The sequence below is a fragment of the Salmo salar genome, chromosome 10 (assembly GCF_965601325.2).
Source record: "Salmo salar chromosome 10, fSalSal1, whole genome shotgun sequence".
NCBI classification, from domain to species: domain Eukaryota; kingdom Metazoa; phylum Chordata; class Actinopteri; order Salmoniformes; family Salmonidae; genus Salmo; species Salmo salar.
The window spans coordinates 85,450,159-85,557,024 of NC_138300.1; the positions used below are offsets into that span (position 1 = coordinate 85,450,159).

General features: G+C 41.3%; 7 protein-coding genes across 15 annotated transcripts in view; 3 read left to right on the forward strand and 4 right to left on the reverse strand.

Moving 5' to 3' along the window:
- Positions 1-9,149, reverse strand: part of LOC106560932 (carbonic anhydrase 5B, mitochondrial) — a 19,972-nt gene extending 10,823 nt beyond the window's left edge. The window contains exons 1-2 of one of the 3 annotated variants that reach the window (XM_045688140.2): positions 8,324-9,149; positions 1-60 (exon numbers count right to left, since the gene is read on the reverse strand). The exon at positions 1-60 is cut by the window's left edge and continues 138 nt beyond it. In XM_045688140.2, the coding sequence (XP_045544096.2) occupies positions 1-60; positions 8,324-8,465 (202 nt within the window). In that variant the 5' untranslated portion in view covers positions 8,466-9,149. Of the gene's footprint in view, positions 61-212; positions 454-8,323 lie in introns of those variants that run through there. The other 2 variants (XM_014124398.3, XM_014124399.3) reach the window with 2 other exon arrangements.
- A 13,410-nt stretch (positions 9,150-22,559) lies between these two features.
- Positions 22,560-36,532, reverse strand: LOC106560931 (SUMO-activating enzyme subunit 2). Of its 2 annotated transcripts, none has more exons than XM_014124397.3 (17): positions 36,322-36,531; positions 32,299-32,382; positions 31,728-31,798; positions 31,532-31,596; positions 30,693-30,793; positions 30,381-30,502; positions 30,131-30,198; positions 29,864-29,985; positions 29,611-29,710; positions 29,269-29,417; positions 28,998-29,091; positions 28,713-28,825; positions 26,420-26,575; positions 25,856-25,952; positions 23,387-23,492; positions 23,162-23,295; positions 22,560-22,951 (listed from the first exon to the last, which is right to left on the reverse strand). In XM_014124397.3, the coding sequence occupies exons 1-17, from the start codon at positions 36,466-36,468 to the stop codon at positions 22,752-22,754; spliced, it is 1,929 nt and encodes a 642-aa protein (XP_013979872.3). In that variant the 5' UTR covers positions 36,469-36,531; the 3' UTR covers positions 22,560-22,751. The 2 variants fall into 2 exon arrangements, 1 of the variants encoding a protein (XP_013979872.3); XR_014379071.1 differs by having other exon boundaries at positions 22,747-22,951; positions 23,162-23,290; positions 36,322-36,532.
- Positions 36,533-38,302: 1,770 nt separating this feature from the next.
- drc7 (dynein regulatory complex subunit 7) lies at positions 38,303-64,270 on the reverse strand. Of its 5 annotated transcripts, none has more exons than XM_014124392.3 (18): positions 64,010-64,270; positions 43,495-43,640; positions 43,085-43,259; positions 42,796-42,921; positions 42,482-42,676; positions 42,147-42,305; positions 41,815-42,033; positions 41,551-41,673; positions 41,296-41,368; positions 41,007-41,135; positions 40,644-40,772; positions 40,194-40,423; positions 39,805-40,020; positions 39,534-39,644; positions 39,289-39,399; positions 39,010-39,204; positions 38,664-38,803; positions 38,303-38,513 (listed from the first exon to the last, which is right to left on the reverse strand). In XM_014124392.3, the coding sequence occupies exons 2-18, from the start codon at positions 43,638-43,640 to the stop codon at positions 38,432-38,434; spliced, it is 2,559 nt and encodes an 852-aa protein (XP_013979867.3). In that variant the 5' UTR covers positions 64,010-64,270; the 3' UTR covers positions 38,303-38,431. The 5 variants fall into 5 exon arrangements, with proteins under 5 accessions (XP_013979867.3, XP_013979866.3, XP_013979865.3 ...); XM_014124391.3 differs by having other exon boundaries at positions 43,495-43,650; XM_014124390.3 differs by lacking the exon at positions 64,010-64,270 and adding an exon at positions 44,423-44,641.
- On the forward strand, positions 49,862-61,144 carry lcat (lecithin-cholesterol acyltransferase). Its single transcript, XM_014124396.3, has 6 exons — positions 49,862-50,273; positions 58,587-58,743; positions 59,011-59,126; positions 59,215-59,310; positions 59,552-59,776; positions 60,071-61,144. The coding sequence occupies exons 1-6, from the start codon at positions 50,123-50,125 to the stop codon at positions 60,694-60,696; spliced, it is 1,371 nt and encodes a 456-aa protein (XP_013979871.1). The 5' UTR covers positions 49,862-50,122; the 3' UTR covers positions 60,697-61,144.
- A 6,164-nt stretch (positions 64,271-70,434) lies between the features above and the next one.
- pla2g15 (phospholipase A2, group XV) lies at positions 70,435-77,274 on the forward strand. Its single transcript, NM_001139846.1, is given in 6 exon segments — positions 70,435-70,806; positions 72,020-72,176; positions 73,028-73,146; positions 73,271-73,369; positions 75,860-76,084; positions 76,237-77,274. Coding segments are annotated over 6 exon segments (1,263 nt in total). The 5' UTR covers positions 70,435-70,655; the 3' UTR covers positions 76,749-77,274.
- A 661-nt stretch (positions 77,275-77,935) lies between these two features.
- Positions 77,936-82,306, reverse strand: usb1 (U6 snRNA biogenesis 1). The gene is made up of 7 exons (XM_014124388.3): positions 81,715-82,306; positions 81,388-81,554; positions 81,090-81,273; positions 80,848-80,901; positions 80,618-80,723; positions 80,297-80,380; positions 77,936-78,119 (listed from the first exon to the last, which is right to left on the reverse strand). The coding sequence occupies exons 1-7, from the start codon at positions 81,861-81,863 to the stop codon at positions 78,015-78,017; spliced, it is 849 nt and encodes a 282-aa protein (XP_013979863.1). The 5' UTR covers positions 81,864-82,306; the 3' UTR covers positions 77,936-78,014.
- A 194-nt stretch (positions 82,307-82,500) lies between these two features.
- LOC106560927 (uncharacterized) lies at positions 82,501-91,594 on the forward strand. 2 transcript variants are annotated; one of them, XM_014124387.3, is made up of 3 exons: positions 82,501-82,777; positions 85,830-87,452; positions 87,618-91,594. In XM_014124387.3, exons 2-3 carry the CDS (start codon positions 86,117-86,119, stop codon positions 87,935-87,937), a joined length of 1,656 nt encoding a protein of 551 aa, XP_013979862.1. In that variant the 5' UTR covers positions 82,501-82,777; positions 85,830-86,116; the 3' UTR covers positions 87,938-91,594. The 2 variants fall into 2 exon arrangements, with proteins under 2 accessions (XP_013979862.1, XP_013979860.1); XM_014124385.3 differs by having other exon boundaries at positions 85,830-91,594.
- Positions 91,595-106,866: the final 15,272 nt, after the last annotated feature.

Genomic DNA, 106,866 nt, shown 5'->3' on the forward strand with positions numbered 1-106,866 from the left:
CGATAGGAGATTGTCTGTTACCCCCTGGAGCAACGAGTGGTCCCTGCCACATTGGATGCACTGGAGTCAAAGGATGAGAGAGGATTTTAATCTAGGCTGACAGTAAAATTTGTGATGAATAAAGCCCAACCAGGAATTACAGGGCACATGTGTAAATCACATTTGATCCCATTGCTTAGCCCACTAAAACAAAGACAAATGCTGACACTTACTTTTCATTGTGTACTCTCCAGCTTCCTGCATTATTATTTGGCTATTATAGTCAAAATGCCAAAAATAAAATATGATTAAAATGTCTCACAGTACACAAGCAATTGAACAGACTTCGAGTTAGACCAGTAAGCCTCCTCCCTACATTCCATTTAAAGAAATGAGTAAAGCAGAGGAGGAATGAGACACTTGGGTTATTCCTCATGAAACTAGGACAAAAAAAAAAAAAACATGATTTGGCAGATTTTCACAACATTCAATATACAGAACAGTCCTTTGGAGGAAGGTATGTTGACATATTTGACATTTGTAACAAAGCATAATTGAGAAATCATTTGTGAAAGTTTGCATATTTCTAAACATTTTGTCCTTACCCAGGCCTCCTTTAAGACTCCATAATTTATCTGTAGGTGCTACAAAGCAAACACTGGTATCATATGATTGTTTTCCCCGCTTGCTCAGTAATAGGAGTAGTATTTTGATTTCAATAAAAGTCTTACATTAAATTTACAAATATTGAAAAATCTAAACATGAATAAAGAAAATATACCAGTTAAGACTTGGCACATTTTTCAACATAGTGTTAAAAAAAAATATTCTCTACAGGAATATCAAAAATATTCATAAATTGATGTAAGAAAATTATTATTGAAATCAAAATACCACTCATTCCAGAGCAAGCCGCAAAGCTTCATATGACACCAATTTTTGCTTTGTAGCACCTACATATGAAACATTATGGAGTCTTAAGAGGCCTGGGTTAGGCAAAAATCTCATAAATATGCTAACTTTGATGAGTTATTTCTCAATTATGCTTTTAGATACCAATGTTAAATGTATGGCAAAAATGCTTCCTCCACAGGACCATTCTATGGATTACATAATCATGGGTGGGGGGGTCCTGGTTTCGTGAGGAATCACCCACTTCCTTCCTCTAACTCGTATTCAAAGGAAATTGCAGAATAAGCAAAATGTGGGTAGGTTACAGAAACTGACTCACTGAATGTATTGGCAGCCCAACAGGTCTTCTCCACAGAAGGAGAGACAGTAGTTCAGTTCTGACGGAAAGTTTATTAAATCTGCATTTTCTGGCATTACAATAAATCTACTAGGACCGTTGGAAAAGGTATTTTCAATGGGAACAATTATTTTTAAATTAACCTTTTTGCTACTGTACCCATGGCTCTAATGTGTGACTTTGCTGTGTATCCTGCAGTTTTAATTTGGGAACACCAATGCGACAACAAAACAATGTATTTTTATTATAATTGTTGTAACAAGGCTCCACTGTACCATTGTTTCCCGAGCGCAGATTCATTAGCTTCATGCTTGCACCCTTACTACAGCGAACACGGATGTTTCCTACTAGCACAAACAGTTTAAAAGATCGGACTCATTAACCAGGGCAACGATTCTTTTTCTTCCTGTCGAGGATTGGAAGCCGCATTTTACATTCCTAAAAACTATGTCACCGGCCGTTAACCATTCGTTTTAAACCTTGTTTAGTCATGTTTGTTACCTGACTACCGTAATTTCCGGACTATTAAGCGCACCTGAATATAAGCCGCACCCACTGAATTTAAAATAAATTATTATTTTGAACATAAATAAGCCGCACATGTCTATAAGCCGCAGGTGCCTACCGGTACATTGAAATAAATTAACTTTACACAGGCTTTAACGAAACACGGCTTGTAACAAAAATAAATAGGCTTTAACGAAACACGGCTTGTAACAAAAAGAAAAAATTTGCAGTAAGCTTTAGTTGCCTTTTTGCACTGAGTCAATTCCTCACGCTGCTGTTTCCAACGTCTTATCATCGACTCATTAAGACCAAGCTCCCGTGCAGCAGCTCTATTTCCTTTTCCAACAGCCAGATCAATCACCTTCAACTTGAAAGCCGCATCATATGCATTTCTCCGTGTCTTTGCCATGAGGGTGACAAAATGACTACCGTAATCAGAATGATGGGAAGTTTGAGAGCGCTCGATTTAATCTAAACAGTAAACAAAAAAGTTGTTTGACCGTAACCCGTTCGGCAATTTCATTGGTCTAATGAAAGCTTCATGCCGCCAAAAAACAGAGCACGTCACAGAATGTGTTTTTTTGGAAGAAAAAAAATGAAAGCGGGAAAAATCCATATATTAGCCGCGTCATTGTTTAAGCCGCGAGGTTCAAAGCCTGGGAAAAAAGTTGCGGCTTATAGTCCGGAATTTACGGTAACTAGCTAGCTAACAACCTGGTATCATTACCAGTATTTACTTTTTTCTAGGGCATAACGTGTTTCTGATCTAGCTAGAATTCATATAGGGCTGCTATATTTCAATAAATGCTATGTTGTGCTCCTAACTTTTTAAAAGTTGTGAGCACCCGTGCTAACAATGCATTTTAGAGCCCTGACTCTACCTGATTAAAATAAAGAGCTATTCTAACTACAATTTCTTTTTAATGCAGCCTAGTTTCCCATCATGAGTAATATAAATTGTGACAATGAAGATCATAAAATATGTTTGAATTTTTTACAAGTTTACTTCCTGTACTGAAATGAGCTATGGATTTTTGTATAATCCACTCTTCATAATCCTCTATAGCTCATGAATAGACAATGTGTTCTAATTCTGTGGCCCAGTGGATCGCAGGGAGATACATCTGCCACAGGATTCTCAGTGAGGTATGCAGGGTCATGGGTAGTAAAAATAGGTTTAACACCAGTAGGACTCTCATAGCAGACATTAACATTGTGGTTCTCACCATAAAAATCAACCATGTTCATTATCTTCAACAGGATTTGAGGCATTATGCAGATTACAGGACCTCCATGTGTTTCTCAAAAGAAACAGGACTGCTTTTTCTGTGCCCTAAACTGACTCATTTGCTCTAGAAAAACTGCTTTTGGTGATTCATCACAAAACCAGGACAAAAAAAAAATATATATATATATATATATATATTTTTTTACACCATTTAATCCATAGAATGGTCCTTTGGAGCAAGGTTTCCCAAACTCGGTGCTGGGTTGTCGTGAATCAGCTGTGCAGTGCTAGGGCAAAAACCAAAACATGCACCCAGAGGTAAACAATTAATCAAAGTTGGCATATTGAGGACATTTTGGCCTTATGGAGTCTTAAGGCCTGCGTAATGTTTGATCTGTAGGTGCTACAAAGCAAACTTTGATGTCAAATTAAGCTATACCACTTGCTCTGTAATAGGAGTAGTATTTTTCAGTAACAATTCTTACATTCATTTATGAAGATTGAAAAATATAAAACATGAATATTGAAAATACATTTTTGGATTAAGCAAATGTTTCAATACATTGTTGATAATATACTCTACGGCAGGGATCATCAACTAGATTCAGGCATGGGACAATTTTTTTCTTGAGCGGATGGTCAGGGGGACAAATAATTTGTAGAATGCAAAATTGACCGCAAGAAGCCCAAACAGATATAATATTTGACTAAAACAATTTAAAACCCATGCTTACATTTGTATATGATCACACCTCTCTATTATGCATGGGAATACTTTGGAACAGATTTTTAAAACATTTTTTTTAAGTACAATATGTTTTATCACTTGGAGCCAGTTTGCTGCCATTTTTACAGTTGTTTACGTTTACACAAGGGGTAGGGGCAAATAAAAATAAAATACAAAAAAAAAACATAAAAATAAAAATAAATAAATAATATTTTTTTTAAATTACAAATAAATAAATAAAATAAAAATCGCCCGGAGGACAAAATCCCAGGGACAAATTCCCAGTTGGGGAAACTTGCTCTATGGCCATATCAAAGTTCCAGAGAAGGATCTTTGCTACTTTTAGAGTTATGATCATATTTGTAAGCATGACCAACAGAGTGAATGTGAAAATTGATAAAATGGGATTTCCCTCTGCTGGTGATTTGCAGGATGTCCAATGACAAGTAAAAGAAGGGCTGTGAATGGTTACATTGCCTACTATACCAATTTCACTATGAAATGGGCCATCACTTCAGAACTACCAGAGACTCCACTCTGGAACTTTGTTATGCCCATAGTAGAGTATAATGGCTCAACAATATATAGAAAAATATGAATATACAAATTTTATATATTCATTTTAATAGTTTTCTATATTCAATGACTAAGAAAATTGTTATCAAAATACCACTCATATTTCAGAACAAGCGGTAAAGCTTCATATGACACTGATTTTTGCTTTGTAACACCTACATATGAAACATTGTGGAGTCAAAGGACTGAGTGAGGCTAAAATGTAAACTAGGCCAACTCTGATTCCTTATTTCACAATGAATAATGCTTTTAGATACAAATGTCAAATATGTCAACAATCCTTCCTCCAAAAAGGACCATTGTATGGGTTAAATGTTGTCAAAATGCCCTAAATCATGGTGTTTTTTTGTCCTGGTTCGTAAGGAATCACTCGAGCGCCCAAGTGTAGCTTCCCTGGAAGGCAAACGTTTTTACTTGCATGTTATTTTCCACTCTCAATGGATGCACCCCCAAAAAATGGATGGGTTTGCCTGGGACTGAAGAAATTAAAACATAAAATGCAACTCGGTGGGGCAGTAGTTCTTGACAAACATGATTTTACAGTTGAAGTCGGAAGTTTACATACAAGTTTTAATGACTCCAACCTAAGTGTTTTTCAACCACTTCACAAATTTCTTGTTAACAAATAATAGTTTTGGCAAGTCGGTTAGGACATCTACTTTGTGCATGACACAAGTAATTTTTCCAGCAATTGTTTACAGACAGATTATATCATTTATAACTCACTATCACTATTCCAGTGGGTCATAAGTTTACATACACTAAGTTGACTGTGCCTTTAAACAGCTTGGAAAATTCCAGAAAATGATGTAATGGCTTTAGAAGTGTCTGATAGGCTAATTGACATCATTTGAGTCAATTGGAGGTGTACCTGTTGATGTTTTTCAAGGCCTACCTTCAAACTCAGTGCCTCTTTGCTTGACGACATGAGAAAATCAAAAGAAAATCAGCCAAGACCTCAGAAAAACAATTGTAGACCTCCAAGTCTGGTTCATCCTTGGGAGCAATTTCCAAATGCCTGAAGGTACCACGTTCATCTGTACAAACAATAGTATGCAAGTATAAACACCATGGGACCACGCAGCCGTCATACCGCTCAGGAAGGAGACACGTTCTGTCTCCTAGAGATGAACGTACTTTGGTGCGAAAAGTGCAAATCAATCCCAGAACAACAGCAAAAGGATCTTGTGAAGATGCTGGAGGAAATGGGTACAAAAGTATCTATATCCACAGTAAATGCGTGGATATAGATATAGCGTGATGCTTCATGTAAAAAGCTGGTTTTTGATATAAATATGAACTTGATTGAACAAAACATGCATGTATTGTATAACATAATGTCCTAGGAGTGTGATCTGATGAAGATCATCAAAGGTTAGTGCTGCATTTAGCTGTGGATTTGGTTTTTGTGGCTGGGTACTCTCCTGACAATCTAATGTTTTGCTTTCGTTGTAAAGCCTTTTTGAAATTGGACAATGTGGTTAGATAAAGGAGCGTCTTGTCTTTAAAATGGTGTAAAATAGTCATATGTTTGAGAAATTGAAGTAATAGCATTTTTAAGGTACTTGAATATCGCGCCACTCGATTCCACTGGCTGTTGACTAGGTGGGACGATTTCGTCCCACATACCCTAGAGAGGTTAAAATCAATTTTTATGTGATTTTTCTTGTAAAATAGCGATAATATTCCAACCGGGCGACGACGTATTCATTCAAAGAGAGAAAGAAAAACATGGAGTCGTCACATGCACGCGCACACCAGTGTCATTGTTCTCAGAAGGACCACTCTCCAAAATCGCTGCTGTTTTTCGCCCAGAGACTGCAGAGCTATCATTCCATGTTCTGGCGCCTTCCTAGAGCCAATGAAAGCCTTACAAAATGTCACGTTACAGCACAGAGGCTGTATTTTCGATAAAGAGGCTAAAGAAGGACAAGAAATAGTCAGACAGGGCACTTCCCGTATAAAATCTTCTCAGGTTTTGGCCTGCCATATGAGTTCTGTTATACTCACAGACACCATTCAAACAGTTTTAGAAACTTTAGAATGTTTTCTATCCAAATCTACTAATTATATGCATATTCTAGTTACTGGGCAGGAGTAATAACCAGATTAAATCGGGTATGTTTTTTATCTGGCCGTGAAAATACTGCCCCCTATCCCAAACAGGTTAAACTTCCTTATTTGACACAGACATAAAAATGGTATCCACGAGTTCTTCCACAGAGTCAGAGTTACATAATGGGCCTCATTGCCAAAATCCCGGAGTATACATTTAAGATTATTATTCTGTTTGTTTATCAGTTTCCATCCACAGTTTGAGTGTAAAGTCATACCATATAAAAAAAAAAAAAAAACAGCTGTGATGGAAACAGGTAATTTCGATACAATTTTATAAATGGCGACATTATTTGTTTGTTCTGCATGGTGGTATCTTTTTGTGTCTGTATTATGTGAAAAAATGGTGGTGGAAACAGCTTTATGCGCAAATATTTATACAATAACCATTATATTGAAGTAAACTTGGAGCCACACCATGATATGGTGTGTGGTCCTCCCACTATGATTTGGGAAACAATGCAGTTTATTAGGATACAGATTGAATAAATGATGATTAACTTTACAGGGGGGTGAAAGTGCACAGTCTTTAGCGTGATGCTTCATGACAATAAATATTGAGGGTCTTATTCTGGTGACATGATGGTCGATACTTAGCTGCCGTTTAACAAATTATCTCGGTCTTTTGTCCATAATAATCTCATCACGTAGGCTATACCCGCAAGCTGTTGCTGTTGGCTAAAGCGCACGTGCCAATACCAGAGTGGGCACATTACCTATATAACGCTGCATTTGTGACAAAACCATTAGTCAGGTTGAAAATGCAATGGAATCAAAATTTTTATTTAACCTTTAATCTAGGCAAGTCAGTTAAGAACAAATTCTTATTTACAATGACGAACCTACTTGTAAGGCACTCTCTAACACGGATGACTACACTTGTATTTCTTAATTCGGTACATGGAGTTTAACCGTAGAAGTTATTTTTATGTGCACTACGTCATCACTCACAGCCTTTCATCTGCAACAAGTCCCTTTGTTGGAATTACATCACTGGTGAGAATTTTCATTTTTTTTATGCAGATTTGATTATATTAGCATAACAATCGGTGGCCAATTGGTGAGAGATTTTCATGCAAATATTCCCCAATCTGCATTAAAAATGAGCATTTTCTCACCAGAGAACAGCTTGCGGGTATAGCCTACATGATGAGATTATTATGGACAAAATAGCTAGATTATTTTTTATTTGTCAAACAGCAGCCAAGCATCGATCATCATGTCACTAGAATAAGACCCTCGATATTCATTGGAATGGAGCATAAAGCTAAAGGCTGAGCACTTTCACCACCCTGTGAAGTTCATTTCTTTAATCTGTAGCATAATCAACTGCATGTTTTGCCGAGTCATAGTGGGAGTACAACACATTACATTAGTTTAAAGACCCATTCGAAAGACAGGGCAATGACCCCAATCACTGCCTTGGGGAATTGGGATAATTTTTTTTGACATTAGGGAAGAGTGCCTAATACTGGCCCTCCAACACCACTTCCAGCTGCATATGGTCCAGGGACTAACCAGGACCAACCCTGCTTAACTTCAGAGGCATGCCAGCAGTGGAATGCAGGGTGGTATGCTGCTGGCATAATGAACCACATTCACTCATGCAGAAATCCACTCCCTGGTTTCCATGTATTCTTTGTGCACGCATTGCGATGAAAACAATGTCATTATCCCTTTAGTAACGTAGCCACCAAGGATGTATATACATAATTGGTAGCCATAGTGATGTTGATTAAAACGTTACAACTGCTTGATAAGATTTAAACAGTTATTTATCATGTCTTGTGTGGAATTTGTCAGCTTCGCTGCCAGCTGGACTGAGTGACTAGTAGTGATAATAGCACTGACTGTTCTAGTCTTAAATATATATAGCCTACATCTAGCAAATTCAACTGTACTTAATATAATGATACAAGCTACTTGAAAAGTTGACACTTACAGGCAGAAAGCACATATTTGCTTGAACATGCGGTGAGGTTGCATCTTCGCACAGGTATCAAACGTTGACATTTAGTTTGCTTGATGAGATGTCTGTGTATATGCCGAGCAAGTGGCGTTAAAACCGATCTGAGAGCCACCATGATCTCGGATTCTTCGAATACGCTTCTCGAGGGTTGCGAGAGTCAAAGTGAACTGTTATTTATAGTTTCAGGTAAGGCAAAACGTCAAGTCAACTGCTCATCTTGTCCCCAGGTGTTACGGGTTGGTTTCATAGCCGTTTCCACTTAACGGGATTTGCTTTTTAGGGCCCCTCGTCTTTCACATTGTCGGCTAGATGGCTGGTCTCTCTCGCTACCTCTCGTTTGACTGGTAGCAACGAAATGGGCAGGCTTTCACACGATTAAAACACTCACGAACTGACAGTAAATTCCATCCGGTTTTACAGCTTTTCACTAGTCCTGTTGATGCGTGCTCTTACTTGAACATCGCACCCATCGAATTTAGCTTCCTATAGCTATTTCACGCGCCGCATCAACGAAAATAACATATTTAAATGTGTTTACAAAGCAATGTCATTTACGAACAGTTTGCTGAGTGGGGGGGTCCCAAAATTGCCATCCCGACCTATCAGCTTTATCGTCTGAGGGGCGTTTCAATCCACATGCGCGAGACAATGCTGCGTTCATAGCATCTTGTAAATACGAGCATATGACTGAAAAATCCACTTGAACGCCTCTCCAACTCGTAATTACTTGAGGGAAACTCGTCTATCATCCTTGAGCTCCGACTTCTACCATCTGTACTCTGACGTCACCTAATCAAATTGTATTTGTCACATGCTTAGCAAACAACATGGCTGCGTTCGGGTATGTTTTTACGTTCTGGAACGTTCAATTCAACGGAAATGGTGCTGTACTGAACGACCAGTTGGAACGCTGTCGCACACAGTTTCTAAACCGTGGCGCAACATCGCGAGACTTCCGGGAACGCTTGCAAAACAGACTAAACAGACCAGGCCAGGGTTTGGGGTTTGAGAAGTCAATGAGAGAAGTGAAAGTTCTTCCTTAGTTGTTCATTTTCTCTAAATCTAAAGGCACAACCTCGATTCGAGACAATGTTTTTGGTAGTTCAACATGTTATTACTACAACCTCGTGAAAGTGACAAACTGACACATTTTCATTTTCGTCAAAAACAACTTAATCGAAGGAGTGGCTTTGATTTGAGTGGCATTGGCGTGCACATCGGCAGTTTGGCGCGAGACGACCGTTAGAAACACGTCATCGGATCTACACATGAGTTTAGCTAGCCAATGTCGCCATGCCATTGCCTACAAGTGTTTTAGCATATTTTCATACTATATTATAAACCGGGTGGTTTGAGACCTGAATGCTGATTGGCTGAAAACCGTGGTATATCAGACATCATAAACTGGGTGTTTGAGCCAAGAATGCTGATTGGCAGACAACTGTGTTATATCAGACCATATACCATGGGTATGACAAAACACGTATTTTTACTGCTCTAATTAAGTTGGTTAACAGTTTATAATAGCAATAAGGCACCTCGGAGGTTTGTGGTATATAGCCAATATACCACAGCTAAGGGGCTGTGTCCAGGCACTCTGTTGTCATGCTTAAGAACAGCCTTCAGGTGTGGTATATTGGCCATATACCACACCTCCTCGGGCCTTATTGCTTAAATATACAACAGGTGGGTCTAATCCTGGATGCTGATTGGTTAAAACCGCATTCCAACTGGTGTCTATTCCACAAGTTACCACCGGTTAAAGATATGATGTTGAAATGCCTATTTACTCTGTTCCATCTCACTGCGCAATCCACTGTCTCATCAGCCCAGCCAGGCAATTTATAAACTTGATCTCCACTATAAAAAGCATCCAGATATTATCTCCGATTTCTTTTAGACTAGCATTTGATTTAACAGCGGAGATTAATTTAAACCTTGCGGTCTGTCTCTGACATTTGAATTTCAATATTGAAACAATGTTGCAATCTCCAGCTGTCCCACAGTAATGAACGTGTTGGGACGAGACAAACAGGCGGGCAGGAAGCTTTTCTCAGCCAGTCGAAATCTTGAATCAGCTGGCATAATTTTTATGGATATATAGATATATATATACAAAGAAATGTCAATAGAAAACCGTTAAAAAGAAACAAAATGCAGCTAGTTGGCAGTCTTTCCAGCTTCAGTTTAAGGTGATTTGCCAGGTGTGCTCCATCTCCGGCCTCTAGGTCACCAGGCTGCTCGTTATGGCGCACACCTCTCACAATCGTTACGCGGACCTGCGCGTCGTCAGACTCACCTGGGCTCCATCACTTCCCTGATTACCGCCCCAGTTTCATGTCTGTGTGCTGTTAGTGTTTCTTGTTTTGTATTATGTTCCGTTTATTAAAACACTCACTCCCTGAACTTGCTTTCCGACTCTCAGCGCACATTGTTATATGATTGTATTAGCTGTGTTTTGGCTAGCTCCTCTGAACAAGTGTCCTGACGAGAGAGCAAACTTTCTATGCCAGGCAAAATCGTGCATCATTAGCTCAATGTAATTGTCGTATCCAAATAAATGTCACTAGAAAACAGCTTAAACAAACACAAATACAGCTACTTTGCTGTTATACTGTCTGTACTGTTTGACATGACTAAGTTAACTGTAGTTGGCCAGCTAGCAAGCAAGGGATAAGAACATTGCCAGCCAGGATGGCAATGGAACATTTAAAACGAACGACAGGGTCGCGTCTCTGGCATCCGAAACGATAGAACGACCAGCCAGCTTGGGTAGCAACCTTATAGTCCCGACACAAATCTATCTCTTGGAAGGATGAAATAGTATGAATATATTCATCAAAATAACATTTAAATGAAAATATGTCAATCATTATATGAATGTTAACCCATTGTATAAAAGTGATAATGCCCTTGAAGCCGGTGTTTGGGGGATATATTGGCACGGTTTGTCGGCCCAAGACGAACAACACCTGTGCCAATATATCCTCCAAATACCAGCTTCGAGGGCATTATCACTTAACTGTACTGGCTTTGCTGTCAGCATGGTCACTGCCCTTTAAATACATCACTCATTGTTTCAGGTCACACCCACCAAACAGAAAAGGTACCTCAGTCTGTTCAAGAGCATACACTTAATGTTTTGGAGAAATAGTGTCATTCAGTAGAAACCGTTCTGCAAAGTAGCAAACTTTAAAGCGAACTCAACACACCTCTGGTGTGGACTAACAGTGAAATGCTTACTTACTGGCCCTTCCCCACAATTCAGAGAGAAAGAAAATAGAGCAATAATAGAAAAATAAAACACAATAAAAGTAATAATAGATACACAATCAGAAAACAATAACTTGGTTATCTATATGGGTACCAGTACTGAAACGATGTGCAGGGGTACGAAGTTATTGAGGTAGATACTGTATGTACATATAACTAGGAAGAAATCGACAGATAGTAAACAGTAGTGGCAGCGTATGTGATGAGTCAAAGTTAGTGCAAAAAGGATCAATGCAAATTGTCCAGGTAGTTATTTGGTTAACTATTTAACTAACTATTTAGCAGTCTTATGGCTTGGGGGTAGAAGCTGTTCAGGGTCCTGTTTGGTTCATCAGTAACGCTTGCGGCAGCAGAGAGAACAGTCTATGACTTGGGTGGCTGGAGACTGACAATTCTTAAAGCCTTCCAACCTAAGCATAATGAAACTTATATTCAATCAAATAATTCTCACCTATCAAAATAGCAATTAACTTTTAATTTGACCAAAATCGACATTCATTATTGCCCCCCATACAAAAAACTTCTCACTTGGTCTGCTTAACGCTATAAGCGTTAAAGAACAACTGCCCCTAAAAAAACAACAACCCATTTAAAAAACAGCCTATGCGGCATCAATATGAGTCAAACCCCAAAGATAGGCTATCCAAATTAAAACCATCTTTGCCACTGTCGCACACCAGCCTTCTAAAGCCAATTGGCGAAATAATTTAGAAACTATTCCCACCTGCGAATATATACGAGACACCCACTTCAAACCAGACCCTGAAACCAACTCAAGTTAGAATTCAGTCATGGTCGCTAGCATTTCTTAATGAACCAAATCTAAAATGAGGCCAAACAGGAAGTGGAGTCGCCCTTTAAGCAGACCAAGTCTGCTTAATCTGTGTGGACAATTCGGCAAAGTCGACCCTCTCACTTTACCTCTTCCTCTCTGTCTTTGTTGTACTTTTCTGAAAGGTGTGTTTTTTTTTTATTACACGATGTCATAATACACTATGAAAATCCAGCCTACTTCCTGGATCATGTCCCGTACTGTTTTTGAATGGAATTCAAGATTATATCATAAAATTCATAAAAATGTGCTAATTTAAGATATGTAAAATTATATTTGTGGATAAATTTACTTCTACCTGATGCCTTTCATTGACGTTTTCGATTGCATTTTCTTTTTCTAATCGAAAACCTTTATAAAAGTAAATTCAAAGTATAAGTAAATTAATCCACAAATACAAATATAATTTTACATACAGTGCCTATTCAGATTCCTTGACTTTTTCCACATTTTGTTATGCTAGCCTTATTTTAAAATGGATTAAATACAAAAGATTCCTCAGCAATCTGCACACAATACCCCATAATGACAAAGCGATGTTTCTGCAACTTGATTGGAAATGATTTAGAAAGGCACACACCTGTCTATATAAGGTCCCATAGTTGACAGTGCATGGCAGAGCAAAAACCAAGCCATGAGGTCAAAGGAATTGTCCATAGAGCTCCGAGACAGGATTCTCTAACCTTCATTTAACAAGGCCAGTCAGTTAAGAACAAATTCTTATTTACACTGATGGCCTACCCCGGCCAAACCCGGACGACGCTGGGCCAATTGTGCGCCACCCTATCGGACTCCCAATCACTACAGTTTTTAGTGTCGATTATGTCGAGGCACAGATCTGGGGAAGGGTACCAAAACATTTCTGCAGCATTGAAGGTCCCCAAGAACACAGTGGCCTCCATCATTCTTAAATGGAAAATGTTTTGAACCACCAAGACTCTTCCTAGAGCTAGCCGCCCAGCCAAACTGAGCAATTGGGGGAGAAGGGCCTTGGTCAGGGAGGTGACCAAGAACCCAATGGTCACTCTGACTGACCTCCAGAGTTCCTCTGTGGAGATGGGAGAAACTTCCAGAAGGACAACAATCTCTACAGCACTCCACCAATCAGGCCTTTATGGTAGAGTGACCAGATGGAAGCCCCTCCTCAGTAAAAGACACATGACAGCCCACTTGGAGTTTGCCAAAAAGCACCAAAAGACACTCAGACAGGGGCGAAAATCTGATATCAACTTTGGAGGGGACAATTACATGAAATTTTCTCAAGAGCAATTCCTGAGGGGGACACCAAAAGTAGTGCTGTAACACATAGCCTACATTGTAATATGGTAAATGTATATTGAGGAACCAAAGAAATAAGGTGTTTGCCGTACTCCTAACTACCGGCACCCAAAACTACACAACTAATCACAACAGCAATACCATTGCCTTTAACAAATCTTAGTTCAGTCACCAGTTTAAGTTGAGAGTGGGGGTATCCATGGCATTTTCCAATTATGTTCCTATTTTACAAGTCAAAAAAATTGAGAACCTTTCATAATGTTGCCAAACAAAGACTCAACAAACTTACCTGAGACTCCCTGTCTCTGCCAGTTTGTCCCTGCATATCTGTCCCAAACTCTGCTGTCTGTGTGCCATCTGTTGCCTGCTCTGCCTAATAACATCATTGTGAAACATTTCCATTAGAATTTCATTTCTTTCTTATGAACATTTTATCAACTAGTCTTTCAGATATTAGGCTACTAGGGTTCTTACTATGCGTTTTGGTGTATTGAAAAATACTCTGATGTCCGTCTTTTATTTTTCTGACATTTTTCTACCTGGCTGGCTGGCTACACACACAGTGTGTAGGTTATTTACAGTAGGAGATGGGCTTCTATCATCTTCAATCATTCTATTTGGGCTTCGATCTAAAAGGTAGCTAGCAAATGTGAAACGGATTAAAATGACAAGAGTTGACAGCTGTATGAGTTCACCATTTACACAACATATGCTGCAACCTTTTGTAATTTTAATAGTTTGTTTCATATTGGCTGGCTTCCAACAATAGCTGAATTTGCAAAGCTAGCGAGCACCAATTCCATTTCAGTGGTGTTTGCTATAATCTTTGCTACCCGGGTTAAATAAAGGTGAAATAAAATAAATAAATAAAAGTTCCCTTGCGACAATTTAGCTTTTGCAACGAGACCATTAAATATATTTAAGACAATGGTAGAAGAGAGTGTAGTTCTGTTCAGTTTGGATTTCAGTTTATCGCTAACCTTATCACAGGGACTTTGAAGCACTAACTTACAGTAGATACGACCTCTCTGTTACCTAGCAAGCTAAGGAACTGGCAGTGGATCAAACCATTGTGAGGCAAAGGGTGGGGGGGGTCGCAATCTTTTGAAACTTAAAAACGCGCTATTAAGTGCCTATAATCAGCACAATTGCTTTCATTGCGTATTATTAATATTATTTAAATTACATAGTTATGTTTCAGTGATATATTGGGGGGGACAAATCATATTTTTCCCAGGATTGGGGGGGTCGTGTGTCCCCCGTCCCCCCCGGGATTTCCGCCCCTGCACTCAGACCACGAGAAACAAGATTTTCTGATCTGATGAAACCAAGATTGAACTCTTTAGCTTCAATGCAAAGCGTCATGTCTGGAGGAAACCTGGCACCATCCCTACGGTGAAGCATGGTGGTGGCAGCATCATGCTGTGGGGATGTTTTTAAGCGGCATGGACTGGGAGACTAGTTAGGATCAAGGAAAAGATGAACAGAGCAAAGTACTGAGAGATCCTTGATGAAAACCTGCTCCAGAGCGCTCAGGACCTCAGACTGGGGAGCAGGTTCACCTTACAACAGGACAACGACCCTAAGCACATAGCCAAGACAACGCAGGAGTGGCTTCGGGACAAGTCTCTGAATGTTCTTGAGTGGCCAGCCAGAGTGCCAAGCTTGTAGCGTCATACCCAAGAAGACTCGATGCCAAAGGTGCTGCAGCAAATTACTGAGTAAAGGGTCTGAATAATTACGTAAATAAGATTTTTTTTATTTTTTATTTTTAAATTAGCAAACATTTCTAAAAACCCGTTTTTGCTTTGTCATTATGGGGTATTGTATGTAGATTGATGAGGGGATTTTTTTAGAATAAGGCGGTAACAGAACAAATGTGGAAAAGGTCAAGGGGTCTGAATACCTTCTGAAAGCACTGTATATCTTAAATTGGCCATCTTCAGTTGCCATATATATTTTTTGGACTTATAAATATGTGCCCGTTGATTATTGAAGAATATAACTTATAAATGCCTCATGGTGAAATTAGTTCAACTCTCATACCTCATCAGAGCCCAAAATATAGCTAATGTTTGTAAACAAAGTAAATGTAAACAAACACTATATAGCCTCAAAACGTACATTTTAATATCATGGATGATCAGTCTTTGCATCCATAGCTCTCTCTATGAATTTGAGTGGTTACATTTCTCCAGCCCCATCCCCTTAGCTTTTTTACCAAAACAAGCGCAGGGGGGACGCTTTGTTATGGTTTTAACTACTGATTTCGCTTTTCCATGAATTTGGTTATATAATCTTGAATCCCAAATAAAACAGTATTGGACATGATCCAGAAATTAGGTTGGGACTTGCAAAGCGCATAACAGCACAATACATCTGGCAGATGCATGCGCTACAATACATGCAGCACATACAGTTGAAGTCGGAGGTTTACATACTTAGGTTGAAGTCATTAAAACTCGTTTTTCAACCACTCCACAAATTTCTTGTTAACAAACTATAGTTTTGGCAAGTCGGTTAGGACACCTACTTTGTGCATGACACAAGTCATTTTTCCAAAAATTGTTTATAGACAGATTTCACTTATAATTCGCTGTATCACAATTCCAGTGGGTCAGAAGTTTACATACACTAAGTTGACTGTGCCTTTAAACAGCTTGGAAAATTCCAGAAAATGATGTCATGGCTTTAGAAGCTTCTGATAGGCTAATTGACATAATTTGAGTCAATTGGAGGTGTACCTGTGGATGTATTTCAAGGCCTACCTTCAAACTCAGTGCCTCTTTGCTTGACATCATGGGAAAATCAACAGAAATCAGCCAAGACCTCAGAAAAAAAATTGTAGACCTCCACAAGTCTGGTTCATCCTTGGGAGCAATTTCCAAACGCCTGAAGGTACCACGTTCATCTGTACAAACAATAGTACGGAAGTATAAACACCATGGGACCACGCAGCCGTCATACCGCTCAAGGAGACGCATTCTGTCTCCTAGAGATGAACGTACTTTGGTGCGAAAAGTGCAAATCAATCCTAGAACAACAGCAAAGGACCTTGTGAAGATGCTGGAGGAAACAGGTACAAAAGTATCTATATCCACAGTAAAACGAGTCCTATATTGACACAACCTATAGATAATTTGTGGGCAGAACTGAAAAAATCATGAGCAAGCAAGGAGGCCTACAAACCTGACTCAGTTACACCAGCTCTGTCAGGAGGAATGGGTCAAAATTCACCCAACTTATTGTGGGAAGCTTGTGAGAGGCTGCCCGAAACGTTTGACCCAAGTTAAACAATTTAAAGGCAATGCTACCAAATACTAATTGAGTGTATGTAAACGTCTGACCCACTGGGAATGTGATGAAAGAAATAAAAGCTGAAATAAATCACTCTTCTATTATTCTGACATTTCACATTCTTAAAATAAAGTGGTGATCCTAACTGACCTTAGACAGGTCATTTTTACTAGGACTAAATGTCAGGAATTGTGAACCTGAGTTTAAATGTATTTGGCTATGGTGTATGTAAACTTCCGACTTCAACTATATGGTAAAATGTACAGTGCTTTGTGTCTATAATAAAAATAGTAGTTTCCAATTGTGGTTGAGCACACATGCATCTTTACAAACAGCCCAAGTGTTATTTTCTGATTTAATGTAAATAATTGGATGAGGTTATTTTGCCTAACAGAGGTCTTGCAAATGTTATGCAAACGTTGTATTAGTACTTGACTGAGAATATGTTTAGCTAAAGCTCCTTAGGAATGGCATTATTGTAAACTTGCTTATGGCTTTGCAATTTTGTACTCCATTTAGGAGTGTCACTGACTGGGCTGAGATTACTCTTTTGGACTCTAATCCCTACACAAACACACTCACACACCTTGAATTATAAAATATTCGCTCAGAAAAAAAAAGGTTTTTCCTTGAGTCCTGGGACACCACATTGGAAGTGGAACACACAAAATACTATCTCAAGGTGAGAAGGACATTATGAAACATACTTGCTGTTCTGGAAAACATGGCTGTAAAAGTATCCAGTTGTAAATGCTATATAATGAGGTATTTTCTCCATCTGAACTCTTTATAAAGAACTGTGGCAAAAACAAGACATCACTTATTGTCAAACCAAAACCAAGCAATGAAAGGGCTTCACAGTTAAAAATGTGGTGTATCCAGTACAAAAACTGCAAAGTACTGAAGTTCCAAACACATTCAGTGCCTTCTGAAAGTATTCACACCCCTTGACTTTTTCCACATTTTGTCCCACTGAATTTAAAATGGATTAAACTGAGATTTGTTTGTCACTGGCCTGCACAAAGTGGAATTATGTATTTTCATTGTAAAAAAAATATATATATAAAAAAATGAAAAGCTGAAATATTTTGAGTCAATAAGTATTCAACCCCTTTGTTATGGCAAGCCTAAATAAGTTAAGGACTAAAATGTTGCTTAGTCACAGAATAAGTTGTATGGACATTGTGTGCAATAATAGTGTTTAACATGATTTCTGATCAACTACCTCATCTCTGTACCCCACACATACAATTATCTGTATGGTCCCTCAGTCGAGCAGTGAATTTAAAACACAGATTCAACCACAAAGACCAGGGAGGATTTCCAATGCACAACAATTAAAAAATAAATTAAAAAATCACCCATTGATGGGTAAAAAATAAATAAAAGCAGACAAGAGAAAATATCCCTTTGAGCATGGTGAACTTATTATTTACACTTTGGATGGTGTATCAATACACCCAGTCACTACAAAGATACAGGTGTCCTTCCTAACTCAGTTGCCGGAGCGGAAGGAAACCGCTCAGGGATTTCACCAAGAGGCCAATGGTGACTTTAAAACAGCTGTAATAGTGGAAAACTGACGATGGATCAACATTGTAGTTACTCCACAAGTTGAGCTAAACACAGGCAAAATCCTGGAGGAAAATCTGGATCAGTCTGCTTTCCACCGGACACTGGGAGATAACGTCACCTTTCAGCAGGACAATAATATAAAACACAAAGCCAAATCTACACTGGATTTGTTTACCATTTTAGTTAGGCAGGACACCCATATCTTTGTGGTGACCGCAGCATACCACTGCTGGCTTCCTCTGAAGCCAAGCAGGGTTGGTTGTGGTTGATCCCTGGAAGGAGGCCAGATGAGGCTGGAAGTGGTGTTGGAGGGCCAGTAAGAGGCACTTTTTCCTCTGGTCTAAAAAAAATATATATATATCCCAATGCGGCAGTGATTGGGCGCTTTTTCCTAGGTAGGGTACGGTCTTTCGAATGGTTAAATAGGTGTCTTGACTCTGTTGTCACTAAAGTGGTGTCCTAACTAAATTCCCAATCTGGCCCTCAAACCATCATGGCCACCTAATCATCCGCAGCTTACAATTGGCTCATTCACCCCCCTCTCGCCTGTAACAATTCCCCGGGTCGTTACTGTAAATGTGTTCTCAGTCAACTTACCTGGTAAAATATGGGATCAAATAAACCAAGACAGTGAATGTGGACAAATTACAGTTTTGATATAAATATTTCATTTTCAATAAATCTGCACAAATTTCTAAAAACATGTTTTCACTTTGTCATTATGGGGCATTGTGTGTAAATGGGTGAGAAAAAAAGTATATTTAATCAATTTTGAATTCAGGCTGTAATACAACAAAATGTGGAACAAGTCAAGGGTATGAATACTTTAAGGCACTGAATATACAGTACACTGTACTGGCCATCAGTGGTTGCGTTGACACAGGCAGCGCAATTCTGATTTTTTGTATACTAGTAATATGCTAAAGCTTAAGAAAATACGTTTTGGGTCATTAGATCTGTTCGCGTTTATTCTGTCGTTGCCTACTTGGTCCAAAGGGAGGTGTAGGCCTAGTTATGATGGATCAAACTATAAACCACATGAAAGACGAATGTATAAATAAAGTAACAAACATCAGTACAATACATTTTTGCAAGTGGTCAATGGTCAACAATTACAAAGAAAATTCAGTCAATGCTAGACCCAAAGAAATAATTGGGTTTGATTATATATATTTTTTACAATGATCTGGAGGAAATACCATGAAAACATTTGGTATTAAAGGTGCTACACAGGATTTAGGGTGGGGAAATGTTAGCATTGTAATTTCAGAAAATGTCCATCATATACAGTTGAAGTCGGAAGTTTACATACACCTTAGCCAAATACATTTAAACTCAGTTTTTCACAATTCCTGACATTTAATCATAGTAAAAATCCCTTAGGTCAGTTAGGATGAACACTTTATTTTAAGAATGTGAAATGTCAGAATAATAGAAGAGAGCATGATTTATTTCAGCTTATATTTCTTTCATCACATTCCCAGTGGGTCAGAAGTTTACACACTCAATTAGTATTTGGTAGTATTCCCTTTAAATTGTTTAACTTGGGTCAAATGTTTCACGTAGCCTTCCACAAGCTTTCCACAATAAGTTTGGTGAATTTTGGCCCATTCCTTCTGACAGATCAGGTGTAACTGAGTCAGGGTTGGAGGCCTCCTTGCTCGCACACAATTTTTCAGTTCTGCCTACAAATTCTCTATGGGATTGAGGTCAGAGCTTTGTGATGGCAATTCCAATACCTTGACTTTGTTGTCCTTAAGCCATTTTGCCACAACTTTGGGAGTATGCTTGGGGTCATTGTCCATTTGGAAAACCCATTTGCGACCAAGCTTAAACTTCCTGACTGATGTCTTGAGATGTTGCTTCAATATGTCAACATTATTTTCCTACTTCATGATGCTATCTATTTTGTGAAGTGCACCAGTCCCTCCTGCAGCAAAGCACCCCTACAACATGATGCTGCCACTCCCGTGCTTCACGGTTGGGATGGTGTTCTTCAGCTTGCAAGCGTCCCCCTTTTTCCTCCAAACATAATGATGGTCATTATGGCCAAACAGTTCAATTTTTGTTTCATCAGACCAGAGGACATTTCTCAAAAAAGTACAATCTTTGTCCCCATGTGCAGTTGCAAACCATAGTCTGGCTTTTTTATGACGGTTTTGGAGCAGTGGCATTCTTCCTTGCTGAGCGGCCTTTCAGGTTATGTCAATATAGGACTCATTTTACTGTGGATAGATACTTTTGTACCTGTTTCCTCCAGCATCTTCACAAGGTCCTTTGCTGTTGTTCGGGGATTGATTAGCATTTTTCGCACCAAAGTACATTCATCTCTAGGAGACAGAACGCATCTCCTTCCTGATCGGTATGACGGCTATGTGGTCCCATGGTGTTTATACTTGCGTACTATTATTTGTACAGATGAACGTGGTACCTTCAGACATTTTGGAAATTGCTCCCAAGGATGAACCAGACTTGTGGTCTACAATTCTTTTTCTGAGATATTGGCTGATTTCCCCATGATGTCAAGCAAAGAGGCACTGAGTTTGAAGGTAGGCCTTGAAATACATCCACAGGTACACCTCCTAATTGACTCAAATTATGTCAATTAGCCTATCAGAAGCTTCTAAAGCCATGACACCATTTTCTGGAATTTTACAAGCGGTTTAAAGGCACAGTCAACTTAATGTATGTAAACTTCTGACCCACTAGAATTGTGATACAGTGAATTATAAGTTAAATAATCTGTCTGTAAACAATTGTTGGAAAATTACTTGTGTCATGCACAAAGTAGAGGTCCTAACCGACATGCCAAAACTATAGTTTGTTAAGAAATGTGTGGAGTGGTTGAAAAACTAGTTTTAATGACTCCAACCTAAGTGCATGTAAACTTCCGACTAACTGTATCTGCAGTAATAGTGGAATGATAGAGTTTCACAGTATTACTTACTTGCCAGTGTTGTGATATTCACCTATTGATTACTCCCACCAGAGCAGTATCTGTTGTCAGAATGGGAAAGCTAATTTGACTTTGTGGCTGTGTTATCTAGGATGGGTCAATTGGCCAATGTAGAAATCGCTTTTCCAAGTTGCAAAAATTCTACACGGTTCGCTCAATTTCAGTTGATGTGAAAAAACAAGCACGGAATAGTGTAGGGAAGCATTGTACCAACAAAAAAAATATAACTTTTTATAGCTACTTGAAGCTGGTGTACTAAAACCGAAAGTAAAAGCCTCTCAGCTCACAATAGCAGCACCCAGCCATAGCACGTGCTCCAGCAGGTATATGTCACTGGTCACCCCCAAAGCCAATTCTTCCTTTGGCTGCCTTTCCTTCCAGTTCACTGCTGCCAACGACTGGAACGAACTGCAAAAATCATTTAAGCTGGAGACTCATATCCCCCTCACCAGCTGTCATAGCAGCTCACAGATCACTGCACATAGCCCATCTTTAAATAGCCCATCCAACTACCTCATCCCCATACTGTATTTATCTTGCTCCATTGCACCCCAGTATCTCTACTTGCACATTCATCTTCTGCACATCTATCACTCCAGTGTTTAATTGCTATATTGTAATTACTTCGTCACCATGGCCTATTTATTGCTTTACCTCCCTTACCCTACCTCATTTGCACACACTGTATATATACACTTTTTCTACTGTTTGTTTATTCCATGTGTCGAACTGCTTTGCTTTATCTTAGCCAGGTCGCAGTTGTAAATGAGAACTTGTTCTCAACTAGCCTACCTGGTTAAATAAAAGGTGAAATAAAAAGCACGTTACTAATGCTATGGGGAAATGGGATGCATGGGAGGGGAGATTTGTTTTGAATGCCTATTGCAGTTGCAATTCACCTGCTTCCACATAGGGGACAAATTCTAGCTGTAGCACCTTTTAAAATTTTTCTTTCAGTCCCCCCCCCAAAAAACACACCCGACCTGTGACAAAACAAATACATTTTAAAAAATCGAAAATATTTTATCACAAATAGATTAAATATATCAAACTTTCTACTGTAAACAGTACTCTGACCCCAAATAATAACCAGAAAACTTAAGGTTTGTACATTATTATTTACAAATGTTTGGTAAGAGGAACAGCGTGAAAACAGTTCCCTTCTTCTAATGGGGGGGAGGGGGGGCATGCTAGTCCAGCGCAATGATGTCAATATCATCATCAGCTGAGGGTTGGCTCAGGTGTTGGCGCTTAGCTGAGGCCTCGCCTGTCTCTGCATCATGGAGCTTCCTCTTGTGGCCTCCTGACTCCATTCTGACAGCCATGGTGCTGGAGGACGGCTCCTCCTCGTCTGAATCAACTAGCAGAACGTCATTCTGTTCAGCAGGGGCTAAGAGGTGAAAGGAAAGCAAGAGGAAAACAAAGTCAGATTTACCTGTACCCCTTTAGAGTTTACATTCAGCTACAGAAGAAACATCGCCTCATTCTCAGCACTAAACAAATGGTTTAAGGACCGGACTGATTACTTACGACCAGGATTTGAATGATCAGATGTAGTCTAAAACTGTCCATTTCTGTAGACAATGTCAGTTTTGCTCACCTTTGGAAGAGGTGGACGGTTCTGCAGATTCTTTGTTGCCATTGGTAACGTTCTTTCCCTCTTGTGACCTGGTTGGGGCTTTGTCAGGGGCGTCACCCACCAACTCAAATTCCACATCCTTCTCCAAGTCTTCACTTTTTCAGCAGAAATATATTTACATTAGGGAAATACAAAGGCAAATACAAAGGCCTATACAGCACAGAGAGAAATACATCCTTCTCTTACCTGTGAATCACATTAACCAGGAGTGTGTAATCCTGCAGAAAGTCATCCACTTGCAGACGGCTGCCATTTCGAATCCCAAAGTCAGACAGGAACTTGCAGTTGTTTGCTATGAGAAGAGAATGGTGCATGAAAAGATTTGTATACTGATGATAAGAGAGTATACCGTTTAGGGGTGGGCACAGTTAATCGAATATCCCAACAGACGTTAGTATTGGATTATTTGCAAGAGTATTCATGTTGGTGATCGTGTGCCCACTGGAGCCGCTTGTTTTTAGCTGATAGAAGAAGTGCAACCCGGTGTGATCTGCTGCAATAGCCCTCTACAAGGTGTGCAAAACTTTCCACAGGGATGCTGGCCCATGTTGACTCCCAATGCTTCCCACAGTTGTGTCAAGTTGGCTGGATGTCCTTTGGGTGGTTGACCATTCTTGATACACACGGGAAACTATTGAGCGTGAAAAACCCAGCAGCGTTGCAAGTTCTTGACACAAACCAGTGCGCCTAGGCTGGCACCTGCTACCATACCCCTTTCAAAAGGCACTTAAATATTTTGTCTTGCCCATTCACCCTCTGAATGGCATACATACACAAGCCATGTCTCAATTGTTTCAAGGCTTAAAAAACATTATTTAACCTGTCTTCTCCTTGTTGTTCAGTCTGTTTAGGCTCTAAAGATCATATCACTCACCTATTTTAAGACACATAGGCTGTGAAAACTGGTAAGAACCAGTTTTTGTTTATGTTAATGCTTTAAATGAGTAGAGCTAAGAATCTCATCTCTCATGTAAGCCTCCCTCTTGGAGGGGTAAGCAGTTCAGGGAGTGCCTCAATTAGCCTTGCTAGCTAGCTACTTTGTCGATTTGACATACAGTGGCAAGAAAAAGTATGTGAACGCTTTGGAATTATCTGGATTTCTGCATAAATTGGTAACAAAATTAGATCTGATCTTCATCAAAGTCACAACAGACAAACAGTGTGCTTAAACTAATAACACACAAATTGTATTTCTCTTGTCTATACTGAATACATAATTTAAACATTCACAGTGTAGGTTGGAAAAAGTATGTGAACCCCTAGGCTAATGACTTCTCCAAAAGCTAATTGGAGTCAGGAGTCAGCTAACCTGGAGTCCAATAAATGAGACCAGATTGGAGATATTGGTTAGAGCTGCCCTGCCATATATATATAAAAAAAGCTTTCAAAATGTGAGTTTGCTATTCACAAGAAGCATTGCCTGATGTTAACCATGCCTCGAACAAAAGATATCTCAGAAGACCCAAGATTAAGAAATCGCTGACTTGCATAAAGCTGGAAAGGGTTACAAAAGTATCTCTAAAAGCCTTGATGTTCATCAGTCCACAGTAACACAAGTTGTCTAAAGTTGTTGTTTGGAAGGAACACACAATGTGTGGAGAAAAAAAGGCACAGCACACCAACATCAAAACCTCATCCCAACTGTAAAGTATGGTGGAGGGAGCATCATGGTTTGGGTCTGCTTTGCTGCCTCAGGGCCTGGACACCTTGCTATCATTGACGGAAAGATGAATACCCAAGTTTATCAAGACATTTTGCAGGAGAATGGAAGGCTCTGTCCACCAATTGAAGAAGCTAAACACCCAACTTCGGGTGATGTAACAGGACAACGACCCAAAACACAGAAGTAAATCAACAACAGAATGGCTTCAACAGAAGAAAATACACCTTCTTGAGTGGTCCAGTCAGAGTCCTGACCTCAACCCAATTGAGATGCTGTATCATGACCTCAAGAGAGCAGTTCACACCAGACATCCCAAGAATATTGCCGAACTGAAACTGTTTTGTAAAGAGGAATGGTCCAAAAATCCTCTTGACCGTTGTGCAGGTCTGATCCGCAACTACAGAAAACATTTGCTTGAGGTTATTGCTGCCAAAGTAGGGTCAACCAGTTATTAAAACCAAGGGTTTACATACTTTTCCCACCCTGATCTGTGAATGTTTACATGGTGTGTTCAATAAAGACATGAAAACATATAGTGTGTTATTAGTTTAAGCAGACTGTTTGTCTATTGTTATGACTTAGATCAGATCAAATTTTATGACCAATTTATGCAGAAGTCCAAGTAATTCCAAAGGGTTCACATACTTTTTCTTGCCACTGTAGTTAAAACAGGCACTACCAGATGGTATGATAGATAACCTATAGCAGCAAGTTTGTCAAAACTATGGCTACTTTCACTCTCTGTCTATCCATCTCATCTCACATATACCGGCCCCTGCCCTTCCCCCGCCCTGCTGCAGCTCTCCTGAGTCGCGCAGCAAACGAGCTGTTTTACAAAAAAACATACATTTCGACTATCCGAAAGAATGTCATGATATTATTCAAACAGTACAAATATTTTAAATGCAAACCCTTAACTATTGAGTGCAATATGCAGTCCTCTACTGATCTCCTTTGGGACAGTATGATAATATTCTGTGATTGTCTCATACCTTCTGTTTCACCCTCCTCAGAGGAGATAAGGATTGTCCCTTTCCCATCCTCGATCTGCACATCTGGCGCCACCATCCCAAACTTCTCCTTTAATATCTAACACAAAGAAACAAGAATCTTTAGCTGAACACATGGTTATGGGGCGGCAGGTAGCCTAGTGGTTAGAGCGTTGGACTAGTAACCGAAAGGTTGCAAGATCGAATCCCCGAGTCGACAAGGTAAAAATCTGTTGTTCCGCCCCTGAACAAGAGTTTTGTGCACACCCACTGTTCCTAGGCAGTCATTGAAAATAAGAATTTGTTCTTAACTCAGTTGCCTAGTAAAATAACGGTATTTAAAAAATATATATATGCTGATCACATTTCACTCTGTCATGATGTTTGCAACAACGAAACAAGATTGGTTTTGTTTAGATTTTACATGCAACCCTCTAGTCAATATCTACATTGCTTTATCTCTGCCTCCCTGGTCAAAAATGTCTATCAGTCTGTGCACTTGTCTGGCTTTATCAGTCTGATTGGAAGCATGGTTATATGCAAAAAGGAGACAGAGCCATGCATTACCTTGTCTTGAAGGGCCAGCACAAGAGTTTTGTGCACATTCAGTTTGACTGTGACTTCTGGCTTGCTGGCGCACACATAACAGTTGGCACTGGGTGGGTCCAAAGCACACGGAACCAGCAGCTTTTTCCTGGGGTTGGGCTGCTTGTTCAGGAAGATCTAGAAGACAATACAGGAATGGACAATAGGTTTCAGATCACTTTAGATATACACTAAACAGCCATAAGTTGCAATTAAAATTATTCACAACCACAGGGTATCTGCAGGTTCAATGACGTTACATTTTTAAATGGCACTTGGAATGCAATTTAATACCAACTTGGTGTCTGCAAGCACCACACACGCCAATATTCCTCTCCAGAAATGAGCACATATTAGCAAAAAGTTGTATTTTTGGGGGCTGACTCTTTCACCAAAAGGCTATAGCCTACATGGCTTATATTATCAGGCAGGTGTGCCATTTTAGGCTTACTGATGTAGCAGTGGCTAGGCTATAGATGGGTAAAACATGGAGATGCCCATCTGCATTTGTTTAGGTTACCCCGATGGGCTAATCATTTTTATAACCTTTATTTAACTAGGCAAGTCAGTTAAGAACAAATTCTTATTTACAACGACGGCCTACCCCGGACGACGCTGGGCCAATTGTGTGCCGCCCTATGGGACTCCCAATCACAGCCGATTGCGATACAGCCTAAAATCGAACCAGGGTCTGTAGTGACGCCTCTAGCACTGAGATGCAGTGTCTTAGACCGCTGTGCCACTCAGGAGCCCTTTCATTAGCTAGATCACAAACTAAGTGTTCAGAATTTTGGGTTCGATACCAAAACCAGCCTAGTATAATGATACTCAATATCATAATGATACCACTGTGAAAAAAATGCCTTAAAGTCAAATATCCTGCACTATTACTCTCCATCTGGAGAGCTAGGCCACACAGGAGTCAGATTAACAAGGTCCTGTTGAGCAGTGTGTTAGAGTAGAGCTGGAACAAGTCTACACTCAATAGCTCTCTCTGAGGTATTATGCTATAACAGCCTACAACCAAAAAGTTGAATAAATAATTCCTTCATTCCGTGAATCAGGTATAAATTGGCTATACTTCGAAGCAAGGTAGCTAAGAGAGAGCTCTAGACTGACCTTTTCCAGTGCCAAGTAAGACCTGACAGAAGTTAGATATTTCAACTAACATGTTCAGGGAACACATGACGGATATTTTTATGTGCAGCGTGTCAAAACAGGATCCAGAATAATCACACTTATTTTTGGCTCAGAGAGATTCATTTGCCTGCATTGTTTGTGCATATTGGCCTAGGCCATGCCTATATGCTACATAATTCAAATCAAATGTTATGGTCACATGTGCCAAATACAACAGGTGTAGAATTTACAGTGAAATGCTTGCTTATAATCCCTTTTCAACAATGCAGAGTTAAATTATAAAAATAGTAACAAGAGGAATGATCAATGCCAAGCATCGGCTGGATTGGTGTAAAGTTCACCGCCATTGGACTCTGGAAATGCATTCTCTGGGAGTGATGAATCACGCTCCACCATCCGGCAGTCTGACAGACGAATCTGCGATTGGTGGATGTCAGGAGAACACTACCTGCCGAATGCATCGTGCCAACTGTAAAGTTTGGTGGAGGAGGAATAATGGTCTGGGGCCATTTTCCATGGTTTGGGCTAGGCCCCTTAGTTTCAGTGAATGGAAATCTTAACGCTACTGCATTCAATTACATTCTAGACAATTATGTGCTTCCAACTTTGTGGCAACAGTTTGGGGAAGGCCCTATCCTGTTTCATGAAATTGCCCATGTACAAAGCGAGGTTCACACAGAAATGGTTTGGCGAGATCGGTGTGGAAGAAGTTGACTGGCCTGCCACGCCCTTGACTTTGTAATGACCCACAGTTACACTGCAACCATCACGGCTACTATTACAGGGAATGATACAAAATGACAGGCAGGTAAGAGGGCTACAACAAAACCGTTCCTCCCCAAATGTATTTTGAAATAAATGCTGTGTTGTGTACTTAAAATTATGAGTTTTGAAAATAGTTCTCCATACCTACTGTCAAACTTCCCGTGGTGTATTCATTAGTCGCACACCATATCAAAACGTTTAGCAACGGAAGCGGTTAGATCCAAACGGAAAGCGGTTTGCAACAAACAAGAGTTTCTATTGGACAAGTTCAGGTTTGTCCCGTTTGGTTCCATTTGGTTCCTAGTTAAGGACAAAATGTTTGAAGGCTTAGAACCACCCTTAGCAGAAAGGATCACTCCTGATTTCTCACCGTGCGACACTGCTCCACATCTCCTGAAAGAATCTTCAGTGCCTCCAGCACTATTAGGCCAGCAATGACTGCATTGGTCGTGGCAATTGCTGGGATGATGTTCCCTGCCATGGCTGCAAGGAACAATTTACAACACGTCAAAACAGCTTACTGGGAAACAGACCTAGCAAAATTGTAATCAAAAGTACAATCACTTGTATTAATATTTATTAATAATAAATCAAAATAATACTTAACATTTTTTCTTTAACAAATGCTAGACAGCTTTCACTCAAAAATACCCACACTTGATGTCAAAACGGCTCTTCATGTTCATGCTGAAAATATACATGCGCAGGTTGGCGGCTGCTGTCACAAAGTCCATCGCTGGAGGGTCATCCTAGCAACAAGAGGAGGAAGACAATCAAATGGACTGCCAAAAAACGTGCAATGCACCTTTAAGCTTAAACTATGAGAGCATCATCTTCTCCGGTCTGTTGTACCTTGATAATATATTGTGTTCCAGTTTAGACCCTGCACAGTTACCCATCCAAATCCATTCCCTGTGTGTCCTCACCTTGTCCCACACAAGCTCTGCTCCATCCCCTTTGTCAGCCAGCATGGAGCGCAGGGTTTCCACGCTGCGAGAGAAGAGCTGGCAGTAGCCTGCCACACCCAAAACCTGCTGGTCCTTCAATCCCGTCCCAGTCACCCTCTGGGGACACGCTATCACACAACCAGAGAGAAAGAGAGAATCACAAACATCAAAGCAACTATAACAAGACCAGAAAATGAATCAGAAAATCTTCAAATTCAATACGTAGAAGATTTTCTAATTCAATTTCTTTGAATCAGAGAGAGAGAAAAAAAAAGTCCAATTCAAATTGGAGCAATATAATATAGGATGCTTATATCTTACTAAGTTTCTGATGCTCAAGCCAATCCAGAGGCAGTGGGGCTTTCCTCTTCTTCCACAGCTTGTCCATGGTCAGGAGGTACTGGATGTCATCTTTAAAAAGCTGGAGGACCACAAATATAGTCCTGGACTAGTAGCTATTTCTATACATTTTAATACCCATAGCCTAGGGTAATAAGCTGCTTGACAACAAGACATGGGGCCACATTCAAGCAGTCCTCTAGTAAATGCTTGTTCACCCTTAAGCCTACAGTACCTTGTTGAAGAGTTTGACTGGGTCATAGCCAGTGGAACGTGCCCATTCCTTAGTGGACACACGTTTGATGTCTCCATCCTGGTCAGATGCTGTGGCTCGGGCTTCAGTGTCTGCAGGGTTCCCTGGGAATAGGCAACAAATATCCAATGGCATATATTATTATCCCAACAAAGCCCAGAGTACACACAACTCAGTCTCACTCCTCTGGTTCATGGAGGCCAGGCAGAGTGGCAGTTGGAGAACGTTCAAGTGTTTTGTTATACTCACATGAAAGCTCTGGGTCAGCTGTGTCAGGGGACACCTCTTGATCTGCATCTTCCTCTCCGAAAAGCTGGCTGAGGTGGAGATAGAACTGGATTGTCAATACCATGGACGTCAGCTCAACCAACCTGACAGCAATAACAGATCTCCGCCAGGAATCCCATCATTAACCCCCTATTGGGTAAAATGAAAAATCATGATCTACTTCTCAAATTGTTTACTACCAGAGAGATACAAGCACTTTTACTAGACTTACTTGAAGAGGTACTTGGCCCACACAATGCAATGTATGGGCTCAGATGGGGTGTTGCGAATGGTGCAGCCAGGGAATGTTTTCTGTGTGGGTTTGGGCTGGCACTCATAGCACTCAGTAAGACCCTGTAGTGTGTAAAAGCAAGAAGAGGGAGGTGGTTGTTATTATGTGTTATATTGGTGCTCAACATTAACAAATCGGATGAATGGTACTCACAGGTTGTGGTTGACAACTACGCACATGTGATTCACAATCAAACTGTCACACTCATCCGAGACACTCATCCTTTGAGATGTGTTTTAATCTGTGTCTTACCTTCTTAATAACAGTCACCTGCCCAAGGTAGCCAGCTGTGCCACTCTCAATAAGGGGAATGTCAGCTGCAAGACACATCCTGTTCACATGGTTACGAGCCGCTGCAAGGAAGAAAAGATTCAGCTGGCAGCAATGTTCCATACAATCACTCCCCTATTGCTGACTACAAATTATCTATAACTGGGCTAATAACTCACTACAAAAAAAAAAAAAAGATATGAACAAAATGTGCACACCTGGCTACATGCAGCTCTTGCTTTGGTCTCAAAACAAGCGCATCTACTCAGGACCGCTCATGCTGTAAACACAGTTCAGTTTAAAGTAAATGCCACAGATCCATATATGGCATTGATCTATTTGCATATAGGCCTACTGCAGCTCTGATTGGTTATGCCGCACCGGTCTGTGTAGAGTACGGTCTGAGTAGTGTGTCAATGCAATAGAATCCTACTCCGATGCGTTCTGCATACAACAAAATCTCTTGCATAGTTCGTTTTGTTTCAGTGTGTTGCATTGAAAGGGGCTAATATTGCGTTGATTCAATCACAACTGCCAGAGTAATGGGAAACGTTGAGTGTTAACAGGGAAAACTCTAGAAAGTTGTGTGAAGTTCAATCTCGTGCTTCTCTCCATGGGCTTATATTTGTTCTGTGTGGCAGTCTACGGGAGCTGTACGGCAGTCTCGGGCTACTGCGCGCAGCTTAGAGGGAACGTTGGCTGGCGGTAAGACAAGGACCATAATAATTGTGAAAAGATACCAAATATACTCTACAAACAGACAAATTGACTGGGGATCAGTATTGAGGGTTTCATTAGGAAGGCATGAGATTCCACTATACCTCGATTGTCCAAGGCATTCATGACAAGCATGAAGTTCCTGAAGAATTCCACATTGTAATCTGGACTGGGAAGGACAAACAGACCAAGGACATCTCAGTTTTCCCATCAGCAACTCATGGTGACAAAAACACAATAAAATATCATATGCACAAACAACAACAACATGCACATAACTACAGTAGCTAGTTGACTTACTTCATGATGCTGTCATGGTAGGCCGTGATATTGGCAGTAGGACAGAATTGCAGCACACTCTCTTTGGCCACCTGTAAGACAGCCACAAGTTCATATATATAGCAGGGGTTGGCAACAGGCAGCCCCCAAGAGTTTTTAGTAACAAAATAAAAAATATATAATAAATAAAATAAATGTAGATTTGGGTCAAAAAGCTTAAAATCACCAGTTGTTCCGCTTAAAACTATTTTGATTTAGGAAATCTGCTCCCAGGTATTCTCACAAATCAAAAGAGACGTGATTGTGTCTCAATGTAATCAAGGAATAAAATTGTTATTTTCAAATACAATCTATTTTGGGGCTTAAATTGTGGTAATTTGCAATGTGCAAATTCTTACAATTATGTTCCGGCATCGTGACTATCGGCTCTGGGGGGAAACATTTTTAAAATCAGCCTGCGGCTGAATCTAGTTGCCTTCCCCTGACATAGTATTCTGGTTGTATAACTACATAGCCTACAGCAAAAGTGAGACTGGACCAAGAGGATCAAGCGGTAATGCATGTTTGTGAAAAGAAACATTGGGTCCCCTACCTGAGCCTTGGACTTCCCCACATGTTTCTTCTGGAACAGGAACTGTCTGTTCAGGTTGCTCACATCAATAACGTCCAGATCAATCTATAAGAAAACACAGATACAGCCAATTAAAATCCAAATCCAAGTTAACAAGACAATTACTAATAGCTACAAAAAAACATCTTGACAGGTTCACTAAAAGTGTGATTGTATGAAAGAACTTGCTACAAGCAGCAATGTATCTAGCTACCTAACAGAAATGCACATTATAAACACCTGAGGTGTAGAGTACAAAGCAAGATCAATGACTGACCAACCCTACAGCTAAGCTTATTTACACTGAGCTACATATTTTGGAATGGCAGTGTCAGCCAATCAGCTAATTTGTGGTTCAATGCGACATGCCATTCCATAATGGCTGTGGTGGCCACTGCCAGCTAGTAGGAGGACGAAAAGGGCAGTTTTCCAGGAAAAGGCAGTAGTATCTCAAACTTCGACGGAGCAGTGTCGATAAAGATAACATTTGGAGTGCAGGGGTATATCCCATCCCTGCATTGAGGTACGTTTTCAGACCCATATCTCACACCAGGTCTAAGGGTGCATTCGTAAATACTCTCTGGCGCTCTACTCAGACATCAGAGCACTCTCTTCTGAGTGTGCCAGAGTGCAGAATAACTGATGAATTTACAAACACAAAACATCCGTTGAATATGACTGGTGACAATAAACGCAAAAATGTTGAATTAAATTGTTTTCAACAGGACGGTTAATCACTAACAACCTAGATAACATGAACAGCCTAACCAGCTCTGCTAGGGCAAATCAAAATGTATTTGTAACGTCCTGAATACAACAGGTGTAGACCTTACCGTGAAATGCTTACTTACAAGCACTTAACTTTCTTGAACTGCATTGTTGGTTAAGAAAATATTTATTAAATAAAGTAAAAAATAAAAAAGTAACAATAAAATGACATAACAATAACGAGGCTATATGCAGGGGGTACTGATACCAAGTCGACGTGCGGGAGTACAGGTTATTTGAGGCAATTTGCACATTTAGGTAGGTGTAAAGTTACTACGCATCAGGGGCGGAAATCCTGGGGGGGGGGGGGGCCACACGACCCCCCCATCCTGGGAAAAATATGATTTGTCCCCCCCAATATCACTGAAACATAACTATGTAATTTAAATAATATTAATAATACGCAATGAAAGCAATTCTGCTGATTATAGACACTTAATAGCGCGTTTTTAAGTTTCAAAGATTGCGACCCCCCCCACCCTTTGCCTCACAATGGTTTGATCCACTGCCAGTTCCTTAGTTGGCAAGGTAACAGAGGGGTGGTATCCACTGTCTGAAAGGCACTCAATGAACATAACTGACGTGAGGTTAATCCAGTCAATCGCGCACACACACTAGCTGAATATGCAGAGCTAGCGGGCAAATATGAACTATTAAGCTAGCTAGTACCTATTCCATTTATGTGGCCTCGTTAAAGATGGAATCTTTGCTATCGTCAATTTATTCCAAGATCAGCATGCAGATGATGTAAGTTAGTGCTTCAAAGTCCCTGTGATAAGGTTAGCGATAAACTGAAATCCAAACTGAACAGAACTACACTCTCTTCTACCATTGTCTTAAATATATTTAATGGTCTCGTTGCAAAAGCTAAATTGTCGCAAGGTAACTTTTATTTATTTATTTTATTTCACCTTTATTTAACCCGGGTAGCAAAGATTATAGCAAACACCACTGAAACGGAATTGGTGCTCTCTAACTTTGCAAATTCAGCTATTGTTGGAAGCCAGCCAATATGAAACAAACTATTAAAATTACAAAAGGTTACAGCATATGTTGTGTAAATGGTGAACTCATACAGCTGTCAACTCTTGTCATTTTAATCCGTTTCACATTTGCTAGCTACCTTTTAGATCGAAGCCCAAATAGAATGATAAAAGATGATAGAAGCCCATCTCCTACTGTAAATAACCTACATACTGTGTGTGTGTAGCCAACCAGGTAGAAAAATGGCAGAAAAAAGACGGACATCAGAGTATTTTTCAGTACACCAAAACGCAAAGTTAGAACCCTAGTAGCCTAATATCTCAAAGACTAGTTGATAAAATGTTCATAAGAAAGAAATGAAATTCTAATGGAAATGTTTCACAATGATGTCATTAGGCAGAGCAGGCAACAGATGGCACACAGACAGCAGAGTTGGGGACAGATATGCAGGGACAGACTGGCAGAGACAGGGAGTCTCAGGTAAGTTTGTTGAGTCTTTGTTTGGCAACATTATGAAAGGTAATCCATTTTTTTGACTTGTAAAATAGGAACATAATTGGAAAATGCCATGGATACCCCCACTCTCAACTTAAACTGGTGACTGAACTAAGATTTGTTAAAGGCAATGGTATTGCTGTTGTGATTAGTTGTGTAGTTTGGGTACCAGTAGTTAGGAGTACAGCAAACACCTTATTTCTTTGGTTCCTCAATATACATTTACCATATTACAATGCAGGCTATGTGTTACAGCACTACTTTTGGTGTCCCCCTCAGGAATTGCTCTTGAGAAAATGTAATGTAATTGTCCCCTCCAAAGTTGATATCAGATTTTCGCCCCTGCTACGCATAGATAATAAACAGCGAGTAGCAGCAGTGTAAAAACAGCCATTTGATTAATTCTTCAGCAGTCTCATAGCTTGGGGGTAGAAGCTGTTAAGGAGCCTTTTGGACCTAGACTTGGCACTCCAGTACAGCTTGCCGTGCAGTAGCAGAGAGAACAGTCTATGACTTAGGTGACTGGAGTAATTTTCTTCCTCTGTAAAAATGGTCAGGGTGAAGTGTTCTCTCAATTGTGCCAGGAAGCAGTTGTCTAGCTAGCCAACTCGACAGTTAGCTTGGGTGCTTGTCTACAGTTGTGAGGCCAGAACGCTCAGATCAACCCTACTCCTCGGCCAGAGTCCAGTGTGCGCTCTGAACGCTAAGAGAGCGAGCGAAACGCCCGGAGGGAACTCTGGCACTCCAGATTGAATTTAGGAACGCATCCTTTACTTACGACCCAGAGCGCACTGACACTGGAGATCATTTACGTAACCATGATTGTATTCTGACCCCTGCTGCCAGGTGTAAACAGGCAGCTAACGTTACCTTGCCGAAATATAGCAATAACTTGATTTTTTAGAAAGAAGAGCATGGTATAAAAAACAAAAAACTAGCCTTCAAGCAAACAGGTGTCGTGCCGAAAATCTCCCCCTGCATCCCCTTCTAATTTCCTTATTTTTGTGGCTAATGTCAAATACTTTGTGGCCCACATCAGTCAAATACTTTCTATAGAACAAACTTCACGTCAGGATAGGCAACCGAAATGAATAATTAATTGTGTGTTACATTAAACAGAGGGAGTAAAATGTTGGCAAGAAATAAACATTTCAGAACAACTACGGCTGAATTATTATCCTTACACTTTCAAAAATACTAGTCGAATAAGAGATGACGAATTTTGTCAAATATATTTATTTATAGACTAACACAAATCAGTAGCGAATTTAGGTACGGGCAACATGGGTGGATCTTACCGGAGCGGCACCGGGGGGCATATTGAAACAAATAGCCAAACGGAAAACAGCAGACAAAAATGCTTTATGCTACTAAGATCAGTGAAATGTAGGCTAAAGTTACAACGGATTGAAGAGCAGAAATCCTAACTAGCAAGCAAATCGCAGCAATGAAGAACGCGAAGGGGGGTAATATTCGGCACAACACCGGGAAAGATTAGAGACTCCTTAGTATTGACTAGCTAACGTTAGCAGACCACAAAGATGTCAGAACATGGCGCGCAATTTACAACTGTTAACTAGGTCGTTTTCTGTTCATTCATGACTATATCCAAAAGAGATAACGTCACCACTTAAATATAGACAGGTCCATATGGACATGTTCGAATATAATTATTTTCAGATGAGCTAAATTTAGCTAGTTAGGCCTTTCATATCACCCTGGCTGTAGCGGCAAGTGTCCGCCCCCTGCACGACTTACCACTTCTATATTTTTGAAACCGGTGAGAACAACATTTTTCAAGAGCTCACAGCCAATTCCTCCAGCTCCGACCACCAGCACCCGGCAAGTGGATAACGAGTCAGCGAGCTCTTTTCGGAGAGACCCCACTAGTTGTAACGGTACCATTGTTGACCGCCTCAAGACAGAAACTGTAGAGGACGAGACAGTAGCTTCTTCCTTTGTGGATTTTATATGGCGGTTGGCAACCAACTTTAGGGTGCATTACCGCCACCAACTGGACAGGAGTGTGGGCCAGAGACAGCGAAGGTCTAAATCCTACCCAATATCGGCCTGAGGACCTCCCTGCCCCCACCTTTTCTTGGATCTTATACAGGTTTCTACCCTTATTCTCCCTGTTCCAAAACTCTTGCCACTTATTTTTAACCACGGTTCTTATTCATCCATTGGCTTCTGCTTTACTGATTTACAATGCCATCTCAACATTAGGATGTTTAAGAGCCTGCTTAGCAATAATATCCACTTTTCTCCCACATGAGCTGGTACCCAGAGGAACATCACAAATACCCCCATCTGTTTCAAATTCAATTGTATTTGTCACATGCTCCGAATACCGTGAAATACCGTGAAATGCTTACTTACGTCACCCTATACAAACACTGCAAAACCTCAAACAATACATCCTGTCTGCTTTGAGACACACTTGAATTTACACTCATCAGTGTAGCACAGGAGTCAGAGCAGATGACTACCCTGTCTGGCCTCACCTCCTCCACTCACGCTGCAGCCAATATTATGGCCAACAACTCCATTGTGTAAACAGATAAATTATTTGTTGCTCTTTTTGTCACTGCCACCTTAAACTCAGGAACACTAAAAGCTGCTCCTGTCCTCCCTGTTTTTAGGGTCCTTAGATTCATCTGTGAATATATTCAAGAAAGTATAGTATTGTGTTCTTAAATGTTCACTTACAACTGAATCTACTCCTTCCTCAACATCTCTTACTCTCTCAAGCAACCCTATATCTATCACTGGTTGAGGGAGAAACCAAGGTGGGATAGCAGGAAGAACCAGAGGGGCTAAACTCCCTCCCAAACCACACCATCTCTCTCACCATCCGCTATCCACCCAAAGCTTGTATTCAGATTTTGTTCATGTTCCCAGCACTCTAGGTGCACCTTTTCTGTAGGATGTGTAACCTTATGTATATCATGGCCAGCTGTTGTCTTCTTAACTTTAACGGCATCTCTACAAACTCTACCTGCATCGCTGCAGGTAATACATTTCATTATTCAAATTATGTTTTGAATATTCAATAAGGGTTGTTGACATCAACCACCTGTATTCAATGGAAAGAGATACTATGCTACTAGCATCATGTCATGAATATGCATAGCCATCTCAAAATATAGTGTTCTTTTCTCAAAGTTACCGGGATGTCACACGTCCTACTTATATCAGTACACCCGTAACAACTTAAGCATTACGAAACTTCTATTCAATCAAATAAATCTCACGTAGCAAATAAGCCACACATTTTTGTTGTAGACCGAAATTTCACACTCATTCACCTCCATACAAAAAGTCCTTGCTTTGTGGGCGAAACAACGAAAAGACGGCACCTGTTGGGCCTCGCTCTTCTTCCTCTGTTGTTGATGACAAGCTAGCTGGTAGCAGGCACCACCTCCTCACTCCAATAGGGGGTGTTCTGACAAAAGCACACAGCGTGATCCAACTAGTGCCGCCTGCTGGAGAGGCGAGGTTTAGTTTACTTCTCCGATAGTGCAGTTCACAACTGCACATCAAAACCATGACCAAAACAGCCTTGGTTGGCTTTCTCACTATGTGGGTGGGAAGATATTGTTGGATACCATTTTTTATTGAAAAGTTCAAGATAGCGCCATGGCAAATTAACTCAATCCAGATGAACAAAAACATCCAGTCAATCGTGTTGTCAAGCTCAAACGAATAGTCATGATGAAAATGATTAAGAGCCAGAATATACTAATATAAAACTAGTTTATTGCTTTGAGTGGTGGTATACCTAATCAAAACAGAGAAATTGAGGAGTGTCAGATTATGGAGTGGGGGAAGGATGTGATTAGAGAGCTGTACGTGACCATGTTTATCATCACAGGTGATTGGCCAATCTGGGGTCTCGTCTCAGTTTTTCATCCAGAGCCAGGTATTTCTGGGGGGCTTTGTCCTTATGCCTGAAACACAACCCAAGTCCTCCTTCACAAATAATCCAACAAAATAACTATTGAAGTATGTAAACGTCTATACTAAAGCCCAGTCATGTGAAATAATTACTATATCGATCGTAAATCAAGGCTTTGAAACTGAAACTTTTCAGTGCTTACCTGCTCAGACGCAGTTTGAGAATATGGATCCTGAACATGGCATCAGAGCAGTAGGCAAGGTATTCATCTTCATCCTCCTTGGTCATAGTGAGCTGGTTCTTCTGGTACCACTGCTGTTTCTGCTGAAGCTCCTGGGTCTCCTAAACATACAGTATGCATTACAATACATGAATAGAGAAACATTACAAAATATAGAGATACCCATCAGAATTAAACCATTATTTTTCTACCAGGAGTATTCCCAAACCTTGAACCTTTGCTTGTTTTGTTTATTTTAACATTATTGTACAGATATTCACAAAACTGTTTGTTCTTTTGATTCCACTTAACCTGTGCTTTGACGTACCCTCTCAAAACGAGCCTGTATGAGGTTGGCCTTATCAATGAGCCGCTGCTTCAGGTCAGCCAGGCAGTCATTCCTCAGCTGTAGAGCAGCCTGTCTGGTCAGGTTCTCTGGGTCACCCAGCTGGGCCAGAAGCGGTGCTAAGAAGTCCAGCTCCTTCTCCTCCTGTTGGAGACGCTCCTCTTTGGCCGTCCGCTCCTGAACATGAGGTAGAGAGGAATTAGGGTAAGGAGGTTCCTGAGGGTCAGTCAGTCTTCTATGATAAGAGAGTGTGATGCTCACCAGTGCCTCTCGGTGGCAGCGTGCTCTCTCATTTCTCGCTGTGTTGTAGATGGAGATGTGGAGCTCAATACTGCTCTCTTCTTGTTCCCTAACACCCAGTATCGCCCTAACCTAAGCAAAAATACAAATGAATATTAGCACTACCAACTACATACTGGGTATTACTTTTCTAATTCTCTCATTTTAAGACGTACTGGAAAAGGTCTATCAATTCATGCCAGAGTACCCACACAACACATGCATACCTCTTTTTCAGACTCCTTGACTCTGAGAGCAACACTCTCCTCCTCCTTCATCATATGGACTAGCATTTCATACAGAAAGAGATTCTTACTGGGCTTCTCAAATGGATCTACCTGAAAGCACAAACATAAAGACAATTGGAAAAACACCCTAGTTCACTCAAACCAATTAACAGAAGAATATGTTATCTCAAATTGATGGTGGCGCCAGTTGTAAATTCATGTGAATTGGTGGTTGTTTAGGTACTGTTTATTGTCCCTGGTGATGTTTGACCTGGAAAGTGGAGGCCATTTGAGGGGTGAAGGAGTGTGGGTTCTGGGAATCGCCTGAATCTCTGGGCTTTATGAAGTTTCTCCAAGCAGGAATAATCCGGTCGTCCTCCCGGTGGTATGTCACTTGGATCCTGTCCTCGGACACTAGAAAGATACGCTCTGCGACGTCCTCTCCGGCTGGCTTGGACCGGTCTCGATTGAATCGTTCCACCACCTTCTTCTCATAGACCATCGGAGATATCGTCAAAGATGTTCAAATGTTTAACCATATCTTTTCCAGTGATACAGACATGTGTATGACACATAATGGCGGTGTTAAGTTTATCCAAACGGAGTTATGTTTGAATGGTAGCGCAACCAGTTATTATCATGTAATGTAAGCAGTATTACCTGTAAAGGGCGTTGCCCCTGGTCAGGTGCCTCAGTATTACTGGGGCCGAACACTTTGACACGTTTGCCAAAAACGACATGACGATGGTACATGAAGTCTGGTCGATCCTCGAAGGTCTCTGTCATCTCAAAGGGCATCTCGACCCGTCTGGCCAGCCCGTCTGCTCGGGCATGGCTGTAGAAGTCCATCTGACGCTCCGTCTCTGGAGTCATGGTAATATACCTGTGGGCTTGACAGCAAAAACACATTTGTCATGTATGCTCTCTTGTCACTTTTGTCTACATGTTTAGTTACGTTATCTGATGTAAATGTTGTAACACGGTTAAGGCAGTAGTCATAAGCTGATACTAGCTGTTATGTCATGATCATGGCAGAGTCATGTAGCCCTTATGGGAGTGGGTTCAAGTTAGTTAGTGTTTTTCCACTTTGTCCAATTTTCTAACAGTTACATTTTAAAGCGTAGCTCCGTCCAGGTCTGAAATGCTCAATAGTGACATTGCTAGTCTTCTTCAGTTCCCGTTCCTCAAGGTGGTCATGCCTGTGTTGGTACCACTCCTTCACAGTGCTGGGCTGGGTACCTACAGAAACACACCAGAGGGAGACAGGAGGGAACGGGAGTCAGTGTCTGAGGTAGGAGATAGATTAATCAGAGACAGACTCAAGTCAGAGTTCAGATACCAGAGAGAGGAGACATTATGGCTGATCATTTATCAGTGTGCTGGCTTTATCAGTCCACATTTAGGACTTTTACTGTAACACATATTAGGCAATCACAGCACCATGACTCAATATGTCAATAATATGCAACTCACAGTCGAGGTCTGAGTAAGAGGTCAAGCGTGTCACAAGACCATCCGGGAGGAGGTAGGGTGCAAACTTTTCCAGCTTGGCCTTCCGATACTGGATAACTTTCATGCCCCCAGGGCAGCGTGTCTCCATGTCTGGACAAAGTCACAAAGGTCACTCAGGCCAGACAGATGGAGCATGTAACATTTGATAAGGATAGGAGACATGAGACTGGGTTAGGCTGGTTAATCCATGCCAGAAGGTCCAGTTAGTTATGTAAGATTATGAGGCTGAGTAAAGCAATGAATGACTTACCTTGTTGTGAGATGTTGATTTGATTCACCCAGGATGGAGGCATTTCAAACACCTTGGGCTCATCCACTTCTTCCTTCAGAAAAACAACAAAGTACACATGCTCATAGTAAATCATAGCACAAATATACACCAATGCATGAACTTCACTATTTATTCCCACACGGTCAATGCCATAGAGGGTGTGCAGAATCAAGGGTAAAGGGCACCAGAGCAAAGTTGAGCAAGAGAGTGAGCGAGTGCGAGATTGGGATGCACCTCTTCATCATCCTCTGCCTCCTGCTGTTTTTTCATGTCAGGGATGAGAAGCAGAGATTGGCCAGTTGTGCCATAGAGCAGATACTCCCACTTCACCGCATCCCCCAGGTCGAAATTCATCTCCTGCAAAAACATCCAGTCATTCCCCAATTTCAAAAACACTTTAAAAACACCTTGTCACTAACTCTGTGAGCAAGATATAATACATGTAGTACATGTATACAGTACAAATCACATTGTCACAGACAAAAGGGCATTACTAACCGCACAGCCGAACCGGCAGTCCTGCATGTTGACCCAGTAGTTCTGATGGTTCCAGATGCTCTCTATGCCCAGGAAGCATTTGTGGGTGGTGGATAAACTCTTCCCTGTGAGTGGGTTAATGAAGAAGTTCTCTGGAACCTCCCGGTTGCCAGACAGAATGAGAACCCAGCAGTGGACCCGCAGGCCCAACAGGGGATCTGGGGGTAGGCGCTCTTGCTCCTTAGGCACATAACAGAGGGACAGTCACAGACATATACCCTGTGCTCAAACAGGAACAATACATTGAAGATTTATTTGTTTCTCGGAGAGTGTTTTTGGAGTTGCCTCCATACCTCTTGGAGTCTCTCTGCCTCCTGCTGTTTCTTCAGGAGGATAGCCTGTGCATCAGCCTGTCTGCGTTCCTCCTGACGCTGCTCAAAGCCACTGCGAAGGTCCCGTGGTGGTTTCACTGAGTACTTCTTCACCTGCCGCTTCTGCCCAGTAGCCTTTCCCTGAAACACACAAACCCGCAGGAAAACCACAAGAGTGATGCAATTGTGCTATAAGGGGCGGATGCAGTGAAATTACATACTGTAATTTGAACATGAAATGAACGCAGATATACCGGTTCAGTGGTACTGGAGGGCAATGTACAGGCCATGTAGCCAGGTTGCTATAGGTCACTCACCTTAACATGTGTAACCAGTAGGGGACATTCCTGGAGGGACTGGTTGAGGAGACACATTTCCTTCACAGCGTATCCACTAACACAGTAGGCGTTGTAGCCTGCACCCAACAACAGGCTACACAGCAGAGTAGAGAAATCAAAGCAGGAGCCTCTCTGAGTCTGCATCAACCAGGTTGGAGAGTAGAGGTGTCTTGGCTAGAGATAAAGAAGAACATTACTCCTTGCGTCTCTTATATACAAAAGCAAATGCACCAAATCTTCTATTAGAATTATATCATTTTTAGGACAAGCGAAGAGATGTTTCTCTCCCTTACCGGGTCAATGGGAGGATCCAGTGGCTCTAAAGACAAGAACTCTGACACAAAGCTTGCACATCCCTCCCAGCTGTACAGCTCCGGGTATGAGAGCAAGGTGGGCCTCAAGGTTGTACTCACAAATTTCTATTTTGGCCGTTAGAAAGGTAAGAGTGACAAAAATGCCCATTTAAAGATGGGATGTTGGAGGAACATAGGAAGGAAGTATGGGTGTCAGTGTGCACAACAAACATGTCACAGAGAAAACAAAGGCAAATGTGAGTGTAATTGTGAATGCTGTGGAGTTTACCTGGACTCCACACTCATTGAGTGGGCTCAGCAGAAGGGGTTTTCGGTCGGGGTAAAGGTGCACATACTGGCAGCAGAAGTTGTCGGCGATGGCAAGCAGCAGCTTTTCCTGTGGGGAGTTTTCTTTATAAGAGGTTGGGTATTGGGACAGGTCAACCTCCTGTGCCCGTTCTGGCCTGTTAGGATTGGATTTGAGCATGAGTGTTGATGCAGCTGTCTAAGCATGTAGTAAGTATGCGAATACAATAAAATGATGTATGTATGTGAGAGCACACTAAATCATTGTGCAAGTAATCATGACATTGAACATAAACATCCTGTATGTTTATAATTTTTGGTAGAAAGCAATATGAATCAATAACCATGTGCCCTAGTTAAACATGACCAAAAGTGTAACAAAAGTAACCTCACAGGGAACATGGTGTTGGGGTTATTTGTATGTTGCAGAGGGTCTCCTCTAGTTTAAGCAGGTCCTCATTAACCTCATCCTGTCGATCCTCTTCAGCTTCATCAATGGCAACCTCTTTGTCAGACTCCACTTTAGGCAATACCTCCATCTAGAAAGAGCTATTTATTTAGGCATATCAATAACTTGCATTCAATAAGTTGCATTTTCTCATAACTAATATAGTGGACTGTTTATGGGTGCGTTCGTAAATTCATTTTGGCTATCTAATCCGATTTCAGAGCACTCGTTTGAGTATGCCAGAGCGCAGAATAACTGATGAATTTACGAACACGCAACGGCCGTTGAATATGACAAGTGTCCGTAAAGGTTGGCAAAAACAATTAATTAAATTGTTGCTAGCAGCAGTTACAGTCATTAACGCTCTAGATAACATTAAAAACAAAATTTCAGACAGTTCTGAACGCTCGGATCAACCCTACTCCTCGGTCCAGTGTGCGCTCCGAGAGCGAAACGCTCTGAATTTAAGAACGAACCAGAGCGCACTCTGACACACTGGGGGAAATTTATGAACGGACAATCTGAAAACACTCTGAATTTAAGAACGAACCAGAGCGCACTCTGACACACTGGGGGAAATTTATGAACGGATAATCTGAAAACGCTCTGAATTTACGAACGGCCCAGAGCACACTCTGACACAATTTACGAACGCACCCTATTTTGACGCTTAGTTGACGTCAACATCCATGTCGAGAGCTAGCTTGCAAAACTAGCAGCGTTTAACGTTAGCTACCAAACAAGTGACAGATCCGCAATCCAGAGAATAACACATTTCCAAACTTCTATGAAGAAATATTGTACATAGCAACTATTACAAGATTAAACAGTTTATTGAGAACGATAAACGTTTCTTTATGCCGGTCACCTTACTTGGATTAGACAAGATGTTGTCGTCTGCCTGTAGTTTACCGTCTATCTCCATAGTAACGGAAATTGTTTGAAGTGTTCGATTCTGGGTTCCTACCCAAAACTTCGCGCAGCTAGAGATGTAATTCCCGGAATCATCGTCGATTAAATAAAGTAACCATGTAGCCAAACATGTAATGAATTATATTTGTTAATGATATTATTCATAGGAAATGTGGAGTTTTGTCACATGTGCCGCTAACAAAAATATATGGAAATGTGTGCTGTATACAAAATTAAACCAACTGATTGAAGCGTTAGACTACCGCAAAAATAGAGGAGGCAAGTTGAAAGGGAGAGGGTAGGAAATGTTTGTCTGCTCTTTATTAAATACCAAAATTGGGTAAACAAATGAATAAAAATCGTCAGAAATAGAAAAATATAGCCTATCAGTTATATGGTTTATACATTTATATTTAGACCTACGTCATTGATCTAGAGCGATTTACAGGAGAGCAATGACAGATTTTTCACCAAATTGGCTCGGGAATTAATCCCAAACCCCTGTCCCCGCAGGGGGCCTTTTGCCTCTTGGTAGGCTGTCATTGTACATACGAATTTGTTCTTAATTGGCTTGCCTAGTTAAATAAAGGTTCAATAAAAAAATGTGTGACTAACTGTGTTTTTTTTGTTGCCAATGTTTACCTACTGACACCGGTCACATTCAACAGGTGTTGCTCATGTATCGGCTGCCAATACGCAAAACAACGCTTGATTTAAAACGCAATTTTTCAATTGAATTTTTATAAAAAATTATTGCCACCAACAGAATGTTACACTATATATATACAAAAGTATGTGGACACCCCTTCAAATTTGTGGATTTGGCTATTTCAGCCACACCCGTTGCTAACAGGTGTATACAATCGAGCACACAGCCATGCAACCACCATAGACAAACATTGTCAGTAGCATGGCCTTACTGAAGAGCTCAGTGACTTTCAATGTGTCACTGTCATAGGATGCCACCTTTCCAACAAGTCAGTTTGTAAAATGTCTTCCCTGCTAGAGCTGCCCTGGTCAACTGTAAGTGCTGTTATTGTGAAGTGGAAACGTCTAGGAGCAACAATGGCACAGCCACGAAATGGTAGGCCACACAAGCTCACAGAACAAGTGCTGAAGCACGTGGCGCGTAAAAATCGTCTGTCCTAAGTTGTAACACTCACTAACGAGTTCCAAACTGCCTCTGGAAGCACATCAGTACAATAAGTGTTCGTCGGGAGCTTCATGAAATGGGTTTCCATGGCCGAGCAGCCGCACACAAGCCTAAGATACACAATGACAAGCGTTGGCTGGAGTGGTGTAAAGCTCGCTGCCATTAGAGTCTGGAGCAGTGGAAACACGTTCTCTAGAGTGATGAATAACGCTTTCACCATCTTGCAGTCCAACGGTAGAATCTGGGTTTGGCAGATGCCAGGAGAACGTTACCTGCCCCAATGCATAGTGCCAACGGTAAAGTTTGGTGGATAAGGAATAATTGTCTAGGGCTGTTTTTCATGGTTCAGGCTAGGCCTCTTAGTTCCAGTGAAGGGAAATCTAAACGCTACAGCAAACAATGACATTCTAGACAATTCTGTGCTTCCAACTTTGTGGCAACAGTTTGGGGAAGGCCCTTTCCTTTTTCAGCATGACAATTGCCCCGTGCACAAAGCAAGGTCCATTCAGAATTTGTCAAGATCGGTGTGGAAGAACTTGACTTGCCTGTACAGAGCCCTGACCTCAACCCCATCGAACACCTTTGGGACAAATTGTAATGCCGACTGCGAGCCAGACCTAATCACCCAACATCAGTGTCTGACCTTACTAATGCTGAATAGAAAGAAGTTGCGCAACAATGTTCCAACATCTAGTGGAAAGCCTTCCAAGAAGATTGGAGGTTGTTATAGCAGCAAAGGGGGACCAACTCCATATTAATGCCCATGATTTTAGAATGAGATGTTCGTCGAGCAGGTGTCCACATACTTTTGGTCATATAGTGTATATATATATATATATATAGGGCATACAACCATCTCAGCTCTGCAAATTTAGCTGCTAAGAGATTTAGATAACTTATTCTGGTATTGCTCCTATGTATTGAGACCCCTTGACTTGTTCCACATTATGTTATGTTACAGCCTTATTCTAAAATGGATCAAACTGTTTTTCCCCCTCATCAATCTACACACAATACCCCATAATGTCAATGCAAAAACAGGTTTCTAGAAATGTTTGCAAATGTATAAAAAATTAAAAACAGAAATATTATATTTTCATAATTATTCAGACCATTTAACCCAGTATTTTGTTGAAGCATCTTGTAACATAGACGCTGGGAGTCGGGAAGCAAGTACAGGAGGTGAGTTTAATAGTAAACGTAACATGGAATAAAACAAGACACACAAGTAGCGTACAGACATGAAACACAGTCAATCCTGCCTGGGGAATGGAACTAAGGGAGTGACAGATATAGGGGAGGTAATCAGTGAAGTGATGGAGTTCAGGTGTGCCTAATGATGAAGCGCAGGTGCGCGTAATGATGAACGCCAGGACTGGTGGTTAGTAAACCGGCGACGCCGAACACTGGAGGGTAGGAGCAGGAGTAGACGTGACACACCTTTGGCAGCGATTACAGCCTTGAGGCTTCTTGGGTATGACGCTTCAAGCTTGGCGCACCTGTATTTGGGGAGTTCATCCAATTCTTCTCTGCAGATCCTCTCAATCTCTGTCAGGTTGGGTGGGGAGCGTCACTGCCAGCTATTTTCAGGTCTCTCCAGAGATGTTCGATCGGGTTCAAGTCCAGGCTCTGGCTGGGCCATTCAAGGACATTGAGACTTGTCCCGAAGCCACTCCTGCCTTGTCCTGTTGAAAGGTCAACCTTCGTCCCAGTCTGAGGTCCTGAGCGCTCTGGAATAGGTTTTCATCAAGGATCTTCTCAGTACTTTGTTCCGTTCATCTTTCCCTCGATCCTGACTAATCTCCCACTCCCTGCTGCTGAAAAACATCCCCACAGCATGATGCTGCCACCACCATGCTTCACCATAGGGATATGGGCCAGGTTTCCTCAAAACGTGGTGCTTGGCATTCAGGCCAAAGAGTTCAATCTTGGTTTCGTCAGACCAGAGAATCCTGTTTCTCATGGTCTGAGAGTCCTTTAGGTGCCTTTTGGAAAACTCCAAGCGGGCTGACGTGTCTTTTACTGAAGAGTGGATCCGTCTGCCCACTCTAACATAAAGGCCTAATTGGTGGAGTGCTGCAGAGATGGTTGTCCTTCTGGAAGGTTGTCCCATCTCCAAAGAGGAACACTGGAGCTCTGTCAGAGTGACCATTGGGTTCTTGGTCACCTCCCTGATGAATCCCCTCCCTTCTCCCCCGTTTGCTCAGTTTGGCTGGGCGGCCAGCTCTAAGGAGAGTCTTGCTGGTTCCAAACTTCTTCCATTTAAAAATGATGGAGGCCACTGTGTTCTTGGGGACCTTCAATGCTGCAGACATTTTTTGGTACCTTTCCCCAGATCTGTGTCTCGACACAATCCTATCTCGGAGCTCACAAACAATTCCTTGAACCTCATGGCTTGGTTTTTGCTCTGTCATGCTCTGTCAACTGTGGAACCTTATATAGACAGGTGGATGTATTCAGACCCCTTGACTTTTTTTCCATATTTTGTTATGTTACAGCCTTATTCTAAAATTGATGAAATAACTTTTGTCCCTCATCAATCTACACACAATGATGAAACTATGAAACGTCATTATGGGGTATTGTGTGTAGATTGATGAGGGAAAAAAAGTTATTTAATCAATTTTAGAATAAGGCTGTAACATAACAAAATATGGAAAAAGTCAAGGGGTCTGAATACATCCGAATGTACTGTAAATCTTACCAAATGTTGCTTTTTTTCTGTCAGAAAATAGACATTTCCCTTAAGAGGGTGGCGTTTTCCCACAAGTTACCCAATGTGTTTAAGTACTATCTATCCAGAAGTAATGTACATCAAATAACTCTAATCTTGCTATGGAACTACTGTGGAAAAAATGCAATGTATGTCAAATGTGGGGGGTACAATTTGGGAGGGAGAATGACTGTGAGAAGATCAGTTCAGGTTACTTTTCTGAAGGACATTCTACTCCAAAATGAATAAAAATAAAAATTATGCTGACATCTAAAATATAATTCCCCCTCCAGAAATGAGTCCATTAACATACTGGTCCATATTACCAGGCAGGTGTGCTATTTAACAATACTCATTGTCACCTGATGAAGCATCGTGGTTATAAATAAATAGGCTTGAGGGTTTTCCATCTGCATTTACCCTATTAGGCTAATCATTAGCTAGATAAGAACTCTAAAGTCTAAACCTTAGGCTATCTTGTTGCTAGTTAGCAACATATTGATTACTTGAATGTCCCCCAAAAAATAACGTTCCACTGGCACTCAACCAACCAAGGATCATGAACTGTGAATATAATGTAGGCCTACCTGTTACAGCTGACCCTTGTTACATTTAGCCCTGGTCTTCCATATGCATTCAACGCCATTGGCGAGCGAATCAACCATGCTCCTGCTGAAAAGTCAGGTTCTAAAATTGTGCATTTTAGCCAACTAATTTATTGGATTTAAGAAATAAGTGTTGCCTAGTAACACTAGAAAACTCCGTGATCCTCCTCTTTTAACAGTGGCCTTCAAAACTGCTTTGAAAAGTGTGTTTTCCTGCGACTGCATTAAGAATGTACAATGATGACTGGGAATGCATATTTCTCGCCCTGTGCGGCACTCGCAATTTGAATGCGCCTCGAGATTAATATTATTTTCTTTTATTGAATGCGACAGGCGGAACAATTCAATAGTTAAACTATTCCACCGTGGGGTTGTCTAATTGTGATGTTGTTTACTAGGTTTTTTTTGACTGTGGAAAATTTTAATGTGGACAACAATTTTTCATTAGATAATTCAAATAACCAAAGCAGATTCCGGGTCTCAGCTCAGCCTACATGGCTATCATTTGGGTCATATAGGTACCGGTTCTCCGACTCAGGGGGACCCGTCCCAATTTAACCTCTGTGTGTAGGTTATAATAAGGGCTAATTGTAGACGTAGCCTCTATAAAAATGCATTGGCTATATCAACAGGCCTATATTTTATAAAACATTGTAAAAAGCCAAAACATGTATTGCATGATAATCAAAATATGATATTCAGCAAACTAGCTAACTTTTTTTTCTTCTAAATTGTTCGTTTGGTATAATCAATATAAATCTCTAAATACCGGATTGTAATTAATCATTTACCTTGGTACCATAGTGCACACAGCCTTGACGGAATGGGACTTGTACAACAATCAATAGGGCAATGGGTATGTGGTGGGCTAAACGTTGTGTTTGTCCTTCTGTGTGTGTGCTTAAATTTCCATATAAATTCAGTTAAACTATAACCCGTCGGCCTTTTACGTTTACTACACGGTAGAAGCACACAGCTGCTCTTATACAAGGACAGATGCGCATGATGTTGATGTTGTTTATACCTGTTGTGAGAAGCGCTTTGAAAGTGCGGTTCAACGATGGTCGAGTAACTGACCTCACATTTTCCCTCTGATTTCGCGCCCCACCTCTTTCACACACAGCATTAATAGGCCAGTTCTCCTCCTGACCTAGTGAGAGACAAGACAACACTGTCAAGATTTGGACAGAATGGGATATGCACACTGCTGTACCGTGCTCCTTATAGTATTCGTTGCGCTACAGCAATCTGCTGGATTTTGGCTCTTCGATGTGGTGTTCCCACCAAGTGCCAAACCGCAAAACAAAGTGGCAAACAATAGCACTCCGCCGGTTCTTATAGGTAAGCGTTTTTATTTCTTGATTAGTTTGCTGTGATGTGATAGGCCTATTGCACCGTGTTATTTCTCATGGAATTCGATTTCTGTTTTATGTGATTGTAATATCAGTTGGCTGTCTTGCATACTGAGTCCAAAATGTATTTCACAAGACAGGTCGATTTTCTGTCTGGAACTTGAAGCCAGCTCCAGGCCGTTTTCAATGGTATCTGCAGGTGTTGGTGTGAATGCTAAGTGAATCCAATGGTCCTGGGCCAGGGATATATATTTGATTCCTAATGGGATTGGCTGGGGTTTGGATTTGGGTGAAGAAGCAAACCCTAATTCAGCATAATGGGAGGACAGCCAGCCTATATCTGTCTGGAGAGCAAATCATTTTGGGTCTTGGGGTTCAGGAATAGTTCTGGTCATACTTCATTTTAAGGAGTCATTATTACAGTGTAATTATATGCGTAATTACACTGTAACAAGTCTTGTAGTTAATTGTAATAACTCATAGTTACACTGTAATAACAAAATGTAACTGGTGGGAATTGTAGTCTGTAATTACAGAGGTGTAACAGCAAATGCTTGTTACCATGCTTGTTACTAATGCGCAAGTTTCCACTAAATTCACCAAATGTAGTGTTTTGTTTCTTCTGAGTTGCATCTGATTCAGTAATAACTGTCACAAGGTTGTAATCGCTTGTGGACAAATGGGTGTCCAAGATTACATAGGTTGGAGGCTCAATAGGCTCTAATTACCTCCTGTGAATGCGCACTCTTCAAAATGTCCACTCAATGTTGTTGCTGCTAGCACTTGCCCCCAAAAAGTGTAGCATCTGGGTTAACTTGATTTACTTTACAATAACAGATCAGATATAGGCCAGCCTCACTGACTGGAGTCTACCATACGGGTGTCATTCCACATTATAATACAAAAATAACTTGTAATGTATGTGCACGTTATCCATGATGACAACCTGAACCTCGTTGCCATCCAAGTGAGAGGATAAACCCACAAGTACACCACAGAGTACATGTAATATCTGCATAAGTACAATGTAATTACTAGGTGTTACACAGGATATAGCTTGTGTATCTCGAGGGGTACTTACTTGTAATTATTGTGTACTTATATAGTAAATTACTTATCCTGACAATCTGGCCCTTATTTTAAGGCTTCCGAGAGCGCCATCCAAGTGGGAGGTTAAACACACTAGTACCCACAGAGTACATGTAATATCTGCATAAGTACAATGTAATATGTAATATTACAATGTGTAATACAGAATTTAGATAGTTAAAATGAAGTGTAACTTGAGGGTTACTTACTTGTAATGAATGTGTACTTTTATATAGTACATTATCCATCCTGACAACCTGGCCCTTATTTCAAGGCTTCTGGGAAGCACCATCCAAGTGAGAACATAAACACACTAGTACACAACAGAGTACATATAGTATCTACACAAGTACAATGTAATTACTAGGTGTTAGCTAGTTAAAAGTGTATCTTGAGGGGTACTACCTTGTAATTATTGTGTACCTACAAAGCTCGTTACCCAATTTGACAATCTAATTGTCAGCTTCTGAAAGCACCATCCAAGTGAGAAAATAAACACACTAGTACACCACAGAGTATCTGTAATAGCTGCATAAGGACACGGTTGTCGCTAGTTACACTGCAAAATTACCGCAGTACAAAAAACTTTTTTTTGGGATGCAGTATTTTCAGAATACTGGAGTTATACTGCAATCTATTTTCGTAAGGGAAGTGAAGTGTAACTTTATAATTACCCATGAGCAATTTCTATATAATTACTTATTACTCATTACCAAATGAAAATACCTACAGACAAAAGATGAGCTTCTACTTTAGTCAACTTTATTGCAAAAAGACATTACATTTCATACAAATAATAACTTGTTGTATTGTTTGTTTAATCTAATTAGTCAAATGATTAGTCTAAGATATACAGACCTACTCAATAACATAAAAATAACTATTCTAGTGGTGACTAAAATCTGTAGCCTATAGTATGGTGAGTAGCCTAGATAGCTAGCTAATACAAAAAATGGGATTGTCTTTTTATACCCTTTTAACATTACAAGTAATAATGGAAATTGACAACTCTGTCTCTGACTCTGTCTTCATCCGTTTATTTCTTGTAAACATTTTCCGATCCTGGAGTCTGAGATCTTGTGGGAATCAGTGGTAGAGAAGAATAATGTATAACAACTTAGCATTGGCACTATATATTACCCCTATTTCTCATCATAATGATTTCTAGGCATATAGCCAGCTAAGCTTAGCTAGTTGTTGTGTTTTCCAGCTAGCAATAATAGTGCTTGTGTTGACACAAGTAGCGAACTAGCTAGATAATGTTAACATGCTGGGTGTCTCACGTAATACAGTGCATTCGGAAAGTATTCAGACCCCTTGACTTTTTCCACATTTTGTTACGTTACAGCCCTATTCTAAAATTGATTAAATAAAACATTTTCCTCATCACCTATGGTAGTCCACCTGTGGTAGATTCAATTGATTGGACATGATTTGTAGAGGCACACACCTGTCTATATAAGGTCCCACAGTTGACAGTGCATTTCAGAGCAAAAACCTAGCCGTGATGTCGAAGGAATTGTCCATAGAGCTCCAAGACAGGTATGTGTCGAGGCACAGATCTGGGGAAGGGTACCAAAACATTTCTGCAGCATTGAAGGTCCTCAAGAACACAGTGGCCTCCATCATTCTGAAATGGAAGAAGTTTGGAACTACCAAGACACTTCCTAGAGCTGGCCGCCCAGCCAAACTGAGCAATCAGGGGAGAAGGGCCTTGGTCAGGGAGGTGACCAAGAACACGATGGTCACTCTGACAGACCACCAGAGTTCCTCTGTGGAGATGGAATAACCTTTTCTGCAGCACTCCACTAATCAGGCCTTTATTGTAGAGTGGCCAGACAGAATCCACTCCTTAGTAAAAGACACATGACAGCCCACTTGTAGTTTGCTAAAAGGAACCTAAAGACACTGAGACCATGAGAAACCAGATTCTCTGGTCTGATGAAACTAAAATTGAATTCTTTGGCCTGAATGCCAAGTGTCACGTCTGGAAGAAACCTGGAACTATCCCTACGGTGAAGCATGGTGGTGGCAGCATCATGCTGTGGGGATGTTTTTCAGGGACTGGGACATTAGTCAGGATCGAGGGAAAGATGAACGGAGCAAAGTACAGAGAGATCCTTGATGAAAACCAGCTCCAGAACGCTCAGGACCTCAGACTGGGGAGCAGGTTGACCTTCAAACAGGATAATGACCCTAAGCACACAGCCAAGACAACGCAGGAGTGGCTTCGAGAAAAGTATCTGAATGTCCTTGAGTTAGCCAGTCAGAGCCCGGACTTGAACCCGATAGAACATCTCTGGAGAGACCTGAAAATAGCTGTGCAGCTACGCTCCCCATCCAACCTGACAGAGCTTGAGAGGATCTGCAGAGAAGAATGGGAGAAACTCCCAAAATACAGGTGTGCCAAGCTTGTAGCGTCATACCCAAGAAGCCTCGAGGCTGTAATCGCTGCCAAAGGTGCTTCAACAAAGTACTGAGTAAAAGGTCTGAATAGTTATCTAAATGTGATATCAGTTTGTTATATACATTTGCAAAAATGCATTTTTTTTTTTTTTGCTTCGTCATTATGAGGTATTTTGTGTAGATTGATGAGAAGAAAATCTATTTAATCCATTTTAGAATAAGGCACAAAATGTGGAAAGAGTCAAGTGGTCTGAATACTTTATGAACCCTTGGGGTACGGATATCTTGAGAACAAGGTTCAGGGAAGATAAGACCATCGAGCCTAGCTAATGTTAGCTAGTGAGTAGCAACCATAGTATATTTGCCAGCTTTAGGTAGCTAGTTAGCTAGTCAAGGTTAGAAAACTAGCTAGCTAGCTAAAGTGCTAGCTAATTAAAAAAAACGCTAGCTAACTGCCTTTGCTAAAATTTTCCGCAGAATTAATGTATCCAAAAAATGTAAACAAATTGTATGGAAAACTTACTTTCTCTCTCCTGTGTTGACGTTTTTGACCTACAACACTTTGTTTCGTTCACTGAAATCTTTAATGTCTGGATTTTGCACACTGAGTGTGTACTCCAGGGGTCGACAAACTTTTTCACTCAGGCCCCCCTTCCAGCATTTGGGCAAAAAAATGTATCTAAAAAACATTAGCTGACAATTTATAAATAGCTCTCTAACATATACATATATATATGTATATTATATATATATATATACAGTGCCTTGCGAAAGTATTCGGCCCCCTTGAACTTTTCGACCTTTTGCCACATTTCAGGCTTCAAACATAAAGATATAAAACTGTAATTTTTTGTGAAGAATCAACAACAAGTGGGACACAATCATGAAGTGGAACGAAATTTATTGGATATTTCAAACTTTTTTAACAAATAAAAAACTGAAAAATTGGGCGCGCAAAATTATTCAGCCCCTTTACTTTCAGTGCAGCAAACTCTCTCCAGAAGTTCAGTGAGGATCTCTGAATGATCCAATGTTGACCTAAATGACTAATGATGATAAATATAATCCACCTGTGTGTAATCAAGTCTCCGTATAAATGCACCTGCTCTGTGATAGTCTCAGAGGTCCGTTTAAAGCGCTGAGAGCATCATGAAGAACAAGGAACACACCAGGCAGGTCAAAGATACTGTTGTGGAGAAGTTTAAAGCCAGATTTGGATACAACAAGATTTCCCAAGCTTTAAACATCCCAAGGAGCACTGTGCAAGCGATAATATTGAAATGGACGGAGTATCAGACCACTGCAAATCTACGAAGACCCGGCCGTCCCTCTAAACTTTCAGCTCATACAAGGAGAAGACTGATCAGAGATGCATCCAAGAGGCCCATGATCACTCTGGATGAACTGCAGAGATCTACAGCTGAGGTGGGAGACTCTGTCCATAGGACAACAATCAGTCGCATACTGCACAAATCTGGCCTTTATGGAAGAGTGGCAAGAAGAAAGCCATTTCTTAAAGATATCCATAAAAAGTGTTGTTTAAAGTTTGCCACTAGCCACCTGGGAGACACACCAAACATGTGGAAGAAGGTGCTCTGGTCAGATGAAACCAAAATCAAACTTTTTGGCAACAATGCAAAACGTTATGTTTGGCGTAAAAGCAACACAGCTCATCACCCTGAACACACCATCCCCACTGTCAAACATGGTGGTGGCAGCATCATGGTTTGGGCCTGCTTTTCTTCAGCAGGGGCAGGGAAGATGGTTAAAATTGATGGGAAGATGGATGGAGCCAAATACAGGACCATTCTGGAAGAAAACCTGATGGAGTCTGCAAAAGACCTGAGACTGGGACGGAGATTTGTCTTCCAACAAGACAATGATCCAAAACATAAAGCAAAATCTACAATGGAATGGTTCACAAATAAACATATCCAGGTGTTAGAATGGCCAAGTCAAAGTCCAGACCTGAATCCAATCGAGAATCTGTGGAAAGAACTGAAAACTGCTGTTCACAAACGCTCTCCATCCAACCTCACTGAGCTCGAGCTGTTTTGCAAGGAGGAATGGGCAAAAATTTCAGTCTCTCGATGTGCAAAACTGATAGAGACATACCCCAAGCGACTTACAGCTGTAATCACAGCAAAAGGTGGCGCTACAAAGTATTAACTTAAGGGGGCTGAATAATTTTGCACGGCCAATTTTTCAGTTTTTTATTTGTTAAAAAAGTTTGAAATATCCAATAAATTTCGTTCCACTTCATAATTGTGTCCCACTTGTTGTTGATTCTTCACAAAAAATTACAGTTTTATATCTTTATGTTTGAAGCCTGAAATGTGGCAAAAGGTCAAAGTTCAAGGGGGCCGAATACTTTCGCAAGGCACTGTATATATTTTAACCTTTATTTAACTAGGCAAGTCAGTGAAGAACAAATTCTTATTTTCAATGACGGCCTAGGAAAAGTGGGTTAACTGCCTCGTTCAGGGGCAGAACGACAGATTTTTACCTTGTCAGCTCGGGGATTTGATCTTGCAACATTCCTGTGCAACCTTCCTTCCAATGCTCCACCACTAGGCTACCCTGCCACCCCAAATGCACTGACCAATTTCGAAATTGCACCTTGTGCATTCTACTATTACATCTTTCTAGAGTAAGTTGAAAGCTGGACTGAGTGCCTTAAATATATACAGTACCAGTCAAAAGTTTGGACACACCTACTCATTCTCGGGTTTTTCTACATTGTAGAATAATAGTGAAGACATCAAAACTGTGGAATAATACATTTAGAATCATGTAGTAACCAAAAAAGTGTTAAACAAATCAAAATATATTTTATATTTGAATTTCTTCAAAGTAGCCACCCTTTCCCTTGATGAAAGTCTTAGGCATTCTCTCAACCAGCTCCATGAAGTAGTCACCAGGAATGCATTTAAAGTAACAGGTATGCCTTGTTAAAAGTTAATTTGTGGAATTTCTTATCTTCTTAAGGCGTTTGAGCCAATCAGTTGTGTTGTTACAAGTTAGGGGTGTATTACAGAAGATAGCCCTATTTGGTAAAAGACCAAGTCCATATTATGGCAAGAACAGGTCAAATAAGCAAAGAGAAATGACAGTCCATCAGTACTTTAAGACATAAAGCTCAGTCAACACGGAAAATTTCAAGAACTTTGAAAGTTTCTTCAAGTGCAGTCGCAAAAACCATCAAGCGCAATGATGAAACTGGTTCTCATGGGGATCGCCACAGGAAAGGAAGACGTAGAGTTACCTCTGCTGCAGAGGATAAGTTCATTATACCCTGACTACAACGCTCGCGTCGCGTGCGGGTTAGAGTTACCAGCCTCAGAAATTGCAGCCCAAATGAATGCTTCACAGAGTTCAAGTAACAGACGCATCTCAACATCAACTGTTCAGAGACTTCGTGAATCAGGCCTTCATGGTCGGATTGCTGCAAAGAAACTACTACTAAAGGACACCAATAATAAGAAGAGACTTGCTTGGGCCAAGAAACATAAGCAATGGACATTAGACCAGTGAAAATCTGTCCTTTGGTCTGATGAGTCCAAATTTGAGATTTTTTGTTGCAACCGCAGTGTATTTGTGAGATGTAAAGTAGGTGAATGGATGAATTCCGCATGTGTGGTTCCCACCGTGAATGGAGGAGGAGGTGTGATGGTGCTTTTCTGGTGACAGTCTGTGAATTATTTAGAAATCAAGGCACACTTAACCAGCATGGCTACCACAGCATTCTGCGGCGATACGCCATCCCATCTGGTTTGAACTGGCCTCCAAAATCACCCGACCTCAACCCAATTGAGATGGTTTGGGATGAGTTGGAACGCAGAGTGAAGGAAAAGCAGCCAAAAAATAAAAAAAATTTTAAAAAAATTTAAAAAATAAAAAAAATGTATGAAATTGTATGAAATGTATGCATTCACTACTGTAAGTCGCTCTGGATAAGAGCGTCTGCTAAATGACTAAAATGTAAATGTAAAATGTAACAAGTGCTCAGCATATGTGGGAACTCCTTCAAGACTTTTGGAAAAGCATTCAAGGTGCAGCTGGTTGAGAGAATGCCAAGTGTGCAGAGCTGTCATCAAGGCAAAGGGTGGCTACTTCGAAGAATCTAAAATCTGAAATATATTTAGATGTTTTAATCTTTTTTTGCTTACTACATGATTCCATATGTGTTATTTCATAGTTTTGATATATTCACTATTATTCTACAATGTAGAAATGAGTAAAAATAAAGAAAAACCCTTGAATGAGTAGGTGTGTCCAAACTTTTGACTGGTACTGTATATATTTTTAAATTATAATAATTGTGTGTGCGGGGGACCCCGCACCCGCCCTGCCGACTCCTTTTTATTTTATGTGAACTGTTTGTAAACCTGTTTTTGTCATTGGGCCAGGGCATCAGACTCCAGCTCTTTATTGCAAAATTGTGTCAATGAATTGGTCGGTGTTCAATTGATTTACACTTATCACGTGGTTTGTGCAGGCTGAAATATGGTGCGTTGGGATGCTATTGGAAACGTTAACATTTGTAACAAACATAGAAACAAGTATTTGTTGTTACACCCCTGTAATTACAGACTCCAATTACCACATGTTGTTATTACAGTGTTACTATTATTACAATGAATTGCCCTTAAATGAAGTGTCACCATTATTTTTATTGGTCAATGTCTTGTGTCTGTTTGATGGGACAAATCACATTGACAGTTGTGAAACAGGGGTGTAACAATTGTAAACTTGCCTCCTGTCTCATCTGGCTTCTAAGTTCTAACATTTTTCAACTTTTGACCAGTACCTGGAAACCTAGGAAACCAGCTTGAGGCCAAGATTGACAAGCCAAGCCTTGTGCATTGGATGTGCTACAAAAAGACAGATGACTTTTTCACACTTTGGATTGACCTGAATATGTTCATGCCAATTGGGATTGACTGTTGGATCGATAATATAAGGTGAGGGGGAGAATGAATATGATCTATGTCAAAATAATTCTGTTTCTATCTTATGATAAATTCAATCATTTCAACTCAATACACTTAGGGAGCATTTGCTAATTGTTCATTGCTGTATTAATAAATAATGCACTGTAATAGAAGAGAGAAGCATACAACTGCAACTCTATTTTCACAAGTTTGATTTCGAGTGCAAGGCATTTTAGTGGTTGGGATCATTTCCTTATGCAATAACATTCTGTACATACTGAATATTTCCTGCTACAGAATTGTATACAATAGGACAACTCGCAAGACCTCCAATTCTGCAGGGGTGACGGTGAGAGTGCCTGGTTTTGGACAGACATATTCTGTTGAGTTCTTGGACACAAACAAGTTGTCAGGTGAGAACAACCATAATGAGAACATTTGTTTCTATAATTGTTTTCTTTTTGATTATGATTTCATTAAATGAAACCTGTCCTTTTCCAGGTTATTTTCACACTATGGTTACACATTTGGTCAACATGGGATATGTCCGTAATGAGACTGTCCGAGCAGCACCATACGACTGGAGGGTAGCTCCAAGTAAGTGACATCATGGACACACACACACACACACACACACACACACACACACACACACACACACACACACACACACACACACACACACACACACACACACACACACACACACACACACCACACACACACACCATCCAACTGACAATCACATTCCTGTAACAACAAAAGTACAACTCATTCATTGTTTATGCATACATGCTTTCTCATCATGTGACTGTGCCTATTTGTCTCTCCTTATCAGACGAGCAGGAGGAATACTTTGCACGGCTGAAGAAGCTGATTGAGGATATGTACGAGCAGTATCAACAACCACTTTACCTCTTGGGACACAGCATGGGAAGCAATTATGTCCTCTACTTCTTATATCAGCAGACCCAGACTTGGAAAGACCAATACATCAAAGGCTTCATTTCACTTGGAGCACCCTGGGGTGGGGCAGTCAAGCCTATTCGAGTGCTAGCATCAGGTACTATATGTCAAAGTCTGGTGGACAGATTGAAACAACCTTACCTATAGTAGAAACATAACCTACCCTAAAAAAAAAAACTGATAACCGGGTTGAAGTAGTTTTTACTGTCCTGTAAATCACATTGACAGTAATCGGTACATATTGCAAAATCATTTTACTTGTGATGATGCCCACATCTTCATTTTCCTGAAAGGGTGGTAGGACTGGTTTGTCTGGATTACTTTGGCAAGTCACACATTGATGAAAGATTGCCAAGAGAAAATAATTGTATGATAACAATTGTTTCTGCAGGTGAAAATGATGGCATCCCTATGGTATCTAACATCAAGATCCGGGAGGAGCAACGCATGACCACAACAAACCCCTGGATGCTTCCATTTGAAGAGGTATGGCCTGCAGACCACGCCTTCATCTCCACACCCTCATTCAACTATACCCACCAGGACTACCAGCGCTTCTTCAAAGACATCGACTTTGAGGATGGCTGGTTCATGTGGGAAGACACCAGAAACCTGACAGCTGGTCTGCCCCCTCCTGGTGTTGAGGTATACTGCTTCTATGGTGTGGGGCTGCCCACACCGGTTACCTATATTTATGACGACCAGTTCCCAAATGTAGACCCTATAGACTATGTGTATGCTGATGGGGATGATACAGTGGACAGTCTTAGCATGGGTTTATGTAAGCGTTGGATAGGAAAGCAAGCACAGCCTGTCCATGTCAAGGAGTTCAGGGCCATGCCCCACTTAGAAATAGTATTCAATAGCAAGGTAATCAACGTAGTCAGGAGTATCCTGGAGGGAAGATATGGGGAAGAAGAGGGTTCTACATTCCATGAGACTGATGAACGTCCCATTGACTCCGCAGTCATGCAAGATCAAGTCCAGGCGGACCAGGCTCCCAAATCTACACTGTAAGCTTTTGGGGAGAAAATAATTCACTCTCCCAATGTACATACTATTACTGATGCAGTAGCTACTGAGTTGGACTTATACACTGAGTGTACAAAACATTAAGAATACCTGCTCTTTTCATGACATAGACTGACCAGGGGAATCCAGGTGAAAGCTATGATCCCTTATTGATGTCACTTGTTAAATCCACTTCAATCAGTGTAGATGAATGGGAGGAGACGGGTTAAAGAAGGATTTTTAAGCCTGGAGACAATTGAGACATGGATTGTGTATGTGTGCAACTCAAATTTAGGAGGTGTTCCTAATGTTTGGTATACTCAGTGTATATGTACACACATCCTAACTAGTGTTACTATTGAGATGTGATATAGTATGCATATGCCTCTTGTTTCATTATGCTTATCATCTTTTCCTCTTAGCATGATAGGAAATAAAAAAATATATATATGTATTTGGTCCGTGTACGTTTCCTTATTTAGATTTTCGAGTCAAAACAGTGGAAAAACAGAAAACAGCTCTTTTTTATTTTTGAATTAGAAAAACTAAAATCATACATCGACTTGTTTTCCCATCTATTGTGTCAAAATTGTACATGGAATAATGGCAAACAAATAACAACAAATTGTATTAAATGTTTAGATTCTTTTTTTTTTCATACACGGAAGTACACGCCCCCTCATAGAATATTCACAGGGTTGGGGAGGGGGGTGGGATTTAACAGCCTATGTTGACAGCTAAAAGAAAGGATTAGACTGTGAAAAAGAAGATAAAAAATACTAATGTTAGCTAAGATGAAGAACTTATTATGAAGTTAGCATGCCATTGGCACAAACTTAATAACAACTGAACAAAGTTGGCTTGCACTAGCTGGCTATCTTGCACTAGCTGACTATCTTGCACTAGTTGGCTAGCTAGCACTAGCCCTACCTGGTTACTGGATATAGTCATGCTAGATAGTAGTAGCTAGTGGAAGTAAGTTGGTCCCTTCACTTGCAACAAGATGAAGCTGTCCAGTTAGAGCTAACTGCTGCTGAAATGTCAGATTTCTCCAATACTTTCTGTAGCTAGCTCTTCTGTTGGCTAATAGTCAATAAACAGTAAGTAATGATGAACAGCAGTTACTGTAAATGGTTACCTTATCTGGCACATTGCATAGCCAATTTAGCTATTGCTAAATGTGCAAATAGTTAAAGTTCAAAAGGGAAAATAAATAAATATGGGTTGTATTTTACAATGGTGTTGTACTTCACGGGTCGCCCTTTTCTCGTGGCAACAGGTCACAAATCTTGCTGCTGTGATGGCACACTGCGGTACTTCACCCAGTAGATATGGGAGTTTATCAAAATTGGATGTGTGTAATCTGAGGGAAATATGTGTCTCTAATATGGTCATGCATTTGGCAGGAGGTTAGGAAGTGCAGCTCACTTTCCAACTCATTTTGTGGGACGTGTGCACATAGCCTGTCTTCTCTTGAGAGCCAGACTACAGCGGCCTTTCTCAATAGCAAGGCTATGCTCACTGAGTCTGTACATAGTCAAAGCTTTCCTTAAGTTTGGGTCAGTCACAGTGGTCAGGTATTCTGCCACGGTGTATTCTCTGTTAAGGGCCAAATAGCATTCTAGCTTGTTCAGTTTTTTTGTTAATTCTCTATCTCAAGTTGTTTTGCTGTAGACACCAATCCCATGTTGCCAGAACTACTTTATCCCCTAATACTAAACTTTGCTCACTCTTATTAAACTGCCTTTTGATTAAATCGGTTTATTTCAATGTTTAAATTTGCTTCAAGTGTGTTTTTTTACTAAAAGTTGACAGATGGCACTTGTATGGAGGAATGTGGGTGGTGGGAGAGAGTGGATACATGTTTGTAGATGGGTTTGTTTGAAGAAACTCCCTCTCCCCCTACATCCCCTCCTTCTCTTGATGAGTAGTACAAGTAAATGTAATTGCTGCATTTTACCTGTGATCCAAAATCAAATAAAATTGAAGACAAAATGAGAGATTTCATGATATTGCTTTGTCTTTACACATCTATTCCCCACTGGCCAAATGCAGTCACCATCCACTTCAGCTACCATTTCCTGTTTTTAGCTCTGTTTAATTTTAAGGTCAAGCACTTTGGATGAAATGTCAAATGTGACGTACAGTATTATTATGCTTATGCATTTGTTGGTACTGTATGTACAGTAAGGTCTCCAATATTCTTAAATCTCACATGGATTGAAGTTACTATCATTAATCCTGCGTCAAGTCTCAAATATGGCTGAATTGTAGTGTATTTACTGAATAAACCCTATGTTGTACAATTATTCATCCTCTAGACAGCAATGTGCTACCACCTTCAAAGAGGTACAGTGAGGGAAAAAAGTATTTGAACCCCTGCTAATTTTGTACGTTTGCCCACTGACAAAGAAATTATCAGTCTATAATTTTAATGGCAGGTTATTTGAACAGTGAGAGACAGAATAACAACAACAAAAATACAGAAAAACACATGTCAAAAATGTTATAAATTGATTTGCATTTTAATGAGGGAAATAAGTATTTAGAATACACAAGGTGCAATTTCAAAAGCTGGTTGTGCATCAGCCGTTTTTCTCTTTATGTCAGTCACTGACACACTTAATTAGCCCATGTTAGCTAACGTTTTTAAATTGGTCAATTAGTCTAGCGGCCCACTACGAAAACAGCTTTTTAATGTTAAATGTCGGTCAGGATCACCCTAGACCCTATGCACTATGCAGATGAGGAGATCTGAGGTGTGTGTGAGAGAGATGAGAGGAAAGGAAGATTATTTTCACACAGCAGGAAAATAATCCTGCAGCAACAGGAAATGTGAATTAACGGGGTAGATTATAATGAAATTACAAAACTTTAAATGCCTTTTTATACCTTGAATATTCAGAGAAGTAGGCCAATTGTCACAGCAATAGTAGTGTTCACAACTGAAGAGTATAGCCTACGTCTGCCTTTCAGTAAGCAGGAAAGGATGTTGGTGAAGTAGACCCATACCAGTAAAAATGCTCATTTTACTGAATTGGCTGATGTAACTACATGAAGTTCATGAGGATCAGCTAAGATGCCATACTGTGCTTTTCTCCTGCAGGAACATTCAGAACTCACAGGCACACACACACAGAATAGCTCAATTGAACATTGTTGTATGTGTAAGTACTAGCTAAGTCAGCTATTCAAAGAGCCAGGTAGGTAACCATTTAGAGTAATTGATGTTCATTATTACTCAGTCAATAAACACCATCAGCTGACAAAAGATGTAGCTAAGCTACAGTAACTACAGAAAGTAATGGAGAAATCTGACCTTTCTGCGGCAGGTAGCTCTGGCTGGGCAGCTTCATCTTGTAGCATGTTGAGGGAATAATTTACTTCCACTAGCTACTACTAGCTAGCATGACTATAGCCAGTAACCAGGTAGGGCTAGCTAGCCAGTTAGTGGAAGCCAACTTCGTTATGTTGTTGTTGAGTTTGTTCTATTGGCATGCTAACTTCATAAAAGGTTCTGCATCTTAGCTAACATGAGTATTTTTATCTTCCTGTCACACTCACACAGTCAAATCCTTTCTTTGTACTGCCAACCTAGGCTGTAAACCCCCCCCCCTAAACCCAGTGAATATTCTATGAGGAGGCGTGTGGTATGAACATAATGAATTGAATACATTGTTTTTGTTTGTTTTCCGTTATTCCATGTCCAAATTTGACACAATAAATGACAAAAACATGTCGACTTCCGATTTTTGTTTTTTAATTTATAATTTTAAAAAAAGCAGTTTTCCATTTTTCCACTCTCCGTTTTGAGTCCGGATGTGCTCCATTCATGTTTTGTTAACATGGTCTGCGTACCTTTTGGCCAATTTATATTTCTTATTAGATCCTATCCTCCTTTATTTGATTTGAATCTGAAATCAAACAACACAAACGGTTTTGTTTTTTGTTTTAACACGGACCTGATCAGCCTTTGCTGGGTCATTGAAGTTTTAGATTAGATAAGAAAAAGCGTGTCCTCAGAGAGGCAATGCATTCGCAGCATACAAACTATTTTACAAAGTAACAAAGACACAATTGTCTTAATTTGAAAATGTGGATCTATTACATGCGTAACATTTAATTCACAATACAGTATGAAATGTGCCATGTTGAGATTATCACAATTATACCATATATCACTCATTTATTATGGGTGAATGAACTGTTGTAGCACTTCAACATTTGCCCAGTTCTATCCTGCTGTTTATGTTATTCTGAGGGCACAATGTCAACTGATTTTGATTGGGTGTCCAGGGGGTAGAATAAAACAAATATATATTAGTGTATCAAATAGTGTTATGGTTATATACTATTGGGGTTTACTTCTTGATTGTTTTGAGATTAAATGTTTTCTGAATTAAAGTTATTTCAGACTACTGCTGTTTGTCGGCCACTCCGATCGAATTTCGACACTTCACACATCACTACTCTAAACTTGATCTGAGGGATTTTCTTTTTGTTTGATGATTATTATCTGTTGCATCCCTGCGGAGCGTTGTTTTGACCAGTTATGTTTTCATGCTGTGAAACGTGCCAGCAAAGGGATTTCTTTGTGGAGATAAATGTCTCAATTTCCTCATCAGGGGTAACATCACTGACCATGGTAAAGTTGGTTTGAGATTCGATATTCGTCAGACATCTGGACCTTCAAACTTCAATAGCTTGCGAACCTTGTCACAACACAACTGATAGGCTCAAACGCATTAAGAAGAACAAATTAACTTTTAATAAGGCACACCTGTTAACTGAAATGCATTCCAGGTGACTAGCTCATGAAGCTGGTTGAGAGAATACCAAGAGTGTGTAAAGCTGTCATCAAGGCAAAGGGTGGCTATATTTTTATTTGTTTTACACTTTTTTGGTTACACATGATTCCATATGTGTTATTTCATAGTTTTGATGTCCTCACTATTATTCTACAATGTAGAAAATAGTACAAATAAAGAAAAACCAAACATTTTGACTGGTACTGTTTGGAAATGAGATATTTCTGTTTTCAATACATTTGCAAACAATTCTAAAAACATGTTTTCAGTTTGTCATTATGGGGTATTATGTGTAGATGGGTGAGAAAAAATATAGATTTAATCCATTTTGAATTCAGGCTGTAACGCAACAATGTGGGATAAGTTAAGGGGAACCTTTGAAAGGCACTGTGTGCTACCATCCGCTCAGACCCCAGTCTCACACTTCTTGTTAGAGGTTTTGAGCATATTACTCCAGTGCTAGCCTCGCTACACTGGCCTTCTGTTAAGGCTAGGGCTGATTTCAAGGTTTTACTGTTTACCTACAAAGCATTGCATGGACTTTCTCCTTCTTATCGCTTTGATTTGGTCCTACTGTACATAATGTATCTACACGTACACTATGATTACAAGACGCAGGCCTCCTTTTTGTCCCTATAATTTCAAAGGAAACAGCTGGAGGCAGGGCTTTCTCCTATAGAGCTCCTATTTTATGGAATGGTGTGCCGATCCATGTGAGAGAAGCAGACTCGGTCTCAACCTTTAAGTCTTGACCGAAGATTTATCTCTTCAGTAGGTCCTATGATTGAGTGGCTCAGGGGTGCAAAGGTGAATGACATGGCACTTGCAAGAGGAACCACCCTTTCTGTCTCTGCCTGGCCGGCTCCCCACTCTCTCCTAGGATTCTCTGACCCTATTACGGAGGCTGAGTCACTGGCCTGCTGGCGCTCTCCCATGCCGTTCCTATGAGGGCGCATCAGATTATGCCAGGCTTTGTTCACTATACTCGACTACCTCGGGTGGGTTGAGTCACTGACGTAATCTTCCTGTCCTGTTTTGCGCCCCCTAGGGGTAGTGGGGTGTGGGAGATCGTCCTCGGTTATACTCAACCTTGCCTCATGGTAGTAAGTTAGTAGTCTGTTGATTTCCCTTGAGTGGTGTGGGGGCTGTGCTTTGGCAAAGATGGGTGTTGCTTATCATGCCTGATTTGCACTGTCCGGGAGTAATTTTGGAAGGGGCCACAGTGTTGCCCAATCCCCCTGTCTCTGTCCCCAGTGTCTATGTTGCAATAGCTTATGTGTCGGGGGATATGGTCAGTCTGTCCTATCTGGTATACTGTGTGATCTTAGGCATGCTCCCTCTGATCATCCTCTATCTCTCTGTCTCTCTGTCTCTCTGTCTCTCTCTCTCACACACACACAGTGATTTTATTGTTGTATATTGTTGTACATTTCTCATTCTAGGTAGAACTGTCTGCAAGGTTTCTACCTAGCACCAAATGTGGTTCCCCTGTAGGGACATGCAGAAGTAGACTATATGTTCTACTTAGTACATGTTTTCCTAAGAGTGTACAACAATAATTCACTCTCATTTGTCATTCAGTTCTTGTGTTGTGATGAGTTCAGTGTGTTGCTTCAATTATGTAATTTGTCATAGCTGGTCAAATGTTTTGTTAAATTAAATTGAATATTTAAATCCAGTTTCTAGTGGTATATTTGTCTTTCTTTTCAAAGTTTCTAATGTGATGATAAATGTGTCCCATGATTTAACTGGCGGGAATAGACCCATCTTTTTTGATGCCAATGAACATCCTGATTTATCAAAACAGTTATTGAAGGATGACTGTTTTGATAAAGTGTGAGTGTTACGAGGGGGAGGGGGGGGGGGGGGGGGCAACTGCAAGTGCTAGATCACGAAAGGAGGGGGTGCGGGGAGGGGGGATTATTTAAGATCATTTTTGAAGAGGTAGGGTTTCAGATGTTTTTTTTGGAAGATGGGCAGGGACTCTGCTGTCCTAGATTAAGGGGAATGCTGGTACTACCATTGGGGTGCCAGGACAGAGAAGAGAGTTCCGGATGAGCGGGGTGACATGGGAGAATTTGGTAAGGCTGAATACCAGGCAGGATGCGGCCTTCTGGATAAATTGCAGGGGTTTGATGGCACAAGCAGGGAGCCCAGCCAACAGCGAGTTGCAGTAGTCCAGACGGGAGATGACAAGTGCTTGGATTAGGACCTGCGCTGCTTCCTGTATGAGGTAGGGTCGTACTCTACGGATGTTGTAGAGCATGAACTTGCAGGAGCGAGTCACTGCTTTGGCGTTTGCATAGAACGCCAGGTTGTTGTCCACGGTCACGCCAAGGTTCTTTGCACTCTGGCAGGGGGACACCATGGATTTGTCAACTGTGATGGAGAGCTGGCAGGCCTTACCCGGGAGGAACAGCAGCTCCATCTTGTTAAGGTTGAGCTTGAGGTGTTGGGCCGACATCCAAGCTGAGATATCAGCCAGGCATGCAGAGATGTGTGTTGCCACCTGGATGTCAGAAGGGGGGAAGGAGAAAAGTAGTTGAGTGTCATCCACATAGCAATGTTAGGAGAGACCATGTGTGGATATGACAGAGCTGATTGAGAGAAGAGGATAGGGTCAGAACCGAGCCCTGGGGGACACCAGTAGTGAGAGTAGTTGGTGCAGACACAGATCCTCTCCACGTCACCTGGTAGGACTGCCCTGCAGGGTAGGATGAAATTCAAGAGTGACCAGAGCCTGAGGCGCCCAGCCCAGAGCCTGAGGAGCCCAGCCCTAAGAGGGTGGAGAGGAGGATCTGATGGTTCACGGTGTCAGAGGCAGCGGACAGATTTAGGATGATGAGAACAGAGGAGAGAAAGTCAGCTATGGCAGTGCAGAGAGTCTCCGTGACACAAAGAACAACAGTCTCGGTTGAGTGACCCATCTTCAAGCGTGACTGGTTAGGGTCAAGAAGATCGTTCTGAGAGAGATAGCGAGAGAGTTGGTCACAGACAGCACGGTCAAATGTTTTGGAAAGAAAAGAAAGAAGGGATACCGGCCTGTAGTTTTTGACGTCAGAGTCGAGTGTTGGTTTCTTGAGGAAATATATCCAGAGTCGGACATTTTGATGTCAGAGGGGATTGGCAAAAAGTGGTTGACAAAAAATAAATATAAAAAAAAGAATAGGAATCATTTTATGAGAAAACTAAAGGGTGTGCAACATGTCTCTCTGTATAAGGAATAATGGACAGTTGAAATTAGATTGGTAAATCACATGGTTGAAAAGCTACGGAAATTCTCAATTTGTTTATATTTATATAAAATCTTGTAAGCGCTTTATAGGACAACGAAAGGGTGTACAATGTGTTTCCGTAGCCTGTGAACAATACAAACTTGGTTTAAGGTGCCTAGGTCATGTGATGAAGTAGCTATTGAAATTCTAAGTAAAACATGTAATTAATAAATTAAGGTAAAGGAAAATGTAAATTAAAATCAGAAAACCAAAGAGGGTGTCCCTACCCACTGAACAGTTGGTATGAGGTGTCTAGGTCATGTGATCAAGGAGCTGTTGAAATGTAATTGATATATATATATATATATATATATATATATATATATATATTTTTTTTTTTAATGTAGGAATAATTTGATGAGAAAACTGAAGGGTATGCAACATGCCTCTCTGTATGAGGGATAATGGACAGCTGAAATGAGGTTGGTGGACAGAGAAAATGGGTTTCCAGGAGGTGGACGAGAGGTACCTATGACAGACTGGTCCAATAATGCATTTGTTATTGGACCTCGTTTTTTGGACAAGGAGGTAAATTGGGAAATCCAGTTTTACTATCAAGGGCTGTGAAGAAAGCAGTGGGAAAGGTGGATTCAATCAAGGTGACTAGAAGAAGCCTTGTTTTGGTTAATTGTGTTGATGAAGAATAGAAGAAGCGTGCACTGGATCTGGCCAAATTGCACACATCAGAAGTAACCTGTGTTGATCTTCGGAGCAGGGCGCCTGCCAAAGGAGTTATAGCTGGAGTCTCGTTAGATATAATGTAGATGACGAGTACCTTATTCAGAAAGTGGTCAGTACACGTCACCTGACCTGTATGGTAAATGGAAGGATGGAGAAAAGCTAATATTGTTGTTAAGGGAGATTCTACATGTGAACATATGAAGCTTGGCCATGTGAGGTATGCTGTGAGAGTATTTGTGTCCAAACCACTACAGTGTGGGAATTGTAAAATATATGGTCATGTGTCAAATGTTTGGAGATGGGAGAAATATGGTATTTGAATGGAAAATGTTGCAAATGCGGTGGGGATCTTACTCCAGAGTTCCTTGAGTTAACCTGTTAGGGTGAAAGAGGTTGAGGTGTCAAGGAGCAGGGCTGTACAGCAGATCTACTATGTGGAGGCGATGAAGAGAGTCGAAGGGGCAAGAGGCCACAGTGTTGAAGAAGATATGGAGGTGGATGCATTTCTGGCCACAGTGATTAATTGTACAGCAGTGTCCAAGAAGCTGGACATCATTATATCTGCAGCCGAGAAGTTTTGGGGACTCCAAGACTTCACGGCAGAAGCACTGCAAGGACTATTGTAGCTTGGAAATGTCCTGCCCTCACAGGAGTCTTCTGAGCCTGTGAAGGGACCTGATTATAATTTGTTGTTTTTTGTTACAGAAAAGCAGTTTGATTTTGTTTAGTAAAAAAATAGTTTAATAGTTTGTTTAATATTTTTTTTTAAATGCATCCACATTATTTCCTTTTTGGGATCCTTATTATCCACTAGCACAGTAGGTGGCATAATGCACATTCAATTGTTGCAAACATTATTATATCATAGAAGAAGAAGAAATTAGGTTGCTAAGTCACTTGGTGTAAGAGCTCTTGAAACGTGAATATTGTGATCATGCACTTTGTTGAAGATCCCTAACTAGTTGCATTGACGGGGGTGCCAGGCTGCCTACACCATTGCCATGTGATTATGACACCCAGGTCAGAATCGGTAAAATAAGACCTGTGCAATGTTATACACCCTTTGTACTTCACAAAAGAGACCAATCTGAGGTGTAGCTCAAATCGTTCGCCAGCTATTGAAGTTTGGAGGTCCGAATGTCTGGCGAATAGCGAATCTCAAGCCAACTTTTCCAGGGTGGGGAACTAGTGTTATGAGTGAATGGGAGAAATGGTACCCCGTGGGTTGACTAGACCAGCGCTCTTCCAGCTGTGTTTGTTGTTGATTTTGGTACCATACATCAAAGGCAGAACATTTGAGAAATGTCTCCCGGGGAATACATGTCGATCGGAAAAACCTCCAGTAGTCCTAAGTAAGTGGTCATTGTTTATCCTTGATGTATAACGTTAGCTAGCTAGCTCTTCTATTTTCATCTGTTCATTATTGTGAAACAGATTGTCAGACAGCTAACAAGGCTAGTTAGGATAAACTCGTGCGTCCAAAAAAAAAAGAAACTCATGCGTCATGTTTCTCAATCTTTTATTATTATTTTTTTTAGATGTTCCCGAGTTGAACCGTGTATTCTTTCTTTACATAAAGGGGGTAAAAAAATTAGCTAATATACAAATCAACTAAACTGTTGTTGGTCGATGCATGCTTAATAAGGCTACATTGTTGTCTCCAACTTTACAATGTAGCATCTGTCTCCAATTGTTTCAAATGGAAATTAATTTGACTTGGACATTTTGTTTCTCATGTATCTAGCGACCGGTTTATCTAGCTGCTGTTACTATGTAACAGAAATATAACCACATTGTAGTAATTCTGTTTTCTGTCATTGAGAACAGGACTGATCATTTTCTATCACATTTTTAATTATATTCAGTTATACAGTTAATCATGAAAATAATTATAGCAGCCTATAAATTAGTAGTATGATTTGTATGTTTCAACAAAGGTTGTCTCACTGCCTTATCTAGAGTATGGCAAGTTACAACATTTAACGGTACCCTAGCAGTATTTGTAAGTCTACATGCATGTGATAGCAGTCAGTAAAGTTTGCCCTATGTCAGTGTTTCTCAAAATCTGTGCACGTCTCGGTTTTTGCCCTAGCACTGCTGATACAAATCATCAAGCTTTGATTATTTTAATCAGCTGTGTAGTAATGGGGCATAAACCAAAAGTGGACCTCTTGGGGTCCCAAGGACTGAGTTTGGGAAATGCTGCCCTAGGGTTTCCTTTCTGGGTTCAGCTTTTAACTTGTGGTTGACTCAGGGTCACAAAGGGTTGTATGTAATCACAGACTCACATGTTGAAATTTAAATCTGGCAGGTTTTCAGTGATTGACCACTAATCTCTACATTCCCCCCCCACCAACCATGAGTTTGTTTCAAATAGTTCCAGAAATGGGGTTTAATGAGGGGGGCTGGTAGGAAAAGATGGGGGGGTACACTCAGTGGTTTTTCTAGTACATTGGGCTAATAAATAGTAACTGATCACCTTTATCACACTCTAAATTGATAATGTTTTTGATTGGCCATCCAGTCTTTGATTGGCCATCCTTGTCATATTGTCTTGTCCCACAGTTCCTGGGGACCTGGGGAACCAGCTGGAGGCCAAGCTGGACAAGCCCAGTGTGGTTCACTACATCTGCTACAAAAAGACTGACGTCTACTTCACATTATGGCTCAACCTGGAACTGCTGGTGCCGGTGGCCATTGACTGCTGGATCGACAACATAAGGTTAGTGCTTAGTGTTGCGTGAGGTGGAAAATAGGGTGATTGGTGCAAGGAGGGGTTGGGGGTATCTGATTTAATATGAGCTCTGTATAAAGCTACTGGCAACTTGATATTAATAATAAAATAATTGTAATACTATTATGTAGCTGGCTGGGTAGGCATGAGAGAGAGGGATCTGTTTTTCTAGAGAAAGATCTGTTTTTCTGTAGCCAAGGTTGAATAGGTTATCTTCTGACCATTGAATAAACTGACCTTTGAATCCCCTTTGTAATCAATATGTTTTCAACAATTAGTTGGTCTCTCGGAGCGTATAGTTCATTTAATAGTGAAGCCATAGTTTACAACCAGTTGGGTCTTTTCTCCCCAATTAGGATTAGTTCCTCTTGAAATGCAGAAATTCTACTGAAAAATCATTCAGATGGGTCGCTAACCAAGTAACTACATGTCATTGTGCCGTGGCTTTATTCCAGGAACAACTAATGAATTAAGGGAAGAAGTGAAAGTTTCCAATTCTATCCCATATCATCTTCACAATACTTATATTGTAAACTGTAATATCATTGTAATTAAAGGTAGACTCAGCTAAATGACTGCCATGAGCAACACTGCAGATATTGAGATGAGCGAGATGCAACACTTTGCTCTCACACTATCTGTGCCTGTGCAAGGGTTTGCTTCATGCTATTACAGCACGCTAGCCACGGGACCAAAAACAGCAGAGAAGTTGAGCCTTGCGCGTCAACGCTCTTAGTAGTTTTGGAAATTGACCCACTATGCTGTTTTTCTGCATCCACATCATATCGCCGAGTCTATCTTGAACTTTTCTAATATTCTGGGATGTCTGTCTGCATTAGACTGATTTATAACCGTACAACAAGGCAGACAGAAGCACCTCCGGGGGTAGATGTCAGAGTGCCTGGCTTTGGACAGACCTTCCCTCTGGAATACCTTGACCCTAGCAAGGGCGATGTTGGTGAGTGGACCCATCACCCTAGCGTGCCAAAAGTATCTATTCAACAGTCTCCCTAATAGTGTGCGAGTATGTAGGTCTTTGCTTGTGTCTGGGTTTAACTAAGCTACTATTGTTTTTGTTGCAGGTATGTATTTCTTCACCATAGTGCAGGCACTGGTGGAGTGGGGATACACCAGAGATGACGATGTTCGAGGAGCTCCGTATGACTGGCGTAAAGCTCCAAGTAAATCAGTCTCTTTTCATTCTCTTACACACACACATTTTAATGTAGATGCATGTCTGTCAAATAAACATTTGTGGTCTGATGAACAGAGTTTGGTCTTTGGATGGATTGTATGTCCTTGCAAGGAGCTAGCAATGTTATTGACACCCCCTAGAACTCTCAAACTCAACTCTGGATCTCGAAGCCAGTCCCACTGCTTTTTTTCTTCTTCCATTGGTCCCCTCTAATCAGAGACTCATTTAGACCTGGGACAACAGGTGGGTGCAATTAATTATCAGGTAGAACAGAGAAGCAGCAGGCTCTGGATCTTGTAGGGTATAGGGATAGCCCCATTTTTTCAATTTTCGCCTAAAATGACATACCCAAATCTAACTGCCTGTAGCTCAGGCCCTGAAGCAAGGATATGCATATTCTTGGTACCATTTGAAAGGAAACACTTTGAAGTTTGTGGAAATGTGAATTGAATGTAGGAGAATATAACAATAGATCTGGTAGAAGAAAATACAAAGAAAGAAACAACCTTTTTTTTTACCACCATCTTTGAAATGCAACAGAAAGGTCCCACATCTAGACATCACTCTGGTTGTAATTCCGATGGTATCCACAAGATGGCAGCAGTGAATGTGAAAAGTTTCCGACGGATAACTTGAAGTATAAGCAAACTACATGACATTTAGTGTGAAGTCACCCAGGTACATTTGGGCAAATTGTGAAGGAGACATTTACATTCACATTACATTTTTCTGCAAGAATATCATCAAATACTTGGACTTTGATTTAGCTTTCCAGTATTAGTAGCCATATTATAAGTTCAACATTTGCAAAACACCCAGTTTTCACAAATTCACAACTCCATATTCTTAATTTTTGTCCAAAAGGAAAAGGCTTGCTGTCGCACAAGGTTAGCAGCTACATTTTGCGACAGACACATGGTTTCCAGATACTCCCGTAAAGCCCAGCTCATTGGCTATCTAGCTAGCTTTGTTGGACCCCGATTGGTGCCAATTTGACAGTCGATCAAATGAAGACCGCCTGCGTCATCGGCGTGCCATGAAGGCGTCGCTCTCTGACCAAATTTGGTGTCCTATAGGATATACTACACCCCTAATGATATAGTGAAGTCTGGTAACATTCTAGGATCTCTGAGGAATAAATATGAACATGATTTGACTGGTTGAAACAACGTTTAGGGTTAGATTTTCACAGATTCCTTTCTTTGCAAATTGAACGAGTGGAAATACAAAGTCGATCGTGCATGCTATATGGACCTTTTTAGGATATGAAAAAGGATTTTATCTAACAAAACAACACTTCATGTTATCTCTGGGACCCTTTGGATGAAAAATCAGAGCAAGATTTCAGAATGTAAGTACACATTTCACCTTCAGAGGTGAATTTATCAAACCTATCGCGGTGAAAAGTGTTTTGTTGTTAGGAGCTCTCCTCAAACAATAACATGGTATTTTTTCGCAGTATTAGTTACTTTAAATTGGACAGTGCGGTTATATTAACAAAAATTTAAGCTTTCAGCTGATATGACACTTATCTGTACCGACATTTGTTGTTTCTCTAAAATCTGCGATTGTGACAAGGCGCTGCATGATTTACAACTGTCCCGTTGACGGGACGCCTATCCCTAAGAAGTAAGAGTTGTAAGAGTTAAATACCCATGCCCTAGAATGGAGTCTAAGGGCCCGTGGCTGGGTTTCTACTAAACTAACATATGGAATTGTTTTAAGATGGTCATACCAAGGATCATTTAGCTATTTGATTTTGAATTTTAGGACCCCTGTAGGAATAAAAAATATATTTTACACACTCTACCGTTCAAAAGTTTGGGGTCACTTAGAAATGTCATTGTTGTTTTTTTAAAGAAAATCATTTTTTTTGTCCAATAAAATAACATCAAATTGATCAGAAATGCAGTGTAGAGACAGGTAAAGAAGCCAGATGTGGAGGTCCTGGGCTGGCTTGGTTACACGTGGTCTGCGGTTGTGTGGCCGGTTGGACATATTGCAAAATTCTCTAAAATAACGTTGGAGGTGACTTATGGTAGAGAAATTAACATTAAATTCTCTGGCAACAGCTCTGGTGGACATTCCTGCAGTCATCATGCCAATTGCACACTCCCTCAAAACTTGAGATTTTAGTGGCCTTTTATTGTCCCCAGCAGAAGGTGCACCTGTGTAATGATCATGCTGTTTAATCAGTTTCTTGTTATGCCACACCTGTCAGGTGGATGGATTATTTTGGCAAAGGATAAATGCTCACTAACAGGGATGTAAACTAATTTGTGCACAAATGAGAGAAATAAGCTTTTTGTGCTTATGGAACATTTCTGTGATCTTTTATTTCAGCTCATGAAACATGGAACCAACACTTTACATGCTGCGTTTTATATTTTTGTTCTGTATATATTATTATAACAATATTTAATCTCAGTAGTTTGGAATGATCAGTCTCATGAATGTTTCCCCCCGTTTTTAACAGATGAGAACAAAGCCTACTTTTTGAGACTGCAACATATGATTGAGGAGATGGCCGTGAAGGCTAGGGGTCCGGTTGTCCTGGTGGCCCACAGCATGGGGAACATGTACACCCTGTATTTCCTGAACCATCAGCCCCAGGCCTGGAAGGATCGCTACATCAAGGCCTTTGTGTCCCTGGGTGCACCTTGGGCTGGTGTGGCTAAAACCCTGAGAGTTGTTGCTACTGGTTAGTGTTTGCATATGCTTTTCTGCATGAATTAAATAGGTGTCAGAACCACAATAGTAAAGTTACCGTGGGCTGCATACTATTTGTAATGTTTAGCAACTATGTATTTTATATCTACACTATTGCATTGGTTTATGTCTCTTTCCTTGCAGGTGATAATAACCGTATCCCAGTCATCAGTTCACTAAAGATCCGCTCACAGCAGCGCTCTGCAGTCTCAACCACATGGCTGTTCCCATACGCACATTCCTGGCCTGCTGACAAGGTGCTAATCCAAACACCCACCACCAACTACACAGTGAAGGACTACCAACGCTTCTTCAAGGATATCGACTTTGAAGATGGCTGGGAGATGCGTCAAGACACTGAATCACTGGTCAGTGCACTGGAGCCCCCTGGGGTGGCCATACACTGTCTTTATGGCAGCGGAGTGCCCACAGCGGAGGGTTTTCTCTACACCAACTTTTCTGATTCAGACCCCACACTGATTCTCGGAGATGGGGATGGGACAGTCAACCTGCTGAGTGCTACCCAGTGCAAGCGTTGGATAGGCCACCAGACTCAGCCTGTCCATATGCTTGAACTGGAGGGTAACGAGCATGTGGCCATGTTGCTCAACTTTACCACAGTAGCCTACATCAAGACTGTGCTCTTTGGCCCTTGAGCGACCTTAACTAACTTCTGCCCCTCGGCTTGCTGTCTTAAGTGACAAATTCAAAGATGAAGAACGGGGATAGTACAAAGAGAGAACTGATAGGCATTTGGACACATGACAGTCTCAGAACCTGAAGAGAAATTGATGACGGCACTGAAAATGTTTTATCCTATTTTATTTTTATCCCCTCAGCAGACGATTGCTGTTTTTCCAAATTTTTACTATGTTAATTGATCATATTTGTAAAGGTCTTTCCCAGTTAACTCAGATTACCAGGTTGTTTCCTGTTGTGCTGAACCAAAAACAGTTTACTAGGTGAATTAGCAGTATGTCCAATATTGAGCTGTGATGAATGAATAAAATCAGGGTCTTGTTGTCGAGGCTGGATTGCTTACAGGACAGGGAGACGTGGTCTGATCAGCTTGATTGTAACTATGCCATTGCGCTATGGTTGGACTTGAACAATTATATTGCTGGAACTATCATGATCTGTGTGTTGTGACGATTAAGTAAAATATGTTAAACATTGCATTAAGCCAGCCTTCTGTGTGAGCTCTTATTAAAGTAAGAAGGGGTGACACTCAATATTAGCCTCATCATAGGTTCCTCTTCCCTAGTCTCTTCTCACATCTGCTGTGGAGCGTGCCTGCAGAGCGCAAAAACTAACTACCTCTTCCCCTCGGTCTTAACACATCTACTTTCATGGATCAAACAGGATCTACCATATGAACATGCAACACTTAACCAGGGTTTCTGTACTCATCAATTCTAGTCATTGCGTCTTATCGTCTGGATTGTAATTTTTGGATTATTCCATCCTATTGTATCTCTTATATATAAAAAAAAAAGTTAATGGGTCTATCCTACTAGTTCACATTAAGTTGAGCTCTTTTTATAGAATGGATTAAGGGCTGTGAAGATTAATGGAACAGATTAAAGCTTTAGTTGACAACTGTTTCATATGTCACATTTCAATAAGATTTAAGATAATTTGAAATACTCTTAATCTCAGTTCTAGGATCAGTGTCTTGTCATACAGGAACTGTAGCAGTAATGCTTGAACACGTGTTTTATCAAAACAAGCCTCACGTACGAAGATGTGCGCAATCTTCAAAGGAAGTTGCTTGATAAATATCGCATCACTGCCGTTTTCTAGATTGAATCAAATAACCTTTCACTCATTTAAAAAAAATATATACTTTTGATCGTCACATTTTACTGTTGAGGTATCCTAACATTACAGTTGATCACAGACTGAATTGAGAACTGGTTTCGTCAGTGTAGTGGAATGGAAAAGGTCTTGTTCCCAGCCTTACAGCGCAGCTCTTGACAGTCCAGTCTCAAGAGGAAGGGTCCATCCTCATGGGAGTCAACCAGACCCTGATGGGCGAGAGAACACACAAGGGGTGCATTCAGTTAAATTGAGTGTTTACTATGTGGCATAACAGCTTGTACTGAATGACACATTTCCCCAAAACGTTCAACATTCTTAAACAGACGCTGAGGTATGTTTGCTCTGTTTGGTGGGTGTGGCTTGAAGCAATGAGTGATGTATTTCATATTTAACTAGGCAAGTCAGTTACAAATTTGCCTATAACAGTTAGAATCAGCTTGATCTACCCCTTTAAATAAAGGACACACTGTTGCTGCCTTCCAAGCAATAGGAACCTCCCCAGAGAGGAGAGGCAGGTTAAAAAGGTCAGAGATAGGCTTGGCGATGATCGGGGCAGCAACCTTGAAGAAGAAAGGGTCTAAACCATCTGAACCAGATGTTTTTTAGGGGTCAAGTTTAAGGAGCTCCTTTAGCACCTCGGACTCAGTGACCGCCTGTAAGAAGAAACTTTGTAGCGGGGGAAAAAGAGGGAGGAGCATCGGCCTAGTCGCATTAGAAGGGGTGGGAGATGAGGAAATGTTGGACGGGCAAGGAGGCATGGCTGTTTTCCAGAACTTCTTGGGGTTAGACCCATAGAGAGAGAACTGCTCCTTAAAGTAACTAACTTTGGCCTTCCAGATAGCCTGAGTGCACTTATTTCTTATTTGCCTGAACGAGAGCCAGTCAGCCTGAGTATGCGTGTGCCGAGCCTTTCGCCAAATGGAATTCTTGAGGTGGAGTAACTCTGCCAGATCACGATCGAACGAGGGATTGAACCCGTTTTTAATTCTCTCTTTTTTTATGGGGGCATGTTTGTTAACAATACCACTGAAAATATCAAAAAAGAAAGTCCAAGTGTCTTCCATAGAGGGTATCAAGCTGATTCTATACCAATTTATAGGCCAGGTCATGAAGGAAGGCTTGCTCATTCAAGTTTTTTAGCAAATCAGGACAGGTCGTGTCACTGAGCAGCCATTCCAAACACAGGCTGGAAAACAGTGATCACTAAGGTCATTACAGAACACACCAGACTGATTCCTAATCAGGATTATTTGTGAGGATAATTATGAGAGTAGACTTTTCTGGGTGTTTGGAGTCATACCTTGTGGGATTGGTAATAATCTGAGAAAGATTTACAGAGTCCCATTACTTTAGGACTTGGTCAGGTGGTTTAAGCATGTCCCAGTTTAGGTCACCTAGCAGGACAAATTCAGACTTAGTTTAATTGGCCAGGAGAGCGCTTAGGGCAGGTAGGGTGCAGGCCGGTGCTGATGGTGGACGATAACACCCAGCAACAGTCAACAAAGAGCTATTTGAAAGTTAAATGCTTAAAACCAGCAAATCAAAATTGTTTGGGGACAAACTTGGTGGAGACAACCGAGCACTGAAGATGATCCTTGGTAAAGATTGCCACTCCACCACCTTTGAAAGATCAAATCAAATGTATTTATATAGCCCTTCTTACATCAGCTGATATCTCAAAGTGCTGTACAGAAACACAGCCTAAAACCCCAAACAGCACGCAATGCAGGTGTAGAAGCACGGTGGCTAGGAAACACTCCCTAGAAAAGCCAAAACCTAGGAAGAAACCTAGAGAGGAACCAGGCTATGAGGGGTGGCCAGTCCTCTTCTGGCTGTGCCGGGTAGAGATTATAACAGAACATGGCCAAGATGTTCAAATGTTCATAAATGACCAACATGGTCAAATGATAATAATCTGTCACAAATAATGAAGAACTGTCTCGCCGAAAAAGGTTGTAACCAGAAAGGTTAACATCAGTGTTCAAAACACTCTTTCTTAACCACATCTCAGTAATGACCAACACATCTGGATTGGAGCTGTATTTAAAGGGCAGCGGTGTATTTTGAACCCACAACCCAACTCCTCTGCGTTTTTCAAATTGTCGTTTAGAACAGCACAGCACAGTTTAATTTAATGTTGCATTACGTTTTTTCGTACTGAATGCAGGCCAGGCTTTAGGCTCTGAGTTTCATTCCCCTGATTGGATTAGATAGCCGATGAGATCAACATGGCAGAAACTAGACGAAGTTAGCCTATGGTTTGCGTCTATCAAGTACTCTCAAAACCACAGGTGGAGGAAACAGCCATAGATGTCATTAATTGATGAGATTACCAAATTAAACAGATACATGGACAGAATAAACATATAGCAAGAGGTCATACCTGCAACTCCTGCAGACACTCTTTGCGAATGTGTTCAGTGCAGTCACCAACACACCAGGCCAGACTTATATGGAAGGAAGGATTCTAGAAGAAAAGTGAAAGTTCAGTATTCACTCTTCATCTTATGCAATACTGTTTATCAATTCCTTGCTCAACAGTGCCACTAGTGTCTGAAACATGCTCCTGCAGTGACCAAATCCTATGTCAATGCACCTAACAGATATTTGAGAGATGTCAGAAGAATTGTAAGAGAGATAGAACAGTGATGGGTTGGAAATTGATAGTGTATTTTTAATACGCTAAATTGTTTTGTGTTCAGACCTTGTAAAAAGTGTCAAGGTTGAACTCCCCCATAGTGCTATCCACTGCTTTCACAAGCTCTAGTAGCTGAGCCTGTCCTGTGGAGACTTCCATAGCCAGGAACGTCCTGTCAGGGAGAGCAGAAGACTAGACCATAAGACTAGCTGCAAAATAAACCATAAGTCTAACCACTTTAGAATGCACTTCTTCACTCATGCTGTCAATGATCGTGATAAGAGATCCTACTGTACCTGGTTCTCTCATCATTAGAGTAGACCTTCAGCTTCTCAGCCGAACAAATGAACCTATAAACAAGATCACAATCATTTTACCTCATCCAGACTATTTAGCATAGTATTTGTTTGCTGCCTGCGTACTTCTGGTGACATGCATCCTCTAACCAAAATATAACAACGGAGAATAGTAGCTCCACTTCCACATAAACAAAAGGGACTAAACATAATAGTTGGGTGTACTGAAAAGAATAGCAGACCTCCTGCTATGTGTCAAGCCTGTTCTGAGGGACTGTATGAAAGGCTGGATCCAGTGATGCCTCAGAACCACTGTCTTAGATAAACTGAGGTGAAACTCATCTGTATGAGTGAGGGAGAAGCTATGGGATGCTGCTACTTCAGTCATCTCATCAAGCAGCTCCAAGAACCCTTCCTCTGGGATGTCTAAGGAGGGAAATAAGAAGAAGCGGCAGGATGTTAAAACCGACAGCAAGCAATCCTTCAAGACAAAAACATTGTGTATGCGAGTGTATGCAGCTCTGAAGATAAGGCATTTACATGGAAAGTACACGTAAGTGGCCCAGTTTCCGCTCTCGTGTTTAAATGATCGAATCCGTCCACCATGTTGCATGCTGTCGTCAGTCAGTGGGTCCTCATCTTCCTCTGTGAACATGTCCAGCACACTGCCAGGAACAGGCAGTCTTGACTTGGAGTCATCGTCCTCCCTATGCACAAATACACTTACTGAGATGTGATTGTGATTAAAGATATCAATCAAGGTACAAATCAACTTATAACAATGAGACATACTCGTTTGGGAGATGTCATAGGCTACCTAGCTGATGATAGAGAACAGTTGAAACAATATTTGGGAAAGGAAGTTACCTTGCATTGGGGGTGCGCTCTTCTGATTTGTACTTCTTCCTCAATGAGTTGTCATCTTTGTGCCAACTTTGCTTCCTTTTTGTTACATCCCCTCCTAATCGTAAATGTTCTGTCTCCTCTTCAGAGCTGCTACTATAACTGACTAACATTCTTCTAAGTAAAGCTCATACATCAATTATTATATCAAGTTTCTTGATTCGTGTCTAAAATAAATGTAAAAAAAGAAATATGCACAGTGAAGTTACAGAAACGTTGACTAACGAATTGCTTGCGATATTCTTCCTATTAAAAACAGTTGTTGTGGGTAATTTATGTCCCCCTGAAACAAGAACGTTCAAATAGGTTCCATATTCAGTGTACAGAATTAATTTTGACAGTAGCCTATATTTAATCATAATTTACTTAATGTTAGTATCATTTAACTAGCTACTTATGTGGAGTATTTCAAATTCAATGTGATTGTCTTGTCAGAAGTGATTATTTGAAACATCCTGCCTTTATAGCAGCATGATCTTCTAGATAGCATAGCAAGGCAGCCACACACCCCTACTTAAAATCAAATAACATTATTTGTGAAAATTCACAAGTGTATTACTGTAATGCATACTTATACTCATTGACGAAAGATAAACGCTATTCGTTGCAGGTTCCGGGTATATGTTGTGAGCATGCCAATTAAAACTTGGATCATTCATGTTCCCGTGCCTGGGCAGGATCTCTGAGGCTAGCCAGTTAGCTAGCTAACGTTTTATTCCAAATATTCTCGCCTTTTTAAACGGGAGGAGAATGGCCTTGGCCTAGCTATCACACATTGACAGGGTGTTAACGAAGTTACCCCTCTGGGCTAAATATAATATTAGAAATGTAGTGCGGTCATTTCGAACGACACAAAAGCTCTGAATTCGTCGGCCCTGGAGTGGATCTTGTGGAAAACCCGCCGCGCCAGAGCTTCGATAGACCGAGGCTGCGGAGATGAAGGAACATATTGTTCGGCCTACGAATCATTTGTAATTTCTGGCAAAATTGTCAGACGCTACAAAGGACTTTCAGTGAAACGTTAAAGGTATGTTACCAGTAATACTGTCCTCAATATGTCACAAGTGTCCTGCTTCTGTAGATCAGTTAGCTAACGACGTCAATAGCCAAATATTTTCCTAGCCCAGCATTAGCAAATGCTAACTAGCTACCTCGCCATACAGATTTATGCTGCTGCAATCTGAGACAGACTGTCGCCCGCCACTGTAAAAATTATGGGCCGTATACTTTTCTCCCTTTTGTGGTAAATGGCGTAGTTAGCTAGGTTTGCGTTACTGCGCGAACACCCCCAATGGATGCGTATTGATTGTGTTCACGCTGTGGATGATTTGGATTTGCATACAACCAATACTGTAATCATGGGGGGATGGGGGTGAAGGATTTCTTCAAATGGGATGGCAGAGAAACGGATGGGTCAAATAGTCGTCACTGAAAGCCTGCCAACACAGACAGATCGTTGATCAAACCAATATGATTGACACATTCTGAAAAGGTTAGTGGCGTTCTGCTGACCCGATAGAATGTTGAAAAAATAGACTGGTACTCGGACGCACCAGTTTAGATATGGTCTGCCTCTTTATAATCTGAACGTCTGAAATTAGGGCATTTGTTTGGATATCTTTTAGTGTGTTTGTAGTGATGGATCATTAGGCAGGTAAGCGTGACTGATGTTGCCTATCCCTCTAGAGCTTTAATCTGATGGATGGATGGATGGATGGATGGATGGATGGATGGATAGGGTCATTTCCGTGTAAAACCCATGATCACCAACATGTGAAGTTTATAGGAGCTTACCAAATTTGGTGTTAAACGAAAGCTAAGAGTATGTTTTGGGGAAATGGAGTATGTTTTGGGGAAATGGAGGCATAGATACGTTTTTCAACCATTTTCCATCGTAGATGTAATTAAATGTAGTTAGGAATAAGCAAAAGCTTTGGTCACACAGATGGAAAAGGGGTCTTAAAAAACATCTACTAGGAAAAAGTCTTAAAAAGGATTAGAAATACATCACAACACATTAATGTTAAAGTAAAGGCCCCTGCCAATTAATATTAACATTTAGTTTGACACAAATTATTTACCTTAAATATTGCCTAGTGTCTATTCATTCTTTTACCAAAAACCTACATACAGTTGCATTCGTAAAGTATTCAGACCCCTTGACTTTTTCCACATTTTGTTCCGTTACAGCCTTATTCTAAAATTGATTCAATAGTTTTTTTCCCTAATCAATCTACACACAATGCCCCATAATGAGAAAGCCAAAACTGTTTTTTAGAATTTTTTTCAAATGTATTACGAATTGAAAAGGGAAATCACATTTACATAAGTATTCAGACCCTTTACTCAGTACTTTGTTGAAGCACCTTTGGCAGCGATTACAGCCTCAAGTCTTCTTGGGTACAAGCTTGGCACAACTGTATTTGTGGACTTTCACCCATTCTTCTCTGCAGATCTTCTCAAATTCTGTCAGGTTGGATGGGGAGCGTCGCTGCACAGCTATTTTCAGGTCTCTCCAGAGGGTTCAAGTGTGGGCTCTAGCTGGGCAACTCAAAGACATTGAGACTTGTCCCGAAGGCACTCCTACATTGTCTTGGCTGTGTGCTTAGGGTCTTTGTCCTGTTGGCAGGTGAACCTTCACACCATTCTGAGGTCCTGAGTGCTCTGGAGCAGGTTTTCATCAAAGATCTTTCTGTGCTTTGCTCCGTTCACCTTTCCCGTATGGATGGTGCCAGGTTTCCTCCAGACGTGAGGCTTGGCATTCAGGCCAAAGAGTTCAATCTTGGTTTAATCAGACCAGAGAATCTTGTTTCTCATGGTCTAAGTCCTTTAGGTGCCTTTTGGCAAACTCCAAGCGGGCTGTCATGTGCCTTTTACTGAGGAGTGGCTTCCGTCTGGCCACTCCATACAAGCCTGATTGGTGGAGTGCTGCAGAGATGGTTGTCCTTCTGGAAGGTTCCACCATCTCCACAGAGGAACTCTGGAGCTCTGCCAGAGGGACCATCGGGTTCTTGGTCACCAAGGCCCTTCTCCCCGATTCCTCAGTTTGGCCGGTGGTGGCCAGCTCTAGGAAGAGTCTTGGTGGTTCCAAATTTGTTCCATTTTAGAATGATGGAGGGCACTGTGTTCTTGGACTTTCAATGCTACACTCTTTTTGGTACCCTTCCCCAGATCTGTGCCTCGACACAATCTTGTCTCGGAGCTGTACAGACAATTCCTTCAACCTCATGGCTTGGTTTTTGCTCTGACATGCACTGTCAACCCTGGGACCTTATATAGACAGGTGTGTGCCATTCCAAATCATGTCCAATCAATTGAATTTACCTCGGATGGACTCCAATCAAGTTGTAGAAACATCTCAAGGATGATCAATGGAAACAGGATGCATCAGAGCTCAATTTCTATTCTCTTAGCAAAATGTCTGAATACTTATTTAAATAAGGTATTTCTGGGGTTTTTTGCCAAAAAAAACTTTTCACTTTGTCATTATGGGGTATTGTACTGTTCCTCAAGTAAATGTGTTTTAGTAACATTTTCAGTGGCAATTGTTAAAAGTAGACTTCTACATATTTAACTAGGCAAGTCAGTTAAGAACAAATTGTTATTTACAATGACTGCCAAACCCTCCCCTAACTCGGACGATGCTGGGCCAATTGTGCACCGCCCTATGGGACTCATGATAACGGCCGGTTGTGATACAGCCCTGGATCGAACCCGGGTCTGTAGTGACCTCTCTAGCACTGCGATGCAGTTTCTTAGACCACTGCGTCACTCGGGAGTCCCTATATAGTATGGTTTGTTCAACTTTGCCATACATTTTTGTTGTTGTTGCTTGGCATACATTTTAAAGTGAAAAGTGAGTGCCAGCCTCACTCTGTTACGTGGAATTGCCCATATAGTCGTAGCAGTGTTGTCTTCTGACCTGCTTCCTCTGAAGTCTATACTTTTGGGCTCTGATAATTATTCTGTTGTCTCAGGGGAAGTCTCTGTGAAACGGAGATTTTGCACATCTTCTAGGAAGCCATACCACATACTGTAGTAATGAATAGTTGAATAATAATTGTTTCCTTTTTCTGCAGTTATCAGAAGAGGACTGAAGACGCGTGGAGACGGTGTATTTTATTTTTTCTAAATTTAAATGTCTTTGCAGCAGGTGTTATTCCTCTGCACATTATTTTCAGACACAATCTATTACATCCTAGAAACAAGCCCTTTGTCCCATTTTCTAAGTGCTTATGTTCGTCACTGACATGGCAGACTAAGTTACTGAGATTTTCCACCCCATCCACCGATCAATGTACCTTTGATTTTTCTTCATAAAAAGACCCAGTACAATATAAAACTGAATCCCTACACGAGAGCCAGGATGTCCGAGGCGTGGCAGCAGCACGCTGTTGCTCCTCCTCCGGTGGTGCACACCATACCACCAGGGGCGGAGAACGCGTTGGGCTGTGCCGTCTACGGTATCGTCCTGCAGCCTGACCCTGCTCTGCAGCAGTCGCAGCAGCAGCACCAGCATGGCCAGCAGCACAGCCAGCAGCATGGGCAGCAGCAGCAGCAGCAGCAGCACCCTGCCCAGGTACAGCAGCCTTCTCTGCAGGTAGGGGGCGAGGGAGGCCACAAGTGTGGGGCATGCGGCCACGACATCTCCCACCTGGCCAACCCACATGAGCACCAGTGTATGGTGAACCAGGACCGCTCCTTCCAATGCACCCAGTGTATGAAGATCTTCCACCAGGCCACTGATCTGCTGGAGCACCAGTGTGTGCAGGTAGAACAGAAGCCCTTTGTGTGTGGTGTGTGTAAGATGGGCTTCTCACTCCTCACCTCGCTGGCACAGCACCACACCTCACACAATAGCACCAACCCGATGAAATGCTCCATTTGTGAAAAGACCTACCGACCGGGCTCCTCTGGGAACACCACGCCCAGCTCCTCTGCCACCAACCCTCAGCAGCCGTCTGCTGATGGAGCCTCCTCCAGTGGGAGTGCGACAGTGGGGTCCTCTTCCTCAATTACATTTCCATCGGCCCGTGACAGGCCCTACAAGTGTTCTGTCTGCCAGAAGGGCTTCAGGCACCTGTCAGAGCTGGCCCGCCACGAGCGTGTGCACACCGGAGAGAAGCCCTTCAAGTGTGACACGTGTGACAAGAGCTTCAGCCAGTCCTCTCACCTGGCCCATCACCAGCGCACCCACAGCTCTGAGCGCCCATACAAGTGTGCTGTGTGTGACAAGAGCTTTAAGCACCGCTCCCACCTGGTGCGCCACATGTACGCCCATTCCGGAGAGCACCTGTTCAAGTGCAACCTGTGTGAACTGCACTTCAAGGAGTCTTCTGAACTGCTGCATCATCCATGCCACCCACAAGGGGCACGCCCCTTCCGCTGTGCCACCTGTGGAAAGGGCTTCAAGCGTCCATCAGACCTACGGCAGCATGAGCGCACTCACTCTGAGGAGCGTCCCTTCCACTGTGAGGAGTGCCAGATGAGTTTCAAACAGCAGTATGCCCTGGTGCGCCACAGGCGCACACACAAAAACCCATCTGACCGCCCCTTCAAATGCAACCTTTGCGACAAAGGCTTCCTGCAGCCATCCCATCTGCTGTACCACCAGCACGTCCATGGCATGGAGAACCTGTTCAAGTGCGCGTCCTGCCAGAAGGAATTCAGTCAGTCAGGAGAGCTGCTGCGCCACAAGTGCGGTGAGTCGTCCTCTTCATCTAGGGACACAGACAAGCCCTACAAATGTGACGTGTGCGGCAAGGGATACAAAAAGAGTTCGACACTGCAGCGACATCAGAACTCGCACTGTCAAGAGAAGCCCCTGAAGTGCTCCCTTTGTGACCGCCGCTTCCTGTCATCCTCAGAGTTCGTGCAGCACCGCTGCGACCCGTCCCGAGAGAAGCCCCTCAAGTGCCCCGACTGCGAGAAGCGCTTCAAGTACTCGTCTGACCTGAATCGGCACAGGCGCGTCCACACCGGGGAGAAGCCCTACAAGTGTGCTAGCTGTGACAAAGGCTTCAAGCAACGGGAGCACCTGGCCAAGCATCAGAGTGTGCATTCCAGAGATGCCCAGTTCAAGTGTGTTTGGTGTGGAGAGCGCTTTGGAGACCTGGGAGCTTTGCAGGAGCACACAGTCCAGCACACAGCTGAAGGAGGGGGTTACCCTGTGCCACCTTGCATATAGTTATGCCCCTCCATTCTGTACAAGTTCATAGCAAACGTCCCTGTCTACCATTAATTTGCAGCACCCAGCTTAACACACTTGAACTGGGCATCTCTGGAGTGCTCACTCTGGTGCTTTCCAGAGATGCCCAGTTCAAATGCTTTGGAGACCTGGGAGCCTTGCAGGAGCACACAGTCCAGCACACATCTGAAGGAGGGGGTTACCCTATGGTAGGTTTCTCTGTGCCACCTTGCATATAGTCACGCCCCTCCCTTATTTTCCAGTTCATAGCAAATGTCCCTGGCTAGCCCTAATTTGCCCCCAGCATATAGAATCCCTAACCTCACTTCCCATCTGAAACTGTTATCAGTCCCCCCTACCCCCAAAATCCCATACAAATGATCATTGTCTCATAAAAATGGAAGTCACAGCTTGTCATTGTACTGCCAAGTGTCACTGCTTTAGGGCTACCATCTGAAGGACAGAGGAGAAGAAACCATCAAGGATATGTCTTTCACTTCAAACTCTAGGGTGGATGTTCTAGTCCAGGGCCCAGTTTCCGAAAAGCATCTTAAGGCTAAGTTAATCGTTAGAACCTTTTGTAGGAGCATCGTTCAATCTCTGAGCTGTTTCCCAAAACCATCGTTCTTAACGTTGCACTTGAAAACGCTCGTAATCTAACTCCTGCCTCAGACCACTCGTAGAACAACGAAGTGCGTCGTTAAATGCATTTTTCGTCTTCCCGCGTCTCTTTATACACACAAAATCTCCACTAAACTTAGAATCACATGGTTTATCCATCTCTGTGAACAAAGTTGACTACAAATGCAAAGTTGCCAATATCTTTGCAATTGATAGAAACAAGCAACGTATAAAAAGATGCTTCGAATGAAAACCGAGATTACTGCATTCAAATATACATGCAGTAGGCTATAGTCCTATTTCAACCATATTGAAATACATTTAATGCTCAGTAAATTCATTTCTATTTTGCTAGCTGTACACTACTGTCTCATTTGTCTCAATATACTGTATTTCATGATGTGTAGCCTAACGTGTGCAGTGATGTGCCAAATCAGTGATTTTATGGTGGTGGGGGGGGGCATTTTTATTGGGTAAGCATTAGAATAAGCCACCTCAATATTTTCAGCGGTAGGTAATAATATCTCTCTAGGAACTCATCTGTAGTCAGAAATACTTCTGTTTCGATCCTATCAGTATCGACACATGCTCCAACGATGCACTTAGCGACTGTTCTCTCTGTGTGGTGTTTTGCGTAACACATGTTATGTCTTCGGCCATTGTAGGAAAGATGAATCGTTAAAACACTCAGAAGCCTAAGTTCCACTGCTTTCGGGGAAACTGGGCCCAGCTCAATTACCTTCTCCTCTATCCTTCTTGAATCAACTGCCCAAGAAGGAAAAAAGGAAAGAAATGTACATCACCACATTAGCCTACATTTCTGTCTATGAAAAGCTTTGTATTTGTACATAAGTTACCTTGTAGACTTGTATAGGAAAGGGAATGTGGACCAGTTCCCCTCAACCTGCTCGACAGGTCTGTAAGTGTTAAGGGTTGCACAATGACCCAGAACTCTTCTCTTGCCAAAAGTGGTTGTCACTCTAGAACCCATCTACAGAGTTGCTGCATGCAGTAATGTTCCATACTCTTACCCAGGATAGACTTGAATTATTGCTAAGTTTCAGCAGTTGCTACAGTCTGATGATGGCCTCTTGCTTTTTTTTATTTAGGAATCAATTACGCTGTATCAACGCTGATATAAAATGTTTTTGTTGGGTGGGTCGAGATTATTGTGTATTGGTTACTTTTCCACAACCTCATATCACTGTAGTAGCAGTGTATGTATATACACTAAAATCAGACACCTCTTTACCCTTTGTGCTTTAGTATTTTGAAGCTTTTTATGTATAAGTATCAACTCCACAACTATTAGTGTGTTTGTTTTGTGTTTTTTTTTTAAACATGAGGGTTTATTGTGCTATTGTGAAATATTACATATGCTTGTGAGTGTATTTGGAAGTATATGTTTGTATTAAAACACCATTGTACTGCACCAGAATCCCAAAGGTGTGGAGATTAACCAGCTGAAGTTTCATCTCACTGCTATATAGAAATTGTATAGAAATCTATATTTCACACTAATATACAGTTGATATTCCTACCGAGATCAGTGTAGACTCTATGCTGAAAACCTGTAAAACCTGGTCAAGCTTCCTCTTACTGCGTGTGTGTATATAGTACAGTATGTATGTTTACCAGCTCCACTGTCTGTTTCTAAAACTGCATTGGCTGTTTTGTATGTTACTATTTTTTATCATATGGGGACTGAAATGTTTTTTCTTCTTCTTTGAAGTCATAGTTATGATAGATTGTATGTCGCAAGTTTCCAAGGAGAACATTCTGTCTGTAAGCCCTACAAGGATTCTCACCCCCTCGTGCTCCTTTGAATTTTTATAATGAATGATTGTTGAATCATGTCTGTGAAAATGGAATCCTGGCTGTGAAGTAGATTGTATAATACATACATTTGGGGTAGAATTTGGGCAGGTCTGTAGTTTTAGTTAACCCAATTTATGTCAGAGAAACTTATCTGCAGTATATTTGTGCAGGTCATGCTAACTTCTGGTTTTTATAGCCTTTAAAAAAAAAAGCTAGCATCCTTACCAAAATGGGCTGCTACAGCTTAATTGCAAAAATGATGGGTTTACCCTCTAGTCTAAGTAGTAGACTTTTAAGTCAAATTGAATATGGCTCAAATTGACCTCAATTTGGGTTTTTGGTGTGTGCAGGTGTTTTTTTAAAACATTTTTTGCAAGTGAAGCATTTCAAGTGGTCATGTTTTGTCCCATTTGGTAGTGGATTTGTGGTCTGAGTGCAGTATTGACAGTGTTTTATGATGGGAGAAGGTAATGATCATTTTGAGGAAGGTTCTTTTTATAATCAGATTCAGTTAAGACTGTTTGGCCTTAATCTGGGGTTAGGGTTATTTAGAAACCCATTCTACTCCAGATCTGACTGCCTCCATGTTGTTGATCTGTTCCTTGTACTCTGTTTTCTTTTCTCCATTGGCATCTGATGTAGGCTAACATTTGGTGTCATTTGTCTTTGTCTTTTGTTAAATGTGTTCATGTCTTTCATCTGGCATTAAGACAACATAAAAGAGCAGTTAGGAATTTATTATTTTTGTAAAAGTACTGTATACGTTTTTTTCCACTTCAGTTTATTAATACCAAATTTATATAAACATTGTTTAAAATCTATATAAATATCTATATTCTTGGAAGGAGTTAACAGGGCCTTTGGGATGTAGGGGGGGGGGGTGTTTGTTTGATTGATGAAAGGGTCATTAGGAATGTGATTGACATGAATTTTGATCTTGTGTAGTGCAGAACAGTTAGCCCCTGCCTGTTGACCCTGTTTTCTCTGTTCTGTGCATGCTTGCTGTGTTAGTTCCTGTAATCTGTCCCAGGTATTAGTGCTTCAGATAGTACTTATTCTTCTTATAGCTTTTTTTCAAATTGTAGTATGTGAATGACGTAGTTAAAAAAAAAAAAGAATTACGTGACAACGTACAGTATGTGTACATTCATGCTAAGATATCTGTATGTAGCATTCAATACACACAGCACTAACAAATAAACTTTTTTCATTTATAAAGGGGGTGTGTTATGCGTGTTTAATTGCAGAGGGAACTGACCGGTATTCTTTTTGAAGTATGTACATTCACTAAAATCACAATGTCCTCATTTGTAATAGAATATAATGCTTGTTAAATGCAGGTTTTGACCTGTCCTTTATGCCACACGGTAGAAAGACTGCACTTACCATTGATAATGTAGTACAGAAATATAACACATTTTCTGGTTAATAGTGAGGTCCACAGTCCAGTTGGTGGTGGTAATGCACCTTAAAGTTGGTTGCCAAGTGCCATAAAAAGTCCACAGAAGAAGACTGAAGGAGGTGCGATTACTGGAAACTAACTTGGATTCCCCTTTTATCTGTATATTAATTGTCGGGAGAAGAGCACACGATTTTGTGTCTCAAAATGGGTAAACATTCTACAAAGATCCGCATAAAAGGACCTTGTACATTTCAGGTAAAATAACAAGCCAATGTGTATATCCCAGGAAAAATTAGCTAGCAACTGCAAGCTAGTTAATTGTCTTTGAATGTTTCATGTGTTTTGACCTGTCCCTAAATTAATATAGTTGGTTCAGTGTTCGTTTTGATGTTTCAACCTGCATGTCCTAATTGCGTCTGGTGTGGATGGCCGCATGCACATGCCCGGTCTAGTCAGCATGTAACAACTGGATTGGTTGTACACAGAGCGGAATGGTGGGCTGTTAAGCTCCTGCCTATTCCTCTCTTTGGATTGGTGGATACATCTCGTTAATATTTTTTGAATATTTGATGAGGGGTGTTGACGTCAACGATCTGTATTCAATGGAGATATATGCTATGCTACTAGCCCCATGGCATGAATATTCATAGGTATCTCGAGACAACAACGATATAGTGTTTTTTTTCTCAAAGTTGTCGGGATGTCACGTGTCCTACAACTTAAGCATTACGAAACTTCTATTCAAATACACCTCACGTAGCATGTGAACCATTACATTTTTTGTTGACCAAATTCGACCCTCTCATTGACCTCCATACGAAAACAGATTTCTGGCCGAGTTATCCCTCTCGTGTGCCCTCTTCCTCTCTGTAAAGGTGCCTTGTGTCTCCGCCCATTCTTTCTCATCAACCAATCAAATTCAAATTGCAGACGGGCCACTTGTGCTTTCTGCCTTTGCTCGATCCTGCCCAAGGAATACAGGTATAGGTAGCTGTGTCCCGGACTGGTCTCGGGAGTAGTGGGTGTGTTAAAAGGAGGGGATGTGTCAAAAGCGCTCTGCCTATAGGACGCTCTTGATTGAATGGCTTTGTCTAGAAAGAGTTCACATTGGTCAATTCCAGACCGTTCCCTATCTGATGTTGCGGAGACTACTGACATGCTGCATTGTTTTGTAGTTAATATATTTCCTTTGCTTTTGCCTATTTCAAAGTCACTTACTGTCCAGAGCAACTGCATCACCAGATTAGTATAAACAGTGGGTAACACTGTAACAATAGCTTTTTCCATGTGATAATCAATGTACCAGTAGTTATAGCACCCGCAGTGACGACCCGTCATTCAGGGTTTTGAGACCCACATTTTTAGCTTACCTGTTTTGCATGTTATTTTGGCATTGATACGTGTCACATATCAGTTTGCAAACAATGTAAAAAAAGAAATAAAAAAAAGTTAATGACTTGATAAAGCCGCATACAAACGTGGTCTCTTTTTTGCATTCTTGAGTAATGCAGGTGTTTCAGCCTAGCTCAGTGTTTTCTGTGGTGGTGGGGCAGCCAGCGGAAAATACGGAGGGTAGGTGTTGGTAATGTTCTCAAGTTGCGCCATGATTAACTCAGTGTCCTGTCACTCGTGGGGACAGTATGTCACTGCCAAGTCTAAGGGTAGACCTCAAATTCAAGCCCCTTGGGTGCTGCCATAGAGTTACATTACAAGTGCCCAATCAAGGTCATTGGCCATAGATAAAACGACGTCAAATCACATATCATTATCTACAGTAGCTTTGATTGGACTGAGCATGTCAACATCATACTTTCAAAATCTTAGCTAGCAGTCATCATCATGAATTTAGAAAAGTTAGAAACCAATATACACAGGCAGTTAGAAAAGCCAAGGCTAGCTTTTTCAAGCAGAAATTTGCTTCCTGCAACACAAACTCAAAAAAGTTCTGGGACACTGTAAAGTCCTTGGAGAATAAGAACACCTCCTCCCAGCTGCCCACCACTGAGGATAGGAAACTCTGTCACCTCTGATAAATCCACTATAATTGAGAATTTCAATAAGTATTTTTCTACGGCTGGCCATGCTTTCCACCTGGCTACCCTTACCGCGGTCAACAGCACTGCACCCCCCACAGCTACTCACCCAAGCCTTCCCCATTTATCCTTCTCCCAAATCCAGTCAGCTGATGTTCTGAAAGAGCTGCAAAATCTGGACCCCTACTAATGAGCCGGGCTAGACAATCTGGACCCTTTCTTTCTAAAATGATCTGCCGAAATTGTTGCAACCCCTATTACTAGCCTGTTCAACCTCTCTTTCTTGTCGTCTGAGATTCCCAAAGATTGGAAAGCAGCTGCTGTCATCCCCCTCTTCAAAGGAGGGGACACTCTTGACCCAAACTGCTACAGACCTATATCTATCCTACCCTGCTTTTCTAAAGCCAAGTCAACAAACAGATTACCGACCATTTCGAATCCCACCGCACCTTCTCCGCTATGCAATCTGGTTTCAGAGCTGGTCATGGGTGCACCTCAGCCACGCTCAAGGTCCTAAACGATATCGTAACCGCCATCGATAAGAAACAATACTGTGCTGCCGTATTCATTGACCTGGCCAAGGCTTTCGACTCTGTCAATCACCACATCCTCATCGGCAGACTCAATAGCCTTGGTTTCTCAAATGATTGCCTCGACTGGTTCACCAACTACTTCTCTGATAGAGTTCCATGTGTCAAATCGGATGGCCTGTTGTCCGGGCCTCTGGTAGTCTCTATGGGGGTGCCACAGGGTTCAATTCTTGGGCCAACTCTTTTCTCTGTATACATCAATGATGTCGCTCTTGCTGCTGGTGAGTCTCTGGTCTCTACGCAGACGACACCATTCTGTATACTTCTGGCCCTTCTTTGGACACTGTGTTAACAACCCTCCAGACGAGCTTCAATGCCATACAACTCTCCTTCCGTGGCTTCCAACTGCTGTTAAATACAAGTAAAACTAAATGCATGCTCTTCAACCGATCGCTGCCTGCACCTGCCCGCCTGTCCAGCATCACTACTCGGGACGGTTCTGACTTAGAATATGTGGACAACTACAAATACCTAGGTGTCTGGTTAGACTGTAAACTCTCCTTCCAGACTCACATCAAACATGTCCAATCCAAAGTTAAATCTAGAATTGGCTTCCTATTTCGCAACAAAGCATCCTTCACTCATGCCCTCGTAAAACTGACCATCCTACCGATCCTCGACTTCGGCGATGTCATTTACAAAATAGCCTCCAATACCCTACTCTATAAACTGGATGCAGTCTATCACAGTGCCATCCGTTTTGTCACCAAAGCCCCATATACCACCCACCACTGCAACCTGTACGCTCTCGTTGGCTGGCCCTCGCTTCATACTCGTCGCCAAACCGACTGGCTCCAGGTCATCTACAAGACCCTGCTAGGTAAAGTCCCCGCTTATCTCCACTCACTTGTCACCATAACAGCACCCACCTGTAGCACGCGCTCCAGCAGGTATATCTCTCTGGTCACCCCCAAAGCCAATTCCTCCTTTGGCCGTCTCTCCTTCCATTTCTCTGCTGCCAATGACTGGAACGAACTACAAAAATCTCTGAAACTGGAAACACTTATCTCCCTCACTAGCTTTAAGCACCAGCTGTCAGAGCAGCTTACAGATCACTGCACCTGTACATAGCCCATCTATAATTTAGCCCAATTTAACTCTTCCCCCACTGTATTTATATATTTATTTTGCTCCTTTACACCCCATTATTTCTACTTTGCACTTTCTTCCACTACAAATCTACTATTCCAGTGTTTTACTTGCTGTATTGTATTTACTTTGCCACCATGGCCTTTTTTGCCTTTACCTTCCTTATCTCACCTCATTTGCTCACATTGTATATAAACTTATTTTTCTACTGTATTATTGACTGTATGTTTGTTTTACTCCATGTGTAACTCTGTGTTGTTGTATATGTCGAACTGCTTGGCTTTATCTTGGCCAGGTCGCAATTGTAAATTAAAACTTGTTCTCAACTTGCCTACCTGGTTAAATAAAGGTGAAATAAAAATAAAAATGAATCAAGTCGACAATCTACTGGCAAATCCTTTTTAATCCTTGTCATATGAAGAGAAATTACAGATAAAACGTATCGGTGCTCATCGGCCATTGGACATAAACATTAAGCAACAAGTTAGAAATCGCAAATTCAACAATGAGTGGTTTGGAAGGAATCAGTGACAGTGGCTAACTGCAAGCATTGCAAAGCAATCACTAGCCTGCTATTCAGTGGAGTGGCTGTGGTCCCAAATCTGGGATTAAGTGTCTCTTTTCCAAGTTTGAAATGATAAACATTCAACATTGGCCATGCTGTCAATGAAGCATGATTTGTGCCGCAATCAAAACAACTGTTAGCTCAAAACAGCGAAAACTTCACTTCAGTGAGTTCAAGACAACTGGGAATTTTGGAAAAAACGAACTACGACTGGGAAATACGATTTGAACGATCGTCCAACTCAGAATTGTAAGTCGGGAACTCGGGCCTCTTTCTAGCGCTACGACCTGAAGATCAATGACGTCATCATGATTCAACCTTGTTTTTTTCCCCGAGTTCCTAGTTGTCTTGAAAGCACCAAAAATCCAGAGGATGCCAGACTTTGATGACAAAAATTTGCCACCTTCCTGTTCAAGTGAGCACAGCACAACAAGGTGAGTCCAGAAGTGTCTTGAATGCTGCTCCATAAATTATGTAATATGCCAGGGAGCTATGTATACTGTAGCTAAGAAAGTAATACTAAGTGTATGTTGTGTAATAAGCTGTTAGTAGTCCATGTGCCTCACACTAATAATTTGGTCTATTTACCCCTCTTAATTTTGATCTACTGTTCTGACTTGGTGGTACACATGTAGCCTATAACGTGTTTTAGAGAAATGTAATCATCACATTTTGGAAGAGCTTTCATTGTCTGCTCATGTGCCTCCTTTATTTATCCTACGGTTCTGACTTGGTGTACAGGGAGAATACATTATGAATGGCCCATTTTCTGAATTCTGTCGCTGTACATTTCAAAAGTGCTAAAGAAATAGTTATATTGACTACGTCCGTCCAAGTTTGCTCATTAATGTCTTAATCGAAATTACGGATTGTCTCTTATCCACTTGTCGCCCCCTTATGCCATAGTTTGTGCATCTCAATTGTCATTAGAAAGCACATTTGTTTAAGCAAGTCATCCATATCAGCTATGTTTTTTTTAAAGGCAGTAAATGAGGCTGAATGAACTGTTTCGCTGCCAGACAAGGCTCTTTTGATAGCCAGGTGTAGCAGTGGTAAAATGTTGGGACTGCTGTTGGGACAGCTTTATGTAGGCCCTAACAGTTTGTGAGCACAATTTGTCACCGTTATAGTGAAATTCATGTATTGTTTAGTGTTGTGTTGTGTAGTGTAGTGGCTTTGCTGGCATGCATCCCACTTTTTGTTTATTTTTCTGCCCCACCAAGATTTACATGCTAAAATCGCTACTGAGTACACGAATAGGTTGCCTAGAGCGGTAGACTGAATATAACATGCACATACACACACACACCTTATAGACAGTTTAATTATAAAATAAACACAGAGTATAAATTATGAATAGATCAGACAGAACATCTACTCATTCAAGGGTTTTTCTTAATTTCTTTTACTATTTTCTACATTGTAAAATAATAGTTAAGACATCAAAACTTTGAAATAACACATATGGAATCATGTAGTAACCAAAAAAGTTAGAAACAAATCTAAATGTATTTTATATTTAGATTATTCAAATAGTCACCCTTTGCCTTGATGACAGTTTTGCACACGCTTGGCATTCTCTTAACCAGCTTCACCTGGAATGCTTTTCCGACAGTGTTTTTTTATTTACATTTTTGTTTTATTTTATTATTTTACCCCTTTTTCTCCCCAATTTCGTCATATCCAATTTGTAGTTACAGTCTTGTCTCATCGCTGCAACTCCTGTATGGACTCGGGAGAGGCGAAGGTCGAGAGCCGTGCGTCCTCCGAAACACGACCCAACCAAGCTTGCACTGCTTCTTGACACAATGCCCACGTAACCCGGAAGCCAGCCACACCAATGTGTCGGAGGAAACACTGTACACCTGGTGACCGTGTTAGCGTGCATACGCCCAACCCGCCACAGGAGTTGCTAGAGTGAGATGGGAGATAGGCATCCCTGCCGGCAAAACCCTCCCCTAACCCGGACAATGCTCGGCCAATTGTGCGCCACCCCATGGGTCTCCCGGTCGCGGCCGGCTGCGGCAGAGCCTGGACTCGAACCAGGATCTCTAGCAGCACAGCTAAAACTGAGATGCAGTGCCTTAGACCACTGCGACACTCAGGAGGCCCCCTTTTCCAAAAGTCTTGAAGGAGTTCTCACATATGCTGAGCACTTGTTGGCTGCTTTTCCTTCACTCTGCGGTCCAACTCATCCCAAACCATCTCATTTGGGTTGAGATCAGGTGATTGTGGAGGCCAGGTCATCCGATGCAGCACTCCATCACTCTCCTTCTTGGTCAAATAGCCCTTACACAGCCTGGAGGTGTGTTGGGTCATTGTTCTGTTGAAAAACAAATTACAGTCCCACTAAGCGCAAACCAGATGGGATGGCGTATCGCTGCAGAATGCTGTGGTAGCCATGCTGGTTAAGTGTGCCTTGAATTCTAAATAAATCACAGACAGTGTCACCAGCAAAGCACCATCACACCTCCTCCTCCATGCTTCACGGTGGGAACCACACGATGCGAGATCATCCGTTCACCTACTCTGCATCTCACAAAGACACGGCGGTTGGAACCAAAAATCTCAAATTTGGACTCATCAGACTAAAGGACAGATTTCCATCGGTCTAATGTCCATTGCTCGTGTTTCTTGTTCCAAGCAAGTCTCTTCTTATTATTGGTGTCCTTTAGTAGTGGTTTATTTGCAGCAATTCAACCATGAAGGCCTGATTCCTGCAGTCTCCTCTGAACAGTTGATGTTGAGATGTGTCTGTTACTTGAACTCTGTGAAGCATTTATTTGGGCTGCAATTTCTGAGGCTGGTAACTCCAATGAACTCAGACGCTACAGAAGAGAACTCTGGGTCTTCCTTTCCTGTGGCGGTCCTCGTGAGAGCCAATTTCATCATAGCGCTTGATGGTGTTTGCGACTGCACTTGAAGAAACTTTCAAAGCTCTTAAAATGTTCCAGATTGACTGACCTTCATGTCTTAAAGTAATGATGGATTATCGTTTCTCATTGCTTATTTGAGCTGCTCTTGCCATAATATGGACTTGGTCTTTTACCAAATAGGGCTATTTTTTGTATACCATCCCTTCCTTGTCACAACACAACTGATTGGCTCAAACGCATTAAAAAATCCACAAATTAACTTTTAACAAGGCACACCTGTTAATTGAAATGCATTCCAGGTGACTACTTCATAAAGCTGGTTGAGAGAATGCCAAGAGTGTTCAAAGCGGTCATCAAGGCAAAGGGTGGCTACTTTGAAGAATCTCAAATGTAAAATATATTTTGATTTGTCAAGTTTTTGTTTCCTAGTTTTCCCGGTTCTGACCATTCTGCCTGTCCTGACCCTGAGCCTGCATGCCCTCCTGTACCTGCCTAACTCTGACCTGATTATGAACCTCTGCCTGTTCTCAACCTTCCCTTTGCCTGCCCCGTGTTATAATAAATTATCTGAGAACTGTACTATCTGCCTCCTGTGTCCGCATCTGGGTCATATCCTGAGTCATGATATTGAATGAGTAGGTGTGTCCAAACTTTTGACTGTTACTGCATTTATTTTTCTTTAACCTTTTATTTTGACAGAGAAGACATATTGAGACCTAGGTTTGTTTTCAAATGTGCCCTGTATAATTACAATATAGTTGTCGAAAGTGTGTCGAAAGCGTTCCACAGGGATATTGGTCCATGTTTACTCCAATGCTTCCCACAGTTGTCAAGTATGCTGAATGTCCTTATAATGTGAAATAATTGTGTAATAGTTTATCAACATTTAAAGGTAAAAGGTCAGCCTCATTGTTTTTAAAAGGTTTGAGAGTGGTTGTATTAATTTGGGATCTATAGCATCCCACAACTGTCCCAGCGTATGTTCGGAATATTTATTTATTGCACAGGACAAGTTGACCAATAGAATAGGTCAATTTTGTACTATGGGGATAATTGATTGACATAGGCTAGTCTTTTGCTGTTCGTCAGGCCTACTCATCTTATTGGCTGAAGGAAAGTAGGCTAAATGTGGACAGTTCTTACATCTTCAATATCGCCTTGGAATTCGATAACAAGGATGCACACAGTTGTATCTGTTTCGATTCACTTGTTGTCTACTACATCTTCTGAATAAATGTTTTTATTTAACCTTTATTTACCTAGGCAAGTCAGTTAAGAACAAATTATTATTTACAATGACGGCTTACCCTGGCCTAACCCGTACGACGCTGGGCCAATTGTGCGCCGCCCTATGGGACTCCCAATCACGGCCAGATGTGATACAGCCTGAAATGCTTGTGAGAAGGACCCGATCACGTGACAGGCATTAGCTACATCTGTGAGAGCCATGTGAGTGAGAGGTACTTCAGAGCCCAGCAGCAATTATAAGGGAATTATAATTAGCCTATTATACTCAGCCCAAGGGGACAACGGCCACTTTGACCACAAAAGGCATGGATTTTTTAGGGGGCATTACGACGACACAAAGGGGATGCTGCCGGGAAATTTGAGGCCTGGTGAGAATATTATCAAATGCTCGTTAAATTGTGAATGAGAGACTGATGAAGTGTGTGCAGATTGTGACTTTTTTCAAATCATCATTGTTGTCCCATCATGCAGCCTTAGAATGTATTAAACATCAAAACATATAGCCCGACGTTTGTATCACAAATAAAGTTGCATAAATAACTCTAAATGAAGCATAAAGGTGGACCAGTTTCTTTCTTAACCGCTCAACACAGAATAGTCGCATGTGCACACTTCCTTTTTGTCTGCTAAATGAACTAGTGTAGCCCACAGCCATATGGCATAGCTATATCATGGATAACATAAGGACAACCCAGAGTATCCTATTCTATTCTTCTGAAAAAGACTACATTTCTTCATTATCATGTTTCTTTAAACCTGTCTAAAATAAATAATGGATTCATTGTGATGGTGTAGGCTATATTACATGGATTTATTACACTTTTTAAAATGTAGATGTTGTAAAGGTCTGCATCAGTGGCTTGTTGGCTATGTGTGGAAACCAGGAAATGCAAAACATGTTTTTGCTAATTAACGGCCAATTACTATGAGGCCGGCAGTTATTTTCTTAAAAATCACCGGCTGACATTTCATGACCTCCACAGCCCTATGCCTGGCACCTGCTACCATACCCCGTTCAAAGGCACTTAAATCCTTTGTCTTGCCCATTCACCCACTGAATGGCACATCTGTCGCATTGTGTTGTGTGACAAAAACTGCACATTTTGGAGTGGCCTCTTATTGTCTCCAGCACAAGGTGCACCTGTGTAATGATCATGCTGTTTAATCAGCTTCTTGATATGCCACACCTGTCAAGTGGATGGATTATCTTGGAGGGATTATCCCTGCTTACTAACAGGGATGTAAACAAATTTGTGCACAAAATCTGAGAAAAATACCTTTTGTGCAGATGAAACATTTCTGGTATATTTTATTTCAGCTCCTGAAAGATGGGACCAACACTTTAGATGTTGCGTTTATATTTTTGTTCAGTGTAGATACGTGCAGCTTCTCTTCTGTCATTACATATTGCCCTAGCAGACTAAATAAACCTTTGCTAACCAGAATAATGTCATAAATTATAGAATGAATGCTTCAATCTAGTTGACATCGGTAAAGTTTTCTCTGTCACCTCTGCTTCTTTCACGGAGCAGGGGAGACAGGGGAGAAAATGCAATTTAAAAAAACTGGAAAGATTTTATGTGCAAAATGTCAAAGTTACATCAGTTTGACCAGTTGTAAGGAAGTAAAAAGCTGTGAAAACGACCCAACATGTTTCTGACACCATATCAGTTTGGCTTGGATGCATATTTTTTGGGGTTGAAATACTATCCGTTTTTATAATGCTGATAAAGATAGCACCTCTACAGACAGCATTTAACTGCACGTTCACAAGATGCTGAAAGAAAAAGTCATATTTCTCCACTCCTGTTCCCTAGTCAAAATTTAACCTACATTTGATGTATCATTTTACTGCAGGATATGCATAATTTTGCAGGAGTTAATATTAAGGATATGTGAGATGTTATAGACCTACAGTAAGTGTTCAGATTTCAGTTTCCATTTACAGTGCCTTGCAAAAGTATTCATCCCCCTTGGCGTTTTTCCTATTTTGTTGCATTACAACCTGTAATTTAAATGGATTTTTATTTGGATTTTAAGTAGACATACACAAAATAGTCCAAATTGGTGAAGTGAAATTTAAAAAATCACTTGTTGAAATGTATTTTTTAAAACGGAAAAGTGGTGCGTGCATATGTACTCATCCCCTTTGCTTTGAAGTCCCTAAATAAGATCTGGTGCAACCAACTACCTTCAGAAGTCACATAATTAGTTAAATAAAGTCCACCTGTGTGCAATCTCAGTGTCACATGATCTGTCACATGATCTCAGTATATATACACTTGTTCTGAAAGGCCCCAGAGTCTGCAACACCACTAAGCAAGGGGCACCACCAAGCAAGGGTCACCATGAAGACCAAGGAGCTCTCCAAACAGGTCAGGGACAAAGTTGTGGAGAAGTACAGATCAGGGTTGGGTTATAAAAAAATCCCACGGAGCACCATTAAACCCATTATAAAACATGGAAAGAATACGGCACCACAACAAACCTGCCATGAGAAGGCCACCCACCAAAACTTACGGACTAGGGAGGGCATTAATCAGAGAGGCCACAAAGAGACCAAAGATAACCCTAAAGGAGCTGCAAAGCTCCACAGCGGAGATTGGAGTTTCTGTCCACAGGACCACTTTAAGCCGTACACTCCACAGAGCTGAGCTTTACGGAAGATTGGCCAATAAAAAGCCATTGCTTAAAGAAAAAAATAAGCAAACACATTTGGTGTTTGCCAAAAGGCATGTGGGAGACTCCCCAAACATATGGAAGAAGGTACTCTGGTCAGATGAGACTAAAATTGAGCTTTTTGGCCATCAAGGAAAACGCTAAGTCTGGAGCAAACCCAACACCTCTCATCACCCCGAGAACATCATCCCCACAGTGAAGCATGGTGGTGGTGGCATCATGCTGTGGGGATGTTTGTCATTGGCAGGGACTGGGAAAATGGTCAGGATTTAAGGAATGATGGATGATGCTAAATACAGGGAAATTCTTGAGGTTATCCTGTTTCAATCTTCCAGAGATTTGAGACTGGGACGGATGTTCACCTTCCAGCAGGACAATGACCCTAAGCATACTGCTAAAGCAACACTCGAGTGGTTTAAGGGGAAACATTTAAATGTCTTGGAATGGCCTAGTCAAAGCCCAGACTTCAATCCAATTGAGAATCTGTGGTATGACTTAAAGATTGTTGTACAACAGTGGAACCCATCCCATCCAGCAGTTTTGTCTTGAAGAATGGGCAAAAGTCCCAGTGGCTAGATGTGCCAAGCTTATAGAGACATACCCCAAGAGACTTGCAGCTGTAACTGCTGCAAAAGGTGGCTCTACAAAGTATTGACTTAGGGGAGGGGTGAATAGTTATGCACGCTCAAGTTCTGTTTTTTTTGTCTTATATCTTGTTTGTTTCACAACAAAAACATATTTAGCATCTTTAAAGTGGTAGGCATGTTGTGTAAATCAAATGATACAAACCCCCAATAAATCAATTTTAATTCCAGGTTGTAAGGCAACAAAATGGGAAAAATGCCAAAGGGGGTGAATACTTTCACAAGCCACTGTAACCCATCTGAACAGTAGGCTAACGTTCCATTGATGTGCCATAGGCCTATTTGAAGTCTCTGTCTTGTAACTGTCTAATTTGTATAGCGCTTCACAATCATCACAAATAACATACAGTGACAAGAAAAAGTATGTGAAATCTTTGGAATTACCTGGATTTATGCATAAATTGGTTATTATCCTACACCACCACAACAGTAGACAAACACAGGTTGCTTAAATTAATAACACACAAACAATTATACATTTTAATGTCTTTATTGAACACACTATGTGAACATTCACAGTGCAGGGTGGGAAAGTATGTAAACCCTTGGATTTAATAACTGGTTGACCCTCCTTTGGCAGCAATAACCTCAACCAAACGTTTTCTGTAGTTGCGGATCAGACCTGCACAACGGTCAGGAGGAATTTTGGACCATTCCGCTTTACAAAACTGTTTCAGTTCAGCAATATTCTTGGGATGTCTGGTGTGAACCGCTCTCAAATCGGGATGAGATCAGGACTCTGACTGGGCCTCTCCAGAAGTCATATTTCCTTCTCTTGAAGCCATTTTGTTGTTGATTTACTTCTGTTTTGGGTCGTTGCCCTGTTGTATCACCCAGCTTCTTTTGAGCTACAATTGGCCGCCTGATCGCCTTACATTCTCCTGCAAAATGTCTTGATAAACTTGGGAATTCATTTTATCTGTCGATTATAGCAAGCTGTCCAGGCCCTGAGGCAGCAAAGCAGACCCAAACCATGATGCTCCCTCCACCATACTTTACAGTTGGGATGAGGTTTTGATGTTGGTGTGCTGTGCCTTTTTTTCTCCACACATAGTGTTGTGTGTTCCTTCCAAACAACTGAACTTTAGATTAATCTGTCCACAGAATATTTTGCCAGTAGCACTGTAGAACATCCAGACTGGCTTTCCTTGGCATGCATGCCACTTGGTCTACTTTAACCACTTCACCAAAATTTTGCCAAACATTACTTTTCTGGCCCTCCCTTCTTCATTTTCAACTCTCCATTTAGCAGCTTTTCTCTTATTGAATTAAACTCCGACATTGTCCTTTTCCCTCTGTGGATCAACGTTAACTTTTTCTGCCTGTCCCCAACAGCATTTGGCAATTTGCATGTAGACTATCTGTTAGGCCCTAAAGTTTAGGTTAGGCCCTAAAGTTTAGGTTTATGCACTAATGCCGAAATAATGAATGAAAAAAATGACATGTAGCCGATATATACTGCTCAAAGAAATAAAGGGAACACTTAAACAACACATCCTAGATCTGAATGAAAGAAATAATCTTATTAAATACTTTTTTCTTTACATAGTTGAATGTGCTGACAACAAAATCACACAAAAATAATCAATGGAAATCCAATTTATCAACCCATGGAGGTCTGGATTTGGAGTCACACTCAAAATTAAAGTGGAAAACCACACTATAGGCTGATCCAACTTTGATGTAATGTCCTTAAAACAAGTCAAAATGAGGCTCAGTAGTGTGTGTGGCCTCCACGTGCCTGTATGACCTTCCTACAACGCCTGGGCATGCTCCTGATGAGGTGGCGGATGGTCTCCTGAGGGATCTCCTCCCAGACCTGGACTAAAGCATCCAACTCCTAGACAGTCTGTGGTGCAACGTGGCGTTGGTGGATGGAGCGAGACATGATGTCCCAGATGTGCTCAATTGGATTCAGGTCTGGGGAACGGGCGGGCCAGTCCATAGCATCAATGCCTTCCTCTTGCAGGAACTGCTGACACACTCCAGACACATGAGGTCTAGCATTGTCTTGCATTAGGAGGAACCCAGGGCCAACCGCACCAGCATATGGTCTCACAAGGGGTCTGAGGATCTCATCTCGGTACCTAATGGCAGTCAGGCTACCTCTGGCGAGCACATGGAGGGCTGTGCGGCCCCCCAAAGAAATGCCACCCCACACCATGACTGACCCACCGCCAAACCGGTCATGCTGGAGGATGTTGCAGGCAGCAGAACGTTCTCCACGGCGTCTCCAGACTCTGTCACGTCTGTCACATGTGCTCAGTGTGAACCTGCTTTCATCTGTGAAGAGCACAGGGCGCCAGTGGCGAATTTGCCAATCTTGGTGTTCTCTGGCAAATGCCAAACGTCCTGCACGGTGTTGGGCTGTAAGCACAACCCCCACCTGTGGACGCCGGGCCCTCATACCACCCTCATGGAGTCTGTTTCTGACCGTTTGAGCAGACACATGCACATTTGTGGCCTGCTGGAGGTCATTTTGCAGGGCTCTGGCAGTGCTTCTCCTGCTCCTCCTTGCGCAAAGGCGGAGGTAGCGGTCCTGCTGCTGGGTTGTTGCCCTCCTACGCCTCCTCCACGTCTCCTGATGTACTGGCCTGTCTCCTGGTAGCGCATCCATGCTCTGGACACTACGCTGACAGACACAGCAAACCTTCTTGCCACAGCTCGCATTGATGTGACATCCTGGATGAGCTGCACTACCTGAGCCACTTGTGTGGGTTGTAGACTCCGTCTCATGCTACCACTAGAGTGAAAGCACCGCCAGCATTCAAAAGTGACCAAAACATCAGCCAGGAAGCATAGGAACTGAGAAGTGGTCTGTGGTCCCCACCTGCAGAACCACTCCTTTATTGGGGGTGTCTTGCTAATTGCCTATAATTTCCACCTGTTGTCTATTCCATTTGCACAACAGCATGTGACATTTATTGTCAATCAGTGTTGCTTCCTAAATGGACAGTTTGATTTCACAGAAGTGTGATTGACTTGGAGTTACAATGTGTTGTTTAAGTGTTCCCTTTATTTTTTTGAGCAGTGTATATATAAATTGCACAATAATTATACAGCCTCTGTGTCTGTGAATCCTTTCCCCTTAATGTATTTTCCATGTCAGCCAGGCCCATCTTTTCAAAGAAACACTATGTATTTCAACCTCTAGTTGAGTAAAATAAGTAGTTTTGTTTACATCACAAGAAAATCTTAACAAATTAGCAAAAAAATCAGAAAGTTCATCATAAAGTGGGGACAATTAGTTTCCCTGGCTGATATATGGTTTGTAATTAGAAATACTAATACAGTAAATTAACAGATGACATTCACTCTTATAAACCTGTCTCCAATATAATCATATAGTTTACACAGACCCACG

Excerpts from the sequence above, each read along its gene's own strand:
- LOC106560931 (XM_014124397.3), bottom strand. The coding sequence starts at position 36,468 with ATGGTACCGTTACAACTAGTGGGGTCTCTCCGAAAAGAGCTCGCTGAC. Across the intron at positions 32,383-36,321 it reads GTTTCAAAAATATAGAAGTG|ATTGATCTGGACGTTATTGA; the intron begins GTAAGTCGTGCA and ends GTTTTCTTATAG. Across the intron at positions 28,826-28,997 it reads GAGCCGTTTTGACATCAAGT|CCATGGCAGGGAACATCATC; the intron begins GTGGGTATTTTT and ends TGTTCCTTGCAG.
- drc7 (XM_014124392.3), bottom strand. The coding sequence starts at position 43,640 with ATGGAGGTATTGCCTAAAGTGGAGTCTGACAAAGAGGTTGCCATTGAT. Across the intron at positions 42,677-42,795 it reads TGGATCCTCCCATTGACCCG|CCAAGACACCTCTACTCTCC; the intron begins GTAAGGGAGAGA and ends CTTTATCTCTAG. Across the intron at positions 39,205-39,288 it reads GCTGCCACCGAGAGGCACTG|GAGCGGACGGCCAAAGAGGA; the intron begins GTGAGCATCACA and ends CCTCATGTTCAG.
- lcat (XM_014124396.3), top strand. The coding sequence starts at position 50,123 with ATGGGATATGCACACTGCTGTACCGTGCTCCTTATAGTATTCGTTGCG. Across the intron at positions 50,274-58,586 it reads CACTCCGCCGGTTCTTATAG|TACCTGGAAACCTAGGAAAC; the intron begins GTAAGCGTTTTT and ends ACTTTTGACCAG. Across the intron at positions 59,311-59,551 it reads CGACTGGAGGGTAGCTCCAA|ACGAGCAGGAGGAATACTTT; the intron begins GTAAGTGACATC and ends TCTCCTTATCAG.
- usb1 (XM_014124388.3), bottom strand. The coding sequence starts at position 81,863 with ATGTTAGTCAGTTATAGTAGCAGCTCTGAAGAGGAGACAGAACATTTA. Across the intron at positions 80,724-80,847 it reads TCTAATGATGAGAGAACCAG|GACGTTCCTGGCTATGGAAG; the intron begins GTACAGTAGGAT and ends TCTCCCTGACAG. Across the intron at positions 78,120-80,296 it reads AGTGTCTGCAGGAGTTGCAG|GGTCTGGTTGACTCCCATGA; the intron begins GTATGACCTCTT and ends CTCGCCCATCAG.
- LOC106560927 (XM_014124385.3), top strand. The coding sequence starts at position 86,117 with ATGTCCGAGGCGTGGCAGCAGCACGCTGTTGCTCCTCCTCCGGTGGTG.